At 43.6% G+C, this 124,775-nt stretch overlaps 1 protein-coding gene across 1 annotated transcript; it reads left to right on the top strand.

The window, feature by feature from the left end:
* Window positions 1–19,543: 19,543 nt before the first annotated feature.
* On the top strand, window positions 19,544–123,670 carry LOC127231762 (aromatase). The gene is made up of 10 exons (XM_051197493.1): window positions 19,544–19,654; window positions 99,744–99,926; window positions 105,799–105,949; window positions 111,723–111,877; window positions 116,194–116,370; window positions 117,239–117,353; window positions 117,895–118,009; window positions 118,746–118,908; window positions 121,579–121,820; window positions 123,377–123,670. The coding sequence occupies exons 2-10, from the start codon at window positions 99,782–99,784 to the stop codon at window positions 123,623–123,625; spliced, it is 1,512 nt and encodes a 503-aa protein (XP_051053450.1). The 5' UTR covers window positions 19,544–19,654; window positions 99,744–99,781; the 3' UTR covers window positions 123,626–123,670.
* The last annotated feature ends 1,105 nt before the right edge of the window (window positions 123,671–124,775 follow it).

Genomic DNA, 124,775 nt, shown 5'->3' with positions numbered 1-124,775 from the left:
GGGGCTTAACACTCATAGACTCTACTTAATTTAGTAACCATTTACTGAGCCCTTTCTATGTGTCAGTCTCTGGGATGGGCACTGAAGATACAGGGGCAAGCAAGGCACACAGTTCGAGCAGTGGAAAACACCATGGTGACTTCTGGGAATTTCTTTAACCTGACATTTATTACAGCTATTGGAGACCACCTGTCACCAATACCACCAGCAACACAATATAAGTATGTCAGGAGACATACTTGTTGGTTCTTGTCATTCCCACCAGGTAAGAATGAATGGATATTTAATAATTATCTGTGTGATGAGCAACTGAATTAATGAGTGAGTGAAAGGTCTGTGAATGGTATTTTTAAGGAGAACAGGTATATATATGGTAATAGTGGCAGTTAGCAGCTGTTCATATGCCATGGTGCTGGCTGCTGACCTCCCTTGCAAGCCCGGGTTCCAGTGTTTGGAAGTGTGGTGGTAGCCTGTGGTGTATTTTTTCTTTTAAGTCAGAACTGCAGCTCTAGATAGAATGATGATGAGAAGCCACTAGAATCCTCAAGCTAAGAAGCTGCCCCTCCTGGCACATGGGACACAAAAGGCTGTGGCATGGTCACCAGCAGGACTAGTGGGCGGGGCACCGGGGCTAATTTATTACATTGGAGCCAAGAAAGAGACAAAAGAAGGATTAAAGAAAGGCTGGCCCCTTCCTATGAGAAGCCTTCTGTGGTGGTTTGAATGTAATTGGTCCCCACAATCTTATAGGGAGTGCCACTATTAGGAAGTGTGCCTTTTTTGGAGTGGGCGTGGCCCCATTAAAGGAAGCGTGTCACCATGGGGGTGGGCTTTAAGGTGTCCTATGCTTGGGATACTGCCCAGTGTCTCAGACCATTTCCTGTTGCCTGAAAGATACAGGATGCTCAGCTATTTCTTTGGCACCATGTCTGCCTGCAGGCTGCCATGTTCCCCACCATGACGGTAATAATAGTGGGAAGTGTGCCACCTCAATGACATGTTTTCCTTATAAGAGGCCATGCTGTCTCTTCACAGCAATAGAAACCTAAGCAAGACACTTTCTCAGCTCTCATTTTAAGACTTTCCATGCAGGGCCTTGACAAAAAGAAGAGTAGACATGTTAGTATCCCCTGTCAGGGGACTGTGCCCAATCGTCTCTCACCTCATGGTGTCTCTAACTAGCTGCCATTCCGTAACTCCCTGCTCTCTTTCCCAATTTCCCTCTGTCTCCTGTCTGCCTCACCACCAGAATTCCATACAGACATTTACTCCTTAACCGACCTATGCTGTGCAGCCCTTTCCTTATGGAGCCTCGTCTTCTGTGCTAGCCCCAAGTGTCCCCTCTCCCTGGCCTCTGCAAGCTTCGGTGATTTGACAGAAATGACCCTGGAACTACCTTTGGACCCTGACTGTAGCAATCTGAACCAAACCTCTTTAAAGAGTTCATAACTGTTTTCATGAGAAAGCGCTAGCAAAGCCCTTGGCTACTGGCAGTTTCTGCTTACTGTGGGCAGTGTGGACTTGTGGACACTGGGCTCTATGTTGCAGAACAGTGTTGTAGTCTTTTAGTTGAATTACAGCACGCTAAGGGTAGGGAGCCCCCATCACTGCCTCTCAGCGCAGATTTGGGCTAAGTAGGAATATGTCGATGCTTTCTTACCATTTTTATTGTATTTATCCCGTGTGTGTGTGTGTGTGTGTGTGTGTGTGTGTTAGTATGAATATAGAAGTTAGACTTGGTCCCAGGAATGGAACTCAGGTCATCAGGCCTGTGGTTTGCCCTGAGCTGCCCTGATGGCCTAAAACTGAACCTGTAAGTGCTGCAAACACTTGAAAGTTTCTGCCTGAGTTATTCCAACTTTGCTGTCAGTCCTGTGGGGCCCTTCATCTGTTGATTCCTAAGCCTCCTGAGGTTTCTTGAGAACAGATTCATTTATACAATGTGACTTGCCTGGTAGCTCTTCTTGATGGGCTGGAACTTTCTACTTATTAATCTTTTTTTTTTTAAAAGTTAGCTATCAGCCTGGCTTTCTTTGTTAACATAGGAGATTCAAGAGATGGTGGAGGTACAAGGAGATGCATGAATTCCCTCTACTGGAGACCAAAGAAGCCAAGAATACGATGTGCCTACTTCACAATGAGGAACAATTTTTCCATTAAGAAAGAAGATTTTTTTCAGTAGTTAAATAGTAGTCTCTAAAATGAGTTCTACCCAGCCAACATCAGGGCTCTGGAGAGTGAAACCAAATAGGAGTATTATCTAGCTCACCCTATGTCAGGTTTCCTTGATTATGAAGTCAATCATTTTATTTAGTGTATGGCCTGACACTTGGGTGTCTTGATCTTTGATAAGGACCGGCACTGTGCTATGACTCTTAGGCTTTGCTATCTCTCCACCTCCATATGTCTGCCACATCAGTGATTGGGGGAGTCTTTTTGAAAGTTGTCATTATGCATAGCCTTCACTCAACCTCAGTTGAACACTCATTACTTCTTTAATGAATTTTAGAGACAGGGTATCATGAAGCCCAGGCTGGCCTCAAACTTACTGTGTTGTTGAGGATGACCTTGAACTCCTGACTCTTTTGCCTTTCCTGGATGCTAGGATTATAGGCATACATCTCTACCCTTGGCTTTTAAAGAAAGTATTATTCCAAACTGGGATGTGTGTCTCATTGTGCAGTCAAAGTTGTTCTTGAACTCTTGTCTTTCTGCCTCAGCATCTTGACTGCTGGGATTAGAGGCTTGTGCCAGAAACTGGCTCCCAGGGAGTATAATTCTAAACAAGGCTGTGAAGTAAAAATTCTGTAAAATTACACGGTTGAGGGCCCTGTTCTAAACCTAAGGGTATAGAGTTGATATTCTAGTGGAAGCTCCACCCCAGCGCCTGGCATCCATATTCCCAAAGAGTCTAGAATGTTCTGGTGAAAGTTCTACCTCAAGACCCCTCCCCTCATCTCTCTCCAAACCCTGCCAAATCTCTGAAAGCCAGACAAATGATGACCCTTCCCTTAGGGGTTCTCAAGACCACTCCTACAGGGTATTTAAACTGTCCCCCCACACCCGAAAACAGACATGTGGCTCTCTTCTCCATCTCCTCTCTGGGGAGCCAGAAAATCATCCGGGGAAAATTGGATACACTAAATGTGGGCTTTTTCTAATGTGATTTCATTTGGTCTGATTTGGATTGCTGTGTCTGCAAAGAGGCTTAACAGGTACAGAAAATTTTCAAGCCTTTTCCCCCAAATCCTGGCATAGCGATTGTAGCCAGTTGTCATAAATTGTGTTCTCTAAAAGCGATGCTGAGTTGAAATTTGAGGTGCAAGGGTGTCATAGAGATCAGTTCCTGTGAAGGAAAGAGTGAGGAACTGGCATTTAGCACTTAAGTCTAGCTCAATCTAGTTCAATCCAACCCTGCAAAACCTGGCCAGCCCACTAGGGACCTGGGAACTTTTGAACTTCCTGTCAAGGTATCTTGTGCTATGTCAGACAGACATGGTAGCTTACACCTATAATAAGGACTCAGGAAGCTGAGGCAGGGCAACTGTCATCAGACTTCTTGGGGCTACATAATGAGTTTTAGGCCAGCCTGGGCTATGGTGCAAGACCCTATTTAAAAAGAAAGATTTTCTTCTGTCAGGCTGGCTGGGTTCTCAACCCTGTCCCACTTGGTCACAGGGCAGATGTAGGCTGTCCCTAGATGGGTGAGACCTTGGGTTAGGTGGCTTCCTGCCTAAGGCAGGTCTTAACCTCAAGACCAAAACCAAGAAGTGTGACTTTTCCTGCAGGGGAATCTGGGGCATCCCTGTATCTGGTGTATCAACCACCCAATTTATGTTGGACATAGAGCTGCCACTTTTACTGGGGACTTAGAATTTTGATCAGGTCAGAGTTAAAGGAGAGGTCCCTTTCTCATGTGCAAATGTGATTTTTCAGTGAATAACAAAAGTTCCGAAGCAATTAGAATAAGAAGCTTTAGGCTTGGGTTCTGTGAGGATTACTCATGAATTTGAAACTGCTAAATCCATGGGTGTGGGTTGATATTGCAAAGCTCTACTTCCAAATCCTGAGCTATTGTTTTTGAAAGGACAAAACAAAACCTTGCCAGGCCAGAAAGGCACTCAGAGTTCAGAGTCCCAGGCTCATTAACACCTAGAACAGACACCCTCTTCTGACCTCTGTGGGTTCATGTACACAAATGGGGCATAGATATACACTCAGGTATACATATATAAAATGAAATAAAATTTAAAACAACAAAACCCAAACAAACAAAGCTTCATGTGGATAAGGGCACTTCTGTTTTCAAAGGTCTTTCTTATGTCATTTGAGTCCCATGGTAGGCTTGTGAAGTGATCAGGCCTTTAAAAGTTTTTAAACATTGTGCTAAGGTGGAACCTAGGTCCTTGCATGTATCAAGCATGTGTTACCACTGAGCAATGTGCCCAGCCTTGAGAGTATAACTTACACATTTGCACAGATGAAGAATCCAGTGCTCAAGGAAGCCTGAATGTCCACAGTCAAGATGTTAAAAACATTCACATACACATGCCCATTGGAACCATGTAGGTCTGAAGCTGGGGTTCAAGGCAACACGGAAGTCAGGGACTAGGGTCCTGGAAGGTTCCAGATTGGTGAGGTAGAAAAGGGCTCCGATTGGTGCTTGGCCCCAAAACTTGAAGACCAAATCCAGTCAAGCCCTGAATGCTGCTTGTATAAGCCAGACAAGAGACAGAATCAGGTAATGGGCTGGCATCTTACAAAGGGTGTGGAGAGATCAATGATATAAGGACATGATTTACTTTGAGCCCAGGTGAAGAGGCTGCTGTCACTGTAGCTGGAAGATGAATGTGGTCTTGAAGGAAAGGCGCACTGGAGACCTGTAAGAATGATAACTTCAGAATCCGGAAAAGCAAGACTGACAGACTGCAGCCCTCCAGAGTCGGGTGGCAGTACCCAGAGGTTCCCAGCAAGGCTAAGTCTTGAGAGGATGGCACCTACTGAGCCCAGAGGCTACAGCTTGGAAGGAAAGCCTGCCCCCCCCCCCAGGAAAAGCTCAGCTACAGATGTGTGACCTGACTTGAGACGAAATAGATGCCCTGACCCTGTCTGGAAGCCATGAGAGTGAACACTTGTCCCTAGATGCCCCAAATTCTGAAATTATAAAGTGACAATTAAAAGCTGCAGTTGCTGGGAAGTGTGGACTCCTGACTTGTGCCTTAACTGCTCTGTCTTCCTTCACTTTGTGTCTACCTCTTTTAGTTTTGTTTTTTTTTTTGTTTTTTTTTTTTTTTGGAAAGTGCAAGGTGCAGCAATTGCAGGAGTTGCTTCTCTCGGTATGTAGGTTCTTGGAATTAAACTTAGCTTGTCAGAGTTAGTAGCAAGTACATGTACTTTTCCAGCCCTCTTGCTGGCCCTGTCCCCTTTACTTTGGCTGAAGGCACAGTGATAGTTACTGTCCCAAACCTCTGGTTAGTTTGAATTCCAGCAAAAGACAAATGCCCACCCCCTCCAGATGAAGGCAATTATCCTTGAGGGCGAGGTTGAACCCTCGCAGAGGTGATTATCTCTTGAAAATCACCTTGTCCCATTAGTTCATAAGGACTTTGTCCAACCACCTTGATGAATCAGAACCTAGGCGATGACAAGTAGACCATATCTTGCTACAGGCTTGTTTAAAAAAAATATATTTTATGTGTTTATTTATTGGTGTGTGTGTGTGTGTGTGTGTGTGTGTGTGTGTGTGTGTGTACTCATGTGCACCTGCCACAGCCCAAGTGCAGAGGTCAGAGAACAATTTTTTTTTCTACTATATGTGTCCTAGGGATAAAATTCAGCTCATCAGGCTCATTGACAAGTATCTTTATCCTTTGAGTCATCTTTTCAGACAGGCACTTCTTAATGTTAAAAAATATTTCTAAACTTTATCCTTTGAAAATGTACGTGTATTCAATGCATCTTGATCATATCTACCCTCTTTCTCTGACATCCCCTGGGTTCCCCCAAAATTTCTCTCTCCCTATTTCATGTCTTTTTTTATTTTTTGCTTTTATAATTTACTGAGTCCGTTAATGCTGTCTAGATCTGAATAGGTGTGGAACCAATCATTGGGACGTGGGCAACCTACCAATGGCCACATCACAAAGAAAAGTGAATCTCTTTCCCCCAGTAGCTATCAACTACCAGTAGCTCCTTATCTAGGGGTTGACAGTAACCCCTCCCTTATCCATGCTGGAATTTTTAGCTATATTGAATGTGTGCAAGTCTTGTAGAGGTGGTACCCATAATTGTTCTGAGTTCATATATGCAACCGCCATGAAGACAGAGTTTCCCATAACTCCTCCTCATTCTTTAGCTCTTACATTCTTCCCACCTCTCCTCCTGCCATGTTTCCTGAACCTTGGGGTATGGGAAGGTTGATAGATCAACTTCACTCATCCGGAGTCCCATCTATGGCTGAACACTCAAAAATCACTTATTCTCAAGACTTCAGACAGTTAGGAGTCTATGAGCTAACCACTACTTACTGGGAAAAGAGATGTCTCTGATCAAGGTTGAGAGCAGGATGAACCTATGAATATAAACAGCTATTTAGAAGGTGGTTTAATAACATGTCCAGTGAGCAAAATAACAGTAGTAGGTTTCCCTCCAGGACTAAGGCCTCCCTAGCCATGGATTTTTGACCAGGTTTACAGTACCAGGCCTGAATCTCCTCCTGTGGAATAGGTCTCAAATCCAAACATAAAGCAATTGGTGACCTGCCACCACTCCCCATAACAGTCATGTAACTATGGGCACATCTTGCCTGCAGGTTGATATTGTAGCATGCAGGGTCCATTGCTGAGTTAAACCATTGATCCTTTTCTCTCCCAATGGCCTGCATAATATCTACCAGCATCATGAAAGCTAGTCAGCAGGTAGAGAGTTTCCAGGTCAGTTTGAGATTGATTTATCTATGTCTTGCCACTGAAGTATGTGACATCCTCATCAGTAAGGTCTTACCATCTAGTTGTGGTGGGCAAACCAGGGAAATGACAATAGCCTGGGTTGTTTTGAGAGACTCTGGGGCGTCCCTGGCCATCTTGTTGAGAAGTCTCCTCTGACTAGCATTGAGATTTTCATTTCATAATCATGTTTTCTAGGAAGGCAATCTCTACCCATGCAGGATGCCCCTGTTCAACTTCCTTTTCTTAAATTATGTTTTTAATTAGCTCAAAAGCTGGTGGGGTTTCAGAAAGTTTTTGTTTTTCTTTCACACCTCCTTAGTTTTGATTAGCTCATCCCTACCCCCTACTTTCCCCTGTTTTCCTGCTCCCATTTCTGCTTAACCCTTCAATCTGTAGTACTCGGCCCTGTTCTTTCATAGCACATGTGTTCATTCCTCTTGTATTTTTTTACTTAACAGAAAGTTCTCAAAAGAAGAAATGCAAATGCTTAATAAACACTCAAAGTACTCACTGGGGAAATGCAGATCAGAACCACCTTTGCTCCAGTCAGAATGGCCTTTACCAGACGTACAAATGACCACACATCCTGACACAGATGTGGGAAAAGGGAACCTTTGTACACAGTGACTGGGTGTGTTAGTTAGTGTCTAGCTATGCCACTTCTGGGCATATAATCTGTGCACTTTGTATCTTACTATAGAAAGGTTTGCACATATGTGTTTATTGCTGTTCTATTCACAATAAACAGGAAAGGGGCTTCTTTTTAAAATATAATAAGATAAAATGAAAACCATCATATCAAAGTTGGACCAACAGAAGGGCACAAGAATCAGAAACCCACTCGTTTATATAGTCAGGAGTCCCATAAAAGTACTTAATTTAAAGCTATAGTATGTACTTAGAGGACTTGGTACAAGCCCATGTATAGTGTAAAAATGGTGGAGTAAAAGGGTGGATTGTGGAGTATACTTTTGAACAACCACTAGTTTCAAATATTTTACATTGGTGTGGACTTTTGTATATTGATACAGATTTAAGGTTATTTTGTTATAATATATATATATATATATATTTCTACTTTTGTTTGAGGCATTGCATCTATGCAGTTTATTTAACATATAATGTAAATTTCTAGTCCTTGAAGTTATTATTACAAACTATTTAGGATAATTAAGAAATACAGGTTAGTAGTTAGTCATCTAATAATCAAATTTGTGGTCATGTTAGGTCTGATTTCAAGGTCAAACAGAGATGTATTTTAAGTAGATACACGGTCTTCAAACACTTCAAAGACCTACAGAATATGGCATTTAAGATGTTTTAATATCAAAACTTTTCATGACAGTAAAATATCAATTTCCTTCAAAAAAAGGATGATGGGCATCAAAGAACCTCTATATGGAGTTTACTTTTATCGTGACAAAGTTAGCCACTGGGCAGGAAACTACCCTTGCCTCAACTTCTGACAATATGCTGTCCAAACTGAACAAGCATGGCATAAAAGAAGGCAACTGCAAAACTTTGCCAAGACATGATATGACAGTCCTTCAAAAATGTTCTGCTTCATAAAAAAGTATGTTACATATTCTAGGCCTGTAGGCTGAAGGTGAATGCATCGATGTTGCAGAGGAAACTTGGGTGATTGTCTAAGCAGCTAGCTGTTTCTGTCCTTTCTATAGTTTTGGAAGTTGCTTGCTCTGCACTTCCTGTTTACTCGGGTAATATTATCTCCTTCTTGGGTCTCTGATGGAGCTGAAGATGGGATAGTTACAGTTTTACAGTTTTCCTTGTACCAAATTCAGAAAAGAAATTCACAAAAGAGGTATAAAGTGTATAAGGTTGAGAAACATAAAAGCTTAAATTGCTTAAGAAAATGTTTTCAGGTCTAAAAAGATGGTTTTAGGATGGTAATACAAATTATGATAAAAATGGTTTAGGTATAAAACTTCACATTCATTAAGGTAAGATAGATAATAGAGTATTTTCTCTAAATATGCCAAATACAAATGGCCTGGACATTGTAAATGTAATTATTAACTGAAAAATTTTCTTACTATATATAGTTTTACTGTGTTAGAGTTAAGACCTTTCCTTTTTATTTAGACAAAAAGGGGAAAATGTTGTGGGATATTTGTACACTGTGTGAAAATGTATGGCTGTGATTGATGTGATAAAAGTTGAATGGCCAATAGCTAGACAGAAAATATAGATGGGACTTCCAGGCAGAGAGAGAGAGAGAGAGGAAGGAGATGAATCTAGAGGCCATGGAGATGTGGAATGAGTCAGGCACACAAAATGGGAGAGAGGTAAAAGACATGTGGTAAAATGTAGATTTATAAAAATGTGGGTTAATTTAAGTTAAAAGTGAGTGTGGAAGAAGCCTAAGCTAAGACCAAGCTTTCATAATTAACAACGTCTCAGTGTCATTGTTGGGAGCTGGTGGAAAAGGCAGTCAGTCTGGCTGTACCCATGTAGGTCCTCTGGTTGCTACTTCAGTCTTTATGAGTTCATGTGAGCATTGTTTTAGAGGGCTGCCTTGTTCTCTCTGGTGTCCTCTATCCCATCTCTTTCCTCTGAGCTTTGCCGGGAGGGATTTTTATAGAGACATCTTGTTTACAGCTGTGTGTTCCAAGGTTTCTCTCTCTCTCTCTCTCTCTCTCTCTCTCTCTCTCTCTCTCTCTCTCTCTCTCTCTCTCTCTCCATAATGTCTTGCTGTGGGTCTCTGTATTTGTAGTGCAACGCTGTTTATCTCATGGTGGCAGGGTAGGGAAGCCTGAGCCCCAACCCAGTGTGCCACTTAAGGCTATAGTCCTGATAACCTGATATCCTTTCCCTAGGCACCTCCCACCCAGTGCAAATGGCTGAGGGTGAAACATGAGCCTTAGGGAACATTCCAGATCCAAATCACAAGGAAGAAGGTGTCATGTGCCTCTCTCTCTCCCTCCCTCCAGACAGTCAGCCTGCCTAAGCCAGCTCCCTCCATGGCTATTCTCACATGGTTTTCAAGGGCATCTGTGTGTGGGGAGGCTGGGAGCTCCAGGGCTGCCAGGGCGCACTGAGTCTTTTTCTCATTTTAGAAAATTGCTGCTGGTCATTTAATGTTCCCTTCCGCAATCTTTGCTTTGCCTCTAGTAAAGGTGGTGCAGGGATTTCCATCTGCCTCCCCCCTTTTTTCCTCCTTAAAACGGTAACTCTATCTATTCCTAAACGCTGACTGATGAGGAGTCCTGATGGTTGCTGCGTCAATGTCTTCACCTTCCTTTGTGGCTCTGATCCCAGTCAGGCACTGAGACCACCTGGCCCAAGTCACAGAGGGGTTCTGTACTAAGCAAACACTTTCTAGTCAGAAGCACAATGCTACTTGGACACTCTGCGACCTTAGATGCTCCTAGCACTTTTTTCTTCCCCCCCCACTAATGTCTTTTAAATTTAACTTTAAAGTTGGCATGCAAAGCAATGGTTTGTTATTGCATTTTCATGCACAGATCTCATTATAGTTTATTCTTATTCATTTCCCAATTCCACTCCCACCTTTTTGAGACAGGATCTCTCCATGTAGCCCAGGCTGGCCTTGAACTTACAATCTTGCCTCGGTTCTGAGTGCTGGAACTTTCTCTTTCATAGTTCTTTCCATGTTGGCCTTTGTGATAATACTTTCTCTTGTTTTTTTCCCTCCCATTTCCCTGTCCCGTCCCCCCCCCCACCTCATTTGTTTAGCAGCTTCATTCACCTGCTGCTAGTGCTCTCCAGGGTGGATGTGGACAGTCACTCTTTGCAGATGTCCCCTATTGACTTCCTCAGTGTCTCAAGCTTCAGAATGTCACTGTCTGGGCTCCAGATCTCTTTTCTGAGCTCTGCCCCAAGGCCAACTATCAATGCAAGGTGCCTTGTGAAGGCTACAGGGACCTCAAACTTGGCGTGTACAAGCCTCTTCCCTTGTGTCTTCTGTTTCTTTTGTCTAAGACAAAGGAGGGGGAGGGAGAGTCACATTTAGTTGACAGTAGAAAGGACTATTTACCTTTCTACCACTTTATTAGTAATAGCAGATTCTGCTTCATGTCTTACTGATCAATCATGTGTGTGCATGTGTGTTCCCTGTTTGATGTTCCTTCCTCCCTGTCTTGTGACTTAATGTGGGTCATCATTATCATCCCTCAAACAAATCACTGTGCCACTGGTGTTCTCCTTGCTCCTGGTCTGCTAGTCTGTGCAGCCACATCTGGGTCTTTGGTCCGCGCGGTATGTTTATTGCACAGTTCTGATCATGTGGCTCTGTAGCTTACAGAATTGCAGCCGCTTCCCATTTCCTCCTTTTCTTGTTGTGTTCTGCTCTCACCCCCTGGGGCTGTAGGTGTTTGCTGCCCCAACTACGTACTCCCATTGACACCCCATCTATTTAAAGTAGCTATTTTACCTGTCTGCCACCCTGCTAAGATCCTGATGCACACCTGACATGTGGTAGAATGAGTGGATATGGGATGACGTGACAGAGCCTTGTCACACTTTCTTTTGAGGTTTTTCTTGACCATGGATTTTCCCACTGAATGGGAAGTAGTTAGTTTCACATCTAGCACTCTTACTGTTCAGGGTAAGAGATGGGGCTTCCTTGAGAAACTTTCCCCGTCTTGGGTAGATTTGAAGGAGAGTCTCTACATCTACTTGCCTTATAAGATTTCCCCTATGCCATTGGACTTGGCCTTGTCCATCTTTCTATTAGTATTGTTAGGGAGAATTACTTCGTCAAAAAGTCCCTTTTTTGTTTCACAAGAGGCCCAAGCCTGAAGAGCCAGAGAAAGGCTGGCAAGAGGCAGGAGTTCCTGGCTTTCAGAGGATGCCTGCTGGTGCCCATCCCATATCCTGCTTGCTCTTGCCTGGTTCTTGCTGAGCCTAGGATGGACCCAAGTTGTATCCCACTGGTACTCTCAGTGCTCAGGTTGTCCTAGGGTGGACTAAAAGATGAGATGCTAGAGTTCTCTAGAGTTGGCAGTGTGAGTGAGAACCTGCCTCAGGCATGAGTGGGCATGTCATCCGGAGCTCTGCAGAGCCCAGAATCAGTAAAAACTGTATAGACAGATCTATCTCTGTAGGATGCCCTTGAACTCCCACTTCTCTATCCCAAACGTTGGAATCACAGACTCGTGCTGCTGTACCTAACTGCTTTCTATTTTCTAAAGAGCAGCTTGCCAGCTGAGCCCCTAGCAGTACCTTGGACCTTAATCAGAAGCTTATTTAGCCCTGAAACTTGATTGATGCATAGTGAGCATAGGCAGGGGATTTCTAGACTGTCACATGGTACTCTGTGAGGCTGGACTAAGTGACAGATGAGTTGTAAATGCAAGAAGTAATTTTTAGGAACAAGATGTTAGATAATTGAGGCTTTTTTTTTTGACTACTCAAGCTGAAAATATGAACACTTTTGGATGCTTAGTAGTATGTACAAAATAGTTGGACATTGTGGATCTGGGGGAAACAGTACCACAACTAGATCCAAAGACAAGGCGTTACCCTTGACTGTTTTGTCTGGGTGACCATCTTTGGCTTTTATTTCTAGGCCGTAAAGTCTCTAAGTCAGTGAAGTACAGTATGCAACTGCTTGAAGAAATGATGTGGTGATGTGCATGACAGACTGAGTAAGAAACTAACACACACACTTTCAAGCTTCTTGTACGGGCTCCTTCAGTATCTCATTTTGTCAAATGACATCACCATCCTACCCATCCATACCAAGAGGCTAAAAGAAATGCATTTCCTGTTATATGTCATTATTCTATATTTCATAAATGGCAGTTTTTGAGTTTCAAGATACCACTGTATCTTATGAATATGGTTCTGTAGGTACTTAGCATGATCTGGAGATATTTTTTAAAATGCTGGGTGTGGTAGTGTGCTCCTGTAATTCTAGAGCTTGGGAGACTGGATCCAGCCAAATTCAAGGACAGCCTTGCCTTGGAACATTTTGTTGTTTGTTTGTTTTGCCAGAAATGCCTTTCCATCATTTTTCTAAAGAATTTTGCTTCTGGCCACATGGCTTTGGGAGGTCTAGGAGTACCTATACCCATGGTAAAAATCTGCAATGCAGATCTTCCCAAGCAGCAACTCAGAAACTAATCTACTTATCAAGTGGGAAATGCTGTCTGGGTAAAGTTTCTTAGTTCCCCTTCTCCATCCTCTCTCTCTAGACTCTTTTCTCTCGCCTCTGCTCTGTGCCCACCTTGTTCCCTTTGTAGCTCAGACTGGCTTTAAATTCACCACCCCACCTCTGCTTCCTGAGTGTTGGGATTATAAGTGTGCCCTCCCTCAACATCCAAATTACACCCCACCCCACCCCGTGTGTGTGTGTGTGTGTGTGTGTGTGTGTGTGTGTGTGTGTGAGAGAGAGAGAGGGGGGGGGTTATTACTTTTTAATGTATTTATTCTTGATAATTTTCACCAAGAATGAGACTATAGCTTTATTTTTTTCACTCCAACTGATATCAAACACAAACCATAGAATTTTGTTACTGTTTGTCTCTGACTTGTGTGAGAAATGTTTTCATGTTTGTTTCGTTAAAGGCCAGTGTTCCATTATTCTTTTAACACTAGCTAGTCTCAAAAGAAGGTGAGAGCTGACTCCAGCCGATGGGTAGAAGACAAAGTCACGGCCTACAAAGTGATGCAACTGAGTGGGCTTCCTGTCCAGTGTGATTGTGGTCACCTTGGGTCTGCTTGAACCCTTTTGCACAAGGAATTACCTGAAGAGCTGTCTTCCCTTTGTTCTGTGTCCTTTGTGGCACAGAGATGGTTATTTGTTCATTTCCAACTTGCATTTTCAAAACATAACATCATTTTCATTTCAGAATTAGAGTTCTCTAGAATTCTTAGACCTGTAGAGCACATGAGTGGATAGCCAAAAGGGATTTTTACTTAACTCTCACTCTATAGGTCAATAACTTATGGGTTGTTGGTGTTTTTTTTTTTTTTTTTAATCATTTAGTTCTTGTGTTCGTTAGTTGGATTTTGATGGGCATTTAATGTGTAACCAGCTTTCTTGGCTCATAATTATGTTTGAGCTTATATTATTTTATTGTCATATCATCCTCTACTATGGAATCAGACAAACAAAACACCAAGACCCCCAAAACTTTCAAAGTACATGTGGGCTAAGTTTTACTATATGTTGTTTATTAGAAAGAAAAAAAAGGATTTGAATGACTGGGCCTAACCCAGCTGGGTTGGTGCAAGACCTTGTCATGCATGTTGTGTGACTTAATTCATCAAAATGAGGCTTACTAGACAGACCCTCTCCTTGCAGTGTTTCAGTGGCCACTAAATTGACTCTTTTATTTGTTCTGTGTCTCTGTTAGCATTAAAACTTATTTAGGAATATATTATTATCATATACGCTTAATGGTAACTAAGAATATCTAGGGCACTTCTTAGGAAGTTATAGCTTTATGAATCTTTAGACATGACCATGGGTGGTGGTGGCGAATGCCTTTAATCCCAACACTTGGGAGGCAGAGGCAGGCAGATCTCTGAGAGTTTGAGGGCAGCCTGGTCTACAAGAGGAAATAAAAAAGATCAAATGCCTAAATTTAACTAAGTAGGCATATCCTCTCCTTGGGGATAGAGGGCTGGTGGTGGGGTGGGAATAGCCCATCCATATGTGTCTAATTGGAAAATAAGGACCAGCCTATCGTGTTGCTCAGCCTTTGATGGGGCTGGAAGAGGTGAATATTGTCAGGAAGAACATATTTTTATGTAGGTTAAAAGACAGGGGGTTAGGCACATCTCTTCCTGTTCCCTAACTTTATCCATGATGTAGAAAAACTGCACACATTTCGCTGTTTCCTATTGCTCTGGGCATTATCTTGTAAAATGGGCATAGCCTGTGGACTTTAGAAATTTGTTGTTGTTAGGCAGCATCTTACATGTTCCAGGATGGCCTTATACTTTCTGTGTAGCTGACTTTGAAGTTATGATCCTTTCCAGTATTGGGATTATAGATGTGTTCCAACACTCAGAGCTGGAGTGTTTTCTTGAAGTGTTCATCTAGTAAAATAGTGTTTGGTTTCTTTGTGGCGAGTTTGGAGCTGGGTAACTTGGGAAGAAAATTGCTGGGGAAATTGATGCTTTTTGCCTCTTCCTAGGGGGACCTTAGTTAGAAATGGCATAGTACTGGGTGGCACAACCTTCTGTGGTAGGAGGGAGAAGGAAGAATACAGGCCTGTGGACATGGGCGAAGAGATCTGTATGGAGCTCTACAGTGTGCAAGCCCTTTCCACATTATCTTTTAGGGGAACACCAGAGAGAGGTTCACTATTATCTTAGAGCCACAGAAGTAGATTTTTGGAAGAAGCCAAATAAATTTCCCAAGACCACAAAGTTTGGGGGTAGGGGAGTAAATTCACATCCCTATCCACAGCTCTGTGTTAGAAAGTTCCCATGTCCCATGTCTAACTTCCCATGTCTAACTTCTCTTAGATGCCTCAAGTCCTGCTATTAGAAGTTAGTTTAGGGGGGAAATGAGTTGGTATACACCCTCTGTGGGGCATCTGCGGTTGAGTTTTTTCTGGAAGCACTATAGGAAATATGACTACTACTACAGGGTAGTAGCTAAATTCTTCTCAGCAGGTAAGGAAAGGAAAGAGCTGGAAAAAAGCCAGACATAGGCAGTTCTGGTTTTCCCCAAGAGGATGGCAAGTGTGCTCAGGCTGAGTAAGGAGAGTTAGGGTGTTTGGGCTTGTGGCCTACAGATACTTGGCTAAATTCCTCTGTCTCCCTCTCCTGCCACTGCCACGGCCACCACCCAACACTCTGGATAACTGGTTTGATTCCAGGCTTAAGATCTGACTGAAATTTGCAGTGCAGAGACTCTGCCACTACCCCCAGAGTAGGGGCTGTGAATCATGCTTAGATGTTGGGGGTAAAAGGGTAGGGACAAAAAGCATCAGACTGGAAGGGTTGGGTTGGTAACTGCTGTGTTAGGATGCCCCATATACACCCAAATTCCTGGTTCATAACTCACAGCCAGTGCTGTTTTACAAATGCCTATTTGGACACCAGAAAGGGCAGACCCTTTTCCCCTTTCCTCCCTTTGCCTTGGTCCTTTTTCTCCCCAAGACAAGTTATAGGATGTCATAGAAACTTAAATTACCCATTCTTTTCTGCCTTTGTTTACTGGAGCTAGCCTTAAAACAGCCTTCTGTCTTTGTCTCTTGGGAGACCATAATACCCCCATACCCTTGAGAAAGAAATGCTGAAGTATCCAGACAGGCTTTGCCATATCCCCACTCAGAATAGTCACATGGGATCACACCCTTTTTTCCAATAACATTTCTACCATGTGTCCTGTTCCCACTGGCCTAGTCCCACAGCCGCATCAGCCCCAAGTAACACACAGAGACACTGTATTAGATGTAAAGCTGTTACCCTGTTACTAGTGTTTCTTATTGGCTAGCTCTGTCTTAAATATTAACCCATTTCTATTAATCTAAGTATTTCCATGTGGTCTTAACTTACCTGAGAGAGGACCCGGAGCTCTGTTCTCTTGGTCCTACATGTTGGATCTCTTCCTACCTCTTCGCTCAATCCTCCTTGTCTCTGAGTCCCACCTATCTTCCTTTCCTATTGGCCAACAGGGCTTTATTCATTAACCAATACCAGAAACATATTTACAGAATGACATCTCCCATCAGTGTCCATGTATTCAGTGGTGCATATGCAATGGAGTCTTGGGGGAAAAAAAAAAAACCATGATGGAGCAGCTTAAGATGCTTCCAGATGCCGAAGCTTGCAGAAAGGCATTGGAAAATTAATAAATCCTTGTCCATCTGTCCTAGTCAGGGTTGGAACAGCATGGCCAAAAGCAAGCTGGGGAGGATAGGGTTTATTTGGCTTACACTTCCACATTATAGTGTATCACTGAAGGAAGTTGAGCAAGAACTCAAACAGGACAGGAACCTGGAGGCAGGAGCTATGGAGAGACTGTAGAGGGGTACTGCTTACTGGCTTGCTCAGCCTGCTTCATTAGAGATCCCAGGACCACCAGCCCAGGGATGGCCCCTCCCACAATGGGCTGGGCCCTCCCCCATTAATCACCAATGGAGGCATTTTTCTCAATGAGGTCCCTTCTTTTAGATGATTATAGCTTAAGCTGACATAAAACTAGCCAGGACACCATCTATGGGATCAGACCCTTCTAGAACTTGCTCTAGGTAACCTCTGTTGTGGCCGAGGTTGGCTTGAAGCTCATGGCCATCCTTCTACTCGGGCCTCCAAGTGTTTGAATTATAAGCACTTATCACCACACCAGCAAGGCATTAACTTGGCTGCCAATGTATCATTTAAAACGTCTTTTATGATACACTGGTAAGACATGAGCATGACATTTCCCTGACTTCTGTGAGCCTCTCTGGCAAGTTGGACCTGAGGAGGTGAATATAGGAACCCCACTTTTTAGCAGCTCACCAGAAATTCTGAAAGCCCAGACTAAGTAGAGGCAGTCTTGTGGGCCCACCCCAGGGCCTGTGGGATCTACTTCTACTCCAGGCTGACAGTGCCTGGTCCTTATGCAGCAGAGTGGACTGCCGGATGCTGGGGAGAAACACTCACATCCTGTGGCATCACAGAGGTGATTTGCACCTATGGGAGAAGCAGACTGAGTTAGCCTTCTCTGCTTAGAGTCTCCAGCCCTCAAGCTCTTGCTTGGTTGCTTCTCCATGGCTGTGAAAGGTGAGGCACTATGACAAAGTTGCCTGTATGGCAGATTATAATGGGTGCAATTCCAGATGGCTTCAAGGACTCAGAGTGCTTTTATGTCCATTATCTCATATTATCCCCACTGTAGAGCAGGCGTTATTATGATTTCCACTTTACAAATGGAAAATCTGAGGTGCAGACAGTGCAAAGGACCTATGAGAATTACTTTTTTGAGATCCTATGGCTGTCCAGGATAGAACTGGTCTATAGCCCAAGCTGGCTTCCACTGTCCTTGGCCTGCTCAGGGTCCCAAAGGTCCTTCATGAACACTAGCTGCTTACCCTTGATGGATGTTAACACACAGCATTGCTGTGTGTGAAGCATGTAAGGTATACCTTCATGAGACTGCAGCAGCTGATGAAAAAGCATTTGGTAAACACAGAGACCCAGCTGTTCAACTGGATGCCACTTACGATGATAGCCACTAAGCTACAACAACTGAATGAGAACCACTCAGCATGTCTCCATGGAAAGAGTGGAAAGCTGTGGTCAGCTCTCTTGGCCACACTAGGGACTGAAAGTATTTGTAAGAATTTTGCTGTCATATCTGACAAAACATGCATCAGAATCTGCTTGTATCTGCTTATCTCTTTGTTATAAACACAATTAAATTAGTATTTCCCATCTGATCTTTGGCTGCTTTAAAAGCTGCTTCTGAGAATGGGAATATTGATTATAAAGGAATGGATGAATATTCTATTAGCAAATTAAAAACTACTAGAACTTAGGTGAAGTCTAATATGTTTATAATACAAAAGGTGAACATATTTTGACTTTTCCCTGATTCAGGGGGAGGATATTGGACGGAGACACTTAAGTTAAGGTTGTAAAGGAACATGAGGAATTTAGTGGATGGGAAAGGTGGCTGATACAGACATGAATGATGTAGATGTCTGACAACTTAGGCAGAGCCTGGCAAAAGGGCTGTCCCCTCATAGTTGGACAGTGAATGCAGAGGCCATTCATGCTAGAGGGTTCCATCCACTCCCTTTGGTCTTTCCTGTGGACATGCCAGAAGAAGGCAGGAAAATGACCTTGGGGGAATATGTGGTTCATGTTACAACACTGGATGTACCACATTATTGGAAAGTTGCCCTCTGGAAGCGTAACAAAATTCAACTCAACTTTTCAAATGTTGGTAACAAGAAAATTTTCATTTTCAATGACCACTTGTTTCCTGAGACTTTCGGCTCAAATGTTAAATAACAAATATGTTCTAGTTATGATAGACACAGACTACGCTTGGGGTCTCTGTGACCAACATCGGTCAGCAGAGTAGTGCTCTGTGGGAGGCAAGAAGACAGTTTGGTTCAAGATGACTAAGTAGCCAGTGTTAGTTTAAACTTCAGGAGTCTGTCCCTGAGTGATGGATTTTAGGTATATTTAAGCAAAGTATGAATTGGTGAAAAATGTTCTGGTGGTTAATTAATTCAATTCCATGTCTAAAATAAAGCTTAAGATGTGACCACTTTGAAACTCTTTGTGAAGTACATGTGACACCTTCTATAAAGATAGGTTCTATAGATTGACAAGCTCACAATAAGTGTCTGGGAGAGGATCAAGTATGGTCTCCCACATAGCACAGAGGTCACCAGGCTATTAACTATGTCTTTCTTCAGGCTTCAGGGTGGGTAACAGGTAATGCATCCCTTTCTTTGAAGGAATAAGCTTGTGTGTTTAACATTCCTGGTTCCCCTAATACTTATCTGTGAGCACAAGGACCTCCCTGCCTCCTACACCAGGACGTGAAGAACGGAGTGTCCCTAATTCCATGGAACAGCCTGTTGGAATTTGTGACCTCTAGAACCTAGACTGGGAGGACTCTGACTGCCCAACCCATGACTAGCTAATGTTAGGCCAGGGTGTGGATGCTATAATTGCAGGATGGGTGCTGGCCTTGTCTGTAGGGGGCACACAGAGCTGGAACCTGACAGGAGGACTTTGTTCTGCTCAGCACAGCAACTCAGGTAAGCACCCAGAGCCTGGAGTTTATGGGAAAAGTTGTGATTAACTATCATAACCGTTGAGCTCAAATGCTTTCTTAATTGGTAGTTTGAATAGTGACATGACTGACTGGTACTTTGGCAGGAGTTGAGAAGTTGCTGGGATGTGGTATGAAGAGCTTGTCTTTAGGGTACAGCAAACATGGTTTTGTACATCAACTTTACCGTCAGCTGAGTAGATTTGGGTAGGCAGTTTTCATTTCTTGGAGGTTTGACTTCTTCACCTGCACAACAGGGTGGAATTACTATCTTAGGTTGTACAGAGCAGAGTATTAGGCATCATAAAGCAACCAAACTGTGCTTGACATACTGAACTCACTGCCCAGTTAAACAGGCCCTGGCTACTAAGCCTCTCAAGCGTGGCTAAGCAGGGCCTAGCAGCGGTCCTCTGAGTTGACGGCAGGCCTGGATCCTTAGCTTGCTGGCAGACCCTGAAGTCTTCTCTTGGAGGTGTGAGGGTGGGAATGCATGCTGGCAGCACAATCCAGTGCTCCGCCTGAGTCAAAGAGCAAAGCCTCCAATCCCACTTCTGTTCCAAGTTCTGCCAGAGGCTGCCTAGAACTGTGGGATGATTTGGGGTTGCTGGGTGACCTTGAGCAGTTCTGCAGAGAGGAAGTTCTGCATTGATTGTCTGCCATGGGATGAAGTTCAAACTCACTGGCCTGGTGTTCAACCACCTTTCACATGTTCACGAGGTTCGTCTTCCTCATACCCACAGTGTTCCGTTCCTGTCTCCATGTTTCCTTCACCCTCAGAAAATGGTGTGTATGCACCCCCATGTCTTTGTGTGTCTGAATCCTGTTTGGGTGTTTTTTTTTTTTTGTTTGTTTTGTTTTGTTTTGTTTCCTTTACCTTGAATTAGTCTTGGTTATATGCGACAAAAAAATGAAGAGTTTAAACAAGAGATGTGTTTTGTGTCATTGAAGCCCACAAGAAGCAAATCCCTAGTCCTGGCTTCTAGATTCCCCGTCTCCTGCCCTGATGTTCCAATATTCTTAGCACCTCAGCTCCTAATTCATCATTTTTTAGGGAGGCTTCAGACATCTCACACTCATTAAACCAGAAGGAAGGGCCAAGGGGGCCAAGGATGTGTTCTGTTCCTCAAAGTAGACTGTTTAAACGTCACATGTGACATCTCCCCTTACATCTCACTGGCAGGAATTTAGTCATGGGTTCACATCTAGCCTCAAGGAGAGGGTGGAGGATATTTCAAACTCTCTACATTATTATTTCTAGAAAAATTGATAGGGAAATTTGGGGAGGATGGGCCCATCTGAACAAGAGCCTGGTTCAGTTCAATTCCCAGCACTGTTTTTTTAAAAGTAATCATAAAATAAAAGCAATGGGGAGCAGATTTTGGCATGAACCTCTTCAATAATGTGCTGTATAATCATAGTCATGGGTAGAGAGTGGATTTGAGGGGTCAGGGAAGGATGTGGGGAGTCCTTTTAGGTGGGAGTTACTGTGGTGATGGGGTTTTGCACCTGCAAATGGCTCTGAAAGTTTTCTGAGCTGTTCGTGGGTCTGTGGGATCTTTGAGAGAGAGAGGTATAAGTGTGATCAACAGGGTTTGGTGACTGATTGTCCAACAGACAGGGGACAGAGAGAGGAAACCAACATCCATGAAGGAGACGCATAAGACCTCAATGCCCAGAGCTGAAGGAGCACAGTATGAGATGGGATGAGGTCTAGGAAAGCAGGCTGCAAAACCTTGCCTAGAAACCTGCATTGATGAGGGAGACCATCAGACTCATCATGGTAACTACATGATCACAAGGCTGTGGAAGATCCACCACATGACTGGGTGCACGTAGTAGAAGTTCCTGCCAAGTCTCACATCCTTCCTGGATATCTTGTTCCACATCTGGTATTGGTCTTTGTTTGACCATTGAAGGTTTAGAACCCAGTGGTGTCTCTTTGTCTCCCAGTTTTGATACTTCAGCACTGGTTCTGATGTAAGGACTTTACAACCTTTCTGGAACCACTTGCTTGAGATATTGCCCCCTGCTGGAAACCTCTAAGATACAAGTCATTATAACTGTTCATCTCTTCAGGGTCTACCATGACCCAATGCTGTGATGAATCCTTTAGCATGTTATCTCCAGTAGTCAGTCCTACAAAAATCATGCTTCTGTCTCCATTTTCCAATGACATAATTATGTTCTAAGGGTTATGTCCAAACCTACCTATCGTTACCTGTCCACTGTCCTGCTCATCCTATATGAATTGGAATGAGAGTGGCAATCATGGTGTTAGGTACTTAGATATCCTCTATGAAATATCTAACACAATGTGTTCATCATGACAAACATTACTATTCTCTCTTACAGAATGAGAAAACAAGCCAGGCGGTGGTGATGCTTGCCTTTAATCCCAGCACTTGGGAAGTAGAGACAGGCAGATCTCTGTGAGTTTGAGGTCAGCCTGGTCTACAGAGTGAGTTCCAGAACAGCCAGGACTACATGGTGAAACTTTATTCCAATAAATACATAAATAAACAGGCAAACTCAAGAATGGCAAAATAAATTTGAGAGAAATTAATTATTCTAAAGTCACATGGCCAAGGAGATATCCAAACCTGCAGTCTAGCACCAAACTTTGCTTCCCCTGCCCCTCACCATCTACCTAAGGTAGAAGGTTCCAAATTCTGAACACAGGAAAGCACAGTCATTCTGGAATAGTATTGGTTTTTGAGGTCTCATGTATCCCAGACTGGCCTGCTGGTCACTACGAGGCTGACTGAGGCTGACCCTGAGCTCCATATCCTCTTGCCTCCACCAAGTGCTAGGATCCCAGGTATGCATTGCCACTTCTAGCTCTGAGCTTTGACTTGGGTTGAATGACTCAAAATGGGTAAAACAGAAAGATGTGTAGACAAAATGAACCTGTCACCTTTTTTTTTTTTTTTTACTCCTTTTTGTTCTAAATAGATGAAAGATGACACAATGACTCAGAGTTAACATAGTCTTTGTGTTTTTCTTGAAAAGAAGGCATTATAAAAATGAGTTGAGAATGTTTCATGGAATGGGTGGTGGCCTCTTGCAGAGCTCAGTGGGACCAAGTGATTCTGCTGGTAGGGAGGGAAGCCCAGCGAAAGCAAGCAGATGCCGGGACACACAGTAAAGCCTGTAGAGACGGTCCTGAAACCTCCACCCACCTGACTGAATCCCCAGCACATTCTCTGGTGTCAAAGAGGGAAGAGGAACCATGTTTTCATCTGTAGGGTGTGAGAATCCAAAACTTTTGTATTTGGGAGCCTCTTTAAGTACCTTAGATGGGACAAATAAAATGGGAAAAGGATGGAAAATTCTTGGAGCTGGCTTCAAATCATGTTTTTCTCTGGAGGAAGGGGTGGAGGTGACCTGAGTCTACCTCAGCTGGCTTTTCACATGTGAGATGATTGGTCCCTAGCCCAGGGCTGCGACTCACAACTTGGCCGAAGGAATCAGGACCCCTGATCTTGGTGCTGAAAAAAAAAAAAAAAAAAAAAAAGACAAAGTTGGAAGGCAAAAAACCTGGCTTTCTCCAGCTTTGTCCTGAATGGACAAAGTTCCAGAGTGAAACCCTTCATCCTGACTCAAACTGCTTCCTCTAAGGAGACACATGGTTGCTACCACATGGGGAGGATGGAGTAGGATGAGGTCCATGGACCATTCTGTAGACTGTAAGAAGCGGTACAGACAGCAGTTATTATGTGCTCTCACAGGCTTGGCATCGGACTCAGAATGTGGAGGGATTGGAAATGCACTTACTGAGAGGGGAATGTTCTCAGCAGAGCTTCCTTCCCTGTTACTGGTTTCTAAGCTTCCCACAGTGTGTGCAGGGCTCTGCAATAAGCTGCTAATAGCGCACACCACACTCATGCTGCTAGTTTCCTAGAACCTCCTGTTTTGGGGTTGTGTTCCATATCTGTCTTCACTTCAGGTGTTTGTACCATTGTGGGGGTTTTAAAGACTCTTGACAGAAAAGCCCCAACTTTGTTCATGGCACTGGGCTCTAAATTTGTCTCATCAGAACTCTACATCAGAGCTGATGGGGCCGGAAACATTTGAACTGAAGGTCATTTGTTTTAACCCTGGGCTGTTCTTTCCAACAAGGAACGGAGACCCTGACAGAGAAACCTTGCTTTTTTTCAAGAGCGAACTTGGCAGCATATATAGTAACAGGTCACCTTCTGGCATTTTAATACACTTAGTTTTGATTGACCCTTGCCCCCTACCTGCTCTTCTCCATCTCTCTACCCCGACCCGGCTTGTACCCTTCCACCTCCAGTATCCCTCCTGCCAGCTTTATATTACTTCAATTATATCCCACTCTTAGCCTCTTTTTCCTTCTCTCCTAGGTTCCTTTCTACTTCCTTGGCTTCTAGTCTCTCTCTCTCTCCTCTCTCCTCTCTTCTCTCTCTCTCTCTCTCTCACACACACACACAGAGAAAGAGACAGAGATAAAGAGACAGAGAGATAGAAATACACACAGACACAAATTAAAAGATAGGATTCTGTATATGTGAGAGAACATATGATTGATATATATATTAGCCTTTCTTAGCTGGTATTACTTTAGAATATTTTCCAGAAAATTAGATTTTGGTCTCATTTTTCTTTGGAGGGGTGCATAGGATCTCCTAGAGATGGAGTTACTGGCAGTTCTGAGATGCTTGACACCAGTGCTGGGCGCCAGACTCTGGTCCTTGCCCGGGTAACTGTTTTTCGATGGCTCTGACACTTGAGTCAGAGAAGCAGCATCCATTGTAAGGGTCTGACTCCTCTCTGTTCCTTTCCCTACCTCAGGGTCGCAAACACATTTTCAGGGCCCAGCTGGGTAAAGAAGTGGGTAAGATGCTAGGAAGTGGCAAGATGTTTTTCTTTATTTCTTTTGCTTTTAAGTATTGTTGAATTACTTCAACTGTGCCTTCCACCAAATGTAGAAAGTTTTCAGCCATTATTAGACTTATCTCCTTCATGGACTCGGATGACCTGAGCATCATTTGAGGTTCTATTCTCACTCTGCTTATAAGGTGGATACTTCTTGTTGACTTCCTTCCAGTACACTGACTCCTCCTGCCATTTGTACCCCCACTGTATCCAGTCTGAGCTCTATGTAGCTCACTTAGCCTGGCTTTGAACTCTTGATCCACCTGTCAGTCTCAGTCTCAATACTGAGATCATAGGAATCAATGTTCTATGCCACCCTATCTACTGAGTTGTTTGGGTTTTTAAAATCTCAAGATATTTCATAGTTACAAAATGTTCATTTGGTTCTCGCCAGATGTCTTTACTAAGAACTGTCTTTCCATTCATTTTACTACAAAAGGAATGGTTATAATAGGCTTAATGATTCTCATATTGTTTTATCTTTGTTTTTTAAGTTTCCCTGGTCATTGTCATCCCAGAGACTTTTAGATTGTGTATTTTGGGTAGCATGCTCTTAGACTTGGGTCTTGTTAAATCCTGATATTTGTTTCATGTTGCTTTAGCAGACATTCTGCTCTGTTATGTTCACATTGGAAGTTCTTTTTTCTTTACTGTTCAGTTTTGAGACAAGGTTTTGCTAGTTCAGACTAGCCTCTAATTTGTGATCCTTCTGCCTCAAACTCCTGAGTACAGGGATTATAAGTATGCATTATCACATTCAGTACCAGTCATCCTAATATCACTCTCATTTTCAAGGTCTTTGGTGTGCTATTTAAGTGTGTTGCATGTAAGTTGGAGGTAAGTAGATGACTTGAGTTTTATATGCAATTTTCTCCCTCCCCTATGTAAATTTCCTTCTCTGTCTCTGTCTCTGTCTCTGTCTCTGTCTCTCTGTCTCTGTCTGTCTGTCTGTCTCTCTCTCTCTCTCTCTCTCTCTCTCTCTCTGTGTGTGTGTGTGTGTGTGTGTGTGTTGTGAGTGTGTGCCTACAGAGGCCAGAAGAGGGTATCACCCCTGGATCTGGGCATTTATGATCTGCCCAACCTGGATGCTGCGATCCAAACTCCAGTCTTCACTGTGGAGACTCAAGGGCTCTTAACCATTGAACTATCTCTCCAGTCCCCTCCTTCTCACTCTTTAGCCCCTCTAACACCAGAGCCCCCTCCTTGGTTTTCTGGCCAGAAAGATGGGATTTTCTTAACAGATGGAGCCCAGAGCTTTGGCCTGCCCCCAGAACAAAGTGGTAAGAGGAGAAAATGAGGACTTGGGGTTGGACCATGGCTCATAGGTTTAGAACACATATAGCTCTTGCAGAGGACCTGAGTTGGATTCTCAGTACACATACTGGGCAGTTTACAACTGCCAGTAACTTCAGCTTTGAGAGGATCTAATGTCTCTGGCCTTTGCGTATACCTGCCCTCTCTGCACACACCTAGACACAAACACATGAACTTATAATTTAAAACATTCTACAAGAAAAATGAGAACTCATCCATCTTACCACGGGTCCTTTTTATGACTTTGTCTAGAGGGATAATTTTTCTCTTGAGGGGTTTAGCACCTCAGCTGGTGCCTTAGTGATGACAGGGCAGTTGGGGACTGCATTCAGCCTCAGGGTTTCGTGGAGAGAGAGAAAAAATAAGAAATGACAAAGTTTTTTTCCTCTACTCTCCGGCTTGCCTCTAGTTTATGGGTGGTATTAAACTGAGATCCTTGGGCCATGTGCATATATCCTCAGCTCTATCTGAGTCTCTTCTGCAGGCCCCTTGGATAGAAAGCTGAGCTGTTTCTTGGGTTGTTGTGGCAGGCAGCATGCAGTTTCACCTCTTGGCTTACCCCTGGTCAAAGCCACGGGAAAAATTCCGAGAAACTCATGACTGCCATAATGGTTGGAAGTCAGTGTGATTTTCTCCCAATCCAATGCCCTCAGCAAAGTGCTTTTCCTGTACTTGTAGTAAGAGAAAGGGTGCAGTGCACACTTTTTTTTTTCTTGGATGGGAACTGGAGGTCCAGAACACACTCAGAATCACCTTTTCTGGTCAGGCTTTCCCGAGGTATTTAACGGCAGGGGTTCTCTCATGAAAGCCTGTATTTGGGAACCCTGTATACCCAGACTTGGTGGTTCCTGCTATTAGGCTGTGTAGTTCCAAATTTTCTATCTTTTCTGGGTACATACTTGAAACAAGATATTTACTCATAATACCATATGAATGCATCTGTCTGCCATCTGCTAACATGGCTAAAATATGAAGTGTGAAATAGCAGAAATTTGAACCAAAACTTTAGGCTCCTGCAGGTCTATTTCCCAAGATACCTTATGGCCCCTGGAATCCTGAGAGTACTTCCCAGCCTGCTTCTGAGGTCTGGGGATCCCAGAGAGTACTTCCCAGCCTGCTTCTGGGGCCTCAGGATCCTAAGAGTACTTCCCAGCCTGCTTCTGGAGCTTTGACTTTGTGAAAATATCTTTGACCACCTCTCCCTTCTAAGAAGAACAAACAAGCAAAAACAAGTGCAGAAAGTACCCACTTAGTTTTGTGAAGTCTACAACACACTTCAGTGCCTACCTATTACGGTTTCCTTGCCCACTAAGCACAGTCTCAACACACACAGTAGGCTGGGGACCCCAGCGCCATAAGAGGGTTAGAGACACGGGTCATCGGTTAAGAGCATGTACTGCTCTTGCAGAGAACCTGAGTTCAGTTCGGGTTCCAGCACCCGTGTTGGGGGCTCACAACTGCCTGTACTGGTGTCAAGGAAAGGGAAAACCTGCAGTCAACATTGAGGCCAGGAGATGCACAAGACTGGAAGATGATTGCTGCAAAGTTAGGCTCAAGTCCTTCGTGTGTGTGTGGTGTGGTGTGCGTACACACACACACACACACACACACACACACACACACACACACACACACTTGGAGCATAAGTCAAGCAAGTACTTACTCCATCTCCCCAAACTAAGGCATTCAGAAAGTTACCTGTCCTAGTTAGGGTCATTATTGCTGTGATGAGACACCATGACCAAAGTAACTTGGGGGAGGAAAGGGTTTATTCCGCCTACATTTTCACAGCATTTTTCATCCTGGAAGGATGCCAGCACAGGAACTCACACGGGGCAGGAACCTGGAGGCCATGCAGGGGAGCTGCTTCCTGCCTTGCTCCCCCTAGCTTGCCCAGGTTGCTTTCTTATACAACCCAGGACCACCAGGACGGGGAAGGCACCACCTACAATGAGCTGGGTCCTCTCCTGTCATGACTAATTAAGAAAAACGCCTGACAGCTAGATGGCATGGAGGCGGTTTTTTTTTTGTTGGCTCTAGCTTGTGTCCGGTTGATCTACAGCTAGCCAGGACATTACCTTAAAGTCACCATGTGCTTTCCCCAAGCATTTGCCTTGCTTCCTGTAGTTTGTCCTGCCTTTGAGCCAGCTGTTTAGGTGTTGCTGCAAAACGTATCTAGACCTGTCCAGTCTCCTTTTTACCTGCCCCCTTTCACCCTCTAATCTCATCCCTTCACTCATCCTTGCTCCAAAATGGGCTCAGACTTGTCATCTGAAGGCAGGGATGTGCCTAGAGCATGTTCCTCTGACCTGGAGGGTGAGTCGGGAGTGTAAGACTGATTTGTGGGAAGCAGAGCCAGCTCCAGGGTAGCAGGGTCCTCTCCCCTTGCTTGCCACTGTGGCTGTGGCTCAGAGCAGACTGGCTCTTGCTTGTGTATACAGAGGGTGTCTCTCCTTCTTGAGTAGACAGTGAGGGGCAGCATTTGTTCCTCCTCCTTTGAGGGGGTGAGGTGGGAATTCCATTTTGTTCTGAGACAGGTATGCACTGTGCAGTTCTGGTTGGCCTGAAACTAGCTGCATAGACCAGACTAGCCTTGAATGGACAGAGATCTGCCTATCTCTGTCTCTGTCTCCCAAGTGACTAAACCTGCTAGTTTTAGTCCAAAGCATCCAAGACTACTTCCTGACAGTTTCTTTCCTCCTGTTTTCAGTTTCTGTACTCCTATCTCCTCCTGACAACCCTCTATTTTAAAGCAAGGAGAAAAGAGTGAATCTTGCGTAAGTCTTGACTCTTACAATCACATACATCCCTTTGCTACCCAGAGGGATTCAGTGGGTGTCCACCCTTACCCTTATTGCCCCCACTGGTGTTTCAGCCATTTCTATGTACAAGGAATCAGGTCATTGCTCAAGTTCACAGGGTCTGTAGAAAAAAGAGGCCAAAATAATGTTAAAAAATAATTAGTGGAAATATGACTAGCTTTAAAGCTAACCACATCTCAGGATGCCCCTCTTCTGTTATTCTCATGAGGAGGAAACAGAGGCCACCCCACCCAGCACCTGGCAGCTTACCTTGGGACCAGTAGATATGTGATATTCTATGGATCTCTGGGCCACAGCTGCATGTTCTTTGCCAGTTTGTACCCAAGGAGCATCTTTAAGATTGTATTACACATTACCTGGAGTAAGCTGGTCATCGTCGAAATGCTCTGTTCTGGATGTGATTCATCTTAATTTCAGAAATTCTCAGTCATGAGTTCTACAAGAATATCATATAAGCCCACCACAATTATGCAAAGAGAAAAGAAGGCTGCTTGAGGCTAGTAGTTCCCTTTCCAAATAATAGGGTTCCCACCAAAACCTTTAAAACATCCTCTTGTTAGATGTCCCTCGAGTGACATCACTGTATCCCCTCTGTTTCTGATACCATCGCCCCTTGTATCCTTGTCGCTTCCTCCACCGTGGAAACAACCTAAACACAGACCTTTGTCATCATGAACCCTTTGCTTTTGTCCACCCCAAAGGCCCTTAGCAGCTTTCTTTGCTACAGGAGAGGCCTAAACTTGGCAATTAGAGCCTCCCCATTAGTGGCTCTTTCTAAACACTTCCCTTTCTTCCTCAACTGGCTTATTGCCACAGACATGCCCAGATTCTTCCAACTTTCTTAAATTTGCACCTCCCTCTTCCAGCCGTTGTGCCTCATCCTTTACCTCTTGGGAAGATCACCCTTGCTTCAAGAGTTCAGGCTGTAGTCTGACCTCCTTGGGTTTGGGTGATTTTCATTCGCCTAGGCAGTAACACTTTGTGGATTTTTGGATACATGGTTCTTATGTACTCTTGCCTCTGTAGGCCTGTAGTTTGCTTCCATGTATAGATATCAATAACATCATGCTGTTCTTCTCCCATAGAATGCGTGCTCTGCATTCTATCACTCAATGTACTTCAAAATTTCATAAAGTTAGACATTAAAAATGCCCCCCATGAAGACTTAGGGCTTTGGGGATCATGGAAAAGGAGGAGGTAGAAGATTTTCTTTGTAAGGGTATTTTCCTGTATATCTTGTGTAACTTTTGATTACTTCTAATGTTTAAAAAAAATAGTTCCTCTGAACACTTTTAAAACAGATTCAAACATTGAAATGATTCACTAGCTACAAAACCTATAAAACCCATGAGTCTTCTAAAAGGGAAGGGGGGGGAGAGGGAGAAGAAAGGAAAGGAGAAAGAGAAAAAGCTAGCTGTGAGTAAATTTTTCAATATTCTGGAAGAACTGTGAACAGGGAGCAAGGAAAGTTCTAGAAAACAATCCTGTAATTGAGTGTCCTGGAATAGCAGTGGGGCATTTGCCTCTCTGGGGTGTAAATTTCACATCTGCCCCTTTCTCCAGTGTTCATTGGGTGGGAGTTGGGGCTATAGCCAGTGTGACTCCTTGAGCACTAACAACCACTCCCCTCCTCTGGGGAGGACTTTGGGTGTAATCCTTTGGGAGGGTGGCTCTCTTAAGGAGAAGGGTGGAGATCCTCTGCAGGACTCGGTATTCCATGTAGGCCACAGTCGCCTGCCACACATTAGGCACTCAATCTGCTTTGTGATTTTATCAAGAGTCTTGAAGCTGGGAGGTTTCCTTGCCACCTAGTTTCTCTAGGGCTCTGGCAATTATATCCACTTCTGCCTGAACATATTGTCGTTCAATTGCTATGCAATTAGTGACCTCAAATGCAGTAGTTTGAACAGCCTCAGTGCTTTTATCTGAAGCAGATCCGGAGTGTAGGCACAGGCAGGTTACATCTTCTGCTGTGGGTCTTACTGGAAGAAATTGGAGTTTTGGTCACAACTGCAGTTTCCTCTGAGGTAAAGCAGAATTTAATTTCAACTATTGCCTGCCATTTCTGGTGCATGGACTTTGGAGAAGACCCACTTCCCATTAAAGTGCTTTCATGATTAGGTCAGGGCCACCAGGAAAATTCTTACTTTAATTAACCCCAAGTTGGCTGATTAGGGGTCTTGGCCACATCTACAAATCTCTTTTACATGTATGTGGCAAGATAGGGCATAGAATTGCATTGTATTTAAACTTCTTGCTCATCATCAAGAGTAGGGGGTTGATTATATAGTTGTGTGTGCCAGGGAGAGGAATCATGAATACTAGGATTCTTCCTGATACACCTACATACTTATGGCCCTAACTCTGTAGAGCTTAATTTTCTGTGTAATGTTTTGGAAAAAAGGTCCTAGGTCACTCTGTTCCTGATGTGGCCTCTCTTTCTTTTTATTCCTGCCTCCCCAGAATTCCTAGTAAATCAATGCAAACAAGTCTTAGCTTATGGCCCTTTAACTCTTCAGTTTCCTCCCTCAAGAAGAAGTAGGAGTGGTTTCAGTCTGCTGTAATAAAAATAAAAAATCTGAGGCTAGCTAATTATGTTAAAAAATAATAGTTTTCTGTATGTGTGTTGCTGGCATGCATGGCAGTATACTACATGCATGCAATGTCCTTGGGGACTAGAAAAGGACATCCAATTCCCTAGAATTGGAATTTTCAATGGTTGTGAGCTACCATGTAGATGATGGGAATTGAACCCATGTCCTTTGAATGGTTTTAAAGCAGTGAACCACCTCTTTTGACTGGGTGATTTGTAAAGAATGGTGATTAAATGGTTCAGGGGTTCAGAAGTGTAGAAAGCCACAAGCATGGTGCAGGTAAAGACTTGTGATTCATGGCAGGAAGTGGATGACAAGTGAGTGCATGCTGTAAGATGAAATAGGAGGCTGCCTCAGTGTAGAACCCTCTCTTGAGCTAACTCAGCCAGTCCCATTAGCACTGTATTGTTGGCTTTTAACAGCCTCACCTCTTAATTCCATTGAAAAGCAACCAAATCCCAGTATGAGTTGACAAGAGACGAAATATTCAAAGTTTCTAATACCTGACATGCATCTTTCTGTACACGGTGGTCTGCTAACTGTGAGATGATAGGACTACATGGCCCCTGGCTCTCATGTCTCTCCATGTTTGTGTCATTTCTGAGCCAAATTACAATGCATGCACATCCTAGTGCCCAGAAGAGATTGGCCAATAAATGGACAGCTCAGAGGTAGGCCCACGTAGAGGGTGGAGACGAGCAGGAAAGTAAGTGAGCAGAGCTGTTTGCTGTAGGCTTTAAGATCTTTATTAGAGCTTCTGTCTCCATTGTTTCCTGGCAGCTGAATTTTTCCTAGGCAGAGAAGTCATACCCTCACAACTCTGTCCTCATTTGTCTGTGACACATGGAGGAATGGTCTCCTACTCTTACAGTAACTGCCACTTTTTAAGGGTGTTATTTTTTAAATTGTGTGTATGTATTCATGAGGGAATGTGCACATGTGTGCAGCTACCCACAGAGGCCAGAAAAGGGTGTTGGATGCCCTGGAAAGAGGTTGCAGGGAGCTGTGTGCTGCCCAACATGCGTGCTGGGAATTAAATTCGGGCCATCTGCAAGTGTAGTCAGTATCCTTAACTGCTTAACTGCCCTCAGGCCCATACTTTTATTTTAACTTAAAAAATATTTTTTATTTCTGTGTGTATGTATGACATATGGCAATGTAAGTATTGCTTCTATTTTATTCTAAAAATATTTTTCTTAATTTATGTGTGTGCTTTGATTTTATTATTTTTTCATGTTTTACATATCGATCCCAGTTCCCTCTCCCTCCCTCCCATGCCCTCTCACCCTCTTCTCACCCCACCCCTACCCCCCTACTCCACTGGGAGGGTGATGTCTTCCAGGAGGGATCAACAAAATCTGTTAAGTCATTTGGAGTAGGGACTAGGCCCCTGCCTCTACGCTAAGGGAGTATCCTCCATGGGGAATGTGCTCCCAAAGTTCTTTCGTGCACCAGGGATACATCTTGGTTCCACTGTCAGAGGCCTTCTAACTGAGACCCACGTTCAGGGGGTCTGAGTCAGTCCAATGCTGGTTTCTCAGCTATCAGTTTGGGGGTTCAGCTATAAGTCTCCCCCCCCTTCAGGTCAGCTGTCTCTGTGGGTTTCTGGAGCCTCGTCTTGACCCCTTTTCTTATCACTCCTCCCTCTCTGCAACTGGATTCTAGGAGTTCGGCTCAGTGTTTAGCTGTGGGTGTCTGCTTCTGTTTCCATCAGCTACTTTTTTTTTTTTTTTTTTTTTTTTTGTATTTTGAGACAGAGTTTCTCTGTGTAGCTTTGTAGACCAGGTTGACCTCGAACTCACAGAGATCCTCCTACCTCTGCCTCCTGAGTGTTGGGATTAAAGGCACGTGCCACAACCACCTGACTATGCATATGTTCTTTAACTGTTCATCTTTTCCATTTGGCATGGAAAAGAGAGGTCTCTGTGGTGCAGCTTCCTTTCTTGGCTTATGGGCTGATTTGCAGAAGTATCACATTTATTTGAAAATACACATGTTGGACTGTGAGATCAAGATCTGAAATCCACATTTGATTTTGAAGAAAGGTATCCATGCTGCAAGAGTGTTGTTGTCCATTGCCTTACTGTACTTCTGTTGCATGATTCACAGATCTTTGCACCTCTGAACACCCCTGAACATGAAGATTTGAGATGGAAAAATCGCCTCTATGTTCCTCAGGGCCAGCCTTAAATAAGTCTCATTCCTTTTACTAAGAAATAACAAGACGACAACAACAACAACAAAACAATGCTTTGCTCATCTTGTTTCGTCTAAATCCTCACACAGGAGAGCATGTCCTTCAGGAGCAGAAGTTTCCACTCTTACTACATGCAACACCCCATCCCTATCCCATCTCTGTCCTTTGGTGCAAAGACTTCTGGGAATAGCGGCAGGCATTCTAAGCTGTTAACAGCTGAAGGCTCCCAGGGGGATTCTGTCCCATGGTGACAGTTGGCAGAAGCTCATGTGAGAGAGAGGTCTTTCAGGAGTGTGTAGGGAGAGAGCCAGAACGAGAAGGGACATGGCCATCCTTAGAAGAAAGTAGACTCTCATCACATGCTCCTCCCAGATCCTTGGCATTTTCTGCCACAGTTAGGGCCTCACTCACCCTTATCTCCTCCTATAGGCCTCAGAGGGGATCCCCTGGGTTTAGCCCTGCAGGGAGACCCAGAGATGAATCAGACATGGATCCTGCCCTGAGGAACTTACTTTGTAGTGGTAAAAATGGGGCCACCAAGTAGACAGCAAAGGCAACTGTAAGAGCCATGTGACTTCAGAAGAGGAAAGGGGGAAAAAAAAAGAAAACCAGAAAATCAAGCCCTTAAAGGAGGCTGCATTTCAACTTCACCTCTCTGTACTTTCCAGGAGACTGTCTACATGTGCAGATCAGGGCTACTGCTAGTTATGATGCCAAGGTTGCAGGTTGGCTAGAAAAAGGACCAAGGAAACTATACACAGAGGGTAGTGAGGGTGGAAAATGGCTGCCTTAACACTTCTCAGTGCATTCCCAGACAAAACCAGGTAATGACTACAATTTGACAGTTGAGACCTAGATTTGAAAAAGTGCCCTTCTGAAGGCATTAGGCCAACCCCTACATTCCATGAATCTGTGATTTGGAAGGTGGGGGAGTTAGTAGCTCACCTTTAGCCTGGGCAGCAGCTTAGTTCCTTTGAGTGACTAATGCCCTCTTCCCACTAGCATGGGAGATGAGAACTAGAAGAGTGAACACAATCAGAGCTGTTCCCTTGAATTTGCAATGGTGTCAGTGTGTAGACCTTGTCTTCCAGGAGAGCTAGTGTGTACATACATTGAGAATTGTGTGAGAGGAGGAGGCTCAGTGGTGTCACTGGGTGGGCAAGAGATGACAATGAGTTCCTTGTCAAGAACTCAAAAGCACAGTTTTAAAAGGGCAACTGGGCGATAAAAGGGGGGACCATAAAAATTTAGACCATTTCTTTTTTTTTTCTTTTTGTCTTCATCTTGGAATTTCAGCTTTTCTTATTTTGTGAATACATCAAAGATCTTTTGAAGATTTTTCAATGGCAGGGAAACCATTACAGAAATCTTAACGGTTTAAAAAGGGTAACTTTCCAGAACAATTTTGATTCAGTCATCAGTGGCTTCCTACCCTCTGAGAATTTTTTGAAGATTTATTTTTATTTATGTGTACGTGTGCATGCGTCTGCATATGTGCATATGTGTGGGTACCTATGTGAGTGCCGAGAGAGTCATATCTCCCTGGGGCAGACGTTGTGAACTGCCTGCCGTCAGTCCTGGGCACCAAATTCAGGTTTTCTGCAAGAACAGCAAGTATTCTTAACCACTGAGCTATCTCTAGCCCCTGGGTTTTATTTCTAAATCCCAAGATAATATCTTTCCAGAATTCTAGCCATCCCGGTGGACCAAATTTAGCTAGTAGCAACCTTAGTCTCAAGAAGACAAAACAACCCACTGATATGTAAAAGAAGGGGACAGATAAATTAGTTGTAGACATTCAAAGGGATGAAGAGCAGAAGACTCAGGCCAGAGAGGGCAGTAGCGTGTCTTAGACAGCAAAATAAGGGAGGGATGGCAGATATGGAGGGTCAGTCAGAGTCAAGTCAGCACAAGGGGCCATGGCCATTGATCCTAAGAACCTCGGGGGAGAGAAAGGAACATTCTCTGAATGCCTTTCTTTATGGAAGGAGTTTGATGGAAGGAGTTTGGCCTTTGGAGGTGTGGTTCTTACATTCAAAATGAAGTAAAACCTTCCCCTGGTCAAGTCCAGAGCAGAACTTATTGTAATTTAGGAAGGAAGAGTTGAGGAATCTCAGTTTTACTCATTGTTTGCACTTGTGGGACAAGAATGATTGTAGAAGATTGCAGATAATCTCAGGGTACCAGAGAGAGGAGGAGATCAAGAAGGCAGAATGACCAATAACTTGTGAGGAATTGCCTTTTGGGGACTTCCCTCCATATCTGGTATTTCCCCCACTTCCCAGCTTCTGTTTGACTCCAGGAGTTACCTCAAAAGGCCAGTTTTCTTACATCTCTCTGAAGCCCAAGCAAAGGACTGTTTCTAACCCTCAACCTGGTAGTCTCCTTAGACTTGACTTTTCATGTCCCCTAGCCACGAGTCTCTCCCTACAAGATAGTTTCCTTTCTGTTTGTGTCTCTTTGCCTCTTTCTCCTTCTTGGTGCTTTTCATTGCTGTCCGACTCAGTTCACACCCTGCTATTTTCTGCCTCTAAGAATGGTGTTTTTCCTAAGAGGAAAATGTCTTACTGAATTTTTTAAAACAACAACAACAAACAGAGATCCCCCAAACATTTGACATAAGAAAAAATGGATAGGAAGTCCACATACACACTTTTGGGAAAGGGCTGTTGCTTTTAAAGGACTGTTAACAGTGAGTGGTTCCTAGTAGAAGGTTAGAGGAGCAAGTAACAGCATTGTTCAATCTCTACATGCTTGGGCTCAGGAGATTCCAGAGCTCAAAGGCAGGGAGGATGTGATTAGGGTAGGCCCTGTAGGGTTTTCTTTCTGCAACACTCTGTCCTGTTAGCTGATGGGACACCAAGCTCTGCTCAGTATTCCATGAGCAACTCAAACTTCTTTCTGTCACAACCATCTTTCATGGAGGCAATCTCTTATGCAAATGGTTTAGAAGAACTGAAGTGATTTTTAGAACCAATCTATGGCAAGTCAATAGGCTTGGAGTAGCCTTTTCAAATAGTGTGGTCTGTGATAGAAGCATGTCCCACTCAGTAACTTGTATGGGAAAATGTTCAAAGACTCCAAAGATGCCTATGCAAGAAGTTGAGGTCATGGAGTTGCCTCTTATTAGGAGTCACTTTTCCTCAAAAATCTTTGTATGGATTTCTATGAAGAAAATGCTCTACAGGTGACTTTAACTCAAACAGGGCTTGGTACGACCTAGTAGCATGGGTTTTCCAGACAGACTGGTGAGCACATTTGGGAGTAACTGGCTCTGTCTTGTAGGCTGGTATCTTACTGTCTTGTTGTCTAGATTGGAACTGCCTCCCCCAAGATATAGTCTTATGAAAGTTCCCCACTTAAGCTGCATAGTTCAAGTCTCACCTCTTCCATAGAGCCTCTCATGAATATCCCATGGGAGTTTGGTGTTCTCATCCCTGGACTCAATAACCATTTGGTTGAAAGCTCTCCTAAACTTCCAAAAAGCTGTATAGTATGGGCTGTGGGCTATGACTAAATGGAAGGTTGTTGAATGCCCAGATCCTAAGCTAAAAAGGTGGTATGTTCTCCACCCCCCCCATCAGTTAAGTTCCTACAAAGGACTTCTCCCTGAGATTGTTCCCTGTTGAAGGAGGTATGTACACAAGGGGGCTTCTGATGAGCTAGCCTTCGCAAAGGGCTCAGGGCTGCAGATGGATTGCTTGAGTAGTTGTGACCGAGCTCCTGGACCATACATACAGTCATCTTTCCCTCCTTCCAGCTGACCTGGTGAAAGGCCACATTGGGATCTGTCCTAAGAGTCACTAGGAGCTGTGGAGGCAGGAGTAGGGGAGGAAAGGCAAATGTCAAAATTCTTGGATGATCCTTGGTAGCAACTGGCCAACTGGGGGATGAGAAGGGGTGACAGAGCCTTTCACCTTTGGGGTCAGCACATTGCTGGCCACACAGCAAGAAGGCCAAGACAGCTGTCAACTAGGCAGCAGCTCTAGTGAATGGAGTGCCTTGTCTTTTTAGAGGTGGGAACGAGAGTTTACTTGCCCAGTAGAAAGCCATGTAAACCAGGGACCAGATGGAAGTCTGGTGGTGGTGGCGGAGAGCCCAGCTGCCCTCAGACAGAAGAGCTGTCAACAATAGACAGACGTAGATAGGGCTTCGGAAAGAAGGAAGGGTCCTGCCTGAGCCCCAAGCTCTTCACCTTGCTCTGAGGGTCTCTAAGGAAGAGATTTGAGGGGAACAAAATTAAAAAGTACCTTTGCTGGCTTTAGCAAACCTCTGCAGAGCTGGCAGGTGGAGCGCCTCCAGGGTTATCTCCTCCCCACAGCAAAGCAGCCAGACCTTTACCCTGATGTGATTCTTTGTCTGGGGACCCAGCTGCTGCTCTCTCACTTTGTATGACCCTGCCAGGCCCTCAGCTGAAGCGGGAACAGGACTGTGCTTATTAGCAGTAGAGCAATTTTCAAGTCGGCGTGTTAGCAACACTAAGAGTTCCTGAGAGAAAGGGGAGCCAGTGTTTCAGACACCATGATAACCATGATGGATAGGCATGAAGGGAATGTTCTGGGCCTGTGCTCAACAAAAAATTCCTTAAATTTAGTCCTGGAAATGGCAGAGCTGGAAGAGTCCCTTAGAAACCATCTAGTCCATCCTCCCCACTCCCCCAACCCTAGGCAACTGCTTCCATTCTACAGACTAGAAAGTAAAGCAGATGGTAACTCAGGGGTGGTATGCTTAGCGTTTGGAGCCAAGCCAGGCCCTCCTGGTTCTCACACGAACACTCTTTAGATCACAACAGCTAAAATCTGTCACTTGATTTTGGAAAACTCTCGACAACGTAGGCTCATGATCTATGGCTAAATATGTTCTAACTGCCAGTGTGACCTTACCATTCTGTTTCAAGTGCTGGTGAGATAACACTAGAACTCATTGAACCTTGCTCGTTAACAGTTAAAACGTGAACTTCATAAGCTGTATTTTGTATTTTACCTTCACAAAGCTAAATCCTTCTACATACGGAGAAGATGATGGCGGGGTCACTTAAATGAGACACTGACATGAAATCTCAGTTTGTATCAGTGGACAGACAACTGGAGCGGGCGAGGCTCTATCTTGAGTCAGTAAGGATGGAAGCATTGGCTCCTACCCACTTCCTATTACACAGTCCTGTGCTTCAGCTGCTGGGTCCTTCCTGCTTTGTTTCCTGGGTTGATTTTGTAGCAAGGGGTGGAGAGCTAGGTCTGGAAGTTCCTCTCTGCTACCTGTAACTCATACTCCAGGACACAGCTCAAATGTCTTCTCTGAAGCTTCTCCCAGTCTTCTCCCATTCTTCAGAGTGGCCCAAATCCTGCCTGCGTCTAATGCCATCATGGCACCCTGCCCGTCATGTTCCTTTGGTTACAATGCAAGGTCGGGTGGACAGGGCCCTGCAGGTCTACTTGTAATCCCTGCTCTTTCAGCCTCAATGACTACAAAGAGCATGAGTGTCAATATTGGAGAACTGGGACACATACCAGATAGAGTTGACTAGTGACAAGATGCCACTTCTGGGGGAGGTATCAAGCACGAAGGGAGATGAAATGTCAGAGGGGCAGAGCCAGGGTGTGTGTGTGTGTGGGGGGGCCTTGTTGTAACTGTGAAGAATGAGGTGGATTCTAAGAGCTTGGGACTTGGAACTGAACCTTAGAAAGAAGCCTCTCTTGGGAAGGGCTGAGAGTGGTAGCAGCTATTGGAATATACAGTCAGAAGGGTGTTGGATGGCAGAGGCAGCCATCTACTCTAGGGATCTGTAGTCCCTAACAGTCCTCCACCACCCCCTGCTTGAAGGCCATCACTTTGGCACAAGGCTTGTCTGCTTTGGAAGGGGCTGACATGTTTAATCCTCAATGGGTCATGGAGACCCTGAAAGGGTATAGGAGACCTGACCTCTCTCTCTTGACCCTGATGTCAGTTGCTTGTGAAGTCTTGGAGGAATCTGCACCCTTTGAAAAAGGCCTTAGATAATATGGGTAAGATAAATGTTGATGGTTATTTTTGCTGGAAAGGTCCAGGACTGCAGGCTAGAAGAGCCCAAGTTCCTACAAAGATCTGTTCACCACTGTCTCCAGAATGTCTTCTACTTAGTAGGATCATCATTGGATTATACCTCATAGAAGACAGGTTACAATCCAACTGATACCCTGGGATGAAGCTGGCTACCTGACCAGAAATATTTTCCTCTGCATGCAAAAATAACTTGATATTTTAAGAAAATTGCTTCCCCAAAAATATGTATTTTGGAAGTGATTTAAATACTAGTTTCTTAGTTATGGCTCTCAAATAATTTTAAAAGCAGGAATATAAAAAATTGTGATAATGGCGGGGAGACTGCTAGGAATACCATTTTTTATTTTTTTCTAGTCAAAGATGAGAGGGAAAGCTATGAACTCAGGTCTACATATCATGACCATCTGATGCTTAGCAAAGAGAATTTTAAATACTTAGAAAAAAAGTAAAGGTGCAACCTTAGCCTAAAGGGCAGCCTTTGCTCTTAATTGAGTCCTATGATAAAAGCCTTCACTGTCCATGCTAGTGGCTACTTTACCGTGGGCTGTCCCTGAGACCTGGCTAACCCTGGAGGGTCACTTTGGAAGTGACACTGCCCTCTAATGAGGGTGGGTCTTGCTGGTTGTTCTTTTTAAAACTTGTCACCCTTGTGGAGAAGTTTGCACAAAGACTTCAGTTCTTATCACAGCCATGTCCTATAACGATTTGGAGTTGGCTAGTCACAGGAACCCACAGGGAAGAGAAGACCGGTGTGCGAGAAATCTCTATTCTTTGCCATTTGCCTCCAGTCTCTGAAGAATGCTCTTTCCCCACAATTCTCAAATTCTTTCAGTCCAGGCTTCTTCTACTATAACACCAGCCCAGAGGTTCCCTTCCCTTCCCTTCCCTTCCCTTCCCTTCCCTTCCCTTCCCTTCCCTTCCCTTCCCTTCTTCCCTTCTTCCCTTCCCTTCCCTAAGACTAGAGCCTCAACCCTTGTATTCTAGCCCAACCCAGCCCAGTCTGAACTAGAGGCCTCTCCTGGGACCAGCTTAAGCCCCACCCCAAGTCCTTGCCTCCCTGTCCCATCCCACCAGAAACAATGTAAACCTCAACTTCTTCAAGCCCAGGAGCCTCCAGCTGACTGTGCTCTTTTGAAAACAGGCACACTCTGCTCCATGCAGCATTCTCTCACTTGCCTTTTTTGGGGCACAGCTCTCTTTTCTCACTCTTCTCTCCAGTCCCCAAACACCTGTGCTACCAAAGCATAGTAATGGTATTGGCCAGCTCTTCTGAATCAGCCAGGCAGGGATAAGAAGGGCACTCTCTTGGCTTGCACTTCATCCTCCCAGAAGAGATGGGTGGGACCTGGAGGATGCAAGTGTCTTCCTGAGTTTGGACGTGGTTTTTCCTTTGGGTCTCTTAGCAGTCTCCAGCTTTCTACATCTCAACAGTAGGACTTCTCGAAATCTCCTGGGCTCTGGATTCTGACTATTGGATGTTCGGAGGAGCTGGGATAATGATAAAGAATAGGTCCGGTGTTTACAGGGTTCACAAGCTCATGAGCACAGAGGTGTTCCACTCCATAGCAAAGTGAGGCAGTTCAGGGGAAACCTCTACCAAAGGCTAGAGGTAAAGGCAGATCTGAGGAGACTTAGGGTGCGTGGCAGGGGTGTGGTGGGCCTGTACTCCTATCAGAGACTTTTGGCTAACTTTTTACTTGTCTTCCTGAACCACCCCTGCATATCAACGGAGAATAATGCACAGTGCTTCACAAAATCCTACTGTAACATTTGTGTTCTACCTCTTAATTATTACGTTTTATTTTTTTTTTAAGAGCCTTGTTAATTCACTCCAAACCCACTCAGCTGCTGAAGAATTTTGAGTATTCAGCTAGAGATCTTTGTAATGAACAAGTAACTCAATTATTCTAGTGGCATTATACAATGTCTCAGGCATTCTTTGGCATGAAGGGATTAAAGCCCCCCCCTCGATAAATGGCAATCCTATTTGAGACATATCCTACACAAGTGGTTCTTAACTGAATATAGTTCCATTTAAAAGCAAGAGTTTTCATGGGATTTAACCTCTTGTAGCCTGGTTCACTCAAGCAGGGTTTTCAGCTCAGGCTAATACAGCAGTTAAAATCATTTGTGTGGTTATTGTACAAATGGTGATGCTTTGCACTGGGCATGGAGCTCCCAAGTCTTGTTCCCACAACTCAGAAAAATGGTCTCAGCCCCTTTTCGATGTCTGATTAGTGCTTTCTTCCAAAACTGATCTTTTCTATGCATAGAGGGCTGAGCTCTCCTGGACACTTCTCCATCCAGGGCAGAAAACCACAATAGCCAGGGTCTAGGGCATCAGGGCCCCAGTGAGAGAAAATGGTGTCTCTGAGGAAAAGCTGCTTTCAGACCATGTAGAAGGCTACTGACTTGTCCTTTCTCCCAACATTTTGTATAGGAAGGGTACCCATTAGCCCATGTCCCATGTTCCTTTACAGTAAAAAAAAAAAAAAAAAAAAAAAAAAAAAAGACATCTCACCTGAATAGAATAGATACAAAATTTGATCAAGAGTGCATAGGCAGGATTTCTCTCATAAGTGTTGACTGTGAGTAAAGGCAGCTATCCTACCCCTTGGGTTTTAGCAGTTTTCTTCCCAAGCAATTAAAACACAGAAAAAGGAGCTGAGGCTACATGACAGACTGAGTCCATAAAGGAAGATCCAATTTTCCTACTGAGAGCTGCTTGTGGACCTTTGGCTACATGGGGCTCCTGCCACCATATGCCTCCCGTGGCAGGCCAGGCACCATGGTTTCACAGATTCTAGAATGACATTGGAGATAAATTGTGGGCTGGTGATGTTTGTAAAATCTTGATTAGCAAGGAGTTGGGGTTAAAGGCAAGGTATCCTAAACCTGTTAGACTAAAAGTGTGGTCCATTCAGGGGCAGTAAGTTATATGTTGGGTATGGTCCTTGTCTTAAACATTCAGGTGATGGAGTTGTGCGACTGTTTTTATGGACTGGCTCAAAGCAGGTTTCTTCTATGTCTGGCCCTCCTTTCTCAGGTCCCCTGCCCCCCTTCCTCGTTCTTTGATTGCCAACTATCTTGAAAGAAGAATCCATACTTACTGTTTCAATAGCTTGTCTCTCCATCATTTGGGTGAATCAGATTGATGAGAAAACAATGTGTTTCTGATTGCTGGTGCTGCTGGCTTGTCCAGCTCCCTCCCCCCTAGCACATTAGTGTAAAGAGATCTGAGTTGATGACTTCTCTTCCTTTTTTTTTTTTCTTTTTTCCCAAGTTGCTCCGTTGGACTCCTGTTAAATGACCACCTCCTGATTTTCCTTGTACTCTTGTGGCTTTCTTTTTGCTTCATTATGGGGTCTTAAGATGAGGCTATTCCTCCTGGCTCTGATCAGATTGTCCCCAAACTCTGTCTTCTGTGTTGGAGATTTGACTTGTGTGAGCCTGAGGATTCCCCATATAATAGCCCTGAAGTTGCCTCCCAGATCTGTGCCTTCTGTTCCTGCCCCCTGCCCCTGTCTCTCGGTGTGTTTAGAGTGCCCCCCCCTGCAGTTTGCTTCTCCTCTTGGCCTCTCTAGAGATACTTGAAGGACTGGGGGGTAACACACCTAGGCAGAGATCCTGGTTTGACACTTTTCTATGCAGTCTCTAGAAGCAAATTCCTCTTTTCTCATGCTCTGCAAATTCTCATCTCTGAGCAGTAAAGCACAGGCTAAGTGCTGGTCTTATTTCCCCCCTGAAATGGGCTTGGAACAACCCAGCTGTTTAACCGTATATTTCCCCTCCCCGTATACTTCCCCAAGTCCATGTAAGTTCTTGGGAATCATCTCTCACCTAGGTGCTGCCTTCCCATCTTGAAGGGAAGCTATTTAGGCCCATGTACCCAGTCCCTGGCCCCAGACTCTGCCTGCCTGTCTAGCTCCTTTGCCTACCACCACTTACTAAAAAGGCACAGTTCTAAATAGAGCCAGCCATTCGCTCCTCAAAAAAAAAAAAAAAAAAAAAAAAAAATCCTCAGTGCCTTTACCTTTGATTCCATATTTTTCAAGATTTCTTTGGGGAGAGTGGGTGGTGGGTGGGGGAAAGGCTGTTATTTTGTTTTTATAATTTGCTTCAAATTTACTTTGTTGTTGTTGTTGCCCAATGTAGGGTGCCTCAGACAGTCAAGCATGCTGGGAACTTTGGGAGTGGGAGAGGCAGTGCCCTATACAAAGGTGACCACGCTGGAGGTTAGAGGGAGTCCCTTTGGTTCTCTAATGACACCCCAAGTCAAATGAGCCTTCATCTGCACGTAGGTGCTAGGATCCCATCCTCTGAACATATGGAGCATGGGCAGTCTAGGCAGAGGAGAAGGTCAGAGTGGTAACTGAAGAAAGTAATGAAAGGCAGTGACAACCCAGGGAGCCTTAGAAAACAGAGGTGATGATTCCACTCTCTGTGCACCAAGAAACATGATGGGGGTGAGGATGCCAGAGGAAGGAACTCGAAGCAACACGGTAGGGACAGGTTTATTCTGGATTTGGAGGATACAGGAGCCCTCTGCTGTTTTTATTTCCTGGCGTTGAAAGACCGGCGGAGGGCTGTGGGCCTTCACACCCCAGCTCAGGAAAGGCGCCCCCCCCCCCAAATCACTCACGAGAAGTGGTCTTGATGCAAAAGCATGAGGTCTTTTTATATTCCAGTGCACTGGGGTCTGCAGCCATACTCTACGTGGGGTAGAGGACTGGGAACCCTGGGTACAGGGTTCAGACAGCTTTTATAGGGTTACAATGAAGCCCGTGCATCACAAACCAATCATCTCATAGCATCCAGTGCAGACCAATCAATTTGAACTATCTAAGCCCGTGCTTAGCCCAGGAAGTTTGCTTTCGCTAGGGCTTCTGGGTAGTGTGGCGCGGCTCATTTCCTGTTCACATTCACTCACAGGTGCTGTCAGTAACCCATCCTGTTGTAAACAGTCAAGAATGATCTTTTGCCTACTCACTGATAGGGGGCAGAGTCTAGGGAAAATTAGGCTAAAATTTTCCATCCTTACAGCGTCAAGCAGGCGTCTTGAAAAGCATGCTTGCTTTTTTTGGTTTGGGGTCACTAGAATGACCTCTTTCCACAGATGATGCCAAGTTGATCCAGTAACTCTTTGTAACAACTGCCAAACTGGAAACTTGATGTTCAAGACAGAAGACTGAGTGGTGGCATTTTGGTGTTTTGTTTGTTGAATGAAAAAAATGAAAAGGACATGACTACTCCTAGGTATGGTGGAGGAGAAGGTTTATTGTAGATAAAAGGGAAACCATAGTCAGGGTCAACTGGAAGAGTCCAGAGTAAACTTGACCCTGAGCTGGGCCATGTGAGGAGGGGGGGGGGGGAAGGGAGAGCAGGAGAGGAGCCGCCAACCAGGAGGGGGCATTCTGGGCTGAGAGGCTAGCCAACAGATTGGCATAGCCAAAATGGCTGAGTTATATAGGGGCCAGAGGAACCAGAGAGAGGAGTCCAGATGAAGAGTTCAGGATGGGGGTAGGGTGTGCCAGCCAAGAGGACCCTGGAATGGGACTGGTAGGGACTGAGGGATGCTAGGAGAACCTGGAGGCCAGGTCCTCTTTGATATGTTAATGGACACCTCAGTTAGCCATTTGTCGCAGGTGGATTAGCCAGTTTTCAGGTGATCTTTAAATTCTCCTGGCGTTTAGAAACAGTAAAGGGTTCCAGTAACCATTATCTTCTGGCTAAAAGGCATTCCTTTTTCATTAAAGAGCTGAAACTCCTTGCAGTTCAGAAATATTAAGTGCAGGGGTCTATTTTATGTACGTGTACTAAGAATTCAGCTGCTCATTACTGTTTAGGTCTTCTGTCTACTCTTAGCACCACCCATGGCTCCACTCTGGACTTATCATGGCTCCACAATGGATTTGTCCTTATTTAATAGCTAACATTTACTGAGTGCTTACTATGTGCCAGGCACTTTAGGAAGAGAAATACCACCTCATTTCTAGGTGGCTCCTGGGAAGCTGAGCAGGAACCTAATGTAAATAGAAACTGAGGGACTGGGGATGCATGAGCTCCTGGTGTCTGGGACCTGCCACGGTATGTACAGCTCAGCTTCAGCGCCATGCCTGCTCTCCTCTAGGTCAGGCATGGGCTGCAATTTGGTGATGAGCAGGAGCATGGGGGAAGGGGGAGGGGAACAGGGCTGTTAAGTTCCATTCTTGACAACCTCTACTGAGTTGGTGGCAGAAGCATTGTGCACGACACGGAAATGAGAGAGGACACCACCCCTACCCCCAGTCCTTTCAACACAGTCTTCTATACCCCCACCCCAGGGTGAAATGTTGAATTTTCTTTTGTAAATACTGACAGAGAATTAACAGTTCTGTCTCCCATTTACAAGAAGAGACAAAAGAATCTGGGGACTTTTCCTTTAAGGGATGAAGAAAGGATGCCCAGGATGCCTGACTGACTGAAGAGTAGTGAGGAAAGGTGGAGCTCAGAACCCTAGGGGCAAAGTCCTTCCTATGGAAGCATTGTAGAAGGACTCACTCAACTTTGGACAGCATGACTGTTTGCACCTTTCCTTGGGAAGGAACAAAGAGAGGTGACCAGTGGGTCTGAGATGGTGTCCCTATTGAGGAGAGCATACTTACCCTTGGAACATGAGTCTCAGGAATCATGCAGATACAGTGGCCTTGGAAAGTCTGTTTCTGTGCCTAGATTTGATCCACATGTGGCACAGGCATTAGCCACCCAGTTGGCCAACCTTGCATTCAGTGACTGGTCCCTAAACTTAAGAATTTTTAAAAAGGAATTCTTTTAAAATGTTTTGGAATCTTGTGTAGTGTCTAGCAGGGTATTTGAAATGTAAATTTCCCTCATCAAAAGAGAATGAAATTCCATAGAAAGTAGGATGTTTCCCAGACAATTAAGTGTTTCTCACTGTCAAAGACTTGTATCTCCCACTCTCTTACAGAGAATGCAATTAAACAAAACCTTTAGTTCTTTAGCAATAACTCCATTTCGGAATAACCCCTGCCCCAACACACACACACACACACACACACACACACACACACACACACACACACACACAGAGTTTACCTTCTGTTTCTCTTGGAAGTGCAAAAAGTAAGTTAAGTGTGTGTGTGGGCTTGATGCTTTACGAAACTCCTCTGTGGTCATGTTGAGAGTTGGCAAAGAAGCTTGAACGATGTTAGGTAGGGCCTCTTGTTGAAATGAACCTGATGCTAAGTGTAGGGACAACTGGGAGGGCAAATGGCACAGTCATCCCATATGAATTAAACAAATTGTCATCACTCTGAGAGATTGTGTCATCCCAGAAGCAGATCAGATCCTAGCTCCAGAGCAGAGATAAGGGGAGTTCGCTGGGAGTCAGGTGTTGGCAAGGGGTTCAAATCAAGGCATTTCTTTAAAAAAAAAAAAAAAAAAAAAAAAAAGACAAAAAGAGGGACTAGAGCATGAGGGAACTAGCCGAGGTCAAACACGAGAGTGCATTTTTGTTGTTGTTGTTGTTGTTTGCTTTGTGTGTGTGTGTGTGTGTAAAGCCTAAGTGCTTTCTCCTTTCTCCTTTACCCAGATAACCAACCTATGGATGGACTCCAGGTTCAACACTCCAGGTCTCAGCAGGGGATCCCGAGTGGGACTATGAGAAACCTGTGACTTGGAAGTAGAGAACACTGTTGGTTGGCTCTAGGGATCAAGGCTTCAACTTATGCCACTTTGGATAGTAGGCTTTGGGGCTTGAATGAGAATTGCTGAATCAGACATGAGTGATTTGAGAAAGGAACAGGATTGAACTTGTAGATAACTCAGCTGTCAGCATCCAAGGAGCGTCAAGCAAGGCATGTCAGGGATAGGAGGATGAGTAAGACATGGTCCTTACCCTTGAGAGGGCCATAATTTGGGGGGGGGGAGGTTCTGGAGGTGGGGAGAGAGAGAGACATCAGGGTCTTAAGATACTTAGTGCAACTTATAGTTGAACATAGACAGCTTTGGATTCCTTGCATTTTTTTCTCCAGTAGTATCATTATTTTATTGCTCCATGGAGACATTGAGCTTTTCAACATCCCACCCCTCAACTCAACTACCAAAATGTATACCGGCTTTGGTTGTTTCTCACTGAGCTGTTATGGTTGGAAAATGTTGCTTGAAAATGATTTTTGGGATTTTGTATAATACTTAATGAGGCATTTGAGATGTTAAACTTGACTTTATAAAACAAAAAACAACAACAACAGCCCCCCCCCAAAAAAAACGGGAAGGATCAAGCCAAAGCCAAAGCATCTCAGCTCCATTACAAATACTCTATATTCCACACACACAGAAGTCACCTTGCATTACTCTTAACATTTAAAGAAGGGGGAGTGTATGTGTGGAGCTGTGCTGGCCATCACTAAGGGAAGAGATGACTTCTGTGACATTTTATAGTCTTAGCCAGAAGAAAAACCAAGAGTCATTGGTTTATGGGTTTTATTGGTCAATGGGAGGGAAGGGGGAGAGAAAAGGGGTATTTGAGATTGGGTGGAGACTGGTCAGACGGAGAGGTTAGGCCCTAGGACCGGGCACAGGTGGGATACAAAGAGCAGGCATGCTCAGGAACAGCTACTTTGCTCATAGCAGAGGTACCAATTTCAACTGCAGTACTTCAGAGATCTCCAGGGAGGCAGGCTCTAACGTCCTTGACCGTGGCACCTGCAGACTCTGACAGGGCCTGGCTGGGGGACAGCTTGAATTCAAGTGGGCTCAGCCTCCTGCTTCCTAGCCACTTCTGAGCAAACTAGCCACCGCGCCCCCCCCCCCATCTGCCTGGGAATGGGCCTGTGAGCACCATGGGCTTCCTGGTACCAGCGCTACCCATTGGAAATGATGGTGTTAACCTGGTGGCTTTCTTCAGCCACCTTGTCTCCTAGTTAGAAAGTGATTGTTTTCTCTTCCCTTGAAGGATATGCAACCTTTATTATCTTGGTTGGGCATTGGTTCAGGGGTCTGGGAAGAACAAGGTATTAAGAAGTAAAGTGGGAAGGCATGACCAGTGTCCTAGTTAATTCCCAAAGGACTTGGCTCTGCCTTTTATTCATTTTTGTTCTTTATTAGTACATGTCAACTCTATAGAATAGGTTTCATTATGACATTTTCATACATGTATATAATGTATTTTGATCCTACTCACTCGAAAGGCCTCCATTTAGTAGTGCCATGTGCAGCTGCTGTCGCTGGATGGACAGTGTGTGGGTAGAACATAAGGTGGCAAACCCCTCCAGCTGCTGGCTCTCACTGGTGCCGCCCTAGGGATTGAGTGTCAGATGAGATAAACAAAAGCTCCCCGGACACTGGTGATGATGGTGTGGTGTGGGCAGTATGTGAGGCCACTGGCAGTGGGGCCAAGATCTAACTCTCATAAACTGACATTAGCGTCTGTTCTTTATGGATCGATAACTTGCTCAGCCTAGGCACTGGGGGGAAAAGGAGGGAGGGAGCGGACGCTGAAGGTCCTGCCTCAAGGAGATGGTGGGACAGACTTAGTTGACTTCCTCTTACTTTCTCTGAGAGTGGGAGGAGAGGAGTGAGGGGGAACTGGGCTTGAAATGTAATAAATAAATAAATAAACAAACAAATAAATAAATAGCTCTTTCTGCTGGATTTAGCTTTGTAAGCTTGGGGTAGCAGAGCCTTCTGTGCCCTCCAAGAGGCCTCCAAGGTGTGTATCCAGAACCTGCTGGGACTTCCATTCTCATAATGTCCTGGGTGAATGGTCAACGTCTTGCCTATAGTTAACCCATGTCTCTGCTGTGTGTGTCATGCCTTTTTTTTTTTTTTTTTATCTTCTGCATGACTTTCATTGACCTGTGTGCTTGCAAATGGGCTACCTGTGAAGAATGAAAAGTAGGAAGTCCTGAGCTTGGAGGTGGTTCTGTCTGGAGTGGGCACTCATGGGCCAGGTCCTTCACTTTTCTTGAGAAGGGTTCTTCCTTTCTTCTACAGACAGTGTTCTTACATTGGGGTATTTGAGCATGCCTGGTCTTGATATGTGTGGTTTTGAGAAGCACCCCAGGTGCCATGTGAAGGTATTTTGTACCTTGCTGGCTAGAGACTGACTCACAAAAGAATCAGTCTTTCAAAGAGGAAACAAAAACCCAAATAAAACACAAGAAAACCGAGTGTCCAAAGATGGAGCAATTTGATTTGCTGCTACTTGGCCTCCATTTCTGCTCATTTCATTAAAGATGTGTGTATGGCCCAGGCTTGCACCTTGGTGTATGGAGGAGGGGAGTGTGTGTGTGTGTGTGTGTGTGTGTGTGTGTGTGTTGGAGGGACTGGGGAGTGTTGCTTATCTGCAGATGAGCCATGAATGAGAGGGACACATAGGTGGAGAGTGGAGGAAGACAGGAAGTGGGGACTGCAGAGGTCAGGAAAAAGAGTATGAGGACAGCTTGGGTGGGTAAGTGGCAGTTTTGCCCATTTTAGTTGCTGGACTTTGCTAAAATGCTGTTTTGGGTTTATAATTGTGTCATGATTAGTAATTCCCTCATGTTTTTCTCTTGAGGATTATAAGATACCAGAGTCAATTGGTTCCGGCCAAATATTCTCAGGATTGATATTGCACGCAAGTGTCTTGAGGGGACAGATCTTTCCTAAGTTCAAGAGGATGTCTGGCTCCCTCAGTACCACATCACAGTCCTTCTGATTTCCCACCTCATGTTTTGTGTTTTTTTTTCCCCTCTAAGCGAGGCTTGCAGATGAGTACAATTAACACCTGAGAATTGTCAGCTGGTAACTGGGTGTAAATTACCAGCTGGGAAAAGGGTCATCCTGAGCCAAATGGTCCCTGAGAAGAACACCATGGTTCTTTCTCCAAGAAAAGTTGTGAAATTGAATCTGGGTGCTTATTAAACTTTGATCTTTTGTTATATTAATTATTACACAGGTCGCAGCACCACAGATTTCCTACCTTTAGTGTCTAGTGTCTAACTAGAAAAGCTGGGCATGCTTGATGATTTTGGGAGCTCAAGAGGACTGGTACACTATTGATGCATTCGTCCACATTCTGGTGGTTGTCTCCAATAGTTTCCTGCTGGAGGGTGGCTACTGAGCCATCCAATGGCTGTCAGACAGTTAGTGGGCTAAAGTTTGGGGCATTTGATTGAAGCAGAAGACATTTTCTATGGTGGAAGTGGAGAGGAAAAAGGAAAGGGAGGTGGATACTGGTTACAGGTCAACTTTCCTGAGGAGTTCATCAGGCTCAACATCCATGGGATGTCATCTGGCTTGCCCTTGAGATAGAGGCTGAAGAAGTGCTGGGCACAGTTGTGAAGAATCTGGGTGGGAATCAAAGGGACAAGAGGCCTTTGCTGAGCAGACTAGGGTGACCAGTGCCAGAAAGAGGATGACGTGCATGGTCTTTGACAGATGGCTGAGATCAGAGAAGGTAGCTCTGAATACATGTCCTGAGGTCTGCTACTCTTGGACCCCAGGTTCTTTCAAGAATTATCATACTAGGGGTTCTTGGGGACTTTGACAAAGATTTTTCAGAGTCCCCAAAGGCAATTAGCTCAGGCAGAAGCTTGCTAAGGGTTGGCAAGAGCTGTCATCTCCTGGAAGAGCAGACCCTCTTTCCTCCCCAGCCTCCTATTCTTGGCCTAGAGCTCAAGGGGAGTCCTTTGTGCTTTGCTTCCCTACACTTCCTCAACCCTACTCTACTGGTCGCTTTGGGGTTGTGTAGGACTGCTCCAGGGTAGGACCTCTTTTCCTTTCTTCCCTTGGTCTTTGGCTTCTAAGAGTAATTTCTGTCCAGCGAAAGCATCTGGGAGGGTAAAATTGCTTGAAACAAGCAACCTGATATTGTCAGGGACTCTGCTTCTTTTAGTTCCTCTAGAGCCTTTAAGGGTTACCCTAGATCTTTGAAACATTGTTCATCCTTAACTAGATGATCATGTTTCCCTTGAAGCTGTTCTGGCTCTTCTGGGATCCACTTCCTGGATAAACAGGAAGAGTCACTACACTGGAACCTTCCTAGGACACAAAGGATCCTTCCTTCTAGCTAATGATGGGGTGTCTGAACCTTCCTAGAAATGGTGTCTGTTGGGTTGCAGCCAAAAATGTTAAGGCTTTTGTGTTGGGGGTGGGGGGGGGTGGGGACTACTGACAGTTGAGGAGTAAGTAGGTAATAGCACCAGGATCTTTGTGCTCAGTTGAGAGTGGCATCAGGGAATGCTTGCTGGCTTCTTCAGTGCCTGGAATCTCTACAGAGGATGCCTTGGTGCTTGATGTCACTGCATGTACCATCTGTTTGATCTGGAGACAGGTGCTCACTGCTCCAGGTTCCTATGGGGTATAGAGCAGCAGCCCCATTCCTGAGGCTGGGAGATCAGCTTACAGGTCTGGGCAGATGTCCAGCAGTGTTGTGCTTAGGGTGTGGGGACTCTGTGGTCCAGGTGCACAGGGACAAGTAGCCTGCCATACAACAATAATTGAAATGACATTGGATCATACTTCTTCTTAGTATGAAGTTACATGCGTAATAAAGTATTGGTTGTAAAGCTTCAAGTTCGGAACATTTCCTAGCTTATTTCCTCTAGTAATCTCAAGTACTAGCAACTGGATAGGTTCTTTATTGTATCTTCCCAACCCAGGCAGAGGAGAACCTATAGCCTGCTGATGTCTTGAATCCAAGATGGTGCTTCAGATACCTCTAGATGAGGAGGAAATGGCCAAAGGCAGGTCGGTGCTCTAGAGATAGAAGCTGAGATTTCGAAGTGAATGGCCACGGGATAGGGGAAGACAAACCAGTGTCAAATTAGAGAAATCAACATGGAAGGACAAGAAAGGTGGGCATGTGCTTAGGTCCAAACCACAGATATCTCTGTAGAGCCTTCTTCTAATGGGGGACTGATTCACATAAGGTCTAGTGCTAAAAAAACAAAAAAGTGTTGCAGTTTCTTAGAGACTTAGAGACTGCCCTCTAATATGTACCTGAATTCTAATGCAAGATCCCCTGCAAAGTGCTTGCAATTTGAAAAGAAAGAAGATGATTTCTGCCCTCAAGGAACATACAGTCAAGCTCAGGAGTATTTTCTCCTTCATCTTGCTGTCTCATTTTCTTCATTAGCATTTTCTAGACACTTTGTTTCTCTCCCATCTCTGATCTCTTGGTTTGCTTCCGTGTGCTGGCTTTAAAAGTAGCAAAGGCAGAAACAAGTGTGAGACTAGAAAGGGAAACAGACACTCAGAAGGGAACATCTGTTTGGTTGGCACACCTGAGTTCATCCTGTGATCCTCAAATGCTGAAATGCTGTGTCCATTTATGGTGTGGGTTGGTAGAAGTTAGCATTTTTCCCTCCTAAATTTTTGCTGGCTGTTAACTGTCACATTTTTTTTTTAAACAGGAGTAATTCTTACAGGGGCATCTCTGTGTAAACATATTGAAACCCCTTGTGTGCTTTTCATTTATTTTGTAGATTAACAGTGGGCCATTACAATGGCTAGGGCTGCACTAAGAACAGGACCTCTCCATCCCAGTGTAGGCCCCCACCCCATCCCTTAGCCTCAGCTCACCATCACTCTTACAGTAATTGGTTACTTTTACAGTACACTGATTAAACTCAGGCCTTGGAGGCCTGTAATTGTAAGCCTGTTGGAGGCTAAGAGGGAAACAAAAAAGAAAACAAACTCAAGAGCTAAAGTATTCTTTTCATCTCTTACCTCCTCCTTCTTACCTTCCTCTTTTTTTCTTTTCTTCTTACCCTCCTCTTTTTTTCTTTTCTTCTTACCCTCCTCTTTTTTCTTTTTCTTTCTTTCTTTCTTTCTTTCTTTCTTTCTTTTTTTTTTTTTTTTTTTTTTGAGACAGGGTCTCACTGTGTAGCTCTGGCTAGCATGGAACTGTGCTGGCCTTGAACTCATAGAAATCCACTGGGATCAAAGAGCCACCATGAACACACAGGTTTATCTCCTTGACTATAATTCCAAGACTTTGGAGTCTTATGTTACTCCCACCTAAGGTATGGGAGTCAGAGACCTCCAAGAAGGAATGTAGAAGAGATTCAGGGGAGAGAGTTGCATCATGAAGCTAAACAGTGAAGGCTTATTTTGCCCCAAACTCCTCCAGTCCTACCTATTTAGGAGCTTGAAATAGTGACATTCATTTGAATGTTAAAAAAGATAAGATTTTCATTTGTTAGCATCATTCCTGAGATGTAAATATTACAATTAGCTAAGAGTTAATTTGGGGGTGGGCTATCTCTTTTGGGCAAAGTTACTATGAAGAAATGTTGACTGAGACTCCCATAGCCAAACCTTATCAACTTAATCGAGTATATTTGTGCCTGCCCTTCAACTGATCTGTATCTGAAAACAAAGGAGAAAACAAAAGGTAGAGACTTTTACATTAAGGCTAGCCTTCACTTCCCTCATATGTATTATTCCTGGACTTGAATAACTACAACATAAAAACACCTGGCTAAACGCTAAGGTCCAACTTACATTTTCCCAAGTGTAGAATCTCTCTTTAAATTTTCTCTTATAAAGCACTAAAGCAGTTGAGAATTTCCACTCATGTTCATACTCCAAACTGCACTCAAGTTTTCACTGATAGGTGTGTGTGGTGTGTGTGGTGTGTGTGTGTGTGTGTGTGTGTGTGTGTGTGTGTGTGTGTGTGTACACTCATGTGCACACCTGCACCTGTGTGCTTTTAAACCATGCATTTAGAGAACCTGTGTAGGATCCCAGGAAGAGGAAAAGTTTTTAGTCCTTGGATAGTGTAACCCCATCAAAAGGAGCCTGTGGTACCACTCACTGTTCACAGAGAGTACGCACAGATCTTTCCCCCTCCTCGTGGCCAGTTTTTTTCTTTGTGATCAGTAATTGTCTTCTCTTGGTACGCTGAGATCTATTACAAAGCCAAACATGCAGAGGCCGAGATGAAATGACACAATTTGGTTATAATTTATGTTGGCCCCTGACATATATATTTTTTTTAATGATTTGGTCTCTAAGCAACTGATCTCTTAGCAACAAGAAGCACCTTTATAAAAGATGGCACACAAAGAGTGACTGCCGGAAAAGCTATCCGGTTTTTAATCGGCTGCGCATCATTAGCAAAACTCACCATCTTCAAGAGTCCAAAAACTAGAAGTGACCAGCAGATCCAGGTAACCATGCTATTTGCACATTTTCCTGGAAAAAAAGAAAGAAACCAAAAACCTCATGCAACTATTGAAGAGAACAAAATTCTTTGAAATATACTCACTTTATTAGGTCTTAGTTGGTTGGTCTTGTCTAACTTCTGATACGAGAATGTATTCTTTTAGCTATCTGCTTCTTGATTTAGAAAAATAATAAGTTGGACATGGATTTTATTATCAGAAAACAGCTCTCTCAAAACATTTCGTTGACGTGAGAACAGAAGAGGGGGGTACTTTATCTTTTGCAGATTTTCATTTGAAGGGACAAATAATCTATATTGTGGGAAGATAGATGTGCAGAATGCCTCACCCAAGCTGTGCACACTGTAGGGAAGTAAGTGTGTTTGTAGATTCTCAAAATATTTAAAGAGTAGCAGAATTATTTTACTTCTAAACTTCAGCTGTTTGTTTAATCCAGCGTTGACTCCATTTGTTGCAGGTAGTAAAGTGTGTTCACCTCCCTTTCATAACACAAAAGCAAGCATTTTTTTCATTAGTGTTTAAAAAAAAAAAAGTGCCTTCCCAAACTAAAAATAGTAGAAATTACAGCCTTCTGTGTCTCATTTGCTCTTTTCAGGTATCCAAAAGTTGATGTTTAAAATTCTCTCTAGAAAATTAGAATTAGAGAAGAGAAACAGTTTTTTCATCGGTAGCCCTTCAGTTAGAATCATGTAATTATCAACCGGCTTTGGGGGTATTCAATAGACAGGAAAGGGAGAAGAGGTTTTGGCGGGTGGGGGGTGGGGATGTGTGGCGGGAGCAAAAGAATCTTCATGGGGCTGGGAAGCAGCATTGTATGGAAACATCACAGACAGATGAGGAGTGTCACAGCTTCTGGGAGATGAGTCGGGATAATGATGGTGACTGGTTTCTGTATGAACCATGGTGTCTTCTCTTTCTAAATCAAAGTACTTGCTAAGTCTCTAGAAACACCAAAAGGGGGGATGGGTACCAGGTGGGAAAGGATACACAGCTCGGATCAGGGCATTCAGAATCAGGACAATGCCAGACAATGTGGAATGAGAGTCTGTTCCTCTAGGAAGTAGCTCAGCAGCACACTTGTACGGCTTGTGTTTTTGTTTTTGCTAGCAACTCGAGGCAGAATCGGTTCTTGTGCCGGCTGCGTTTGGAAGTTAGTAAAGTACGAATTTCTAGTTGAGTTGCAGAAACTTTACTAAGCAATATACTAGGAGCACATAGAGGAGCACAGAGTCTGAGGACTCAATATTCTTGAATATTTAGTGTGGTGATGGTTGAAAAAAAGAAAAAGGTGCCTGTGGAAATTCGACAAACAACCCTATTGTATAATGTATGTGCCAGGTGTGTTTTCAGCTTTAAGTGCACTGTAGTGTCTCAGACACAGAGGAGGTGTAGAAAAGAAGCAAAGAGCCGATAACATTTGTATTACAGGCGGCTGGGGAGTTTTTGCGGCTCTTTGGGATTTTTCAAATGAAGCCGTAATTGTTTTTGTGTGGACCATATATTCTGAGCTTTGTCTATGCATCAGGTGGCAAAGGTCCCAAGGGATAGCAGAGCTTGTCATTTTGGGCTGACTCGATGAGCCATTTACTAGGATGAACAAACAACCACAGGATTTGAGATGTACTATTGACTTACTCAAATGAAGTGGCCTTGTAGACTGAGCCAGGTCTTGCTGTTCTGTCTGAGATCAGTCTTTTTAGACACAAACACACATGCAAATGAATGGTCTCAGTGGAGAGAGATGACCTGGCCACAAGGCTTACCAGGAAATGACGACTTGCATCACAAAGTTAGTGTCTAAACCCCTAGACAAACTTGACAGTCACTTTCCTGCAAACTTTAGGTTCCAGTCCAGCATAAGGTGAGGAGCTGGAGGTTGCAGTTAGCAGGCCCACTGCTGTGTTGCTGTGAGGAAGTACCATACACTGCAATAGATTTACTCAGAGGCTGCCCGTGAACACAATCAGACAGTAACTTGTTCAGATTACTATGCAATCAGCTTTGGGCAGCAATGTCTTAGCCATCCTAAGTGGGATATACTTGGTGATCTATTTCTTGCATTCTGTGGCACAAGAGTTCAAACCAGAGCAGCAGCTTTAGAGAGGCAGCCAGTGAGTGCCGGGCACTGAGCGGCTGGCATGTACTTTTGTTTAATGCTCACAACAATTGTGCTTAGGTATCAGTGTGTCTCTTTTACGCACATGTTAAGTAAGCCAGGTTCAGCAGTTTGCCAAGGAGTCCCCTAAATGGTGAATGGTAAAACTGGGAATAAAACCCAGGACAGTCTGACTCCCATGCTTGTGAGACTTCCTTGTGCACAAGCTGCTTCATAATGACAAGGGAACAGTCCCTCTTAGTAAAGGCAAGGCTCTAGGAAGTGGGCTGGAGGGTGGTAAACAGGGATCTTCACAAAGATGATGTTCCTTTGGGAGAGACACGGGTCCTGTGCTTTCAGGGTCTGCCTCAATCTATGAACTGGAGGTGGACACTCAGTCAGGCGGTGTCGGCAGCAGCCACAGGGCATGTTGGCATTCCTTGCCATGATGTACATCTCACGTGAAGTAGGGTAGGACTCTTTGAGGTACACTTTCTGTGAGAGCTGCCTGAGACAGGCAACTCTGGTGGGAACCCCAGCCCTGGACCACAACAGTTGAAGTCGAGAGGCAGAATAGGTCAGGTGACATGCCATCTAGGGAAAGTGTAGGACTGGAGGGAAGGGCCAAGCAGGCATGGCAGTGGGAAGTGGATGACAATAGAAAAAGTACAGCTTTCTCCTAAGGCCTCTATTTTACACTTACGAGATGGTGACAGCCTGTCTCCTTGGGCTTACAGCATTGTCCTCATCTGGTTCGACCCTTTAAAAGTCCCTGAAAAAGGGCTCAGACTTAGCAAGGTTCCCTCAACAGCAGTTTCCTGAAATGGTTTCTGAGTGGCAGAAGGTTGGTAGAAGGTAGGACATGGCAACTGGGATTAGCCCAGAAGACAACCATCCATGCATCCCTATTTCTTTTGGTCTTGCGTCAACCAGCTTAGTGACTTGGGCAATCTTGCTAAAAGCCACAGATGGTTTGTGGACATGTGAGACTGCTATGGTTCTCTCTTCAGTCTGGGAAAGATGATGGTACATACAGACAGAAAAATCCTGCAGTGCTGCACAGACCCACAGTGGCTTGCGAGTTGGCCCTGGCATGATCCTTATGTGAACATAGAGGCATAACTTCACCTACCACACTCAAATCCACCCCAGTGGGAGGGCTTCTAGCATTTCCAAAAGGTGTAGGGGACAGCTTCCCCCCTTTTCTACTCCTCCCTGCTGAGCTACACCTATGGACACTTCCTCTGGTCATAGGCCGGATAGCTTAGGGAGCGTGAAGCTCTTGCTTACAGATAGCTTTCATTTTTGAATAAGAACAAATCCTCATAGAAAACTGGACAAGAAGTCTTTATGGCTCCAGTCTCCTAGGATTCTTGTGTCTGATGAGATACGCTCTCCCCTCTTTGTGTTCCTGCCTGGTGTGTGGTGCTATGACACATATGCTACATGTGTGCTGACACCCTGTGAACATGGCATACATATTGCATGCTGCATTCCACTCCCTGTGTAGTGCACACCAAGTCTCCTTGTACCTGACAACTCTGGGCAGAAGATGACCATTGAACTCACTTTAGTTCTTAGAAACATGCAAGTCACAGTTGATCTGGGAGCTGACTTGGAAATTGCATAATTTGGACTTCCCATTTTGGAGCTCAGGGAACTGAGCGGATGTTCTCAAGTGTCCAATTAGAGCTGAAGATAGAGCCCAGTTCTCTTGACTCCCAGTCCAGTGCTCTTTCCGCTGTGTGACAATAACTTATTCCTATAGAAAAGGTAATAGCACAGACCACTACCCCAGTGTAAGTTTAAAGGACAATGGCTGCTACACAAAAAATATACATGCGCACTACGAAAACCGTGAATGTGATTTAGCAACTCTCCATGATTAACCATCTTTATTCTTTCTGTAATGTAAGTGTGCAGGTTTGGCCCTAAAATGAAGATACTTGGAGTACCCAAGAGATCTTCAGCCTATTAATACCACACAATTTCTTCCCTGTGTGACTAGTGAACAAGAGAGGAGGGGAGATGTTCCCTCCCATTATGAAGCCTAGTGTCCAAATAGATCATTAATTCCATATAATCCGAAGAATGGAAATAAGTGTATATCTGCATGTGTAAGTGGCAGAGGCACAGCCCATACCACAAATGGTGACAGGCACTGTGAAGAGGTGGCTGTCAGACTGCATTCCTTAGTCTGGCACTCTCCTGGAGGAGGAGGCAGCAAAAGACACCCTGTCATAGAGGGGTAGTAGCAGAAACACTGATGACAAGGTCAAAACCTTGAGCAGTGAACTCATCGGCATGGAGCTCCCAGGGTTGCATCCTGAGCATGGTCTTCCCACATGAGAAAGCAGAGATGCCTCTGTATTGAAAGAACAGAGGGTGATGTTTGCCGAGCACATATTCAGTGCACTGAGATGAGGTTCCCAGCGAGAAGCCGGTGATATAAAGCTGGATAAGACATGGTCCTCGTCTTGAAGAAGCTCACACTCTCATTCTAATGTTCATTTCTAATTGACAATGTGTTATTGACAATGTGTTATTTAAGAATCCAGTTTAATGACAAAATACTTAATAAGGTAGACACTGAGAAATTTATTTTGGAACAAACCTTGAAGGTTGGAAATGGTAGGAGAAATATCAGGTTATGAAGGTGCAGAGCTACTGTTTAGAAGGTGGGGTGGGGAGGGATGCAGGCCTACAAAATAAAACAGGCAAAAGCATGAAAGAGAGGAGCGTGGTGGCACGTGCTGGCAACCCTAGCATTTGGAAGGCAGCAGGAGGAGGACTGCAGTGTTGATGCCAACCTGGTCTACCTAGTGCGTTCTAGACTAGCCAGGGCTACATAGTGAAACCCTGCCTCAAACAAAAGAACAAACAAAAAATAACAACAAAAAAGAAGAACATGGAGGAAGATGAGGTTACGTCACACAGAGGACGAGGAAACCTTTCGGTTCTTAACTGAAGGACTCCCACATGGAGGGATAATACAATGAGCTTAGGGTTGCATTAGTGTTTCCTGGTGTGTGTGTGTGTGTGTGTGTGTGTGTGTGTGTGTGTGTGTGCAGGCATCTATAGCCCAGATAGTGCACCAGTGATAGAACATAGAAAAGACACTCAAATATAGCTTCACAAGTAGTTTTCTAGGCTCAACTATAGGAAAAAGTGTGAACAGTTACTTACCTGAGTACAGATGACGACTCTCAAACAGCTACATCACCAAAAAGGATCACCCAAGCTTGAATGACAGTGTCTCCACGGCTGCACAGGTGATGCCTCCCCTCCAGTTAGCCTTCTACCTTCCATGTATTCCAGCACCTTCAGAGACTCTGTGCAGCTGGGGCAGAGTTACCCAGGATGGGAGAGAAATCATAGAAGGCAGTGGCTGGAAGTCTCTGGTAAGGGTGCACCAACCCTCTGTAAGAATTCATTGGGTCTTTCTTGGAGGTAGTCACAACCACTTAGCAATATAGAACATTGACAGAAAACTCCAAAATGGTGAAGTTTGAATTTGGTGAATGGAAATAGAGAACACATTATAGTGCTGTCTATCTGCTATTATAGGCTCTTGGTTTTGTTGTTTTGTTTGTATTTGTTGCACACCTACTACAAATGGTTTTATTATCTATTTAAACATTGACTGAATCAAACTTTTTTTTTTGAGTCAAGGTCTCACCATATAGCCCTTGGCTGGCCTAGAACTCACTATGTAGACCAGGCTGGCCCCAAACTCAGGGACATCTGCCTGCTTCTGCCTCCAGAGTGCTGGGATCAAAGGTGTGCACCATGCTTAAGGAGTCAAGCTTCAGAAGTTAAATGTTTAAAGTCAAAGTTTTGAAAGTCTTGAGCTAATCAAGAATGGTACTAGACACAGGGGACAGCACATAACCTCAGACAATTTCTGAGAAAGCAACAGAAGGGGCATAGTGATTAGATAGAGGGAAGAAAACTAAAGGATGGCAGTATCACCAGATGAAAGAGAAATTTGGGTTTGCTACACATTTGGGTGGAATTGTGAGCATGCTTGTCTGCAAAGTTTAGATTTTGCAAATGGGCTTCTCCAAGTAGAACTATTGCTTGGAAACACTAAGCATTGTCTCTTTCCCCAAAGTCTGAGCCTTCCATTTGACTGACCGAGTGCCTACCGGAAGTTCTCTAGGCTTTCCAACAGCCCATAGCCTCTCTGCTCAGCCTATGCTTGGAAACCTATTACATTTGTACGTGGGTCAGAGGCCATGATTTTTCCTATAGTGTTCTAAAAGCATCAGTCTGCCTCTTGTTTGCCCTGTGCTTGTCCTTCCCTGGCTTTGTTTACATCTGGGCCTGCATCTGTGAGAATCACTAAAGAATGTGATACAACTGGACACTATGGCATATTGCTCCAACTTCATATTCTCCGCACTCAGTAGTATCCTCAGCACTACTCAGTGGTTTCCTTTTCCCCTCTTCATAAGCTTCCTTCTTTCACAACCACTTCCCAGAGTCTGAATGCCCCCCAAACCCTCCACTAACAGAGAAAAGATTGGCAAGAAAATACAGTGCCCTCTACGTCCCTCCTCTAGCTAAGGCCGGGCCTTTGCCTCTATCCCTTACTCCCTGGCCTGAGGCCTGTTCAGTAATAATAGACTTTGTGAAGCTTCAGCTTCTTTCTCACTGCTGGTTTCTTCCCTTCAGCACTGAAATGTATACCAAGCTCTACATTTTGCAGCCAACTCAAGCCAATAGACCTCCATCAGTGCCACACCCCCCTGCGGCAGTCACTCATTGTGCCTCCTCCCGGCTGTGCTGCTTTCTGAGAGTTGGGTAGAAATCAATTCCTCGTAGCCTCCTGTCTCCTCTCAGTTCTGGCTTCCACATCACCATATCAAAGAAACTGTCCTTACTGCAGCCACTTGGAGCATCTTGCTTTAGCCAAATCAGCTTTAGTTCAGCCTTCATCTGACTTGCTCTCTGAGCAGCATCCATCTCCCTATCACATGCACCTGCATGAGTGTGTGAGTGAGTGCAGGTGCCTGAAGAAGCCAGAGGCATCAGATCCTTGGAGGCAGAGCTCTAGGTATTTGACATATGATGTGGGTACATCAGGTAGATCTGAACTCTGGTCCCTCTGCAAAAAGAGCATCTCTCTTAACCACTGAGCCATCTCTCCCGTCCTCTTTTGTTCAAATCTTAATTACTAAAATTAACTCTCAAATCTTAAAATTACCTGTTAAGACAGTGAATATAATCTATCTGAGAAGGTTGCATAATAGCTGCAAAGTGCCCAGAAGGTCACAGCTGAGTTCAAAGATGCCTGGGAGGCCAAAGGCTGGGAGACCCATAGAGATGTAAGAGTACAGGTGGGTGTGGGCAGGGTGGGCGTCTCAGGGGGTAGGGGCCAGAGAGCTAATTCCACTGGAGGTCTGCTGTGAGCACCTCTGATGCTGATGCCGCCTTTGAGTCCTTTCAGGATCAAACTAGAACTACTCGAGTGTGGTACAGTGAAGGCAGGAGAGTCCAAGGGCAGGGCTGGGACCAGGCCAATGAGCCAGTGGACCAAAGAATAAGATATCAATGGACAAACGGGTAGACAGGCAGATGACAATCTGCATTGGTTGCATCAATATCAGGGAAGTTGGCTGAGCTGAAGCCCTCTGGGATAGTACATTCTCTGTCAATCTCTTGGCATCCACACCAGCTGTAGGATGAGACAGGTGATTTTTTAGGGGGTGCATGTGAGGGAGTTACACATTTTCTCCAGGCTAGTGTGTCTCAAGCCTGGTTTTCCTGATCTAGTTTCAGACCACCCATGAGCACCTAAAGTCCCAAGTTATTTTGATAAATTTATAGCGTGGCATCTTTCTCGCTTTTAGGAATAAGGTCCCAGTCAATGTCATGTGGGTGGTACTGCATGGATGGTATTTTATGTGTTCAATAAGGCACGCCGTTACTCTGCATCCTCAAAATGGAGTCAGAAGTTGCCTGTAAGATGGAGTCTACCAGGCAGAAGGCCGTAGTGTGAAAAAGCAGTACTTTACACATTATGAAGTAATGTAGGGAAGGCTGCAGACTGTTCTCAACACTGGTGAGGGTAATATAAAGGCCCTGGGTGATCCTGGTCTACTCCTTTGATTGCAGAGTAAACCATCCAGCTCCAGACTAGCCCCTGATCATCTAAATCGATTTACATCTTACTAAGATCGACTGTTTCCAATTTGCCTCTTGCCAGGTTGTTTGTGTATTCATGCTGTGGCAATCTGTGTAGCCTTTTAAATGGGACAAGACACTTAGTCACACCAGATGTATACTGTAGCATGATTTAATTCAGATAAGCTCTGGGTTGACCCAAGCAGATTTTCACCCCCAACTTAAAGCACAAGTTCAGTTCTTTCCCTGACTTTTTGACAGCCCATTTCCTTAGATTTCCCACTGTTGACTAAGGCTTTAGTGGCTCTTTGGGACCAACATTTTTGGGAGAGCACCCAAGATATGTTTTCATTTATGTTCTGTACCATCAGCATTTACTGCAAGTCAATTTTTAGTTCTTGTACACCAGGTAGAAAGTTACTCAGGAAGTAACACTGATCCCTTTTGCCCTCCTCTGAGCAGGGCTAATCTCTCTGTTGTTGCTCTTTGGTAATTTGCATGCTTTCTTTCTTTGGAGGTGTATCACATAACTCTTGCTGTCCTTTGAGTTTGTTTTGGGTTATTTCCCCTGGGCCTCATTGTTCCTGGGCCTTAAAGCAGAAATAAGGTTGTCTTTGTGCTCCTCCTAGCCATCCTCCTCCCTCAATACTGGAAACTTGACACCCTGCCTTGCACTTAGTTTGGAGTTCAGGAAGACTTAGTGAATCAAGGAGCCATAAACATGATTTGGGCTATTTTTCTCCCTGACGAGATGCATCATTTGTCTTCACTCACACTGAAAGTCCTCATCCTTCTCTCTGCCCACACACCCTGGCTTCCTGTGGATTCTCCCCATCTGCCTGGCATTTTCTTCCTACCTCTAAAGGGCTTTCCAGGCTCCTATGGCCCTGGCACCTGCACCATCAATTCCTACTCCTGGCTCATTTTAAAGCTAGTGAATCAGGAAAACTACAGCCTTGAGTGCTTCATATTTACAGAATTGTCCTATTATGTTTTGTGTCCCTCAGCCTGTTATGGTCCCCCTCTCCCAACCCATTGCACCTCCAAGAGGAAGCCATGTAAGAGTTGCTTCCTTGACAAAGGAGCTGTTTATCCCGGACTGACAAACCTATGTGCAACGTCCAATTTGTCCCTCCCAAATCTCCCTTGAAGCGAGAACTGGAGCACAAGATGTCTCTCAAGTCCTTTTATTACATCATATTTCCTTGTATTTAGCCAAAAGGAAGTATCCATCTCTTAAGTATTTCTAAACATAATGTACTCTGAGAAGCAATAGTTGTGTAACAAACATACCATTACTTTTTTTTTTTTTTTAAGCAAGAAAGGAAATTTGGGGGCTTTGGTGTTTGCATTGATTATTTTTCTGTTGCTGTGATAAAATACCATGACCAAAAGCAATTTAGGGGAGTTACTTATGATTCCAGAGGGTCATGGCAGGAGTGGGGAGCAGTCTGATCACATTGCATTCACATATGGTGGCGTACTTCCTTTAGCAAGGCTCCACCTCCTCAAGGTTCTATAGCTGCCCCAGAGACTGCCACATGTTTTGAGCACTACATGTAATCAAGTCCAATAAGCAGCTAGACACTAGACATGTTATAAATGTCACTAAGGATGCATATGCCAAGTTCTGAACTGAACTGTGGACATAGACTATAAGCAACATGACCTGGGAGAAGGTAGTGGATGGCTGAGAGAATGCCGAGCTTTGTAGAGAGGAGATTGTGACTTAGAAAGTGGGCAACCCCCCCACTAAAAGGAAACAGGGCCCCTTGAGAACTACCTAGGGCCTTTCTGAGGAGCCTCCAGCTCTTCTGAAGTAGGAAGTTGTGAAAATGTGTTGGCTGCAGTGCATAAAACAAACAAGAAGCTGTGGAGAAGATAAGACCATGGTTCCAAGGCAGATGCTCTGGGTCAGTCTTGTCTTGCTACTCAATCACTGGCCAACGTTGGGCAAGTTGACCTGAAACAACACTACCCACCTCCTCAAGTCAATGTGAGAATGAACGAGAATAGTGCTTAGAACCATGGCACAGGGTAAGTGCTCAATAAACAGATTCATGTTCCGTACATGGGTGTGTATATATTTGCCACTGTATATATACATGCACACACAAGATGCCTTTTTTGTGATCCCAAAGGGAAGCATAAAACTTAAGCAGTGCTTCTGCTGGCTGCCAAGCCAAGAGCTGCTAGGCTTAAGAGCGTCACACAGAGGCATTAATGGCTCTGGGATCACGGAAGACAATTAGATTCCTTACTGTTGGAAATGTCCAGAGTGGGTCTTCCCACCCTCACAGAATCACCAACATGCTATAGAATAAACTCTGCCTCGTAGATTATGAGGTGGAGATGTAAACTTGGTTGATGGCAGCCATTATCACCACCACCCACAGTAGTAATCACCTCAGGGCTGCCACTGCAAGCAGAGAGCCTGGGATGGCTACTGTGGAATCAACACCCACGATTAACTGCTCAGTGACAAGGGATTGACTGAACCAGGACACTTGAGACCAAGGGAGAAGTATTAATAGCAATGGAATTTTTTTTCTTGGGCAGACCATATCATGCTTGTCTAACCAATGCTCACCCCTTGACTTGCCTCTTTTTTTCAAAATTCTTGATGAAATTTTTTTCCATTTTATTGTCTTTTTTTTGTTTGTTTGTTTTTTGAGATAGGGGTTCTTTGTATAGCGCTGGCTTTCTTGGACCAGGCTGGCTTCAAACTCACAGAGCTCCTCCTGTCTTTGCCTCCCAAGTGCTGGGATTATAGGTGTGTACCACCACTGACTGACCCCTACCTCAATGTTTGTTTTTTGAAGGGTATCATGACTGTCAGTTGCCCCTTACTGGGGAGTAAATGTTCTAACCACTGTCCTTGGAGAGGGAGTATGTTAGCCACTGTGCTTGGTGTTTGATGACAGTGAGTATTAAAATCCTCATGCTGTTGAGAGAGGTGGGTACTCTGCCATCATATGCCAATGAGATCAAGAGGTTTAGTAACTTGCCCAACAAAAGTTAGAGGTCTGTTAAACGGTTTATTTTTAAGTTTGTTATGTGTTTATTTTAAATACCACATTCCCTATGTGTTGGATCAGGGTGTCTAGAGATGAGCCCAGAGTGACTTGTGTTAGGCACTCATTCCCACCCTCTCACTGTTGTACTCATGGACAATGGTACAAGCATTCATCTTTCTCCCCTGTGCATACCAAGTCTCCAAGCCTTAGGTTAGAGAATGACCATCAGATGCCCTATAATTTCAATAGGAATGACAGCTTCATAAATGCATGGTATTATTGAGCAGGGAGTGGTTACCCATTCCTGTGATCCTGGTGCTTGGGTAAAAGGCAGGGGGATCAGAAAGTCAAGGTCACCCTCAGCTACATAGCAAACTTGGGACAGTCCAAAGGTATATAAGACCCTGTCTATAAATAAAGGCTATTAGAATGGCCTGCTTCTGGTTTCTTTGAAAATAAAATCTTAAAGATGATTTTGTTAATTTTTGCTCAGGGTAGAAGATGGCTGAGGTATTAGATTTTAAAGAGCTAGTGGATAGCTTATTTGATAAGTTATCTATTGATAAATGATTGCAGAAATGCCTATTTTGACTCTGCCACAGTGTTTGCTGGTGGCTTTGACTCTGCCATTCTGTTTAGTTCAGTGTGAACAAGCAAAGGGCTGTCGCAGAGCTAGATGACGACACTATGCATTTAGGTGAACTGCTTGGGCACCTTTTTCATTGTGGGAGTCATAATGTTTATTTAGTATGGCAGTCTTCATAGTACTTGATACAGTTACATCCTGTGTGAATGACAGCTTTGAAAATGCATGCTGTGGAACAAGGTGTAGTTACCCATTCCTGTGATCCTGGCACTTGGTGGGAAAAAGGGGGATCAGGAACTCAAGGTCACCCTCAGCTACACAGAGCAACTGTAAGAAAAAGAGAGCTGTTTGACAAACACATTACTCATCTATCCTTAAAGAGCTTGTCATACCCTAGTACCTACCCGGAAGTGGCCCCTGCTCCTCAAATGGCATCCTACCTACCAGGTAGCAGATTTCCTGTGTCACCAACAGATTCTTTCTTCCTAATGATTTTTTTTTCTTAATGACACTATAAGAATCCGCATGATGTAAACTCATCTGTCCTGTATAATTTTGTATACCCTTAATCTAAACAGAAGAACTGAATCATATAATGAACAATTAACTCTCAAACAAGGATGACATAAACCCATAAGATGCAAATTGGTAGGTCTCCCTGAGGACCCTGTATTATTCATTCCTGAGCCTACAGTAGACCCGCCAATAGGAATCACTGACTGTTGAGGTAGTGGACCGTTTTTACACAGGACTATAAGGCTTTGTAATAATACTCAAATTGAGACGGCATATTCAGCTGACTCCAATGTTGCTTTTTACCATCCAAAGTAAGAGTATTATCTTCTCCCAAATGCCACCATTCTTTGGGGTTACAGGGGCACTCACTCCCAGCAGGCTTGTTGGGTCCTGGAGACTGGCACTGCTTCAGGCCGTCCATTGTGCTGTAATAGAGTGACACCCCTGCATGGAGGCCCTCGCTGTACACACACTCATGGTATGTTTCCTTTGCCTCCTTCAAGCCGTTGAGCGCTTAAGTCAGGTTTTGTTGGGGGTGTATCCAATTGCAATTTAGAGGTCACATTGGATGGACTGAGGGCCTCAAACCTCCTGGTTTGTGGTTGCTGGGCAAACCCCTTTTCGTTGCCAGAAATGGGATAAATGGGAGGAGGCAGTGGCTCTACAAAGGAAGGATGAGCCCAGTTTTCGCCAGACAATTTGGGAATTGAAGAACGATTCTCGAGCTGGAATGGCCAGAAACCTCTGCCCAAGACTGCCTAGATCTTGGGAGTGATGGTGGTTGTGGCAAGGTTCAGTGTTAAGTTCCCTGCCAGACATTGATTAACTTCAAGTAGACTGAATTGAGAACGCTCGATGCCTTCTGACTGTTTGGTTCCCTGGAGGGGCTTCCATGTGGCCAGTGAGGATTATTTTGGGAAGCTTGGGGTAGTGCTAAGTGAAGGATGATCCCTCTCTTTATCGATGCCCGCCTGCATCGGCATCTAAGATTGGAAATTTGGAATGTTGATCCTGGGAGCTTTCATGTTCCGGGGCAGCTCATTGGGATTGTCATCCTCTACTTCGAGGTCAGCATCGTACTCTAGTAGTTCTTGCTTTGCAAGATCCACTTCCTGTTTGTCCAGCGATGCCGGGTGTTCCTCTGCTGGAGGGGGCTGGTGTGGTGCCAGAATCTGGGGTGGGAGGGGGGTCTGAGAGGCTGGTTGGCTCTGTTTGATGTTGATGATGTCAGCAGCAAGTTGCTGGAGTTTCTCCCCCCCCCCCCTTCATGACAAGAATCATCTCTGCTAGTTGATTGCCAATTTCATGCTTCTTTTTGTGGAAGTCTGAGACAATCCTCGCCTCAGTCAGGTCAAGTCGCAGTCGAATAGTTTCTTGTTCTTTGTTTGGAGTGTTCTTGCAAATGTCTTTCTGCTTCGGTAGCGGCTCCCCATAGCGTAGCTGTTGCTATTGTCCTCCTACTGTCACACCAGCCAGGATGCATTGGTGGGCTGTTGCTACTTATAGGGCAGTGGTTGACAGTTGAGGGAATAGCTCAATCTCCAGGTTGTTGACTCCTGATAGGTTCACGATTTGTGCAAAGGGAGCATATTCACAGTGTTGTGCCAACCCTTTCAGGGCCAATTTGAAGTTCTCTACCTCTGACCTAACTTTGATTGTCTGGACCAGTGGGCAGAGAGTTGTTACTAGATCTCCATCTTTCTCCAAATGTGTGATCTAGAACAATTTTGACAAGAGCTCCGAGAATCGAGCTTGAGCCACAGAATTGGTGATGATAATGTGGTCAGGGTCGTGCCCTGCCACCAGATTAATGCCTTGATGCAATAACTGACTCTCATGACCCTAAAAATTGTCATCCTGGAACCAGGAGTGTTCCAACCTTGAGGACATTGTGTTAAGCCTTGTCCCCTGTGGGTAACTATTTGGCATTCATTTTTTTTTTTAGACATGCCCCTCCCCCACAACTAGTTTAGGCAGGAACAAGCTGCAAAAGGAAAGGGATTGCCCTGTTTTCCTATGTCCATAGTTATCGTCGGCAAGAGCCAGTAAGGCTTGTCTCATTCCCTGTGTCTGAAGAAACTCACTGGAAATGCTAATGGGATTATTATCTAGAACCTTGCAAATTATCCCATTCTTTTCGAGGTAGTGCCTTGCAACACTATTTATAAAGACCTTCTGATTCCCCTTAGATGCATGCTGGATGCATAAGGCTTATAAGCATCTGTTCAGTAAGTCGACAAATTCAGCTCCTGCCTCTACTGCATCTATTGTGAACCCAAGTCAATAGGATCTGGAACTCCAAATGAGTAAATTTTCTGACTTCGCACAAAAGATTCAACAGGTTGGGTCCCAAGGTTAAGTATACTATGTAATTCTAAATCCTCTTGGGGCTTTGGAGAGGGGGCTGCCTTGATTTTAGAAGAAAGATTTAGGTTTTGCCATTTGGAACCAATCAGGAGAGGTTCACGAGTGTGATAATTGCTCAAGTCAAGGCTGATGTCAATGAAGATGGCAATTTTGAAGTGAGAGAAATTACTCTTCCTCTCATGATTTTTTAAAAATATGTATGTGGGTGTTTTGCCTGCACCTATGTATGTACACCAAAAGTATGCCTAGTGCCTGTGGGGGCCAGTAGAAGGTGTTGGAACCCCTGAACTGGAGTTACACATGGTTGTGAGCTGTCCTGTGAGTGCTGGGCATTGAGCTGCAAGAGCAGGCAGAGTTCTTAACCACTGAGTCACCTCCCCAGGCTCCCAAACAGATTTTTAAGACCACTGATAACACCTTCCCTACAGAATTTGGGATCGGTAGCCAGCAAGTCACAATTTGGTCTGAACTAGGTTCAAGTTAGATATCAGAGCTAGTTTCCATTCCAGGACATTGGCAGCCTAACTTGGACTCAGTTCTGAGTGGTAGAACACCCCGGAGAGCCTCCCTTCTCTACTCACCCATAAGCATATCAAACTGTCCTCAAACACCCTCTTGAGTAAAGATCCTTCAAGTTACCTTCTCTGGGTTTTTTATGGTCTCTCTTAATTTCCCATGTCATAATTATGAGTGAAAAACTGATGCTATGAAGTCAGGCAAGCTTCTCCACGTAGAAGGCTACCCTTTCTTTACCCTCAAGGCTACAGAATCACGTGGGGATTTATTCCCCAGCTAACACAGGGACACTCCAGACAAATGAAATATGCTCTAATTGTAGTATAATGAAATGGGGGATACCCCTGCACTGGATGAGAGTAATGCCCCCCCTCACCAACAGGCCCCTTGCATGCTGGGCTCTCTCTCTCTCTCCATGGATTATGCTACCTCTTTGTCATTCCTTCTGGCACACACCCACCTCCGCTGAAGGCATCTAGGCTCTGTGAGAGGCTTTCTGTTACTCATTCTCCCTCACTAAGCATGGCACCTGACTCAGAAGGCTCAGGGCCAGTGGATGGATTCTTTAAGGGGGACTATGCCTGGCAGGGCCTAGCAGGAATCCCTGAGTGCTTGCCTGGAGTTGGAGATGCTATCCTCCAGGGGATAATACATGGTGAACTTTCCCTCCTAAATGCTGGAAGAGTGAGCCTTAGGCAAAATTTTGCCTGCCTTTTGCATCACTTTATGTTTTCATTTGTGGCTATTTCAATTAAATGATTTCAAGGCAAAAAAAAGTTTTTCCTGCATAGAAACTGGTCAGAGTGCTAACGTTACACAATATGGAGCAACTTGAGTAAAGAATTTCTCCCCATTATGCTATCTAATATCTAATACAGTAAACATATAACAATGCTGATTATGTCTTACTTCCAAATTCTGGCTGGCCATAGACTTTTCTGAGTTTTCTTTTAACCACTCCTTTATTGAGACTGAGACTCTTTGCATGTTTATTCCTTGTTCTGACTGAGTTTCTCTGTTGCTATGATAAAACACTGACACAGAGCACCACAGTCCATCTTGTTAGGGAGCTGGGGCAGGAACTGAATGAAGCAGGACCAGAGGCTGAAACAATGGAAGAAAGCTGTTTGCTGGCTTGGCTTTCATAGCTTGCTTGGATGCTTTTCAAAACAGAGCTGGGATGCCCAAAGCAGGCTGGGCCTCCCCCATCCATCACTGAACTGTCCCGTGGACACATCCACAGCCCCAATCTGATGCAGGCAATTCTTCAGCTGAGATCCTGTCTTCCCAAGTGACTAGTTTGTGCTAGTTTACAAAAACTAACCAGCACACCCTGGTTTGTAGAACTTTGCTTCTTTTATTTGAATTCTCATAACTGGCCAAAATCTCTGCTAAGTCTATTCTTGGGGAAACTGGTTATGTGTTTGTACACCCTGCTTTTGTCTCGTCTTCCCAGTTGGCTCTCTGGCCTCCTTGGCTGGCTATGCTTGTTTGTTTGTGTGGGTCTATGACCGTGTCTCTTCTCTTCCCAGAACTATGTTCTGTATCTCACAGGAGACCCTCACTCAGGAGAGGTCATAGCATCTCAGTCTTTATTTTAATGATGTCACCAAAGCCACTTTGGAATTGCTATTTGAATCTGTGGCACTGAAAACCTAATGTCCTTGGGGAATTTTTACACCATTATGGTGAACTAAGTACATGTACTAACCTCACTCCAAATCTCTGGAATTGTAAGATTGATTGATTGATTGATAGATTGTGTGTGTATCTAAGCATTTATGTGTGTGTGCATGAGCACATATATGTGTTGTGTGTGTGTGTGTGTGCGTGCACGCGCGTGCGTGCACGCGCATGTGTATTTAACCCTATAGTGACTTTTAAAACAAAGCAAAAGAAGACCTCTTTGGAACATAAATTTTGGAAGCGTAAACATAACTGGAATATGTCTGGTAAATGAACTAGATTAACAGCATGATATACAGGAGAAAATAAGATACCCAAAAGATCAAACAGGCATCTGCACTTGGAAATAGAGGCTTAATTAGTAGGCTTACTGAGCAGAGATACCTTCCAGGTTGGAGAACTGACTCAAGGAGTTCCTGGCCATCTTCCTTCCTTAGCAAACAACTGTAGTGGGGACACTACCAGAAAAAATCTGGGTATGGACGGGGGAGCTGAAAAACAGGGTGCACCCAAGCCCGGAGGTCTAACTAACTAATATATTCTGATAAGCGATGGCTGCTGCCCCTTCCAGAAAAGACTGGTGGAGCACACACTGGAGACCATCTGTCTTCTCTTCCTTCCCACAAATCAGGCAAGCAGAGATAGCCAATGGCAATTCCTGACACAAAATGATCTCATAATTAAGAATCACCACATATTTAAAGCCAAGAGAAAAGTTGTGAGGAAACAAATTTACTGACCCATAAACTTAAAGGCTGTGGAACCCTCTGATTGAGCACTAGAGACACCACAGCAGACACCACATCTATAAGAGATTAGCAGGGGACAGTGCTAATATTTTGGTCTTTGAAGTAAAACATCTGACTTGTTAGGCTGAAAGGCCCAATAAACAACGGCTAGCAAAACTAGAAATCAAAACAAGTACAGAGAGAAAACAGGAAATATGGGGGAATGTAAATAGGAAATAAGAATTGGTACATGAAGTCTGATATTTGTATTAGGAAGAAAAAGTAGGGCAGAGACAATGACAACATTCACCTAAAATTTCCCATAATTGAAAGGACTGTGACAGTAGGTGCATTTTCACTCAGCGTTGAGAGTGGACTTAGGCAGAGTAAATGGTCCTCTGGAACAGTGGAGAGGGTCGGTGATCCAGCTCTGGCCTTCCTGATGAGATGTGAGCTAAATAGATAGACTTGAAAAGCATATATAGACTTGAAAAGCATATATATATATTTCACATAGAGTTCTGGGAATCGCCCGGGGATACAGTTCAGTGACAGAGCTTGCTCAGCCTGTCTGAGGCTTCATGTTTGATCCCTGACACCACCAAAAAACTGTGGGAAACATGACCCACAAAGTGTGGGTAAGTCCAGGAGAAGGTGGGCACTGTAGGCAGATGATTCCATATTCTGTTCAGGTTATCCTGGTGTTTTCCTGAGTATCTTCAGTATATCAACAAGAGGAGTGTGGAATCATAGAGCTGTAGGGAACTTGGAGACTGCCATATTCTACAGGTCCTAGGTTCCCAGGTGAGGCATGGCCACTTGGTGACCTGTCCCATAATTCACATCTCTATAGTGGCCCCCAAGGACACAGCTCCAGCCTGAGGTGTATTCCCTCTGGCCATTCCCAGGACCATTCATCATCACCTGTGCCATCCTTGAAGACAGAGGACAAATATTAGCCTTATTTTATTTTTATTTTTTTAGATTTATGTGTATGAATGTTTTCCTGCAAGTGTATCTGTGTACCGTATGTGTGCTTGGTGCCTGAGGAAGTCAGAAGATGGCTTCAGATCCCTGGAACTGGAGTTATGGATAATTGTGAGCCACCATGTTGGTGCTGCTGAAAATCAAACTCGAGGTCTCTGCAAGAGAAACAAATGCTCTTAACCACTGAAGCCCCCTTTATGTAACTCATACTATGTGCCAGGCGCTCTGGTAAGGCTTTATCTAATTTCCTCCTCATGGCACCCTTATCAGGAGGCACCATTTCCCCCAGATTTTCTTTCCTGATAGAGAAGCTGAGGCAAAGCACAGGCTGCAGGATGCACGAGAGCACAGGAAAGCTGGTGATAAGGAAAGAAACCGGAGCAGCCGTGAGTTTCACTCACCTTTCAATTCGTTTTCCGTTCTTTAAACTGCATATGTCTTTTCCCCAACTTGGTCACTTGGAAAAACACTGCCCTTGGTCATCTGCTCACAAAGGCCATGCCCCAGCTTTGCAGGATTTTAACTTTACCTACCCTTGCTTAGTCCAGTGCACTGGACACCTATGCAACCTGACTTTTGTTGTATTTGTAGAAGTGGTATTGTCTTGACTAAATTAATTCATTAAGGGTATAACTTTTCTGTGTGCCTAGAGTCTAGAATAATGGCCAAGGTACAGCAGATTACTTTTTATTTGTTTTAACTGAAGAAAACAGTCTGTACCAACATGGTCATTCCGTGAGCTGGGTTCTTCTGTGGAAAAAAAAGAAAACAAGAAGGACCTTGATCTTTGACACCCTCAGAGATAAGTGTAGTCCTGGACAGTGGCAGACTGTGATGGATCACAGGGTCACAGGTGGGTTCTTGGGGTTTGAGATACTCTATCCTTTATTTTACTGGCTCCTTGGGCTCAAATAATCTGGAACTTAATCATCAAGTCTTCCTCTGAAGATTTGGGATCCAGTTAAAATGAGCAACCTCCAAGGAAATTTCACTTACAAATTGGAAGCAATACTCAACTGGTCAGTGGAGGTTGTTTGGATCTGCAAAGAGCCTCTATTTAGGATGTTGGACATCCCTTTGCTGGGAAGTTGTTTGGTGGAGGCTAGATGATGGGCTTCAAGGGAGTTCAGAAACTTAACATTAGGTTTGAAGATTGCATGTTGGTTCCTGACTCTGCTTCTCCAGAAAGCCTTCATTAGAGCATCGGAATGGGCCTGGGACTTGAATGAGAATGAAGAGTTAGAATTGGTAGCCAGTGTCTCATCATCCAGTCTTCATCACCTCCAAACTTAAGCTCTGGTTTCCTAGGCCTTCTGGTAATGCTGTCTGGTATAATGGATTTCATAAGAAAAGAAGGCATGGGGCGGAAGAGGACCGAGGCACTGGGAAGGACTACAGGAGCCAGAGAGTGAGGACAAGGTTAAGAATGTTGGGCATCAGAACTGTGAGGAGTCATGTGGTTCAACCCCTTTGTTAATAGATAAGGAAATGGGCATCTAGGGAGGTGAAGTAACCCCAGCACTTTGGGGGTCATTCAGTAGTTTGCATGCCAGAGAGTGGCCCTGCTCTAGGACATCTCTGTGGCCTCACAGTTTGTTCATTAAACAACAGATAATCTCACAAGGAAAGACCAATAATGCTGCTGCTATCTGACTGTTTGGGTGGTAGCTATAGGCCACTGTGCTGTTGAACTTGGCATTTGTAATCACAGATAGGACAAGAAAAAAAATTAGGGGGCATATGTGAGTGTATTAGAGTTTTTGTTTTTTGATTTTTGACACCTGACCTAAAAAGCCTAAGATGGTAACCATTTATTCATTTATATCATTGGCATTTATTGAGCACCTATAGCAGGCTCTGTGGAGGCTAAGGACAGAGGTAAGATGTGAGATCTTACCAGGAAAGGAAGGGCTAAGCCATGATCATGATGACAAATACCATTCTGCAGAGGTACTTGAATATTTGGATGGGGGTGTGGTGCCCTTAAAGGAGCCTATCATATTCAGGTCAAAGAGTAGAAGCAAGGTCATGAGGCCTTCAGGGTGATAAATCTTGGGCTCAGGTATGGGTATGGATCTTGCCATAGAAACAGATTCAGTCCAGAATTTGGACCACCCTAAGGCTGATGCTATCAAAGTCATGTGATCACATAGCTTCAATTGTCATAGAGACTTTAAAGACCAAGGGACAGTCAGCCCCACATGTGTGTGGCTTACAAGGTTCTTTCCCATCTCAGTACCCTACAGCAGAGAATTCACTTGCCTAGCCAGAGCTTAAGCCACTTGGGAAGTGGTGCTAGTTAGCAGCAGAATTGAACTTAAGCCTTCTGACCCCAAATCCTCATACTGTGATGGTGTCTCTTCTGCCCTTTCCCCTTTCAGTTTAAGAACTAATATTTGACTAGAAAATTCTGATGAGGCAAGCAAGAGAAAAAAATTAATAGGAAACAACTGTGATGTTTAACTGTTCTTTTCCTTCTCCCAGGGACAGGATAAAAGAGAATATATAAATATAAATAAATAAATTATATATATATATATATATATATATATATATATATATAAATAATTTTGGTGTCAGATAAGCCCAGTTGGATCCTAGGGCTCTTGTTTAGAAGGACCAGCCTTATGTGTCTCTAAATGTCTTTAACTGCCAAAGTCTCTGCTGATGTCCAGGGGAGGTAACACTAGGTACCACACTGGGAAGATAGTGGACCATACGAGAAACAAGAGGCACCATCAGGGGCACAGATGAAGCTGGAGCAAAAGGATGCCCTTGCCTTGGGTGTGCTGGAGGTCGATGGGTAAGTTGTGAAGAAAGCAGGGCTCAGTGAACCTCTTGTATAGGCGCTGGGCTGAGCTCAAAGATGAGTGAGAATCTCCCAATAAAAACAAATGAGTCTTTCTGGGTGAGGAACCCATGGGGTGAGGGGCTCCAATGCACCTCTTGCCCCCCCAATCCCTGTTCTGCATGTCTAATTGGTCTGAAATGGCAGACTTTTGCCCTGAAGTTGGTTCAAGACAACCACACATTGATCTGAATTTCCTCTGTGGATTCTTTTTTTTTTTTTTTTTTTTCTTCTGCTGTAGAACAGGTAACTCCCAATTGGAAGCTTGCCAAGAAGGATGGTAAGCACCCCCCACCCCATGTCAGGTGACAGAAAGCAGGTTGCAAGGTGTGAACATGGCTAAATCATCTCAACCTTTAAATAACCATGAATGAGGAGAGATCTTACTTGGCTGAGTCTCCTATAGCTGCATCAGTTCTAAAGGGAAAGCATTTCCCCATTGCAGGCAACCCTGTGATTCTTCTTTATAGATCATCTTAGGTAGCTAAGCCAGTGGCTCTAGAGCATTTGGCTCTGCCACTGATGACCCAGCCCCAGCACTTTTGACTTGTTCATCTCACTGCCTTCATCTCTAGAGGATGTAGCAGCTTGCTCCTTTTTAAAAATTAGTATTTTCACATATATATCCAATGTATATTTAACAATGCATTTTGACCGTTCCTCTTTATTCTCATTCACCCCCACCCCCCACCCCAGGAAAGTCCCTTCTTAAGTCTCCTGTGTGTGTGTGTGTGTGTGCGCACGCGCACGTGCACGCGCTGAGCAAGGGTAATTTAACAATGGCTACATCACTGAGGAATATGATACTTCTTCTCCAAGCAACCATTAACTATGCATTGTCCCTTAATGTTTGTTAAATGAAACCCTTTGAGACTTTTTATAGAGTGCCTTCCCAGTTAAAAGCAAGAGTGCCCTGGGGCCCATTTCAGAGAGTAAAGGAGAGATTTATAGCAGGTAGGAGAAAGTTCTGGGAAAGGAGGAAGCTGACTTCTCTAAGGAGGAGGGAAGACCTGAAAAAGCAGGGAGACACAAGAGTGGAAGAGGAGGGGGAGGGGGAGGGGGAGGAGAGGAGCTGTCAGCCAGTGGGATGCTTATAAATCAGTGAGGAGTCAGACTGAGTGGAGACCAGGGCCGAGGCCAGAAGAGAACCCCTTTGAAAACCTTACAGCCAAGTAGAAGCAAGAAGGATTTTTACCAAGGCACAAGGAAAACTGAACCAAAAGTAATCTAACCTTAAGTGTGCAGGGCCAGATGAAGGGTTCGAGAGCACAGCACTCCGGTTGCCATGGGGAATGAAGTAGGGACAGACTCGGGCCAGGTTTTCGGTGAGCAGTCTGAAGACCTGGGTGTGGTCCAGGAAGTGGGATGTGGGTGTGAAGGACAGAGGCACAAACTCCTGTCTTGGGGGAACTCACATTTGAGGGGAAGAGGAAATAGAAGTAAAGATAAAAATTTTAATCAGTTAATACTCCATTTTACTTTAAGAGATTTGAGCAGTTTTATAGTAAAACATGCAAATCTGAAGGCTAAGTATAAATGAGTTTGTTATTCTCAACATCTTCTTTGCTGATAAAATAGTTTCACAGAGCTAATCTTCTGAGGGTCAGTTACCATCTGGCAGGCAAGCATAACTAAACAAATTTCAGAAAAGACATCTAGACCCCATAATGTGTTTCTTTGAAGGCTGCAGCATTTAACTCAGATGTGGAGTGTAAATAAGCAAAGGGTCAGGTAGGCCAGAGTGGGCGCTGGACTCAGACAGATGCTTTATTCAGCATTGTACCTGTATTTTAGAGGAAGTCTGCACTACCATGCTGTGTGGCTATCAGTCCATCCCCCTCAACATGCATGTTGCCTGCACAGTCCCTGCAGCTTGGAGCTATCCAGAGGTTGATGGTCTCCCAGGAATCCTCAGATTTTCTCAGGAGCTTTTAAAAAATGAATATTTAGAGAATCTAGAAGGAAGATACAGAATGCATCCAGCTGACTGCTAAGAATACCTTGTCATCACAAATTGAGCTTAAGACACTTCGAGGAGGAGCTATTATACAGTTAAATATGTCCTTTCTCAGAGGGATCCTTGATCTTCTGGGCCTTGGGTCTTTGTCGGAAGGAGACCTGGGCTACAGTACCAGAAAATGGACAACCACGAGAATAGGAAAACAAAACCAGCCCCCCTCTTTCTTCTGGAAGGGCATGGCTGGGTCCCTGCAACCCAGGACCACAGGGGCAGTAGAAGTTCAGTCTCCAGATCCTTCCGGGTAGGTGAAAGTTGGCATACTGAGGAAAACGAGCTGTAGCAAGAAGCTGGGTGGGCCCAGGGTGACAAAAGACTCTAGGGTGAATACTGCAAGAGAAGGGAGGACTCACCTCTTGCCCACCCAGAAAAGGGGCTCCACATCCCCTTGGATAGGAGGGGTCTGTCTCCAAGGACACAGCCTCATGAGGGAAGCTACAGAGAATGCCTGGTTCTCACTGGATTGCTCTCTCTCCCAGGATGCTGGCAGTGGTCCCAGCCAGGCCCATCCTTGCAAGGGCCTGGAGGAGGGCGGCACCTGCCAGCACAAGAATGTTCTGTGCATTGGGGGGAGGGGGGAGGATTACATGAGTATTGCCTACTTACGGAAAAATCAATCTATCAAATCAGTTTTTGAAACATGAAAAGTTCCCTTTCTGAAGATGTCTGAGCCAGTGATAATTCTTCAACCATTAAACATCTCTGTACTGATAAAAAGTAAAAGTATGGTCCAGAAGGCCAAGAAAATGAAGGGGAATGCCCAGGGTAGTTTGGGGAAATATCTCACTGTGACTGGAGGGGGAGGGGAGAGCGAGAGACAAGATTCTGAAGCCAATACAAAAGGTTTGGGCCTGGAGGTTTGGAGGGGCTTGGCAAGTTTGGGTTTAGCATAACTGTGGAGTCATGTCTAAAGGGCTGTGTGAACAAGGCAGCCAGTGCTTGAGAGGTGGAGGGGAGGAGCCCAAGGGGGAGAGGAGATATCCACAGAGAGGTGAAAGCTCACTGTATGAAGCCTGATGAAGCACATGGTGGGGGGCAAATACTGAGGCCCTTGTGTGGAGGCCCGAAGAACAGGTACAGGCCAGGCAGTAAAAGGACGGAAGGCTAGCTGCAAGTCCCAGAGCAGAAATGAGGAGTGGTACACGAGCCCAGTGCCAGAATGAGATCAAGAAGAACAGAGCAGGGGTGGGGGTGATGGCCAATACTGTTTTTCCAGAGGACTTAAGTTTGGGTTCCAGCTCCCACGTTGGGCATCTCAGAGCTGCATGCAACTCAGGAAGATCTAGTGCCCTCTTCTGGCTGCCAAGTGCACCCGCACTCACATTATACCCACAGGAACTTTTTTTTGTTTGTTTTTTTTAATGTTTTTAAACAGGATAAAGGCACAGATTAGGCAGTAGGAAGGTCGTTTGCCATCACTAAGAGGCAGGCATCAGCGGTGTGGTGAAATAGAAACTGGGAAATAGAAAATGTCAAAAGAGAGGCAATGGGCATGGGTTATCTGTAGTGAAGAAAAAGGAACGTGTGAGTCCAGAAGAGAGAAGGAGGTTGGAGGCGAAGAAAGTGAGGAGAAGCTGGTGTTGTGGAAATCATGAAAATGAGCCTCGGGTAGTAGAAAGAGCGAAAGGGTAGTTGGGGCAGAGCGAACTTTCAAGTCGGGAAGGTTGGTTTCAGCTTCCACCTCCGTTGCTAACTCTCACAGCCTCTTCCCAGCACTCAGGAGACTGAGGTAAAAGGTCAGTGTGCAGCATACCCTGAAGCCTTGTCTCAGAAACAAACAAGATGGAGGTATAGCATTTAGTATATTCTGAAAGGCCCTTGTGACTCTAACCAAAGAATTCATATGTCAATTGATGGCACATCCCAGAAGAGAGAGTGGCAGTGTCAGGGGACCAGTGCCGCTGTCCACACCAATTACTCCTTTAGTAAAACTGGGAGGAAAAGATGCTATAATCCTTTTGAAAAATGACCTTTTTTGATGATTCATGCCTTTTGGACACATGCCACCTCTTGTGCATCTGTCACATCTCCTTGGTCTGCTTCCCACTGGTCCCCATGACTTTTCTGTAAAATCAGTTTCTCCCCATGCTTTTCCCTTTTCTATCCCGTCATTAAATTTTGGTGCCCTTTGAGACCGGCCTCAGTCTGAATGGCTTCCTTGTACAGTGCTCTCCACAGCCCAGGGCTTGATTTCCACCTGCACATCCCTTCTGTCATTGCCTCAGAGCTGCTGCCCCCGAGCTCCTAGACATCAGCGCTTGGGTGTTCCAACAGTTCCCAGAACTCAACTTTTCTAAACAGATGAGTTTCTCACACCTTGGAAATGGAGGAGTGGATCTGGGGGAAAGGGGAGGTGGAGGAGGGACGGAAGAAATGGGGGAGGGGAAACCAGTCAGCATGTAACAAATGAAAGACTAATAAAAGCAAAATCAAAGAAAAACAAACCTGCTTCTGTCTCAGAGAATGGTACTGCCAAACCTTCCAGTCTGGTAGCTTGTCAACTTCTACCTCCAGAGACCATAGCTCCCTGGCTCCTCTCCTGCCTACAAAGTGGTAGAAGATAACCAGCTTGTCTCTTTTCAGCTTCAACAACCAATGTCTCCATAGCACTTTTTCCACTGAAGCCAGTGTGTTAACATTTCTGAAAATGTGACCTGACTGATTTTCTAGTATTGTCCTTTGATGTAGAGGACAATCCTTCAAGCCAGACTATCACCATCTTCATGAGTTCAGCTGCACCCACTTGCAAAAGATCTTACAGCTGGACCTGTCACCTGGAAGTACGGGAGGGCTATGCGTTCCTCACCTGAGTATCCAGCCACTTCTCCTAACCAGTTCAATGCAATTCTGCCCTAATTACACGTGAAGTCGGGGAGGGGCTAGAGTATATAAAGTGGGAAGGCCTAGGGAAAGGACTTTATCTTCGAGTCTATGGGGGGGGGGGTTAGAGCCATGCATGGTCAGACTTTCCTGTGAGGCTACTTTGTTACCTGTGCTCCTGCCCACAATCTTTTTCCCACCTCTGTAAGCAAGCCTAATAAACTCACCACCCCTTCAGAGTGAGCTGTGGTGGCCTCATACCTCAGCTGACTTCGTCAAAGGAGGGAATAGGTGTGTATTTATTTCTCCCTGGGGAAGGAATTTGGATGACACCCTTCATTTCTTCCCATTTCACCCTTTGTTAGCTTCTGAAACCCCAGCAACTTTATCACCGTCTGTATGAGTGTGCCCAGCCCAGTGTGCCCCACACAGCCTCCCTCTTTTTGTGCTGTGGGTCCCTACCTTTCTCTGTGTGTTTTGTTTTGACTAATTTTCTTTCTTCATATTCACATGAAACTTTCCTGACCTCCTTTCCCCTGCCTACTACTACACAGCCCCTTTACTTCTTAGAGTGATGTCCTTCAGCTGAAAGACTGCCCCCACTAGAAGTTGTCACTCACTTGAAAAAACAACCAAATAAGTGTCCATATGTTCCTCATCTGTCTTGCTTCTAGTGGTACATTCCCCTGGGGAGAGTCCAAAGAAAGGGGTGCAGTATGGGGACCAACATGGCTAGGTGATGCTTCTTCCAGAATGAGGGACATAAAAGAGGGAGTCTGAGTATACTGGAGAGAATGAGAAAGAGGGAGACCTCTACTCATCTCTCAGACTCAGAATGACCAGATAGTCTCCCTGGTGGACAGACCACTGTCAGATAAAAGGTAGGTTGTAGTAAGATCTGGCCAGACTTGCAACACTACCTAGCAGAGGCTTTAACTAAGGTATCTGGGGGGATTCCTTCTAGCTCAATGGGACCTAGAGCTATGTCTTAACTTCAAGGTTGCCAGGACATCAAAACTATACTATGTGTCTTCAGGTCTTTGCTATAGACCAAGCTGAGGAGTTTGCATAGGGACTTGGCATTTCGTTACCCTGAAGTCAGCAGGGCATTAAGTGAAGGCATCAGTTAGGACACCTGAAGTAGCATAGAGGTAGGCCTGGAGAGACCAAGTGTCCAGAGCCCTGTATTGGGTAGGCCCAAGCATGGGATGCCATAGAGTGCCCTGACCTGCAGGGCAGTCAACAACGAACTGGGAAGTACCTACAAGAGAAAGGGAAGCAAGGGATACAAAGAATGGACAGAAAGACAGTATTCTAATCAAACTGACAAATTTTATTTTCTGTTATATAGGACCGTAGGCAAGACAGTTGCACTAGGCAGGGTGAAGAGGTCAGTAGAAGGAATGTCCTGAACTAATCTTTAACTGGCTGTAAAACTGTAGCAGGAGAGATAGCCCTGAGCTGGTTAGCTATTCTTTAACTGGCTGTAAAACTGCAGCAGGAGGAATATCCTGAGCTATTCTTTAACTGGCTGTAAAGCTACAACAGGAAGACTATCCTGAGCTATTCTTTAACTGGCTGTAAAGCTACAACAGGAAGACTATCCTGAGCTATTCTTTAACTGGCTGTAAAGCTACAACAGGAAGACTATCCTGAGCTATTCTTTAACTGGCTGTAAAACCACAAGCCTGTATCTCAGAATGTTCTGCTAAACATTCTGCTTATTTCTTTAGAGGCAATAATTTTCTATCTCAGAGGCCTGAGGTAGTGAGGATGGTGATGGTCCTCTACATCTCCCCCTCTCTGGCATAATAATAGAGAGGAAGCAGCCAAAATGTTTTTCCAAGAGGAGCTTAGGGCTGACTTATAATCATTCTGAGGGGCTCTCATCCGTACCCCGTCTCTGGATATCTTTGCCAGCCATCAAAGTTCCTGTCTTAGGATGGTGGAACATCAGAAAGGTGCCCATCATTGGCAAGCCACCGGCAGAGAGAAGTCCTCATTTTTATGGAAGAGGGGGCCTTTCTAGGTCCCTGGCTGGGGCTGCTCAAGGGTCTTGGTCCGAAGGCCATTTTGACCTGGGGGAGTAATTGTGCCTGTTTAAGCTAAGTGGGAGCCGGGAGTGTTAGATGAATGTTGCCTTCCCCCTCATTGTCACTCATGGCCAGCCTCTGGTAGTGGATTTGGATTGGCTTTGCGGTAAGGCTATCTACCTGTTTCTTGATAAAATCTGTCAAACGCCTAAAGGCCCATGGGCCAAAAGAAAAAAGCAATATAAGACCCATAAAGGGGCCCAAAAGACTAAGCAATAAAGTGGATAACCAAGGGGAGGTCGTTGCCTGGTAACCGGACAACCTGGTGTTCTTAATAATAGATCACTGAAGGTGAATGGGATATCTGCTAAGGGGAAATGTAGGTAGAGATAAGCCAGTCCTTAGCAGGGGAAAAGGTCTCAGGACTTACTACATAACTGTATAAGGAGGGGTTACTAAGTAACCTGACTGAATTCCTGCAAGCCCTAAATTCTACTTCTCAGGAAGTTGGGGAGGGGGAGAAGGTAGATCAGGACTAAAGGTAGCTATCTTTTAACTCAATGGGCTATTCTAAGAAAAAGCTGGCGGTCTCTAAGGCTTATGCCACGATCGCTCCCAGCAATTCCTCCCTTTTTTCCCAAGTAAGAATGTGGGCTATTGGCATTATCTCACCATGAGTGGGAGCAGGAATCCTGGTCCCCTTAGATGGTTATGCGACATACATCCTGAAGCAAGCTAACCCAGCCTTCAAAGGCGAGATTGCTCAGGCCCACTGCGATGCCTTTGAGGAGGGAAGGGTTTTTCTGACCTCAACCTTCATGCAACCAGGTATAATCCCATGAAGCCCAGGGTAGGCGCCTTTGGTGGCCTCTTCATTGCACTCACACAAGGTGAACCTCTGTGGGAGATGTTTTAGTTTTGTCAATAGCAGAAGAAGGCTTCCCTGGAAGTGTCCCCCTTGGTCATGGGTTGTCACCTTCTAAAGGCTCATCATGACCAGTTCCTCAAGGTCAAGCCTGTGATAATGTACTGTTGGCAGATAAAGCCAGTTAACCTCTTAATGGCCTGAGGGCCTAAGGGCCTTAAGCAAGCAGAATTAAGAAGCCAGCAAGGGGTCCTAAAAAGGAAGGGAGTAAGTTGGTAAGGCTTGGTGAGGCTGAGAGCCAATTTTGGAACCAGCCTATTTCCTGTTCTCGCTGCTTTTTTCTTTTTTCTAGCCCTTCTCTGGCCTTGGCCATGCTGTCTCTTTTCACTCCTGTGTGATCTGTATAGAAACAACATTCCTCTTTGAATGCTGCACAAATTCCTCCTTGTTGTAAAAACAATAGGTCTAAGCCTTGCCTGTTCTGAAGAATGACCTCTGAGAGAGAGAGAGAGAGAGAGAGAGAGAGAGAGAGAGAGAGAGAGAGAGAGAGGATGAGGGAGAGGAGGTCCCAAGGTCTCAGGTCCGGTTTTCCTCTGTTCCACGCATCTCACCAAATGTTCTGGCAGCCACCGGGCCTTATTTGATTCCTGTAAGAAAACACAAACATGCCCTCGACCCCATATTAGGACAGGATCGGGCCGTTTCCACAGTCTAGTGCATGGATCTTTCCATTTGACTTGAGTAAAAGTCTCTCAATTTCCATCATGCTAGAATCTGTTCCCCACAGATTGCTCATGGGCATCCATATTCAAAAAATTTTAAATGAAGAGTATGTGATTAATGCATCAGGTGGAGACTGGGGGCATGACTCCCTTCTCCTTATAAGTTGCAGTTTTAAGGAGCTATGAGCATGCTCCACAATTCCTTGCCCTTGAGGGTTATAAGGAATGCCTCTTTTGTGTTTAATTTTCCATTGGGCACAAAATTGCTGAAATGCTTTACTAGTATATCCAGATCCATTGTCTGTTTTTATCATTTTTGGAACTCCCATGTAAGCAAAATATTTTAAACAGTGATTTATCACATGCTTAGTGGCTTCTCCAGTTTGTGCTGTGGCCATTAAGAAGCCTGAATATGTATCGACTGCCACGTGCACATATTTTAATCTGTCAAATTTTGTAATGAGTAACATCCACTTGCCATAAATGATAGGAGAGCAGGCCTGAGTATTTACTCCTATATTAGTTACAGGTAAATATTGTGGGCACACATCGCATTGTTTGACAATTTGCCAAGCAGTCTCTGTAGTTAAACCAAACTGTTTTCTTAGACTATTGCTATTTTGATGATGAAAGCTGTGTGACTGTTGAGCTAATTTTACCTGAGATAAAGCAACTGTTTTTATCAGTCTATCACTCTATCACTGACTCATTGCCTTCAACCAGTGAGTGGGTCAGGAAAATTTGAATGAGCTCTTATATGACCCATAAAGCACAGTGACTGTTTTTGATGAATGACACTCTGAATTTGCTCAAACAGTATTTTAACATGATTATTACTAGTTCCAATGTATGGAACTGTCTCTAAAGCTTGAAGAGCTCTGAAAACCTAGAGACTATCAGTATATAAGTTAAATGAATCATTTATTAGAAGCTGAAAAACTATAGCAACAGCTTGTAACTCAACTATCTGAGCTGAAGCTGGATCTGACTGTAGTACTTATTTTTTTCCATCAATAGCACAAGCTGCTTTTCCATTAGAAGAACCATCAGTAAAAACTAACATAGCATTTCTTATAGGATTACTCCTTACAATTTTTAGGGAATACAAAATAATATATATATTTATTTATTTATTTTTATATAACCAAGTCCATTTAAATGAAAACAAACATTTATAGACAATATTTGGGAATTTGGGCATTGTTCCTTCCAAACTACTTCCTGCTGGTAAGGGGCGCTGTCATGGGGGATTCTAAGAAGATGCAGAAATCCTGGCTGTAGTTTGTAAGGCTGCTTTGTCCAGCTGTTTTGAATGTAGGATCACCTGGTACTCTGTTTCAGGCGGTCTGGCTTGATCAAAGCACATTAGTCTGGAAGGAATCCACAGCTTTTCATTTTCTGTGAAAACAAAAATAGAAATCCTTTTCCCCAGTAACTTGTCCTTGAACTTAAATTTTGGAGTCAAAGCATTTTTTTTATTTAATTTATTATTTTACATGTCAATCCCAGTTCCCTCTCCCTCCCTCCCTCCCACCCTCTCTTCTTCCCTCCCTCCTTCCCTTTTACCCTCTCTGCCCTCTCACATGCACCCTAACCACCCTCCCCTCCCATCCCCCCACCCCAATTCCATATGTAGGGAAATACCATCCAGTTGGGATCAATAGATCTGACAGGTCATGTGAAGTAGGGACTAGGGCTTCTCTCCTGTCTCTAGGTTAAGACAGTTATCCCTCCATGGGGGATGTGTTAGCAAGGTCCTTTTGTGCACCAGGCTCCACTGTCTGAGGTCCCGTAGACTGCTCAGTCCTTCTGGCTGAGATCCATATTCAGGGGGGCCTGAGTCAATCCCATGCTGGCTTCCCAGCTATCAGTCTGGTGGCCCGTTAGCTCCTCCTTGTTCAGGTAAGCTGACTCTATGTGTTTCTTGTCCTCTCCATCTGCATCTGGGTTCTAGTTCGACTCAGTGTTTATGTATGGGTGTTTGCTCCTGTTTCCAACAGGTATTAGATGAGGGCTCCATGGATATCCGGGAAGGGCATTTATGGTAGCCTTTCCATGGATGCTCAAATAGTTGGTTGGCAGCAATCTTGTAGTTCTCTAGACCTTTCTTTGTGTTCAATTTTATCTTCAAACCAATATTGGCTCCCTCTTTTATGTTCTCTCTCTCTCTCTCTCTCTCTCTCTCTCTCTCTCTCTCTCTCTCTCTCTCTCTCTCTCTTTCTCCTGTCTTCTGGAGCTCCTAACTGGGCTCAATCTTCCTGGTTGCACATGTTTTCCTTTCCTCCCCCTCATTTTCTCCTACTTCTTTCTCCATTTGCTGCCCCCCACCACTTCCCCTGTGCTCTGGGGGACTTGTCCCTTCCCGGTTCTGTGAGGGACTTTATATGAATCTCTTAGAATACACCTTGTATCCTAGTTTCTCTGGTGGTGTGAATTATAGGCTGGTGATCCTTTGCTCTAGGTCTAAAATCCATATATGAGTGAGTACATACTATGTTCCTCTTTTTGTGACTGGGTTACCTCGTTCAGGATGGTTTCTTCAAGTGCCACCCACTTGCCTGCGAATTTCAAGATACCATTATTTTTTTCTGCAAAGTAGTATTCCATTGTGTAGATGTGCCACATCTTCATTAACCATTCTTCAATTGAGGGGCATCTAGGTTGCTTCCAGGTTCTTGCTATTACAAATAGTGCTGCTATGAACATAGTTGAACAGATGTCTTTGTTGCATGGATGTCAATCATTTGGGTATATGCCTAAGAGGGGGATTGCTGGGTCCTGTGGTAAACTAATTCCCATTTTCCTGAGGAACTGCTGCCATACTGATCTCCAAAATGGCTGTACGAGTTTGCACTCCCACCAGCAGTGGAGGAGTGTTCCCTTTTCTCCACATCCTCTCCAGGATGAGTCTTCATTGGTGTTTCTAATTTTAGCCATTCTGGCAGGAGTAAGATGGTATCTCAAAGTTGTTTTGATTTGCATTTCCCTGATAGCTAAGGATGTTGAGCACTTTCTTAAGTGTCTTTCAGCCTTTTTGATTTCCTCTATTGAGAATTCTTTCTTCAGTTCTGTACCCCATTTTTTTCATAGGGTTATTTGGTGTTTTGTTGGCTAGTTTCTTGAGTTCTTTGTATATTTTAGAGATCAGCCCTTTGTTGGATATAGGATTGGTGAAAATCTTTTCCCAGTCTGTGGGCTGCCATTTGGTCTTGTCCACTGTGTCCTTTGCCTTACAGAAGCTTCTAAGTTTGAAGAGGTCCCATTTGTTAATTGTTGATCTCAGTGTCTGTGCTCCTGGAGTTATGTTCAGGAAGCAGTCTTCTATACCAATTTGTTCAAGGGTACCTCCTACTTTCTCTTCTAAGAGGTTCAATATGGCTGGATTGATGTTGAGGTCTTTGATCCATTTGGACTTGAGTTTTATTCATGGCGACAGACATGGGTCTATTTGCAGTCTTCTACACACCCTCATCCAATTGTGCCAGCATCATTTGTTGAAGATGCTGTCCTCACCCCATTGTATAATTTTAGCTGTTTTGTCGAAAATCAGGTGTTCATAGGTGTGTGGGTTAACATCAGGATTTTCAATTTGATTCCGTTGGTATACTTGTCTATTTTTGTGCCAATACCAGGCTGTTTTCAGAACTATAGCTCTGTAGTAGAGCTTAAAGTCAGGAATGGTGATGCCTCCTGAAGTTCTTTTATTGTATAGGGTTGTTTTGGCTATCCTGGGTCTTTTGTTTTTCCATATAAAGTTGATTATTATCCTTTCAAGGTCAGTAAAGAATTGTGGTGGGATTTTAATGGGGATTGCATTGAATCTGTAGATTGCTTTTGGCAAGATTGCCATTTTTACTATGTTTATCCTACCTATCCAAGAGCATGGGAGATCTTTCCATTTTCTGGTATCTTCTTTAATTTCTTTCTTTAGAGCCACAAAGTTCTTATTATATAGGTCTTTTACTTGTTTGGTAAGCGTACACCAAGATACTTTATGTTGCTTGTGGCTATTGTAAAGGGTGATGTTTCTCTGATTTCTTTCTCTGTCTCTTTGTCGTCTGAAAAAAGTAGGGCTACTGATTTTTTTGAGTTTATCTTGTATCCTGCTAGTTTGCTGAAGGTGTTTATCAGCTGTAGTTCCCTGGTAGAGTTTATTGGGTCGCTTATGTAAACTATCATATCATCTGCAAATAGAGACAGTTTGACTTCTTCCTTTCCAATCTGGATCCCCTTGATCTCCTTTTGTTGTCTTATAGCATTAGCTAGAACTTCCAGTATGATATTGAAGAGATATGGAGAGAGAGGGCAGCCTTGTCTTGTTCCTGATTTTAGAGGAATTGGCTTAAGTTTCTCTCCATTCAGTTTGATGTTGGCAGTTGGTTTGCTGTATATTGGTCTTATTATGTTTAGGTATGTTCCTGTTATCCCTGACCTCTCCAAGACCTTTATCATGAAAGGTTGTTGAATTTTGTCGAAGGCTTTTTCAGCATCTAGGGAGACAATCATATGGTTTTTCTTTTTCAGTTTGTTTATATGGTGGATCACGTTGATAGATTTTCATATGTTAAACCATTCCTGCAATCCAGGGATGAAGCCTACTTGGTCATGGTGGATGATTTCTCTGATGTATTCTTGAATTCGGTTTGCCAGTATTTTATTGAGTATTTTTGCATCGATGTTCATCAGGGATATTGGTCTGTAGTTTTCTTTCTTAGTTGTGTCTTTGTGAGGCTTGGGTACCAAGGTTATTGTGGCCTCATAAAAAGAGTTTGGCAATGAACCTTCTGTTTCTATTTTGTGGAACAGTTTGAGGAGTAGTGGTATTAGTTCTTCCTTGAATGTCTGGTAGAATTCTGCACTGAATCCATCTGGCCCTGGACTTTTTTTGGTTGGAAGGCTTTCGATGACTGCTTCTATTTCATTGTGGGTTATAGGTCTATTTAAGTTGTTTGTCTGTTCTTGATTTAATTTTGGTAAATGATAGTTATCCAGAAATTTGTTCATTTCCTTTGAATTTTCAATTTTTGTGGAATACAGATTTTCAAAGTATGACCTAAAAATTGTCTGGATTTCCTCTGTGTCCGTTGTTATGTTCCCCTTTTCGTTTCTGATTTTGTTAATTTGCATGTTCTCTCTCTGCTTTTTCGTTAGTTTGGATAAAGGTTTGACTATCTTGTTGATTTTCTCAAAAAGCCATCTCTTCGTTGCATTGATTTTTTTTGTATTGGTTTCCTGGTTTCTATTTTGTTGATTTCAGCCCTCAAGTTGATTATTTCCTGACATCTACTCCTATGGGGTGAGTTCGCTTCTCTCTGTTCTAAGCTTTTCAGTTGTGCTGTTAATTCTCTTATGTGACTATCCTCTGTTTTCTTCATATGGGCACTTAGTGCAATGAACTTTCCTTGTAGCACTGCTTTCAAGGTGTCCCATAAATTCGGGGGTATGTTGTGTCCTCATTCTTGTTGAATATTAGAAAATCCTTAATTTATTTCTTTATTTCTTCTTTGACCCAGGTGTGGTGCAATTGCACATTGTTCTGTTTCCATGAGTTTGCAGATTTTCTGCTATTTGTGTTGTTGTTGAATTCCAATTTTAAAGCATGGTGGTCTGATAAGGTACAGGTGACTATTCCTATTCTCTTGTATCTGTTGAGGTTTGTTATGCCACCTAGTATGTGGTCGATTTTAGAGAAGGTTCCATGTGGAGCAGAGAAGAAGGTATATTCTTTTGTGTTTGGGTGGAATGTTCTATAGATGTCTGTTAACCCCAGTTGAGACATAACTTCTGTTAGTTCTTTTGTTTCTTTGTTGAGTTTCTGATTTGTGGTCCTGTCTAGTGTTGAGAGTGGCGTATTGAAGTCTCCCACTATAAGTGTGTGAGGTTTTATATGAGCTTTGAGTTTTAGTAGCATTTCTTTTACAAATGTGGGTGCCTTTGTATTGGGGCATAGATGTTCAGAACTGAGACTTTGTGTTGATGGATTTCTCCTGCGATGAATATGAAATGACCGTCTTCATCTCTTTTGATTAATTTTGGTTTGAAGTCTAACTTGTTAGCTATTAGGATAGCCACGCCTGCTTGCTTCTTGGTTCCATTTGATTGGAAAATCTTTTCCCAACCTTTTACTCTGAGGTCTATCTTTGAAGGTTAGATGTGTTTCTTGTATGCAGCAGAAGGGTGGATTCTGTCTTCGTATCCATTCAGTTAGCCTGTGTCTTTTTATAGGTGAGTTAAGACCATTAATGTTGAGGGTGAGTAAGGACCATTGATTGTTGATGCTTGTTTGTTTTAGGTTTGTTGTTGGCAGTGATATTGTGAATATATTTGTTCTGCTTTACCCTTGGTTTCTGGTGTAGTTGGATTTTTGTGGGCGTAGTTACCTTCCTTGGGTTGGAATTTTCCTTCCAATACTTTCTGTAGGGCTGGATTTGTAGATACGTATTGGGAAAATATGGTTTTGTCATTAAATATCTTGTTTTCTCCATCTATAGTGATTGAGAGTTTTGCTGGATATAGTATCCTAGGCTGGCATCTGTGTTCTCTTAATACTTGTAGAACATCTATCTAGGACCTTCTGGCCTTGAGGGTTTCAATGGAAAAGTCAGGTGTAATTTTTATAGGTCTGCCTTTATATGTTACCTGTCCTTTTTCCTTCACTGATCTTAATATTCTTTCTTTATTCTGTATGCTAGGTGTTTTGATTATTATATGTCGAGGGGTCTTTTTTCTTTGGTCCAGCCTATTTGGGGTTTGGTATGCTTCTTGTACTTTCATGGGCATGTCCTTCTTCAGATTTGGAAAGTTTTCCTCAATGATTTTGTTGAATGTGTTTTTGGCACCTTTGAGCTGGGCTTCCTCACCTTCCTCTATGCCTATTATTCTTAGGTTTGGCCTTTTCACTGTATCCCATATTTCCTGGATGTTTTGTGCTAAGGATTTGTTGAACTTTCGATTTTCTTTGGTCGATGAATCTATTTCTTCTAGTTTATCTTCTGCGCCTGAGATTCTCTCTTCAATCTCTTGAATTCTGTTGGTTATGCTTGCATCTGTACTTCCCAATCTTTTGCCCAGTTTTTCTATTTCCAGCATTCCTTTGGTTTGTGTTGCCTTTATTTTCTCTATTTCAGTTTTCAAGTCTTGAACCATTTCCTTCACCTGCTTAATTGTTTTTTTCTTGGCTTTCTGTACTTTCTTTACTTTCCTTAAGGAATTTGTTCATTTCTTCCACTTTTTTGTTTGTTTTTTCCTCCATTTCTTTAAGGGATTTTCTCACATCTTCTTTGAGGGGCTCTATCATTTTTATGATGGTAATTTTTAAGTCATTCCCTTCTGCTTCCTCTGCTTTGTTGTTGTGTTCTGTTCTATTTGGTGTAGATTCCCTAGATTCTGGTGGTGTCATGCTTGTCTTTCTGTTGTTAGGTGTTTTCTTGTATTGCCATCTTCCCATAGCTTCTTCCAGTAGGTGTTGGTGGGGTCTCCTCCTCTCTCTATGGTACTTCCCCAGTGGGCTTTTGTGGGTCAGAGATTCAATATCTGTAGCTCTGGGTGGTCCAAGCTCTATAGGAGATCTCTCCACAGACAGGGACCCAGGGATGGGGTCAGGGATGAGGATCTAGTAGAAGATGCCTCTAGCCAATGGCTCTAGCCAATGGCTGGCAGAAGAGGACAAAGGCTGAGCTGAAACTTGGGAAGATTCTGCACGATAGTCGGATCTCACTGGAAACTGGAACTCTACAGCTGAGGTCTCTTTCTTTAGCAGAGGCCCTGCTTTTTTTGGGGGGTGGGTCAAGGATCTTGCTGGCAGGAACTCAGAGTGGACCCACAGAGATAGGCGGATCTCTGGGAGGGGCCCAGGACTCCAGCAGAGGACTGGAGGTGGGGTCAAAGACCAAGCAGGTGGAAATTATGGGTGGTCCCGCGTGGATAGGCAGGTCTCCTTTGTTCAGAGTTGCTCTGAGAAGTCTCCGAAGTAGGGTGGACTGTTGGCTCCACCCTCTGTCCCAGTGCTCAACCACAGGGGCAGGACAGTGGGCAGGGTAGGGCACGGGGTAGGGGGGGCAGGCTCGCGGTGGGGATGGGTGGGGGTGTATCAGAGCTCCAAGGGTGCTCTCCATGGGGACAGGACACAGGAGCAGCAGGATCAGGGGCCAACCCAGGGAGTTTGGGGGGGGGGGGAGAGGTTGTAGGGGAGAGGCTGCCCCAATTGGGCCCAGACTCACCTCTAGCCAATGGCTGGCAGAAGAGGACAAAGGCTGAGCTGAAACTTGGGAAGTTTCTGTAGGGTAGTTGGATCTCACTGGAAACTGGCACTCTCCAGCTGAGGCCTCTTTCTTTAGCAGAGGCCCTGCTTTGGGGGTCAAGGATCTTGCTGGAGGCCCTGCTTTGGGGGTCAAGGATCATTGCTGGTGGGAACTCCTACAAAAGGATATATTAGCACAAATTGCAACAGTCTATGAGCTGGAAACTTATTATTAATTTTTTTCCCAAAAACTGAACAAAAGCTGATGGACCAAAAATTATAATTAATAAAAGTTTAAAAACTTAGGTCCTAAATCTATACATAGAAAGGGAACTCCTAATGGTAAAAGAAAATTAACTTCTTAAATCGGGAGTGCCATGGCTGGCACCTGAGCCCACTCTCAGAGAAGGGGAGGTAACCCCCCCCCCCCCACTGCCTAAATATCCCTTTGCTAATTGCTGGTTGTAAAGGTTTTGAAATAACTAATCTACTTGCTGTTTGGTATAGGGAACATGTATTGTGCTTGGTCCCCTGCCAAAATATCTCCTAGACTCCATACAGCATTTTTGTACCATACAAGCTACTGCTTTAAAATAAGGATTAACACTTTGGCTGGGGAAACAGGTAAATGCAACCATAAAACTGGTCCCCTTGCCATAAGACAGAAGTTGGACTATGCTATGTGGGAAGCACATAAGCCTCCCATGTTTTGCATATTCAATATAGCATATCTGCTGATGTAGGATTGCATTCTCCAATTGTAGAAGAACTTGTCTACCCTCTTTAGTTAGCAGTCTAGGTGAACTGGATCACTATTTCCTTTAAGGATATTGCTTAAAGGTCTCAAATTGCCAATTTATTTAAAAATTCAAAAAGGCCATAACCATTGAATATTTTCCTAGTAATTTCTGAAAATCATTTAATGATCGCAAGCTATCTTTTTTAATTTTTGAGGCCTGCCCCAAATACTTTTGAAGATCCCCCCCCCCCAATTTGACCTGCAAAGCCTTCGTTAGCTGACATGGTCTCATTTACACTTTCACTGACACCTTTCTAGGTGGGGCCAAAGAGAGCTGCAGTCTCCTGAGGCTTTTTCTCAATAGCTGTTTCCAAATCTTACACTAACCCCCATTCTCTCAATTTCTTTTTTAATCACTGATTTTGCTGACTTTGGCCATTTCCTGCTGACACGCTCTGGGGCGGGGGGGCAGCCGTGGGAGGCACAGATCGTCAACCCTTCCAATGAAGACACTGACCAGATTTTTTTTTCCCATATCCCAAGCAATTAAAATAGTACCTTTTGTTAGGATTCACACATTCATAATCACACTATAGACACGCATGCGTGGCCACACCATACATACAGAACATATATACATCTTTTAGCCCTCCTTTTCTCTAGGCCAAGATTAGTTTGTTGAAATCAAACATCCTTAATTGAAATCTCTTGTAATGCAGCTGCTATAGATAACTTTTGAATTTTGAGTATCCAAAATCTGAACAAATCCCAATAAATTCATTTATGTCACCCCTCCCCACATTTTTTTTTTTTTTTTTTTGGTCTTAAAACGGTTTCTGTCAGGCTGTATTAATTTTTTTCATATACCTGGCTGGGAGTTAGCCACGGCAGCAGTTCCTAAGGCTGCAGGCCTCTAGGCCCCGTATCCTGCCTTTGCTCTCTAGGCCTGGGCTGGCCTCTTGTAGCTCATCTGTGACTGTAGCTGCTTGAAAAGTAAATAACCACCATTGTAGCAACTCTGAGTTCTTGGCACCTACAGGTTCTGCTGACCTAGTGCATATGGAGGGCCACACCTTTGCTTCCCTAAGCCCTGGAGCAGCATGTGGTGGTGGTGGGGCGGATGGCATCCGCATTTGCGGAGCAGAGGCAGGGGCAATGTTGGGGGCGTCATGATAACGGTCCCACTCATATTTGGCCACCTCTTCCTCAAGGTCAGCCTCTTCTCCTGTAAAGAGGTCGACTGGGTCTCTTTTTGTTGTTGCTGTTTGTTTTATTTTTATTTATTTATTTATTTCCTGATCAAGGTTGGACTCAAGAGAGCCCTCCTAAAGGGAAGGCTTCATTTCAGCCACCCAAGGGGACTGGAGAGAGGTCTGGCCGTTGGGAGGTTGCCTTAAGGACAACCTGAATCAGGTTCCAATAACTGGAGGCATTAGCAAGGTCCTTTTTCTTAACCCTAATTCCTTGTTTCCATAGAGCTTCTTTGAGCCCGACAAGGAACAGATATTTCTGAGAAATTGCTTGTCCCATCACTTAAGATTTGCACCAATGCTCACCACCACTGATAGTCATTTCTTGTCAGCGGGTCACTGGAAAGAAAGCAACACTGTCCCCTGTGGGACACCCTGGAAGGATCCTTCTCTTGTTGTGAGCGGCATTATCTCCTAGATGTCCTCTAACAGCCCCATGTTGGATGCCAATTCTGCCCCAACCTGTGGGACAGTCAAGGACGAACTGGCAAGCACCTACAAGAGAAGGGGGTAAGGGATAAAAAGAATGGACAGAAAGACAGTATTCTAATCAAACTGACAAATTTTATTTTCTCTGGGGAGGCTCATATAGGACCATAGGCAAGGCAGTTGCACTAGGCAGGGTGAAGAGGTCAGTAGAAGGAATGTCCTGAACTAATCTTTAACTGGCTGTAAAACTGTAGCAGGAGAGATAGCCCTGAGCTGGTTAGCTATTCTTTAACTGGCTGTAAAGCTACAACAGGAAGACTATCCTGAGCTATTCTTTAACTGGCTGTAAAGCTACAACAGGAAGACTATCCTGAGCTATTCTTTAACTGGTTGTAAAGCTACAACAGGAAGAATATCCTGAGCTATTATTTAACCACAAGCCCGTTTCTCAGAATGCTCTGCCGAACATTCTGCTTATTTATTAAGAGGCAATAATTTTCTATCTCGGAGGCCTGAGGTAGTGAGGATGATGATGGTCCCCAACAATAGAGACCACCTGAAGGTAACAATAGAAGGACCTGAGGCTATGACTCTCAGATAACCAGTGAAGACTCAAGTAGTAACATTGCTCTTGAAGGCACTGAGCCCTTGAAAGTCATATGTGTCTGTTATGTTGTGTTGTGTATGTATTTGTACCTATCTGTCTGTTTGTGTCATGTTTCTTTTCCTGGGGAAATGTCAACAAATACGTATTTACCCCTGATAGGCCATAGACAATGGTTTAAAGATATGGTTCTTCCCAAATCTTAGCGAGACAATGAGTTTATCAGTGCCATAGGTGACTCAATAGCAGGTGCTTCACCAAAAGGCCCACCCCAGCATGGGTAATGACTCACAGATGTGGCACACCGGGAGCTCTCTAATTGACTTGCAGGTTCCCACACACCCCCACCCCTGCTTCTACAATAGTGAGGAGGGATCTTATAAATTGTGCCACGTTCTGAACATACTGGACTTGCACCTCCCGTCTGCCTCCAGGAAGAAACATTTCGACTCACAGGAAATAGGTAAGAGCATGATATTACTGGCAGGGGACTTGAAGCTACCTCTCTGAAGTTCCATGGCTTTTCTCCATTCCTGTACTGCTATTCTGAAGATTCTGTCCAGCCAATCTATGTAGCTCATCGGAGTGTTCTACCAAATACGAAAATCAAGGCTAGTGAGGAATCTCAAGGGAACTTTCCACCTGTGCCATCCAAATGTCAGAAAAACTTAATCCTTAAAGCAGCTCATTCTAAATAATCTATCCTGTAAAAGAGGGCAAAGTATCCAAACGTAGACACCCCAAGGCTGCCATAACAAGCAACAGCATGGCACAAATGAAAACGTGAGCATTGGAGAAGACCATGTGGGTTCCAGTCTGGGCTCTGACATACAAAAGCTGGGCACCCTGGGACGAGTGACCTGACCTTCCCTCTGCTCAGTCTCTTCGTGTCACAGGGTTGATGTTGGGATAGTATCTCCCATATAGACAATGTTTTGGAAGTGTTACAAAAATTCTTTTTCTGTTTTTCTTAATGTGATGCTCCCATAGGGACATCCTTTTCAGAAGTCAGGCTTTTTATCCCCATTTGAATATAGACATATGCAGCCCCCACTTTGAGTGGCACTTGACTACTGTAAACATGACTATTGCAATAGAAATTGTGCAAAACAAGCTTGAAACACTAGAGAATATTTGTTATTGTTCTATGACCTTTAAATTTTCTGGCCAAAACATTACTCTTATCACAACTTATACTTCTTAGAGAAATAAATAATAAAATAAATATTTTCATGTGCAATAATTTAAAACAGTTCATATCTTAAAGTGATTTCTCTTTCTCTTTATCTTTTCAGTTTTTTGAGACAAAGTTTCTTTGTGTAGCCTCAGCTGTCCTATAACTCACTCCGTAGACCGGGTTGGTCTTGCACTCACAGAGATGCCAGCCTCTGTCTCTTGAGTGCTGGGATTAAAGGTGTGTGTGAACATTGCCTGAGCCAAGCAAGTCTCTTAAGCTGGGCATGGGGTACATTCTCAAAACCTGGCAGGTGAATGCAAGGTTTGAGCCAACCTGAGCTATATACCATGAACCTTTCTTTTCTAAAAACAAAGTTGTCAAAAGTATTTGAACATTGCCTTCTTCTTTCTCTTCTACAATTTAATTTGTACATTTTTAATGTGTGTGTGATCAAGCTCGTGTGTGTGCATGTGTGTGTGCAAGTGTGCATGTGTGTACATGCATGTGCATGTGAGAATTGGTTCTCTCTTTGTAGCTTATGGGTTCCAGGGCTCAAACTCAGGTTGTCAGGCTTGGCTGTAAGTACCTTTAACCTCTTAGTCATGTCATCGGCCTGCTCTCTTTTTCTAGTGAGCATCTTTTTCTCTGCAAAATAAAAACCCTGAACCCATTCAGAGTAGCTACTCATTAACAAAGGAAGCAGCTAATCACAGCTGCTGACTCTTCCTTCCCCACTTAGATCAATTGGAAAACTAACAATTGAACTGCTCAACATGTGCCCAGGCTTTTTTCAGTGTTGCACATAATTATTATTTAAATGGTAGTAATATAATGAGTTAACAGAATGATGAATGAACTGAATGAGTTCAATTGTGAAATGTCTATAGTTGTTGGAATCAAATGTCACATAGAGATCAGAGGAGAAACATTATCTCATAGTGCCTAAGAACCTGGTGAGAGTTGTGGCCTTTCTCCCCTGAGGAGTTCCTGTGAGGGATGAAGAGGCCACTTAGGGGCTGAGCGTACTGGATGTTTACAGAATGATTGCATTCAATTCCCAGCACCTATGTCAGGAAATTCACAAATGCTTGTACCTCTAGCTCCAGGTCTCTGGAGCCAGCTCCAGCTGATACCCTCTTCTGGCCTCCTCAAGCACCCACACACATGTGTGCACACACACACGCAAGCACACACACATAAAGGGTTTTTTTTACATGAATGTGAAACTGGATGGTGATGACTTGTGCCTTTAATCCCAGCACTCAGGAGGCAGAGGCAGGCAGATCTTTGAGTTTGAGGTCAGCCTTTTCTACATAGTGAGTTCCAGCTACACAAAGAAAACATGTCTTGAAAAACCAACAATGTCCCCCCCCCAAAAAAAAAACCCAAAAGTGTATGTGAGTACATACAAAATTTTCTGTAGTGTATCAGAGGATCCACAGAGCTCTTAACATCCAATTTTAGGTCACTTTTGTAAATATAGAGTTCTAGTATAAGGTAAAAAACCTACTTAGTCTTGGCAAGTCTCCTCAACTTCTGGCACTTAGTATATAAGGGCAAAGCTTGGAGCTTATCATCTGCCACTGGAAAATACATTTGATGATAATGATACAAGTTTCTTCAACTTGGCTATTGGAACTACTGCCATCCCTAAGTTTCTCCCTATGAGTAGAGCTGATAAAACATGACTAAAAGACCCATAGCATACTCTCGTTGAAAACCAGCTGAGGCTGAAAAGGAAGTATCCTGCACAGGACCCAAGTTAGCACTAGAACCAGAAGGCTGACTGGCCCTGGAGCTTGCTGCTGGGGCATGCGTCTCTGTCTATTGTCTTTCTCCATCCAGTTCTTTTTCCTTCCCCTCTCTTTATTTTCCCTCTCCTGTTCCCCACCCCCACCCCAGCCTCTCATGCTGACACCCACAAACATTGTTTTACCATCTGGGATTCTAGTTCCAGATCCCCATTAAAGCCACCAAAGAAAGACTGTCATGTTTAACACATCGTGAATTTCACAGACACACTAAGGAAGACTCCTGGAACACTTTGATGGTACCCAAGAAATGCATTCTTTCTGTAGAAATGTACAATTTGGGAAAGTAATTTTGATCAAGGGAAGGAACTGAGACATTTCTTGTGTTGCTTTAATTTTATTTATTTTTATATTTATATATTTACATTGTGTGTGTGTGTGTGTGTGTGTGTGTGTACACGTGCATGTGAGTTCTAGGGGCTGAACTCAGGATGTTAGATTTAGTGATGGGAGCCTTTACCTGCCCTTGATTTGTTTTATTAATTGAGTTTACTTTAAAGAAAGAGGATTACCTAAGTAGAAACAGAGAAAAAGGATTACCTTAGTAGATGCTGCTGATGAAATAACACAGTGTTCCTCTGGAATGAACTCCAGAGAGTTGACTCTCAGTTGGGCACAAACGTCACTCTACCCACTCAAGGGCAAGATGATAAAGTTGTTAAACCAACTGTTGAACAGAACCTGAGTGTATCAAGGTCATCCTTGTTTTGACTTGTAACCACAAATTTGTCTTGTCTAAGTACCCAATCACTATAAAACAAAGTGCCCAAGTCTCCATTCTAGTACCTTCAGAAGTGGCCGTAGCCGTAGTCAAGCCGTTGGTTTATTTTCTATGTTCACTATTGCTTTATTCCTATAGAACTTTGAACTTTTCCTTCTGAGGCCAAATATCACAAGATGTTTCTGGAGATGCTGAACCCCATGCACTATAATGTCACCAGCATGGTCTCGGGAGCTATGCCGGTCAGTGCCATGCCACTCCTGCTGGTCATGGGCCTCCTTCTCTTGATTTGGAACTGTGAGAGCACGTCTTCAATACCAGGTGAGCCACTTGGTTCTTTTTTTTTTTTTCCATTTTTAGTTCTATACCTAAGCAGAATGTTTCACTAGGTTCATGGTAGCAAGAAGATTTTGTTAAAAAGACAAAGAGCAAACCTTGGAAGGTTTCTGAAGACACAGTGGTGGTAGGTAGCAAGAGAACACTAGGAAGGGAAATGTTAAACATAATCTGCACACGGCAGATGGACACATCACAAAAGCTGTGTAGATGCTTTCTCCATTCTGTATAGGCCTTTGGCACAGAAAGTACCTTAAAGGCAAGCTTGAGATGGGAGTGGGGCAAGGTAAAATTCTAGAGAGTTTGTTAATTATAAAACAAAACTGGTTCAAATTCATTCATTCTAGTTCTGCTCTGCAGGTGGAAGTGTCTCTGGGCTTCCCTCTCTTCTGTCTTCCCTCTTCTACTTTACCTCATCCACACATTCTCCCTTCCTTGTATTTATTCTTTCTCTTAATCTTATCCTCTACTTCCTTTAATTGGCATCATGGTGACAGTGACAGGGATGTCACCAGAACGGATTGAATAAGAGCTGGGTAGTGGGAGAAGACTGGGGACTGGAGCATTATGTCCTGACGGGATTGTCAACAAGTTCTGTGTGTCAATCAAAAGCAGAGGCTGATAGAATTATTCTGATAATCCCAGTGAAAAAAGTTGTCCCTGCTGTTGAAATGGTCAATTATCAAATTAATTCTGAATAAACAGAAATTCCAGATAATGTCTTTAAATTGGGCATGAATCCCTGGTTCTCACTGGTTTCTAACTCCATAAGATATACTACAAGGCTTGTCTCAACACCATAGTAACCACCCATAGTAACCACCCATTCACCCAGGCACCAAGACTCTACACAAGGCAACTGAAAGTGGCAGCTGGGCTGGGGAGAGCAGGGACAAAAGGTGTACCTGGTTTCTTTTTGAAGATAATTGCCCGCCTCTCTGATTCAGCCTCACACTCTAGGTTACTTTAGTTTCTAATTTAGCTGAGCATTGAATTGAGTTTCCTCTCTTCTCCCTGGTGGGGGTCGCCTCTGGAGGAAAAAGTCTAGGAGCCGATGGCAACTCCTCCATGGCTTTGCCTTGAATACCCCCTTCCATGGATTTCATTTCCCATGATGAGCTCCTGGGTCAGAGTAAAGGAGTAGTTGAGCTTGAGATTGAGGGTAGGGTGAAGTAGAATGCTTTTTCCTCCTTTTCCTTGTCATAGGCTCATGTGTTTAAGTCCAAGCCACTTGTATAATAAGAACAACTTGCAAACAGAAGAGAGGTTGGCACTGGCCATCTGTCAAGGAAGCCACACACTCTCAAAATTTAGTATAAGAACAACCTGGAAGGTAGGAATGTGCTAGCTGATCCTCAAGCCCTTTCCCAGGGTGTTTAAATTGCAATGCTCTTAAACATGTTCTTCATATGTAGCTCTAGATATCTGGCCTGGAACTCACTATGTAATGTAGACCAGGCATGTGTTGAACTCACAGAAATCCATGGGCCTCTGCTTCCCAAGTGCTTGGATTGAAGTCATGGACCACCACACCCAGCTAAAACATGCACTTTTAAACCAAACAGCGTGAGAACTGATAGCCCCCAGGGCCTTCGTCGGGAAGCTAAGTGGCACCTATTTGTGCCTCTCACTTCTGGGCCAGGGATATGATACTGTTTGTCACCAGTGGCAATCACCTAAACGGTAATCACCATTGGGTGTCACAGGTGCAATCACCACTGGATCCTGAGCCCTGTCTGAGGCAGGGCCTCCGGGTTGATATTCTAAATCCTTCCTTGGTGGTGTTTCATGAGCAGCCAAGGTTGAGAGCCACAGAGATAAGTCCAACTCCTCCGTGTGGTGTGATAGAAGGGGAAAACCCTCCTCCGAGAAGATCTGTGTTGCTGGTAACATGTTATGTATGACAGGTAAGAGAAGCCAGAAAGTCCAAACAAAAGCAAGGCTTAAATCCCAGAGGAGGGAAATGGCTTGCTGATGTCCAACTAGAAGGAAGATAGGAGCCCTGGCAGAGGACCAAGAGTCCCTGGTCTCGGGCTGTGAGTTCTGACCTACATTCACACTTTGCTTTGTAAATACGATCTGGTCGGTTCTCTCCAGGGGCAAAGCCTAGGAATCTCTGGCTCCTGTTGGGAATAAGAAATAAAAAAGCCGGCTGTTCTGCCAGCTCCTCCTGTCACTGCTCTTGAATCATGGCTCTCTGGGCTCTTTGAGTCACAAGTTTTACAGTACTCTGGGTCCTCAATACCAAAGGGAATGCAAAAGGTGTCATGGTTAAAAAGTCCTTACTTATAAGTTCCAGTTAAGGCAGCTTCCTACTTTGTCCAGTGATGTTAGTGACAGGGACTGTTTTTGTACTGGAGGAGGGAGGCATTTGGCCCAGGGTGTTATGGCCCAGGGACTCAGGTCTAAGCTGCTTCATTTCTGTTTGTTGAGAGTCCAACTAGACGTGATGCTTAATGGCAAGAGATATGCAAAGAAGAGAGGTATGGATACTGACTTAGAAAGTGGCAAAGGCAGGCTGATATGATAGGGGAAGGAGGCTGCAAAGGTTGGGGAGTAAAGACTGATTCCTACGGGAAGTAGTGTTATTTCAATTGTGACAAATATCTCAAGTCTTTTATGTCTGGTCAGGACTTGTTGTTAGCCACCTGGCAACCCTCCCTGCCTCGAGAACACACAGCCACTCCAATCCTGACATCAGTCTTTTTCCTCCAGATCACATATTCTTCCCTGGGCATCACATACCCAGAGCAAGACGCGAGGAAGCAGTCATGACAACACATCTGTCTTTTTCTCTTAAGAAAACAATTCACAAAACATGTACAAAGAATAGGATGCTGACAGTGTTCCAGATGTTCCTGATGCCTCCCTCTCCATATCTTCCTCCTTCCTTCTCTCCCCTTCTTTCCCTCTCACTCCGTCTCCCCTTCTCCCTTTCATTCTCTTTTCCCTTCTGTCTCTCTCAGAGGTACACATTTTGCTGAATTTTGTAACAATTACTGACTCAGTTTGGGACCCAATTTCACATCCCCAGACAATGTAGTTTTTGTCTTGCTTTAAATCTTTTATCAATAAGTTATGTATCACTTGTCTTTCTTGATCCTTTTGATTATTGTATGCCAGTAAGATCCATCCACAATGGTGACATCAGTGTGCTGCCCTTTCATTGTTACATAGTTTTGAATGTCATGTACATCTCATGGTTTATTCATCACACAATGTCTCCAGTTGGGTTATCGAGTGCAGCATTGCTGCAAAAGTGTGCTCCTGGGAGAGGGTAAAGGAGTCTCTCTCAATCATCCTTTGTCTAGAGAAGCTGAAAAGCTGAGAGCTGCCTAATGTGGAAGGGACTAGAAAACTTCGTTCATATTATACCTCCTAGAGTAGTTTTTCCATCTGGGTGTGTTGCAAGATTTACATGTAAATGCAAGGAGTATGTTCACATAGGTATAGATGTATACTATGTTATAATAATTATTTGCTTTTATGTTTTTCACAATATCTCAACTATGCTGAAGAATATAGAGTTATTATACTTATCATGTTATCTCTAGACCCTGACTTGGAATAAATATCTACAGCAGGGCCTCCGTAAGTCTTATTTGGATGAATTAAGATGACATACAGGTGGTCGTTAATGACCCCAAACTGCTTCTTGTCTTGGTAGATCACTCAGGTTCTTAACCCACATACTGTCTAGAAACCTTCATTTTCCAACAGATACAAATTTCCATTGCCATTTCTCTTTAAACAAATGTTTCACTTTGGTTCTTAACCCAAATACTGTCTAGAAACCTTCATTTTCCAACAGATACAAATCTCCATTGCCATTTCTCTTTAAACAAATGTTTTCACTTTGGTCAGGCAAGGTGACACATACCTTTAATCCCTGCACTTGGGTGACAGAGGCAGGCAGATCTCTGTGAGTTTGAGGTCAGCCTGGTCTACAAAGCAAGTTCAAGGCTAACCAGGGGCTATGTAGTGAAACCTGTCTCAAAATGTTTTCACTTTGAAAATTTCTATGTTTTGCAGTAGGGAAATACTATACTAGTAGGGGAATAGTGCCTCCCAAATACAAGTCATTTATTGTATTTGTCCTTGTGTCTCATGGGGCTTGACTAATGTGTAAATAAATATTGTGGACAAATCTTTTCTTAGTCAATACTTAGCCTTGTGTAGACTAAATGTATCTTGTGTGTTAGTCTTCTATTTTTGATCAAAATATAAATACAACCTAAAGTCTCCTAAGTAAGAACAACAATTGCTTTTATTGCACTTAAAATTTATATTTGTATGTGCATGTGTATATATGTGACAAGAAAAACATTCAAAAGTTCACTGTTTATATTATATGCACATATCTTGTTTATTTGAAAACATTTACTGAGCATCTGTGATGTACTAAGTTATAATATAAATGGTATTTTGTTTCCAACACATTGTAATAGATCAAAAGCTGATAGATCTGATATTTTGAAGAGATATATATTCAATCAAATCTGCTTGTTTACATCTTCGAAAGAACATAATGGAATTATTTTATGATAATGTCACTTATCTGTGATACGATGTGGAGCTGCTAGAGTTAGAAAACAAAAAAATCTTTGATTCTATTAACCTTCTGATTCAAAGGTCTTTCCTTCAAACACAGGGAAGGCTGATAATTATATTAGTAGGAACTCCATTACTAAAAGGTGAATGGTTAAGCATTGATTGCCAAATTTGGGAGTAAGCATTTAGGTCAGATGACTCAATTGAAAGCTCACACCATCTAGATTACCACATAGCTCTTGTTGTCTCCAACAACTAGATGTGCTTGGGTACATAACAATTTCACGGACACAAGGAATTTTTAAAAATATTTATAAAAATTATTTTACAAGACAATTGTACAATATTGAATTATTATCTAACTTTTTACCAAGCACTAGTACAATGAAGTCTACCAGGTTTTATTGGGCTACCCAACATTTGGGAAACTGAGGCAGGAGAATCTTGATGTTCAAGGACACCCTAAGCTAAGTAGTTTAACCCTGTCTCAAAAAATATGCAAAGTATAATGGCATATATGTGTAAAAATTCTTGGAACATAATGAAACCCATTGCTTTGCATACTGACCTAAAAATATAACAGAACAAATTTAAGCTCCAACTTCATTTTGTGACATAAACCACATAAAATTCCCTACCTTTGCCCTGAGTTCACACTCTGAATAATGCTACCGTTGTCCATGTAAGCAAGCCTGTAGGCTGGCTACTGCTCTGGGCTGAGAGCAGATCCTGATACATGAGTTCTAGCACAGATAGAGTTCTCCACTGTAATAATGAATTCTCAGGTTTGTACTTCATGAGATTTTTTTCTAAAGACTCCTTTTTATAAACTGAGGCTTTTTAATGTCAGTGGATGCTCTGAGATTGGACATTATTCTTGCAGACTGTCTCTCATATGAAAGGAAGCCATGCTCAGATCTAATCCATTCGTTCTGTCAACTGGGTTGTTCACTTCCAAGAGCTTCCAGATCAGAGCAGCAGGAAGCTATACAGTTCAGGTTGTCATCTACCATAGTCTCTATGCTTATTACCAGACAGAGCAACTGAATTTTATTTGCGACTCTCAGAAATTTGCATAGAACCAGCCCCCTGTTTAGTGGGCCTGAAGGGACAGATGAAGACGACTAGTGTGAAGCCATGTCCTTTTCATTCATGAAGAGCAGAGTTTCGAGTCATACTTGGCTTTGTTTTAAATCATGATGAGTGACTCACATATAGACCAGAAGAGGTTAAAAAAATTAAATATGAAAGAACTATTTTTGGCATTAATTAAGAAGTTCACTATTGTCTTCATGATTTGTTGTAGGTCCCGGCTATTGTCTTGGAATTGGGCCCCTCATTTCCCATGGCAGATTCTTGTGGATGGGGATCGGAAGTGCCTGCAACTACTATAATAAGATGTACGGAGAGTTCATGAGAGTCTGGATCAGCGGAGAGGAAACACTCATTATCAGCAAGTGAGTCTGTGAATGAATGGGGCTAGAATGTCCGAGGAGGGTGTAGCTCAGCCAGAATGTGCACTTAGTGTGTCGAGTTCTCGGTATCCAAATGCCGCTACCACTTCAACTACTCCTACTGCTCCTTTAAAAGCAAGGCTGTTTTTCTTATTTAAAAAAAAATTTTTTTTTCTGGGTAGTGAGTGTGGAACCTCAGGGTCCAGATGGCTTGGTTTTGGCCAAGCATGCTTTACGGGAAAGATGCCGCTTTTCTGCTTTCCTGAGATTTTGGTTTTATTTCTACATGTCAGTGTATAGAAAATAAAAACCAAACCAAAACCAATCCCCCAAATCCTTAAACAACAGCAGAGGAGAGGCTGATACTGATGGATAGCTTTCAGTGTGGTGGCTGTATAGGTTCCTGAACCTACAAGACAGCAAACTGCATGGTAGAAGCCATGATTAATCCGGATCAGTAGTGCCCATTAAAAACCAAAGTCCTCTGTCCCACACTGTTACACTTTGCTGGATTGCATCTGTCCTAGTCCTAACTAAACAACTATTAAGAATGAACTGTTTTCTTGCTTACTAGTTTTCTTGTCTATTGATCTGAGAAGATGGAGACTTCTGGCTATCTCATCTTTTTATCAAAGTTATCTACAACCACCATATCATAACTACTTTAATATTTATAACCCCTGGTTGAGCTTTTCCCACAAACTAACACCTACCAAGGCATTGTACTAATTTGTCTGATTACATATATATCATTTTTACCAAGTCTAATAGTATCTCGAAGCCCAGTTCTTTGAAGTAAATACTGAAAGGGGGCAAGGGAAGAAACCATCCCATTATTTCAGATATTTCAGTATGTGGTTCTGGATCTATCCAATCCCTTAGTTTTGGCCCGAGGTTTCCTTGTTTTATTCAGCCTGATATTATAGCATTTTGAAGAATAGTGAAGGCAGACCACATCTCCACAGCCATGAGCAGTGTCAGGCTCCTCATGGACCAGCACTGAGGTTTTCTGGAAGGATTCCTTTAGTAGCAATAGCCATAGAGCTCAGAACTTGTTAGAAATGTGCATGCCTGTACTCCACCAGGACCTACTAAATAAAAATCCAGACTAGGACCCCACAGTCTGCTTTGGCAAGCTTTCAGATGGTCCAGAAGCATTGCTACAATGATTAGTTCACAATTATGCTTTGATTTGCTGTGTTGTGGTCTACTGAGCTTTGGCCAGCCTAATTCAAGCCAATTTGATACATTTTTGCTATGTCTTCAGTGTTTTAGTCACCTTTTCTATTGGTTATTGTCTTAAAAATGTCTTGTAACCGAAGCCATTTAGGTTTGGGGACTGGGACAGTTACTTCTGCTTTTTCAACCTTAGCACAGAGACCAGCCTTCTAGCTCTACTCTCCTTAGCATGGCTTCCTTTCCCATTTCCCTCGGCAAACAGGTGAAGTAAGCCTCCAGATATTTATTTGGAAGCACGCGTGCCTGAGCAGCTGTTCTCTCATGGGCAAGCCAGGGAGGGATGCATAGGAATCCTATCGCTTCGGCTCTGAGATCAAGCCTGGGTGTGGACAGACACCTACACTTTTTAAGATCCCTGGGTGATTCCAGACAGCTGGGGAGCTTGGGAACTCCTATGGGGAAAGGAGGAAAATGTTATTCCTGAGGGCAATCAGCTTCTTCTCACTGCATTACCCTGGAGGCTAGCCAAGGTGATGGGGAATAATTAGACTTGTAATGGAGAATGGTGGATTTGAGGACATAGTACTAGGTAAAGTCACTACCCGAGAGTGGATATTTAGAAGCTGATGCCACCAGATAAATCCATTGGATGCCCACATACAATTCCTAAAGTGGGATCCTTGTCATAGCCGGGACCATCCTCCCCTTCTTCACTAGGAAAGCAACTTTAGTGACTCAGGCCAGCAGTCACAGAGCCGCCGATATGACCTACCTACCTTCCCCCAACTCCTGCAGTTCATTTCTTGTTATGTTCCCTCAGGCCTTTCACTTGTTGGAGTCTTTGTGTTCTCCTTAATTGCCTCCAAGCCCTCCATTTCGTTGTTAAAGGCTGAGGTCCCCTCTGGAATAGGACGAGTTTGTCCCCATCTCCCTCCCTTGCCTGCTCTCCAAGTCCTTTCCAGAACTACCTGTACCTCTTGAAACGACCCCGTTGGACCTCAGTAAGATTGTTGCTTTGATTTGAACGGTTCACCAGATTTCTTTTCCTTTTGGAAAGTTTGAGGTGTAGAGTCATTACAACCGTGTGGTCACTGCAGTCCAACTTTTCCAACCAGCCTTATCCTAGGGGATCAGAGGCTGCAGAATATCAGGGGAGGCAGTCGGGGAGGGGGTGCTGCATGCATGCTGCCTGGACATCTTGGAGACTGAGGTCAGGCTCTGAGACGTGTGTGGTTATGGAACCTGCATCAAAGCAAGCACAGTGCCCTCAGGCGGCTCCATTCCACACCTACAGATGCTATGCTGTATGTCCAGTATGTGTGTGCACAGTCATTTTTGTCACAAATACAGAAATAAGATAATTTATGTGACATATATAAAAGATAATTAACAGTTAATATGCCAATAAAAGTTTCATATGCACAGTCTTAATTTTGTGTAAATTTACAAGGAATTCATTCCATTTATATTAAGAGCGTATGTACTAACTGTTAGGTCTCAAACCCTGAACAAATGGCTAACTGAGGTGCCTATTTGACATGTCAAAGTGGACCTGGCTGCCAGGTTCTCCCAGTATTCTTCAGTCCCTACCTGTTACAGAGTATGGCTACATACCCTGCCCTCTACCCTGAACTCTCCAGCCTAGGGGTTGGGCTGCCCTTCTCCCAGCTCTCCCTTCCCTATATAATCCAGCCATTTGGTTACCTGGCTCTTTTGGTCTACACATTACCCTATTGACCAGTCTGTCCCCTCTTGGTTCACAGCTCCTGTCCCCTCCCCCCTTCACCCCTTTGCTCACATGCCCAGACTCTCCCCGATGTCTCTGTCTCCATCTCTATGTTCTCCCTCATATCTACAACAAACATCCTCCTCCAACATGCCTAGGAGCAGTATGCTAAACAGGCATCCCTGCTAGCCATTTGTCCCAGGTTTGAGACTTAACACTAGCAGTAAGAATTGGCTTTTTATTCCTTTGATAAATGAGAAGATGCTAAACACCAGGTTCTGCTCTAGGAACACAGCACTATTATATCTGGGGAATAAAAACAGCTCAAAGTTACTACCCTCGTGGGACAACACACTGTTACTATACTGTGAATAAACAAGTGAAATGCACAGTATAGTCAGTCAGCTATGCATTTCTTAGTGATGGAGGCATTCTGGGAAATGCATTCTGTGAAATGCAGTCTGGAAAGCACATCCTGAGGCTATTTTGTCCCTGTATGAACATCATAGAGTATATAAGATGGTCACTATGGTAACTAGTAACATTGTTAACTGTGCAGTCCTTCTGTGACAGAAGTGTCATTATGTAGTGTATACATGATGGTCAGTTTGCCCAAGGAAACCAAGTAGATATGTACTATACGGGGAGGAGTAGCTGTGGGGAGTCTACCAAGATTGTGAGTTGGCAATTTAAGGCAGGTCTCATTGGCTGACTTTTTTGGAGGGCTGAGGAGATGCACCAAAGAATAAGTGGAAGACTGATCAAAGATGGTTCCTGGCACATGTACCAAAGGCTTCCATGTGACACCCACACATGTATAGATGTAGACATGGACACACACACACACACACACACACACACACACACACACACACACACACACACGAAAATGGAAAGGTAAAATGCATTTTTCATGAGACTTGAAGTGAAGATGAGACCCAGGCAGAACTGGGTCTGGAGAAACAGTGCATCCTACAGAAGGGACAGCAGAAGCAGGGGCGGCGAGGCAAGAGCAGGTCTGCACTGCTCAAGGACAGCAAAGACGGCAGAGTTACTGAGCAGGAGGAAGCGCGGTAGAGATAATATGGCACCTGGTCACACTGCTCCCGTGAGCTGCGGTGGGAATGGTGAACTGCAGGGGAAATTGCTAATGAAGGAGAGAAGGGTTGTATGTGAACCGTGAAGATGTCTCAAGGACACATAGAGGGACTGGCCTTGAATAAGGACATAATGTTTCAACCATAGCAATAGGAAGGGAGGCTGAGCTATAGCACGGGTCTCAGGGATTGTCTTCTAATTGCTCCTGTTTGCTGAGGAAGATCTCTAAAGTTCTCATTTGGAGGCAGGACTCACAACAGAGATTGAGAGAGAATGGATGATGGAGACTGAGTAGAAATACAAAGAGCTGATTTCTTAACTTCAATTACGTTTAGAGTTACAGCCTCTGATCTCAGTGGCGCTACACTGCCCACTGTCTCTCCTGAACTTGGGGACTCTGCTGGCAAATTGTCACTCTCCCCAACAGCCCATTTCCCTCAACCTGGATTATTGGTAGGTCTCACTTCAGGGTCAGGTCTGTAATAGCTGGGAGGAGTGTGGGCTGGGGCTTCTTGTCCTTCAGCAATTCTTTCTCCTTCACTGTCCAGTTTACTCTGCTTTATAAATGCTGCCTCACTTTGATCAGTGTCCTCCCTGCAATAAATGTCCTCCCTTCAAACTTCTTTTCTGTGACTGGACATATTTCCTTGATGGTTCCTCTTGGCAGAACGCTAGACTGGAGATAACTAGGACAATAGTGCCCCCTAAGGGACACATGGATTTTAAGCGGTAGCTAACATTCAGTAGGGTCCATAAGGATCCCTGGAATACTGGAAAATCTTTAGATACAAGATTGTGAACAAAGAATGTAAAAATATGTTCTTCTTTACTTGTAGAGTAAGTTAGGAAAGGGTAAGAAAAGTTATAGGTCTTACTTTAATTATTAATTTCAGTCTGTTTTATAAAATGATAATTCTACCTAAGTGAAACTTGAAATGCCAGATTAATTTGTTAGCATTCAATTTGAACCATCTGAATTTTTGTTTTTGATTTTAGAAAGAAAAACTTGTCAAAAACTTAAGTCATTTTATGAATGTTATTTGGAATTAAATTGGGACTTTGATTTGATAGTTTCTATTTTAAGTTTTCTTTTCTAAAAGAGATATCAACTAAGTATTTCTTAGCATTATTATTATATTATAGGTTGCTTTTCTCATTCTTTATTAATTCCATTGCTGTAAGCTGCAGATGTCGCCCTCATCCCCTAAATTCAGCATGTTTATTATGTAGGGTTGAGCAGAGAAGCAGGGTCATTGTATACAGTTGAGCAAGGCCTGAGGTTGTTGTTTACAGATAACAAGATGGTGGAGTTTATGGTATACAGGTGAACAAGGAGACAGGTTTAGCCAACCTCAATAGGAGCTGCCTCTGGAGGGAAGCAATCTTCAGGATGTGAATATTCAGGGGGAGAACGTGATGGTGGATGTCTTCTGTATACACTGTCAACATCGGCACTTGGACCAGAAGGGGAGGCTCTGCCCTCTGTCGTCTCCTGATTGTCGACACTGCGATGCCCTCATCAACAGCACACATTCACTCTCTCACTCACCCTCTCCCTATAGTGATGCTTAAAGGGTCAGAAAGCAGAGATGGTTTAACAGAACAAGGCTGTTTCTCTTGCTGCCTGACATGCTTATTCAACCTGAATACTAGAAGTCATACTTTGCATTTGGATCATCATTCTTCCATTAAGAAAGCCACCAGACAGTCAGAGTGAACTGCCATAACTCCCCTTACATGTCAGATTAACACCAAGATTTGCCTCCTTTACAGGTCCTCAAGTATGTTCCATGTAATGAAACACAGTAACTACATCTCCAGATTCGGCAGCAAACGTGGACTGCAGTGCATTGGAATGCATGAGAATGGCATCATATTTAACAATAATCCAGACCTTTGGAAAACAATTCGCCCTTTCTTTATGAAAGGTAAACGGGAATGTTAAGTCTGTGAATGTTACTTCTTTTTTAAAAAAATATGATTTAAATTTCACTGCCACATATTTTGAAATAATACTGATAAGCTTCTTTATACCTGTGCTTATGCATCAAACTCCATCCTAAACACTTAACATTTTAATTCCACAGCAACCTCATATGGTGAGACTTCCTATCACGTGCTTTTTTGGGGAGAGAAAACTTAAGTTTCAAACAGGTTAAGACATTTGCCCAAGATTTCAACATTAGCATGATGTTAGTCCCTAGAATACAACCCCAGAGTCTATGATTGTAGCCACAACAAACTGAGGAGATGGACTGGCCTACTTAGTGTCATTTAGTGTTTTAGCTCAATGTTTGAACTAAGCATGACTAGACAACACGTTGGCAGACCCACTGTCTGATAGGCCAGAGATTTTAAAAGCAAACAGTGAGAGACTCTTAGCACAGGGAAAGACTCTGTATGTTGCCTCATCCAGCATGTGGGTTTTATGGTTGAAGAAAAACCAATCCAGTTGGGTTGAGATTGATACAGGCAGAGCAAGTCAGAGGTGAGTAGAGACTCAGTGCCAAGCCTCCTTCCCTGGCACTTACCCCTTACTGTATCATTCTGAAAACGAAGCTGTTGAGGACTACACAAGACCAATTTTTGACACTAAACAAAGCATCAGGGAAGATAGCCATACCTTGGCAATCTTGTCAGAGATTGTATCTGGAGCTACATGGGGTTTATGTATGTATGACCATGTACCATCAAAGTTCTTCTTTCCATGCAGGCTCTGTAGGTCTCTAGCCACACTGCTATACACACAGCAAACTTGCTTCGTCTGGCTGCTGTAACACACTAGACAGCTTAGGATGAATGGCATGCTTGCTGTCTTAAAATTCTGCAGGTCAGAAGTCTGGCATGGGTCTCAGCAGGCCATGGCAAGCCTGTGGGTAGGAGGCACCATTGATCTTAACTCTTCCAGCTTCTGATGCTCAGCTTCATTCTTTGTCTGGTGGGACAGGTCCAGTCTTGGTGCACTGCACATCTCTGCCCCACCTTTTCTTATGACCTCAGATGAGAAAGGTTCCTCATGGGGTTAGTTTGGGTTTACCATGATGACATTCTATAACCTCCTCTTCTTGAGGACACACACTTGAATCATTTGGGATTAGGAGTCTAGACAACTTTGGAGAGTATTTTTTGTGTGCTACTGTGTTGAAGCAGATCAAATCTCCCAATGCCTTACAAGACTGACACTGGATTAGTGGAAAAGTACACAGCTCAGGATTATAGTGTGCTCACTGCCACTTACTCTTCCTAGGAGGACTTCAGCCAAGACACTCAGTATCTGTGTGGTTTATTTCTATATACACAGAAATCAGTGAATATTATAGGACTGGGACTTGAGCTGTTGTAAAGAATAAATAAAGCATGCCTGACTTTATAGAAACATAAATTGTATTTCACTTTGTCATTTGATCCAGGTTTACCAGGAATATGTCAATTAGCATTTAGTCGTAGTTAACTTTCACAGTCAAGAACTAATTCAAGAATTAATAGAATCTCCAACTTGATCTGTTCATTTAAGAAGCTATTGCTTTCATCATTTTATTAGATACCAATAACACAATAATAAGTAAGACTTGATCCTGCCCTTGAGGGCCATGTGATGGGAAGCCTGGGTAAGGTGGGCCTGCATATCAGCAAATACTGTTTAGGAGAGGTTGCTCCAGATTGCAGAGAACAGACATGTGGGCTACCTAAAACCACCAAAGGGCCCAAGAAAGACAGTGAAAGCTTATGATGAATTTTGAGTGAAGTAAAATCAACTAAGAAAGTGGAACAAAGAAAATCACTGTAGGAGCAAAGAATGTGATATTTGACAGCAGAGAAAGAGAGATCATCATGACATATCCAGGAACCCTCCAAGGACAAACATAAGCTCAAGGGGAAGGCAGGTCCAAGTCACTCAAGACACTTCTTATTAAGTCAAGGACATGAGCATATCTCAAGAGTTACAAGGATTCACTTAAGGAAGATGGTATGAGCATTTGTGTGTGTTTTAGAAAAATTCCTCTGGTAGCAGACAGAAGTTCAATGATAACAAAATACAACTAGGAACAATGAAAACATATGGGTGGGGATTATTGCAGTGACAAGGGACAGATGGAGGAGAGGTCACAGGGACAAGAACTGTTAAAAGAGGAACATTTTAAGAGAACTTGGAGATTTGTCAACACATTTTTGTAAATATTTTAGATAAGCCCTGTATATGTAAGATCAATTTTTCTAATAAAGTGTTATAAAATTAGGCCCCAATTAAATTCCACAATTAGTAAGCCAATTACTTACTAAAAAGTACACTGAAGTGCTTGACAGTTTTATAATTAATGAGAGTCCTAAGCAGCTCGATAACTCTCCTTTTGGAGTTAGAGTCCTTTGGCTTTCCTGGGAAAATTTTGGGATACATTTTGGAGTCTAAGTCAGTAACATTATGAAGTATTAATCTATTGGGGGTGTACAGAAGCAAGTAAACACAGCTGTGGAGTGGTTCATCCTGGGAGGTGGGGGAGAGGTAGGTAGGAGGATAGAGAAATTGTGTACTGAAACTGCCAAAAGAGCTACTTATTGATGAGTGCTTGCTGAATCTTCTTTTGACCAAGATGATTACTTTCAAGTACATTTAAACATTAAATCCTATCTACATATACCAGTGCCTATAACCAATCATATTGCATTCTGCTGGTCTGTGAAATATGGCTTCAAGTCCTTGGCCATAGAGGCAAATCCCATGCTCACCTAGAAGGGAACTATGAGTGACATGTGGGGCCACCCCTTCCATACTAAGGGGAAAGTCACTAAGGAATGATTGGTTCCTCTCTTGAATGTGATCATTACCCAGAGAACACCCAGGTAGGTCCTTCCTACCTCTTGGAGAAGGCCTTCTTTAACACATTTGGAAATCTTTAGCGTGTCCTTAGGCTGGTCTCCCCAGCTCTCTGCCCCTCTCTTTCCCTTTCCCTCTTTCTCTTTCCCTTTCCCTTCCCTTCCCTTCCTTTCCCTCCTTTTGCCTTCCCTCCCTCCCCCTCCCCATTCCCCATCCCAACACAAACCATCTACCACATTCTTTCTCGACAAGCTCTGTAGCCTATGCGGTCCTGAAATTCACTCTGGGGCCCAAATTGTCCTTGAACTTCTAAGAATCCTTCTACCACAGGCCTCAGAGTGCTGGGATTGTTGGTGTGAGGTGCTATGCCGATACGCTTCCTTTCTTATTTGCTAAGTCAGTTTTCTGATATATGTTTCCCCTTTATGAGAGAACCATCTGCTTCAGAGAATGATTGTCCTCAAGGTACCCAACATTTTCCATGCCATTTGAAGACCTTTTTCAACAAGTCTGCATAACAAAAGACATAAAAATGGAACATAGTCCTGAAGAAAACTTAAAGAAACTCTACCATGAAGGGCTATGAGAGCCAACACCCAGATGGTCAGGGGCAGAGCAAGGGGAGGGCAGAATCAAGTCACTCAACCTGTTTTCATTCATTCATTCATTCATTCATTCATTTATTCATCCATCCATCCATCCTTCACTCATCTACTCATTTGTCCACCCATCCATTCACTCATTCATTTATTTGACAAATATGTGTCAGGGCCCTCATGTATGAAGTACAATCCTAATAAATAGTTGTTACCCTTTTAGGAGTTCCCCAGTCACTGAAGCCTGTAAAACAAATGACAATTGCTCTGTCTGCCATTGCTGGGTAAAATGAATCTGGAGGTAATCTGAAGAGAGGCTAAGAGTAAGAGCAGGGTGCATGTTCAGTATTTCTAAGACTGGCTTGCCCATCTGGGCTAACTAGGAAGCACCTGAGGTGACATGGCTAAGGACTGATTTCACTGGTCCTGTATTAATATTCTTCCACGTTCTCAACTGTAAAAGAAATGTGACCCTGACCAAATCCAAACCATCATCTCAAGGGAAATATGTACAATAATATAAAAAAGCATTGAAGGTTATTGTACCCAGAAAAATTACTGTTTCATCTTCAGTCTCACAAATGATTAACTAGGACTTAAAGAAAGGCATGAATTTGAGTCATCTTTTAAAAGTAACATTCACTCATTTTTGGTCAGAAAGGTAAGCACTTCATATAGACAATTAGGGTAACATAAGAAGGTTTGGAGAAGATTACGAAAACTCCCACCCTGTTATTGAATATAAAGTTGCAGACAATTGTTCTTGATTTAAAAAGGCAAAGTAGCCTGTTTGTGTGTGTCCTGGTTTTATGATGGCCAACTCTCTGTGCTTCAGCTCTGACGGGCCCTGGTCTTGTTCGGATGGTAAAAGTTTGTGAAGAATCCATCAAGCAGCATTTGGACAGGCTGGATGAAGTCACCGACAGCTCAGGCTACGTGGATGTGTTGACCCTCATGCGACATATCATGCTGGATGCCTCTAACATACTCTTCTTGGGGATCCCCCTGGATGGTACTTGGTTTTGAATTCTCATGCATTCCTGTCCCCTTTTAAATGGGGCATGTGGGCACAACACATTGAAGCAAATCACTACTTTGTACATTGCTCTTGGTTAAGAAAGCCCCTTTAGTGTTTCTGCCTGTTTATTTATAGGTTACACCTCCCTTCCCTCTGTGTCTCTTGTGCTGCTGTAGGACATAACATTCTTCTGTAGGCAAAGATTATCAATTAGTGTGGTCGTTAACATAGCACTGGGAATTAGATATATTTAACCATTTCTGACCATTCTTTTGGGCATGATACATACACAAGTCAGGGGACAACTCTGAAGCTGTTTTTCCTCCTCCCACCTTTATGTGGGTTCCAGGAACTGAATTATAAACATTGAGAGGCAAGGATCTTCACCTCTAAGCCATCTCACTTGTCCAAACAACACCCTTCCAGGTGCCAGGAGCAGGGATGAGTAACTGTGATTACTACTCCCTTGCCCAGGAAACTCAGAGCGAGTGGGAAAGCTCAACTAAAAGGGGATATGAGAATCTAGGCTACAGTCTCAAGCACAAACTTGGAAACTGGCAATTCTATGGTTAACTCAGCCAATTTAGATGCCAAGTAGATAACTTTATAATAAAACTGCCTTGTCATCACCCTTCCTGTGGAGTGGAGGGGGACATGAGAGGGAGGGAGAGGGAACTTGGATCAATTTGTAAAATAAGAAAAATAATAAATATATAAACATAAAATAAAATAAAATTGCCTTGTAGCACTATTTAGCTAGAGCATCCACTGGCAGCCAGTGACTGGTAAAAGAATCTGTCCAGCATATTGCACACAGGCTCATATTTCTCTCAGTGACTTCGTTCTTGTTTTTGTTTCACAGGAAGTTCCATTGTGAAAAAAATACAGGGCTATTTTAATGCATGGCAAGCTCTCCTCATCAAGCCAAACATCTTCTTTAAGATTTCTTGGCTCTATAGAAAGTATGAAAGATCTGCGTAAGTAGCACACGTTTGGAGGGTTTACAGTCGCGGTCACACTGCACTGTTCATGTGCAGTGGCTGCTGTTAGCCACTTAGGTATGTGTGATGCTCCCCAGGGTGCAGTGGGACACGCTGGTCATGTGACTTGTGAAACATCCATAGCAGTTTGGCTGCCCTGGGGCAGACTAAAGAATGAAGGAAGGCTTTGGCTGAGAAGCTGCTCAGCAAAGGGCCCCATGTGTGGCCCTGGGCTCTCTGGAACAAGGATGCTGTGGTATATTTTCAGTTGACAGAAAAGCCTAGGGAACCCTAACATGGACACTTGCATAGCTTTCTGCATATCTAGATAAGTGGAAAGAGAATTAAAGTCACAGTTTTGAGATGAGTACCAGTATTTAGAAATCTCACTTAACTCTGGTGTAACGTGTATATTTGTAAAAAAAATAAAGCATACACTCATTTACTCACAAGTGTCAATGGCTTTAAAATGAGCAGAATCTGTTTTGTGGGATGTCTAAACTGAGAAAATTTTGACATTTCTCCCCCCCCCCCCCAGCAAGGACTTGAAAGATGAGATAGCTGTTTTGGTGGAAGAAAAAAGACACAAGATTTCCACAGCAGAGAAACTGGAAGACTGTATGGATTTTGCAACTGATTTGATTTTTGCTGAGGTATTTGACCCGGATGAACCATGATTCCCCATTCAGTATATATTAGGATGGTGTTGCATTATTTAAAGAACCCTTTTTAGAACTATGGCATGCTTTTAAATCTCTCTAGCAAGCAGTCTTATGATAGTCCTACCAAAATATCCTAAACACCTGCCATTCTGTGATATTTATCATTCACATTCTTTCGGATTATAATACAATATACGAAACCAAGAAGAGAGGAGACCTAAGATACTAAATAAGAGCATCCCTCGATGTCTGTAATTTTTATTCTAGAACCTTCCCCAGATACCAAAATATAGGAATGTTCAAATCTTATGTCTACAGTGTCATAGTACTTGCATATACTTAAGTTCTCCCACAGGGGTTTACTCACTTCTGGACTGTTTATAATACCTAATACACTATAACACTGTATTAATAGTTTTGATGTATTATTTAGAGAATAACTACAAAGAAGTCTGTATCCATTTAATGAAAACAACAAAATATATGAAATGTCCAGTTAGTTAATCCATAAATGTGGAACTCAAGTATATGGAGGGTCAGTGGCACACAGGTAACTAGCTATTTGTGTGTCTTTAAGCAGAGTGTTAATATGTAAAATGTTGGCACTAATTAAAGAGACCCGTAGTTTCATTTTCTTGGGATTGTTGACCCTTGAGTGTCACCTCCTCTCATTTGCTGAAACTCCGATTTCATCTTCAGACATTTTCTCCTCTTTTCAACTCTCCAGAGGCGTGGAGACCTGACGAAAGAGAATGTGAACCAGTGTATATTGGAAATGCTGATCGCAGCGCCTGACACCATGTCTGTCACTCTATACTTCATGCTACTTCTCATTGCAGAGTACCCCGAGGTTGAAAAGGCAATATTGACGGAAATCCACACTATTGTTGGTAAGCAGCGATCAAATAAATATTAGTGTTTTCAAAATTCCCTTCTGAATGTGAATGTCAGTGGCTTCTTATGTCTTAAGAATCTGAGAGCAAACATGAAATGAAAGCAAAATAAAGTAATCCTGCCACATCTTGGCTATGCCGAGTAGGTTAAAATGACAGTCCCTCCTATTTATATGTTGTATAAATCATAAAAACAATACGTGTTATTGAAAATCCAAACACCAGAGCAATACATAAAGCAGAAAGCAGATATCCTAATTCTTTTCACCTAGAGCCCCATCTTCACCCCCACTTCTACTTGCTTTGGGTATGTCCCTCAAGAGCTTTTTATTGTGCATGTGTGTGTGGGGGGGGGAGAGCATGTATGTGAACACATGCCACAGGCTGAACGTGGAGGTCAGAGGACAACTTGTGAGAGTCAGATCTCGCCTTCTCACATCTGAGTTCTGGGGATCAAAGCCAGGTTTCAGGCTTGGTGACATACACTTACCTGTTGAGCCATCTCTCCAACTTGAGACCTTATTCCATGTGCACATAGACATATAGATGGTCAAGTTTGTCCGACTTAGAAAAATCATACTAAAGTACTTGCATATAACCTACGTATAACCTCTCCATTGTGTATAATCCCTAATGAAAAATAATGCTATATGAACAGTTATGATATTGTTTATCTGTAGAGTAACTACAAAATAAAGGATGTGCATGTTCAGTATTAACACAATAAAATATATTTAATGCTGTCATTTGCATCTATAGCTGGAGGACTGGAGTATACGATCTACCCACCTCATTCATGGGTTACATAAACCTTTTTTAGTGACTTCAGCGAGGAAAAATGACTGTCTATTGTTTACAGATGTGTTTGTGGATTTTATTTGGTGGTAGGAGGCAGACAGGAGGGTAGGAGAGGCTAAGCAATGGGCCTCCTTTTCCACTTCAATCCAGTGATGTTGGTCCCTTCCTCCCTACTTACCTCCTCTGCAGAGAAGCCCTCAGGGCCCCATTCAGCTCTTCCATCCCCATTTTGATGGCTCTGCCTCAGCACCATCCTGTCCCCCACTCTACTTTAGAAACACAAAATCAGAACTGTTTTCTGGGAGAAAGCAAAACTTATTAGGAATTGCCTTCACCCGGATGATCTGTTTACAAACACGTTGCTTTAGACACTGGTGAGAGACGTTATTGGTTGTGGAACCACACCACCTTTAAAAAATGATTTTACAGCTGTTTGTAATAGTTGACAGTAAGGAAAAGCCACATTAGCTTAAATGTATGGGAGAAGGGTTCCGTGTATGAATCGGAAAAGGGGGAGAATAAAAGGAGACATGATAGCATTGCCCCAGATTCCAGAATGTTTTCTCAATGTTTTCCATGGGGCTTTCAAGGTCTGTGAAGAGGGCAAGGTCTCAGCATGACTGGGTTGGATTGGCTTGTAGACTGGTGGGAGAAAGAAAACTCAGTTATAATGGGATGAAGAGAGAGGGCACTGCAGGAGGGGAAACTGATTTTGAGAGTGCACCTTTATCAGATCTCTAACACAAGTTCCTTGAGAGTGAGATGCATTTGTGCCTCTCAGTGTCTCCCAGTCTCCCCATCAGACTGCAAAGATGGGAAAGCAGCAGAACATGTGGCAACATCTATGCTCTCTCTTGTGGTCCACACAGACTTCCCAGAAACTATTTTCAGAAACCGCTGTCATCTTCCCTCTGCCTCTCTACCCTTCTTGGGTTCTTGGTTACAGAGCACAGTACTTAAGACACATGCTCTCTTCCTAGACTTTTCTGACTGAACTAGACCTTCTACACGGCTTGGTTTTACAGGAGACAGGGACACCCCAGGACCCCAGGATGCTTTGATTTTGTACAAGTGGTGGCTCATTTGAGGATACTTGAAAATCTTGCCACATCTGGGACAAATCTAAGCCCCTTTGAGCAATGTCAGGCCAGGCTGAGACAGTGGCAGCATCTGTTATCCTCAGCCACACCCAGGGCTAGATGGGAGGCTGACTTTTCATGATGGGAAGTAGTAAACCATTTTCCAGAACAATTTGTTTGTGATCAGATGTGGAGGGCCTGTCAGTGATACATGTGACTTAGTACAAATGACTAAGGAGTGAGTATTATGAAACACTCAGTCTATGGTCCCTCTGACTTTGTAGCAGCCTATGCAACCTTATTTGGGATAGTTATTACACTAGTTGGCTCACATAATGAGACAAAGTAAATAGTCCCTAGAATGTGGAGTAGATGGAAAACTCAAAGACTTGAGGTCTGCGGATAGGAGGAATGTGAGATGCTGAGTAGGTGTGGCTGTCGAGGAACTACAGAGCACATATCCCCTCTGAAGAGTTGGCTGCCCACCCCCATTCTTTTGCCCACTGTTTGCACGGGGGAATGTGGGTTCACCATGAGTGAATTTTCAGATACTTTTAAGAGATCTTTTTCATTGTTGTTCTGAAATTTCCAGAAACATTTTTCACATCTGAACTTTTATAAAGCCCTGTGCAGACCGGATATAGCACATTTGTTCCCAGCACATTTGTATACACCAGAAGCAAGCATTTTTTTTCCTCCCATGAGAAAGAAAAAGAGGAGCTTTAGTGTTTGCCACTAACTAACATTGCTCTCTTTGTCCTTTTTTTTTTTTTTTAAATCTATTCCACAGGTGATAGAGACATACAGATTGATGATATCCAAAATTTAAAAGTAGTAGAAAACTTCATTAATGAAAGCATGCGGTACCAGCCTGTTGTGGACTTGGTCATGCGTAGAGCCCTGGATGACGATGTGATTGATGGCTACCCAGTCAAAAAGGGAACGAACATCATTTTGAATATCGGAAGAATGCACAGACTGGAGTATTTCCCCAAGCCCAATGAATTCACCCTGGAAAACTTTGAGAAGAACGTAAGAGCTCCTTATATCTGAGCACATTGTTTCTGGTGGTGCAGTCAGATCTGCTCTAGTCCTTGACTTATACTAGACATGCTTAGCTCTCTTCGCCCACTTCTACCATTTCATGGGGACATCCGTGTCCTACAGCTTAGAACATGGCTAACACATTCATCCCCAACCAGAGCCATTGGCTCTCTCTGTGTGTAAAATGTTTGTAAGGTTGCCACCCAGGAAAGTAAAATATGAAAAATCCTTAATTTGGCAAAGATTTACTTAAGACAACTGATCTCTTCCATTCAAATTTATCATTTAATTTTTTAAAACAATTCTTATGTGTATGGATGTTTTGCCTGCATGTGTATAAATATACCATGCATGTGTGCCTGGTAAACACAGAGTTCAGAAGAGTTATGGATGTTTGTGAGCCACCTTGTGGGTACTGGGAACTGAACCTGGGTCCTCTGAAAAAAGCAGCCAGTGCTCTTAACCATTGAGCTGTCTCTCTGGCCCCAAACTTGTCGTTTCTTCTATAACATAGTGAAAGGAAATAAATAAATAAATAAATGCATCACATTAGCATCATCCAGATTCAACTAACTGTTCCAGCAGCGCAGCAAAGGAAATCCGTTTCTGCTTTAGACAGAAATCAATTAAGTTTTGTCACAGCCTTTTTTTCTACCAAATGGCCTCAAGCAGAGGATCTTTCTCCAAATAAGACTCAATGATTAAAAGAATCAGCCTTCTTCTTTATATAAGTGCTATATAGGAGAGATTTTTGCTTTCAATATGTCAAAACAATGTTATTACGACAGGATTTTCTAAATAGTCCCCCATGTCTCCTCTTTCCCTACTTGCATGTAGCACAGGGGCCCAGTGTTGATCCAGAGCTTTAATTAGTGCTTCTAGACAGGCAATCCAGACAATGTTTTCTCAACTAGTCAACAAATCTTATTTATTTTGTAATTCTAGTATACAGAAGTCATGTATATCCATATTGGACAAGACAGGTGACAGACATGATTCACATTAATTCTCACAGTAACTAAAAGTAGTTAGAAGACCTGGGGCAGTAACACATTCCCAGAATCCTAGCACTCTGAGGTAGAGGCAGGGACACCAGAACTCCAGCCGGCCCAGGCAATGGAAATCCCTCTTCTCCCTCATACTCAAGAAGCTTGACACTAACAGTCTAGAAATCCACATCTTTCATCCCCATTTTATCCATTATATGAGGTCACACAAATAACAAACTTTGTCTTAGTAACTCTCAAAGCATTAGGAAAGCTGAAATTGTTGTGCTGAATTTTTGAATAGCTCACACTGCCCAGATGGTGATTTGCCCTGCCTTGCCCCAGCTCATTGACAGGTAAAGCAAGAGCAGGGGCTGTCTGTGTTGCAAGAGAGGCTCAGTTGATGAGAAGGGTGCTTCTTTAGCCATGCTTGTTTGTCTCAGGGAGGAAGCAGTATGGCTTAAGTCAAGCCAAGGCATTCTGACTGATAAGTGTTTTGAGAGAAAATCAAAGAAAGACGGTTGATTGCCCTGTCTAATCATATGATCATTTCCATAGGTTCCCTACAGGTATTTTCAGCCATTTGGCTTTGGCCCCCGCAGCTGTGCTGGGAAGTACATCGCCATGGTGATGATGAAAGTCATCCTGGTTACACTTTTGAAGCGATTCCATGTGAAGACATTGCAAAAAAGATGTATTGAAAACACACCGAAAAAAAATGACTTGTCCTTACACCCAAATGAGGACAGACACCTTGTGGAAATAATTTTCACCCCAAGGAATTCAGACAAGTACCTCAAGCAGTAAAGAAGTGTAGTCAGTCCTTACTCTGGAGCGTTACTGTGTCAAGTAGTGACACAGAAACCATCCATTTTAGCATCAACCTCACAATGAACATATGATGGCCTGAAGCATTTTGCAGTCATAGCTCCTATGGTTTGTCAGCAAGACGAACATCCACCACAGAGACAGTATGCAAAGAAACGGAGAGCCTGAAGCCTTAAAGGACAGAGCTTACAGAATACACTTTGGGAAAGACAGGCCATCAGTTAAACCTGATAGGCCTCCTGTCACAGTGTTTCATTGCTGATGTTGTCAGCACATCTCACACCTCTGGAGGAAGTACTCAAGTTAGTAGAAAGGCCAGGCATACCTGTTACTGAACATAAAGGGATTTTCATACACACATGTGCAGTGACAGTGGGTAGGAAGCAACATTCTAGACTGTTCCCACAATTTAAGCCCAGTTGCTTCTGAGGAACCCACATGTAAGCTGTTTGGGGCAAAAGTTAAACACGAGGGTATCCTTTCCTACTCTCAATTCATGCTTCCTGACATGTAGTTTGACTATAGTAGGTATAGATTCAGATAATTCAGATAATTAGCACTGGACTGAGTAAAATAGAGCTAGGATTCTATATGTTGGTGTAGGGGGAAAATCACATGGTGCAACTCAAATAAATCTTTTTTTTTTATGTTTTCATTATTGCTTAGTTCCTTTAGTTTGGGGAAAGGAAAGCCTACTGCATCTACAGCTAATACAGCATCCCAGTGGGCCCTGACTTCTAAAGCTTTCTCTTGATTTTACTCATCTACCCTATTCTTTCAAAGAACAAAGGTCAAACCCTCACCAATAATTTTGTTCATCCTACCTCAGATTTAATAGTTACCTTAGAGATTTAACAAATATCTGGTTCATTGAATCACTATAGCCATGGATCAAATGTACACTGTGGAATTAGCTCTCTAGAAGGAATCAAATAAATGATTTTCTATCCATCACTCTGTGTTCTAAAGTCACTATAATTGTATGTAATGGTCAGTGTTCAATAACTTAAACATTGAAAGTTAAAACTCACTTACAAACATGACATGTTTCCATTGAGTTGACAGCCACCTTGCCCCTGCATGAACATTCTTTTCCTCTCACTGCTTAGCAACGTGGCTTCATATGAAT

Source organism: Phodopus roborovskii, unplaced genomic scaffold (assembly GCF_943737965.1).
Source record: "Phodopus roborovskii unplaced genomic scaffold, PHOROB, whole genome shotgun sequence".
Classification (NCBI taxonomy): Eukaryota; Metazoa; Chordata; class Mammalia; order Rodentia; family Cricetidae; genus Phodopus; species Phodopus roborovskii.
The sequence above is the reverse complement of the archived record's forward strand: the minus strand, read 5'-3'. Positions and strand labels throughout refer to the sequence as shown.

Excerpts from the sequence above, each read along its gene's own strand:
- LOC127231762 (XM_051197493.1), top strand. The coding sequence starts at position 99,782 with ATGTTTCTGGAGATGCTGAACCCCATGCACTATAATGTCACCAGCATG. Across the intron at positions 105,950-111,722 it reads GAAACACTCATTATCAGCAA|GTCCTCAAGTATGTTCCATG; the intron begins GTGAGTCTGTGA and ends CCTCCTTTACAG. Across the intron at positions 117,354-117,894 it reads AGAAAGTATGAAAGATCTGC|CAAGGACTTGAAAGATGAGA; the intron begins GTAAGTAGCACA and ends CCCCCCCCCCAG.